The following is a 107333-nucleotide window of genomic DNA, read 5'->3' on the forward strand; positions in this document are numbered from 1 at the left end:
AGAAGGAGAAGAAAAGAGAACGTTTCAGAGTGACAAACCAAAAGACTGAAGTGAATATCGGACCATATTTCAATCGTTGGTGAGAGCTAAAAGAGGCCAAAGGACAGGAGAGATTCTGGTGTTGTTGTTACAGTAAGTCCTAACTTTTGGTTGTTTGCTTTGTCTTGTGCCATTTTGATAGAGGTTTGGCAATTCCATGTGATTTGATACATATGCTCGGACATCAACAGCTACTTGCTTGCTGTGTTAGCTTGTTTGCACTGTTCAAAAGTTAACTGCCGGACTCCAAACACTGTGTGAGCATGAATATGTGACTTAGTTACATGACATGTCATTTGGCAGACACTTTTATCCAAAGTAACAATAGTACAATTAGTGTATTCAACATCTAAGAGGGGCCATTTAGGGGTTCAGTATCTTGCCCAAGGACACTTCGGCATGCAGATGGGGAAGACTGTGGATTGAACCTCTGACCATCTGGTTGGAGGACAACCACTCTACCCCCCCTGCCACAGCCGGGAGCTAGGAAAATGGTTTCAAGACATATAGTTACAAATGGTATGACGACTCTGCTTCTGAAGCTGCCGCTTTCTTCTCCAGCAGCTTGTCAACAAATGCTTGTGTGTACAGTTGTGTGCATGGGGAGGCTAAGACCGCAACTCGTATTTATCACCGTACATTTCGCACCCCACCTCTAGGGGGAGCCCGAGTATAGCCGAGTGAATTGTGTTGCTTTAATGTTGAATATGCACTTGCCATCAAACATCTTTATCAAGCGAGGGGCTGACAAGGACGACACGAGAGGTGCTGGCGTGCCTGAGGGCCGCTGGCCAGCACCTTGAAGGGATGTTCACAGTCTGTGGGACAGATATCAACCACCAGAACAGACACGGTACAAGCCAGAGAAAAATATGACAAGGAGAGCGCCAAGGCTGAGTGCTCTCTGTTCATGTTGTCAGGCCTCAACTGTGAGATATTGAACTCGAGACCAGATCTGGATCTATGTTTAGAGCTGATTTACAGCGTGCCTGGGGGGGGCGACATGACCCTAAATACCACTGTCTCAAAAAACACCCCCAGAATCAGAAACAACTAAAAAGATGAGTAGCAGAGCATAACGATGAGTGTTTAAAACCATTATGACACTAATAATAGGTCTGAAGAACAGAAAGACAGAAGTGCAATGATATTTAAAGCATCCAGTTATTTATCAACTAAGGTTTGCAGAAAGATTAAATTAAGTGATGTTGGTATTGTGACTAAAGGGATACGACAGCATGACAAAGTGATAGAGATCTGGAGTATATAACAACATTAACCCATGGAGGAACATGGCAGAATGTAAAGGAAGAGATCTTTCTTACTGAACTCTCACTGTAGCTTCATTTAAAGAAAAGAAAATGCAAATGGATGTGTTACTGGGCCAGTCTCTGAACAGACAAACTGCTGCTGGAACCATGAGGAGATGGAGCAGCACAGTCTCAATGTCAACTGCTCGGCCTAACCCTTATCAGCTCGCTCCTCCATGTGAGAGCCTGCAGCAGTTTGTTCTATCCCTGCAGGAATCATATTTTACTTGAACAGTAACCTCCCAATGTTTATGCAAGATCTTTCTGTCCAGGGGGTATATGGGTTATTCATAACTCTGACTGGTCTCTGAGAACTGGATATGCCACATTGGGTGTCCCCTCCAGACGACTCCAGGCCCCGATCTCGGCCAGTGGGGACGCTGTCATATTGCTTTTCAGTTCAGAAAGGAAGGTTTCAAGTTTTACCCATTTAATAGTGAGGTTCACAGCAAAGTCCATGGTCTGGTGCTACTGTCGCCAGAGGATTTGTTTTTTGTCATTTCACAACATTTGTCCCCAACATTTGTGGCTTTGGCCTCCACACTCTGTTCTTCTTTGCCTGCATTTCTGCCCAAGTGATCGTCCATTTTCCTCAAAATAAAGGAGTTAACCCCAAACCCCTGTCAGCCTCTCCCTGCCTCCTACCTCAACATCCAACTCACAGCTACGCTTATATATATTTTCTAGCCGAACTCAAAATCAGTGTCGTAACAATCACAACCAAATTTATACCTTTTCTCCCCTCCATGGAGGAGTAAACAGAAGAGGACCAGCTCCTGGTGTAGATAGGACTCATCCGATTCTGACTTTCAGGTGAATATACACTAATGAAAACATCACGGTAAATATCGGTCCTTTAACTTTGAGGTAGTTTGTTTAAACTTGCTCTCCAACTGACCTGGTACAAGAGCGATAAGAGCTTATCACTTTCCATAACTTCTGCCCTGTTCTACTCTCAGCCCCACTGCCCTGATCTCCTGATCTCAGATCCAACTAACCTGCAGGGCAGAGACAGACAGCATCTGAAGAACAACACTACGCTCACTAACTCAGTGCTGTAAACAAGAGCAGTTTTGAGGTATCAGGACTTTACTTTGGTATTTCAAATGTTTTACTTGAATCCTTTCTCATAGAGAAATCGATTATTTTAACGATGGCATTTGTTGTGTTGTGTTTAAACAACCCCTCGGATTTACCTGGGGTAAAATTGACATTAAATAATGCAATAAATATGTATGTGTGTATGTTGTTAAATCTTTTACTCACGTGTGTGCAGTAAACAACAATGAATATCTGCAATCAGAGTTACAGGATCATAGGGCGAGGATGGGAGACAGAGCTGGGGGGTTGTTATGCTGGCTGGTAGTGTTATGAAATAAATAATAAACACCCCCTCCGAGCAGGACAATGCCTCTCTTGTTTACCACATTTGCTTCTTGTTCAGTGTTTCAAGGAGATTTGGCTCACTCATAAGAATAGCCTTTGCACAATACACTACAGTGTGTGTGTGTGTGTGTGTGTGTGTGTGTGTGTGTGTGTGTGTGTGTGTGTGTGTGTGTGTGTGTGTGTGTGTGTGTGTGTGGCTGCTTTTCATTATGAAGAATCTCTTCAGGTCTAAAAGTCTGAGACCACAGAGATGTGAGGTGTGTGATTTTACTGCATACTAAAGAGCAAAACCAAGTAAACCCTGAGCAATATTGCTACAGTGTTAAATTATTATTGTATTATTTAAAAGTTGAAGTGGAGGTTGTTTGATCTTAGGCCATTAAAATAATTTGTCCAATTGGTAATTGGACAAAGTCTGAGTAAACACAAATCACATGAGGAGTTCCTCAAGGGGCCATTCTCGGGCCTCTTCTATTCAACATCCACATGCTCCCTACCCCTCTGCTCAGATTACTGACTTTTATAGCATTGCTTACTATAATTATGCAGATGACACACAAGTCTACATAACAGTGTAGCCAGGTAGCTACAGTCCATTACATGCACTGGATAAGTGATCTGTACAACAACTGAAATAATAGTATTTGGCCCCAAGAATAAAAGTCAGAGCATGACATGAATCCATGACACTAAAATCTCAAAGAAAAAACAGATATTTTGATGAAATGACAAACTTAACCCTTGTGTTGTTCCTGGGTCGAATTGACCCAGAGTGTGTGTGTGTCTGTGCGTGCGTGAGTGCGTGCGTGTGATCATACGCAAGCCCTGGCCGGTCAGGGTTAGGGTTAGGGTGACCCAAGAATTGTCATTATCCAATTCTCCTGGGGTAATTGAGACCAATGGATTGTCATTCTCGATTGTCATGGGAGGGGTCATTTAGACCCCCAGAGAGGGCGCTGTGGTGCTCTGTGGGGTCATTTAGACCCACACCTGATTCCAATTGAAATCTAGGGGGGGTACATTAGACCCACATAGAATTCTCCGTGTGCCACTCTCCGGACCATGGCACAATGTCGCGTCAAGAGCGTTTCACTAGAGAACAGGTTCTCCAACAGCTATTCTCCCAGCAACCATCCTCTGAACCCGAAGAGGGCGCGAAAAAGCCGGACCGAGAAGCGGACGGACAAGGAGATGGAGCGACGGAAGCAGACGCCGAGAAGCAGACAGAGAGGGGGAGACGGAGATGGAGACAACGGCGATAGCAAAGAAGACGAAGACGACGACTATGAAGACGACGATGGTGACGAAGACTACGACCCAGTGGGTGATGCTTCTGCAGATTCTTCATCCTTGGAAGAAGAAGAAGAAGGAGGACAAGACCACGGCGACACCACCACCACCACCACCACCGGACTCGTGGAAAGAGAGACCTTCCCCTCAAGAAACGGGGAAATAACATGGTCCTCGAGGGCGTACGGCAGAGACGAATGGAAAGGGATGGACGAGACTGACCTGCGCGCCTACGTAGGGCTGCTGATCTTAGCGGGCGTGTACAGGTCCCGGGGCGAGGCTGCCGCCAGCCTGTGGGACGCCGAGAGCGGCCGGGCAATATTTCGTGCCACGACGCCCCTAAAACTCTTCCACACGTACTCCAGACTGCTGCGCTTCGACGACCGCGAGACGAGACGCACGAGACGAGCCATGGACAAATTGGCGGCCGTGCGAGAGGTCTGGGACACATGGGTGTCGCGGCTACCGCACCTCTACAACCCGGGGCCCGAAGTGACCGTGGACGAGCAACTGGTTCCATTCAGAGGTTAGTCTTTTTTTTTTTTATATTATTATTATGTTATGTTATGTTATGTTATGTAGATAGCGGCTGCTAGTCCTCGTCCTCATCTCATCTCCTCTCATCTCTTCTCCTCCTGTTTTTCTCCCTAGGCCGGTGTCCGTTCCGTCAGTACATGCCCAGCAAGCCGGCGAAATACGGGATCAAGTCGTGGGTGGCTTGCGATGCGAAATCAAGCTACGCTTGGAAGATGCAAGTGTACACCGGAAAGCCGAGCGGCGGACGCCCAGAACGGAACCAGGGGTTGCGGGTAGTGCTCGATGTAACGGAGGGACTGCACGGTCGCAACGTCACGTGCGACAATTACTTCACCTCCTACGAACTCGCGCGGCAGCTCCTGGAGAGGAAGCTCACCGTGGTCGGCACTGTTCGGAAGAACAAGCCCGAGCTCCCGACCAGGCTGCTCGCGGTCAAGGGAAGAGAGGTGTTCTCATCCAAGTTCGCATCCACGCCCACTGCCACTCTTGTGTCCTACATCCCAAAGAAAAACAGGAATGTGGTGCTCCTGAGCACACGGCACCCTGAGGCCGACATCAGCGACCGCGAGGACGGGAAACCAGTCATCGTCCTGGACTACAACCGCAACAAAGGTGGCGTGGACAACCTAGACAAGGGGATCGGAACGTACAGCTGCAGGAGGATGACCGCGCGCTGGCCCCTGGTCGTCTTTCAACAACGCCTTCGTGATATGGAGAGAGATCAACCCAGACTGGATGCCGGGCAAGCGGAACAAGTGGAGGGTGTTCCTATAGCAGCTGGGAAAGGCTCTCGTGACTCCGTTCATCGCACGAACGGAGCGCATCCCCCGCACGGACGCGTCCGCCGCGGTTGTGAAGGCTGTAAAAGCCGCCGCCGCCGCCACCGCACAGAGAGCTGTTGACTACGACGCTCGACCCGAGTGTCCGGCCTCCTCCATAGCCCTAGCAGCAGCCCCGCTCGGGGCGAGTAAGAGGAAGAGGTGTCAGATATGCCCCAGGAAAAAGGACTGTAAAACTCACACCATGTGCCGCGGGTGTAACAAATACATCTGCAAGGGCTGCTCACTTGTCTATTGTGCTACGTGTGCGTCCTAATATGGGGTGGGCTATGTGAGGGGGCCAACAGCCGGGGGAAGCAGGGACAACACAAGGGTTACATTAAAAAATTTAAGTTGCACACTATATGGTTGTCCTTAAATCACTTTAGTGGCTTCAAATAAACATAGACTAGTAGACTTCAAACTTTGTTACTTTTCTATAAAACATGAAATTCAAGCATTCAGACCTTTCAAAGTGATGATGTTCCCAATATCAAAAACAAGCAAATTTAAGCAGCTTTTTGTTTCAATCATCAATCAATCACATTTTATTTGTATAGCCCATATTCAGAAATTACAATTTGTCTCATAGGGCTTTAACAAGGTGTGACATCCTCTGCCCTAAACCCTCAACAAGAGTAAGGAAAACTACAAAAAAAATAACTTTAACAGGGTAAAAAGAACATAGAAACCTCAGAGAGCCACATGTGAGGGATCCCTCTCCCAGGACGGACAGAAGTGCATGTGTATGGAGAACATCAGAAAGATAAGGGTATTTGCAGCATTGATTAGAATAAACACTTTGGAGCATAATGGAAGGTCAATGAATTGATGGATTATTGTCACTAATGGTCGAGTATCTGAGGAGAAATATTGTATATCAAGCAGTCTTGTTGTAATCATAGTCCATGGTCAGCAGCCACCACGATCATGATCCACCATCAAGATCGGATGCCACCATAGTCCACAGTCACTGTCCACTGCCGCCATCAGGATCCACCATCAGCTGCCACCTCGATCGTGGTCCACCACCATTATCAGATGTCAACATGATACAGGATCCGCCATTATATCACGATCAGCAAGCACGATACAGGATCCACCATTACGACCACAATCTCTGATACGCGATCCACAGATCATAATCCACGATGTGGACGCAGCTGCGGCCCTGGATCTGCGGGCGATAAGGCAAAGGGACTCCAGGGAAGAAGTCAAGTCAGTAACATGTATTGATGAGATTTTAATTGTTTTGATGTGATAAGGATGGAGAAGAGGAAGGAGAAGCTGGAAAGAGAAGCTCTGTGTGTCATGTGTCCCCCGACCTTCTAGACCTATAGCAGCATAACTAAGAGCAGGTCTAAGACTATTTCTATGCTTTCAAACCTACAGTATATGGAACAAGCTTCCTCAATATCTACAGTCTGCCAAAACTGTCAGTTCATTTAAATCAGGACTTAAAACACTATTGTTGCAACCTCTTTAAAACACTACCAAATTAATTTCCTGTCTTTACTTTTGTTTTAGTTGCCTTTACAATGTAAGTTTAATGTCTTCTTATTGTTTCATTTGAAATGTTTTTAATTATTCCATGTCTCTGGAAAGCACTTTGAAATGTCTTGTTGTATTATCTTTCAAATGTAATTCATTGTCTTCTTAATGCCTTATTGTTAATTTATTTGAATGCTTTTGTAAAGCACTTTGAATTGCTTTGTGTCTGAATGGTGCTGCATAAACAACGTTGCCTTGCCTCATAATTAAAAACAAACAGGTTGGAAAAGGGCCCAAAGTAGAACCTTAATGAAACAGAATGACTTGATCCTTGGAAAGGTTTTAAATAACGTATACAGACTTTTGTCCTAAGTTAAGTCTCATGCACCGTGGCTCCACATGGAAAGTAATAAGAGTGAGAACATCTGTAGGCTACTGAACATTAACTGAAACACACCAGCAGCAGTGGTTAGGAGGAATAGGAATAATTCTTATAATAGAAGGGGCAGTAACCGTCTTCAAAGAATGACTCGAAGCATGATTCATAATTTAAAAAACCTTTGATTGAAAAAACTGACTTTCTGACTTGATGCAGGAATTATCTGTTTCAGTCAGTGATTACAGTGAAGGACACAGAATGGAGTCAAACAATAATCCCAAGACAGCAAAACAAACTGAGGGATAGAAAGTGATGAATTCTGGCAGCACATCCTTTGGTCATATGAAACCAAAATACATTTGTTTGGATCAGATGAGGTCCAGCATGTTTGGTCTGGACACTTGGTAGAATGTTTAACACACAGTGATGAGAGAGCTCCAAAACACACTGAAAGTAAAAAACTGAACAAGTGAAAACACACACACACACACGCACACGTACTGTACAATTATGTCTCCATGACTTCAGAGGACATGACTTTGATTTACATTATTTCTGGAGACCTACAACCTTGACATTAGATACTACTTGCCTAACCACAATCCCAATCTTAGCATAACCTAAATCTAAAATTGGAACATTGGAACACAATAGAATGATTTACATTATGGGGACTTGCTTTTTGTCTCCATAAGGAATGAGTCCCCATAATGTGATTGCGTTAACAGAGCAAGATAGGAGGTGATAGGTAACTAAGTCTAGTGAGTAGACACCTGCCACTGAGCCGTCACTCTCTACACTGCATGTGACAGGAACCATGGAGGAAGAGGAAGGAACTCATCTTACATTATCATATCTGTTCACTTCCTGTTGATAGTCTTCCTGTCCTGGATCGAGCAGTGAGGAATCTGATAGGCTGTTCAGATAGCTATCCTGTCTGGTGATATGTGCACGTCTCAGATGCCTCATGGACTCAGTCGGTCTGCAGCTTTATCAGCATTCTGGTGCAGTGAGGTCACTTTTCAGGTGTCCACATTCATTGACAGTGAGAGAGACTGAGACAGTTTATCTGCGCAAGAAATGAAAAAAAACAAAGTCTATTTGTGTTGCTGTAAACAACAACAAAGGGATTTTAAAGGGGACATAGCATGCCCATTTTACCACAAGTTGATATGGTTCCTTGGGGTCTTAATGAAATGTCTGTAACATACTTTGGTCAAAATACCACAAGGATCATATAAAACAGCACCCTTTTTACCCTGTATAAAACAGCCCTCCACAGAGTGACCTGTTTTGAGTGCCTGTTCCTTTAAATGAGCCAGCTCCCCCCTCCCCCCTCTCCCCCCATGATTTTAAACGATATAAATTACATATTTTATATGATATAAATTATCAAATATGCATCCCATACTTTGTATTCCCCTTCTGTTGTCCTGGAGTTTTAATTTTCCCAATCACATAATTAAATGTCCCCTCTGCCCATCCACTACAAGCACACAAGCAGACAGACAGAGAGAGAAAGAGAGGGGTGGGGGGCTATGAAGACCATCATTTACCCCGAACCCCGACATTCAACGGGTACAACAACAAGCGGAGAAAGCAGAATCGCGGGCTGACCTTATATATACAGTCTATGGGGCTGACCAGCGGAGAAATGCCCGTGTGAACAGCCAGGCGGCTGGGCTGAGAACGGCGCTGCGCTGCTCGCAGCGGCGCTTCCGTGTCCGTGTAAACCCGGCGTAACGAGTGGGGGCTCTGTGTGTTTGTGCCGGTGTTACAGTAGTGCTGAACACTCCGGAAGTCTTCCACACTGCTGGCTGTGTGGCGTTGACACAAATTCCAGCTCATGCACGGGAGAGCGAGCGGTCGCTCCCGAGCAGCTGCTGCAGCCTCCCAGTCCCAACGATCCAGACAAATGCCACATGTGAGTGAATCGCGGGCTGACCAGCGGAGAAATGCTCGTCCCGTGTGAACAGCCAGGCGGCCGCGCTTGGGAACGGCGCTGCGCTGCCTCGCTGCGTCCGGTGTAAACCCGGCGTAACAAGTGTGGGGGACGGGGGGATGAGGTGGGGGTGGGCCAAGACCATGTAGGAGACTTCAGTGCCTTGTTACGACACAAAACCCAGGAAGCTCAATCGAGTCACTCAAGCATGACGTTTCTGACTTAGAGGAACCATAACAAAACGCGCGAGTGTTTTTTCCCCAGAGTTTTTGGGTTGGTAGACATGCCAGATACCCACATTAACGTGTAGAAGCACTAACAAAGTGGAATTTGCATGCTATGTCCCCTTTAAGGGTCTGTGTCCACTGGTCATCAGGGTTATGTTGAGTTGGGTTTATAACAGAATGGCTGCTTTATTAAAAAAAAAAAGGTGTCGGGTTTGAAGGATGTAGACATTTACCTGAATGGATGGATTTACTCCATCAAAAGCACGCAGTTGGTTGCAGTATGGGAAATGTAAAATCATTTTAAAGGTGTCTCATGAGAGTGCTAAATAAATGGAAGGTTTAATAGAAGAACAGATGGAGTACACCTGCATGCTGTTTATGTAGTTACATTTGTAATGATGTTTTTTTCAAAATTTTATTAAAAAAGAAAAAGAGAAGCAATAGACTGATAAAAGACTAGTTTTGAACTAACTCTGGAAAAAACAAACGAACAAAACATCACCTTTTAACTCCCATGTATTAACATGTCTCAAATCATAACAATGAGAAGATGTCATAATAACCCTGATTATGACTTAAAAGAAGAAAATTATGATCACAGACCTATTATGAGAAAGATAAACTCACAGAACTGAAGAGGAAAAGAGAAACGCTCCAGAACAGTGACAGCAGCAATGAAACCAGGAACCAGCAAGTATTCTCTCTACTGCCCTCTGCTGTCTGATGGTCTGAGGACAAACCCACATGTACAACCATGAACCATTCATCCATGTGACAAGCATAAAATGGGTTTTCGCTCAGTAACACAGAGATGAGTACATCCTGTGTGTTACAGATGCAGTTGGCCGGCAGTGATCATAATGGATGTGACCCTGGCCTGAGCAGAGCTGGTACAGTGTGAGCAGCTGCTGGTCAGGGTGCGAGGCCTGGGCCCCGCTGTGGGAATTCTGGCCTGAGCAGAGGTTAAACGAGAGCAGCCGCGGACTGAGCATGATTTATTCATATCAGTCCGACTGAGGGCCAAGTCTTCCTAAATGACAAAAGCGTCATTCATGATATTTGCAGTGCCACCGTGTTGGCTGCTGAGTAAACTCCTGGCACCAGCGCTGTCATCTTATTTACAGCAGGGCCTGTATGTACATCCACAAAGATTTCTGGGGCTTTTTGTCTTCTCAGGACCCAGGATCATTTAAGGTCTCACAGAGTTAAAGCTAAGATTAGTCACTTTATGTTTCCTCATGATAAAATTAGCTCAAAATGGTTGAGTTCAGGAACATGTAAGCAGTCCTACTGTATATACAGGAAACCAGTGTAATTAGCGCAGTTGACATGCAACTGGTTATCGATTGGATTTCTGTCTTACTGAGCCATTGTCACTGTGGCACTGTTCTTGATGCCATGGAAACACACTTACTTTACAACTTAGCCTAGCCACGGTTAGTTATTCCACCCCTAATGATGTCATCAGGGTGAAAGCGTCAGTGCACTGTCGATGAGCAGAGTCTGAAACCACCGGACCAGTGCGTCTGATAAACAAAACAATGAAGTCAGGTTTTTCACTCTGCCTCGGAGTGTGTGCCTTTAGTAAAGGGTTGCACTGGTTTGATTCAAACACACCCCTAGATATGAGCTCTACCTTTGAGACACTGCACACTAGTATGAGTCTACATTACAGACTGGAGGAGTGGAGGAGCAGGCAAGACCCTGTCCTCAGGAGAAAAGAAGACCTCACCGTCTGTTTACATTTACCTGATGAAGATTCTAATTGTTTTTGTTAGTGTAAAAGTGTAATAAAACTTTATTTGTCAAAGATGTTGATATTAATAATGACATAATCCAAATATTCTCTAATCAGAATAATCTTCATTGACTTTACATGCTTACAGATTTACCATGAACACACCAGCAACTGAATCAGTCTAGACCTTTCTACAGAACACAAGTTAATCATATGAGCTCTGCTGTTTAGGCTGTATAATATAACTGGAATCAGCTTCCAACACACTTTGAGTGTTGACCTGTGTCGTCTCACTCGCTGAACTGAAACAGCCCAATGGTGAATACTCCTCATGATCCTCCCACTCCTGAACTGGAAGTGCTGTGGCTGTGACAAATACACCAAACTCTACATATTTTAAAGGGGACATAGCATGCCCATTTTACCACAAGTTGATATGGTTCCTTGGGGTCTTAATGAAATGTCTGTAACATACTTTGGTCAAAATACCACAAGGATCATTTAAAACAGCACCCTTTTTACCCTGTATAAAACAGCCCTCCACAGAGTGACCTGTTTTGAGTGCCTGTTCCTTTAAATGCTAATGAGCCAGCTCCCCCCTCCCCCCTCTCCCCCCATGATTTTAAACAATATAAATTACATATTTTATATGATATAAATTATCAAATATGCATCCCATACTTTGTATTCCCCTTCTGTTGTCCTGGAGTTTTAATTTTCCCAATCACATAATTAAATGTCCCCCTCTGCCCATCCACTACAAGCACACAAGCAGACAGACAGAGAGAGAAAGAGAGGGGTGGGGGGGTGGGCCAAGACCATGTAGGGAGACTTCCAGTGCCTTGTTACGACACAAAACCCAGGAAGCTCAATCGAGTCGCTCAAGCATGACGTTTCTGACTTAGAGGAACTATAACAAAACGTGCAAGTGTTTTTTCCCCAGAGTTTTTGGGTTGGTAGACATGCCAGATACCCACATTAACCTGTAGAAGCACTAACAAAGTGGAATTTGCATGCTATGTCCCCTTTAAGAATAACTGAGCTACAGTTCAGTATAAACCCTTAAATCTCCTGGACCTGATTCATGTGCTTTGACATGTTAACCATCACTCAGCACTTCACATGTGACATGTTACATTCTACGAGAACAGGTGTTTGGGTTACAGAGTGGGAATGAAGGAGGGACCATTCTTCCCACGACAAGTCAGTGTACTATTAAAAGCCATTATTTCTGGAGTTTTAGAAGCAAAGACATATAAATCTTAAATGTCATAAGCAAATGATAGTCATATCAGCTCAGTGTAGTCTCCTTTGAACATGGAGTGCTTAGTAAAAAAAACAGCATGATATGTATAAGGCTGGTTTAGAGCTTGAATAAACTCTGTTGGACAGTAGCCAGCAGTGTAGACTTGTGTTGTGTGCAATGAGGTTTTAATTCTTTTTACAAATGTATTTAGACTGTAATGTACAACCTATATTAAACATAATAACAGGTGAGTTTTACACCTTTGTGACACAGTTCTGACTCAACTGAACAACATAATAGATGCTTGGTGCAGGCCTGTTGTACACAGATGTTTTCAGTTGTGTAGTTTTCTGTTTATCTGCAGAAAGTTAAGATCACACATCACATAACTCGTTTTGTAAGAGCTGGGTTATAAATGTGTTGGATTGGCTTCGTTGTTTTCTCCTCTTTCATGTCTGAGTGAATTGCTGAAATTAATAACATCAGTGGATACACGCTGAACACAAGACTTTTCCAGGCATCGGGCAGAAAGCTTGGCCAGGTTTCAGTGCAGGAGGCAGCCTCTTATGTTGCTCATACCAAGCAGGAGCCATGTTATCAGCTTCCTTCTCCCATCTGTCATCATCCCTCCATCAGAGGAGGGTCTCTCTCTCTCTCTCTCTCTCTCTCTCTGTGTGTACAGTGCATGAATGCAGAGGAACAGATCTGTAAAGTTTCCATCTGTCTAAATTCTTCAAACAAAGCACAGATTTATTACAAGAACTTTATTCAGTACTGAATTGTACAGAGATTTGTTACAACTTCTATAGCAATAGACTTTCATTATACATTCTGATAAATAAATAGGGTCTGCCTCACTCGGAGGCTGGTATGGACTATATACACTTCTTGACTGGCCACTGTAGAACTGTGAATGTTCCACCACAAGTCAACAAAACTATTAGGCCGAAAAAATCCCTAAACATATAAATACATAAAAACCATGTGGGGAGTAATGATCTGCTACAGCGGTGTTCACACTGGAACCACACAATTAAACAAATAGTTCAACCAAAGCTCTGTTGTTAGTGGAGCCCTGTGCTCTTAATGCTGCCACCCCTGTAATCTCTCTAGTAAAAAAAAAGAAAAGAAAGGACGTATTATTAATATATCACCCAACAGACCTCATCTGATCAAATTTGCATTAGTCCTGTGTGCTTCATTCTTCCAGGTTAATTTCCCCTCCTCATGTTTTTCTCTTTTTTCTTGTTTTTCTTGCAGACAGGAGCTGCAGCAGTCAATAGCTCGGCAACAATCTTCTGTTACAGCATCTTATGTGTTAGTCATCTTTGGTGATAATCCTGATGTTTTGATCTGTTTAACTGACGTAATCCATGTGAACAGATGTGGTGTTATATTGTACTTTAGCCTGGTGGTGGGTGAACAGATCAGGAAGCAAGAGGAGAGATGCAATACAACATTTTACAGGTCTTTGACTCGTTCAGCTATATAAGTAGTTATCAGCAAGCTTCTATAGACATTAGACATTTGTGACATGGACTCTTTTTCACTAACATCTGTAACACAGTGGTTTTTTTCCACAGCAGTTTTCTTTCATTAATGTTTCTGAAAAGCCCAGATGTTCCATGGTGGTATAATCTGATGGTAAACGTCAAACACCATGTCATGCAGGAATTTTGGGGATTTCAACTTCAAAATGATATTCTACAAACACTGATGGGGGCTGCAGTAAATTGAAGTCATGCCGATTGTTGTGGTTGATTTGTTGACACTTGTGGTCCCTAGTGGAGACACCATGTGTATTTTCTATTCATTTGATTGAATTGTATTGACCGCTGAGGGGGCCGACACCTCTTGGCCAGTTAGTCTGGCAGAAATATAACTGAATCGAACAACCGGTGCATCTGTTCATGGCCAAACAAATCAACCACAACATGTTGTTTTAATAAAGAAGAACAGTCCAACATGGCTACACTGAGCTAGTTTTATTTTCTACATAATGTCAAATGTGCACATGCACCAGCCTCTTTCTTCGTCATCATGTCCAGTGCGTGCCGCATCTTTTCCTGTGAAGGAAAGGCAGACCAGGAATAATGAAAACTAATATTTAATAGAGGGACATTTTCAGGAATGGTTGTCCACTGAATATGATGCCAAGGGAAGAGAGGAACACACAGGGTCTGACGACAACATGCAGCTTTGTTTAAAAGAAAGTGTTGAAACTGATAAAAGCTGAGAACGACCAGTTGGTTGCATCATGTTGCACAGAATCCAGATGTGAGTTTTCTGCTCACAGGCCACTCTGGTGACAGTGGGAGCTGCAGCTGGCATGCAGATTCATATGGCACAGTTTAAAGCTAAAATATACTGGAAAAGAGAGGAAGGCTGTGTTCTGATTATGTGAGTGTCATCCACCCATCTACAAACTGCTGTCTGTTTTTTACTACACAGCTGTTTACCAGCAGCTTAATCCCAGCTCATTATAAAACAGAGAGTACTTGTCCCATAAGAATGTCCCCGACATCCGGTGTCCATGCAAAGGACATAACGACTGGAGCAGTTAAAAGAAGAAAGACTGAAATAGACACAAAGAATAAAGAACAGAGCTGCAGCAGCTGGAATAAGACTCAAACAGTCCAACACATGTTCAACTGAAATCATAGTCATATTGCCAGAGAGCAAATACATCTTGAAACATGACAATGCAACATTCAACCCACTGTGATGAAGTAGAGTCTGCATGTAGGTTTTGTTCTGTGACTCAGCTCTATGGTCTCTCACGTGTGCTCGGAGATGACAGATTTTTCCTAATACATTACTGGTGCTGAGGTATGTAGTGAGGGGATATAACCACTGTGCACAGCTTGAGGCTCAGCCCTTACGGCAGACCTCCTCCACCTCCTCCACCTCCTCCCCCTCCTGCGTTTCACTGATGTCAGCATTCGGCCACCCCCCCTGCTCTGAACACTGGCAGTCTGTCGGCGTGTATTCCCCTCAGCTCGCCCTCCATACAGAGCTGCGATTCTGTGCCTTGCCGTCGCAGCACAACAGCTACCTTCTTTTCCTCATGCTGGTCTCCAAGTGGCCCAGTTCCTCGTAGGACTGGTAGAAGACTTCCAGTTCGTGGCAGCCCCAGCCCCTCCAGACACACAGGCACCACTCCATGTTTTCCTTATGAAAGCCACATACAACTGTGTCCTTTGCCACCACTGCTGCCTCCTCCAGGATCCTGAGAGAAAGGGAGAGAAGTAGGGAGGGAGTGAGGGACGCGTAAAAAGAGATCGATCTGCGAGGAGAAAGAGAGAGTGATGCAGAGCGGAGAGGGAGCTAAAGTTGGTGGGACATCTCGGTGCACTGTAATTAGCTTTTCCTGGAAACTAGAGGGCAGTTCAAGGAAGCGGCTCGTTGGAAAGCCACGAAGGATTCTGAATATACTGTCAGCACTGAAGTTACTGTTTGTTCAAGAGCTGGTTACGAACTAAACTCCTGCGCTTCTCTGTTCAAAGGGTCAAAGAACAAGGTTATACACTGTACATGGGACAAGTCTTCTTTTGAACTGAGTCTAATTTATGAAGGCTGTGACACAAAGCATTCTGGGAGGAAGGAAAGGCTTCTGGTGACCCTTTATCCTGAGCTCAGCCACCCATGTATCATACAGAACAACCCTGAATTATGTTCTTCCATTGTTGTTTCATCTTTCTGAAGTGTGTCATTATCCTCTTCAGTTCTGTGATATACAGCCACGTGATCAGCGCCACAGGCCGGCGAGGCTGCGCTCCGTGACGTCACAGAGAGCTGGAGGAGATGTCGAGGCCACACGTGAACTAACAAACACATTAAACCATAATGTTACACTTGTATTGGAGTAACACGGCTCAGTCAGAGTGGTCAGGCAGTGTGATGTCAGAACAACATCAGCAGCTATGAACTATAAAGAAGGCCCACAGGCCTCATGACCCCTCCCTTGACCTCCACTATGACCTCTCAACATGTTGCCTCTGTTACAGGTGCACCATGTAATAGCTGCTTATTAAGGTCCAAATTTTAGGTGGCCCTTTTATTGCCTGTTGCTAAAAGGCAAGGCCCCTTTGTTGCAGCTCACACAGAAGTCCTTTCTGCACAGGACCAGCTGCTGGCTGCTTTACAGGAATAATTACAGGCCCAGCGAAGCACCATAAGTACATGATGAAGGATCTTTCTACGCTTTATTGAGGCTGCATCAGTAAATGAACATATAGCTCTTTGGCTGTCCTCCCCCAGGGGTGAAGGGCTTCCAGCAGAGCTCAAAGTGGGCTCCATGCAGGTGGAGGAAAGCACTCACTCACCTTTAATGTGAATAGAGGAACATGAAGCCTGACAACTACGCACAGCAAAACAAAGCTCTTAATTGTTATTTGGACATAAAAGGTATTCTTAATGGATCAAATCCATCTCACTAAAGCAATAGAAGAATAACATGATAATACATTAAAAACATAATACACAGAGTAGTTAGTTAGTTAGATATCAATAACCAGATTACCTGTACAAACTGTTTAAAGCAGGAAGAGGGAGACTGCAGCACCACTGGGGGTCTAATTCCTTTACTAATTCAAAGAGTCAAATCAAGACAGAGATATTGGAAGAATTCACTCTTTTATAGATTGGGACAGGATTACTTGGCTCGATAAAAAAAAATTGTCGAAATTGTTAGGACTTTACTGATTCAAGCCTGTGCAACAATAACTTGAATCCCACTTCACGTTTGGACAGTAAATGAACTCACCCTAAAGAGGAACATCCAGGAGGACTGAGGACTGCGATGACACGCCCCATCAGCTGATCACCATGTGACTGCATCTCGATGACAATCACGTCACCTCCACGCCTGGTGGACAACAAAACACACAGCTCATAAACATACATTCAACTTGTTATTGCATTTAAGTAACAGTGAAGAGGCTGCAACAGCAGTTTGATGAATATAAGTTAGTTAATGAGGTAACTGTTTAAGGGTCATGGGACTGTTAAGTATCCTAGTTAAATAAAGCTTCTTTTAGTTTTTATTTTAGTGATGTTGTGTTAATGTTCTGACTTGGTTTATGTTTATTTTAATTAAGCTTTATTTTTACTGGTAATGTAGCCACAGTGACTGTTGGGTATGCTGTGTTTGATAGGGTCTGGTCATTGTTCATGTGAAAGGTCAACTTGGAAGCTAATCAAATCTTACTACGTATAGTTGTGCAGTCTCTGGGGTATGTATGTGTGTATATATATATATATATTTATAAAAGTTACAAGATAAGAATCTAAATCTGTATCTCAGTCTACATTGTTCCACCCGAGCTTGCAACCTGATATTTCTTAAAACAATGCAACATGTTTACAATTACAATACAAATTAAGTCAGTCATGTTATATCATTAGCTCAGTGTATGGATACTGTATATAAGTAAAATATACAAACACATGAGTATCCTCAGCTCAAATTTGTTATATCTGAAATTTTAGTTACAGCTCATTACAGTGCAGTGACGTCCTATAAATAGTGATTATTGCTTTTGATTAAGTGGCTCTACAAATGATTACTATCAAGTGACTGACATGTTGGAAAAGCGTTAAAATGCAGATAAATTCCTCAAGTTTTAATGGTGCAAGAACAGGAATGTTTCTCTCTCTGTTGATCAGCTTATGTCAATTATTTCACAGCACATATTATTATATCCAGTAAACACAGAACCAGTTTGTATGTTTTTCAGTATGTGTTGATGCATTTATTTCACTACTAACACAGTGTACAAGGTCCAGTCTGTAACTTGTTTACCAAGCCTTTAAAACTCTGATGCTGTAGATGTGTGGTATTAATACCTTTATTTGCCCTGTCCTCATTTACACTGCATCATATTTATATTCACTTGCTGCTATAACTCTAAATCGTAGCTGCTGTCTGTATGGTGTTTATTAGGTGTTCACTGTTTGTACCTGGGGATCCACAGAGTCCCATTGACAGGCAGCACACTGAAGGCTTGCAGCTGAGGCACTGTGGGGTTCACAGTCTCTGCTGAGTCTGGATCAGGATTGGTGGATGCCTGCTGGTCCTTGGCACCGCCTGTCCCTTCCTGGTCAGCCGACCATGCCGCGCTGCTGTGGGTGGCTGACGAGCCGAGGTCGACGGCGCTGGCACTGTCTGAACTCGGTGGCTCCAGGGAGCAGTTGGATAATATGGAGCAGTAGTCTGTCAGTGAGTCCTGGTGCTGGATGATCTGAGTGCCCGCCTCCTCACTGTAGATCAATGTCACTTCTCCATTATTCCGTTCCACATTATCTTCTTGGTCCATGGTCTTGAGGTCAGTGGCCGTCACCGTGGTAACCCCTGCAGGATGCTGCACAGTGAAGACATCTCGGAGAGGATTGTTGTCGCTGCAGCTGAAACAAAAAACAGCAAATCAAAACTCCATTATGTTTCAATAACATATAATGTTTCGGATAAAAGAGAATACATATGGAAACTTACTGAACATCTTTCGTCAGAGTGCAACTTATACATGAGCATTAGCCGACGTGAAGTAACAGAGCTATAGTGTTACTTGAAATATTCATAGATTAGGACGGTAGAGACCTCACTGGGAGGTTTACTCAACCGGCCCAGTATCATACAGTGTGTGGACCATCATCAGGAATGTGTCTAAATGTGACATAACTTCCTTAACACAGAGGGAAACCTGGAGAAACTAAATAAAGACACAGAGCTGGACTTCATGTAGTGATGTTGGTGTATTATAAACAGTTTGTTAAACCGTATTATCTCAAACTATAAGAAACTGTTAAATCCAGTGAGGTTTTTTCTCTGCAGCTAAAAGTTTGGATTTTCTGTCTCCACTGAAATCTCAGGTTTCAAACAATCCCCACAGAGAGTTCACATCGCCCACGTCACAAACACCTTTGTGAGTGGCTGAAAGAGCATTATTCTCAAACAAGATGGTTCCCGTGGGGGCTGGGCTGGTGCTGTTGGATTCATTGTTACAGGGACAGAACCAGTGTGTATTCTATAAAGTTCCTCCTCACTGCTGCACTGTGAAGTGAAGATGAGTCAAACTGTTTATATCACATACTGACATTGAATGTACTTATCTTGTAATGAAAAGCTGAGGTCACATTTGTTTATATATTTAATATTTAGTATCTGCACAGTATTCATGTGCTTATTGCAATGAAATAATAATAATTGAATAGACAACTTCTTCTCTTTCCCGAAATTTTATTTTTGTGTAAATACTTTAAACTCTTTAATGATACACCATTCATGTTGGTCACTGTCTTTTATCATCAATGTTGTGCTCTGCTACACATGTTATCTTATCTATATCTATGTTTTTTCCCCAGTTAAGAGGGTTTTTTGAAAGTCATAATAAGAAACTGCTATTCTCTCTTAAAATGTCACTAAATAAAATGTTATGAAATTGCAAAAAGAAATCCATTTATGAAACATGCTTTTCACTACATAAATTAAGTAAAAGAAAAATGCTGATTATCTTATTGTATCACCATGAAATAAAGAACCTAGTTTTGTAAGTAACTTATTGTAAGTTGCTTTGGATAAAAGCGTCAGCTAAATGAAATGTAATGTAATAGTATAAGATGGTTCATGTCACCTGTGCAGTGCTTGAATCCAGAATTTCAAAATAGCAAACTGAGCACAACAACAAATCGAGGTCACAATAATCTCATCCCTACCTCGGAGCTCTCTGCTCACCAACGACATGTTGCCAAGAGTTTTCTTTTGCTTTGTCTATGGCACTGATATTTTGTTTCTTCTGGAATATTTTACTTTTCAAAAAACATGTTGACAGTGTGTCCATTTGTGGTTTCAAAGCAACATTTAACATGTCAGTTTTCATAGCTGTGAATTGATGTGATCAGCGCTTGACGTCTCGGTCTTTCAATTCATAAACTAAACTAGACTTGATGTTTACTCACATTAACTTCAAACCACTTTTATGAAACAGATTCATGGGACGTCAGTTGGTTAGGTTATATCAAGATTTTCACAAAAAAAGCTTGGCCTCTCTTAGAGCCTACTCTTTGAAACACCAGGACCAACTCAGGAGTTGCTTTTTGGAGTCTTAGCTTGTGCCTTCGCAACCCTAATGGTGACGATAACTTTATCACATTTACACTAATAATGTGGATCCATGCTGCGCTCACAAACCAGCAGACTGACTCTCTAGAACAATGGCTGTGCTGATGCCTGATGCATTAGAGTATTGAAAAAATATAAATAAGCAAATGATGGAAAGACGTGACTGAGGCGGCTCATTCTGACCAGCTGTGGATGCAGAGCTGTTTAAAACTGTGGACAACATGGGATTTATGACACTGATGCACATTTTAGTTGTATGGTGATCTGCCAGTGTCTTTAATGTAATATTGTGCTTTGAATGGTGCAAACAGATTACTACTGCAGAGACTTTATAAATTCAAAGTATTCATTTCATTTGATCTTCCATCTCAGAACCTGCACCAGATGATGTGGCAGCCCTGTACGTTAAAGCTCAACTCACCAGTACTTGGCACAGAGCTCATAGGAGGCAGCGTGGTAGAGCAGCAGGGTGTTTATGTGGTCATCCAGGGTCCACACGGCCTCCTCTCCCCAAAGACTAAGGCTGGTTGCCATGCATACGATGGAAGACGGCGGGTCGTAGGGCTCCAACCTATGAACTGCCTGAAGACTCAGACAGTCGATGACCAGCAAACCAGGACCATTGGAAAACCATAACTGATAAACACACGGACAGAGAGGGGAGCAGCAGTTTATTCAGCAACTTTTTAGTGACTTATCAAACTTAATGTCACGCTCAAAAGATTCCTCACTGAAAATGTGCTCACCTGGGAGCCACTGCTGACCAGAGCCATGCTCCTGACTGGGTAGGGTCTCTGCCTGGGATCTGAGTCCTTCAGACCAAACACGGTTTTGTTGATGGTGTGTGAACACAGGTAGGTTTCCCCCTCCAGAGGAAGGTCCTCCACCAGGCTGTACACTGCCACCAGGCCATCAGACATCCCAGCAAACACTCTGTCCAGGCTCTAAAGAGGTGAGGAATAAATCTATTTACATGAACATTTAACATTTTTTTGCCCTCGCTTACTCTTGTCAAGGACAGAAAATGTCACACTTTGTTGAGCCCTATAAGGTAACTTGTGAATATGGGCTATACAATTAAAATGTGATTGATTGATTGAATAGTCCGGTCCGAGGTTCTCCCAATAGACTTTATTTAAAGTTTTGTGCAGAGTCAGAAAAAATCTGGAAAATGTATGATTATCTGCACAAATTCATCATCGTTTTATTGAAAAAGAGGCTTCAGTGGTTCTTATTTTTGGTCATTTTAGAACAAAACGCTCAGTTAATGCTGTTTCTTTGCTGGAATGTGGGGAACAGGTACGTCCTAGTATATATACTTGCAACTAACCAACATGAAACAACCAAGACAAATATTCCTATTAGATCTGTTCAACTCAAGCCTTAATATTGACTTCAACTAAACTTCAGAAGAGATTATGGTACAGAATTATAGATTATATCCTTCATCTAATGTGTCATGTTAAAAAGGGATCTTTTCACAGTCAGTTCACCCACCAATAAGTCACTCAGTGGTATAAAAATATGAGCATATCCTCTAGCATAATTGCAGTTGCACTGCCAGAATCATTATTTCCACACAAACCTGTATAGTGTCTATTTGCACACTGCACAAATGATAAAGTATATTTTACTGAGCTTTTGTTTACATTAATTAGATTTCCTTCTGCTTTAAACTAATTGCTGTATTAATGTGACATGTAAATTCCACCTAATTACATTGTAATGTGAAATATGACGATGCAGTATCATTTAGTCTAATCAGTCTGAAGATGTTATTACATTGTATTACTGTTTGGCTCATTAAAACTAACTCCAAGATATCAAACATACATACAGAAAAAGACAATTACATTTCATTGCACTCATTGATACCAGTCATTACAGTTCGGACAGTTGACCCCCTCTAGCACCACCCGCCCTGATAACACCTGGATTCAATCTGGTACACTTCAAAAGGTAACCAGGGTGCAGCAGTTACGACTGGGAGCAGGACTGCAGGTCAGAGGGGGCGTGGCAGCACAGACCATAAAAACACTTTTCCCACAAAAGGATTCTGTAGTGCCTCGCACTCACAGTCGTGCTACTGGCAGTGAGTTCTTTTAGGGTAATTATGAGTGACAGGTAAGCTTTTACTTCTCAGGGTGAGTGGTGGGGTGGGGGGAGGGTGGTGGTGGTGCTCTGATATGGATGCACAAGTTTACAAGGTGGCCTTTTTTGTAGATTGATTGGAGAGTAAAACAACTTAAAATAACTCACCCAATGGTGTATTGAAATGATTTCATTTCTTTGGTTCATCAGAGATGATAATTTATTGATAAATATGTAAAAAAGTTGCATTTAATGTATTTATTGATTGAACCCTGTGCTGAACAGGTTGTGTGTGTGAACAGGTTGTGTGTGAACAGCTGACCTGTTCTCCTGCTGGAACTGGGAACAGGCAGGTGATGATGGCAGGACAGGAGAACTGTTTCTGGGGTTGACTGAGTGGACACATGTCCTTCAGACTGAAGATGAAAACCTCCTGCTCCTGTGGTACAAACACATGCCAGACAACAATAATAAAACACTTAAAGTAAATATGTTGTTCATCTTATATGTATTTTTGTGAACGTTCCTAAAAACATTCTCTGCCATCAAAATCAATCAGATAATCTGTGAACCCTTATATTGAATTCATGAGTATGTTAGTAAAGTTCTGGGTTACCTGTTGTAGTAGGACAACATGGACATAAATGACACAGTACGTTTGAGTGACATACTTTCAAACTCCCGGAGAAACTTGGAAAGCTTTTGTGCTGAGAACTGAGAGAGAGTCTGCCATTGTGTGTATTGACCGAACCCTGTGCTACTCCTCATAGAAAACAAATGTGCACATCCTGGTTCCTGCTGTGAGGAGTGTTCGTCAGCCAACAATTCTGCAGCTGCTCCACAGTCTGTGCACCACTGACTCCGGGGCTCATTTTTAATCAAAAACTTTGGTTCAAAGTTTTTTATTAAACATTTATGTGACAACAAAGATCTCTTAAAAGAAGAAAGGTTCTCTACATAGACTATTTATCCAAAAGCAAATGTGCTCAAATGAGTTTGAGTTATGAGAATTTTAAGTGTAGGTTGTCAGCACCCAGCTGTGTGTGGATAGAAAAACACTGTGCTGGCTTCCTTACAGTTCATAGAACAACTGGCTGCCATATGTATAGACAGATAAAACCAAATAATTACAAAAATATTACTACGAATTCTGTAAATCTCCTGGGAAGCTGAATAAAAAAAGAATTGGTTCTACGACATGGTGTGTACCTCGGTGGCCATCCACAGAGTGTTGCACATCTTCATCTGACAGCTGATCCTGGCGCCTGGACAAGACATCCTCTTTACCGCCACCTGGCCCTTCTCCACGTTCACCACACTGTAGTTCCTGCTCAGCACACACAGCATCATGGTATGATCAGGCACTGGTTTCAGTTTCTTTGAAACTGTCGATCACTTTGGATTTTCACACACAGCAGTTTCAAGTGTTTATACTCAGAATCAAAGAGACAAAAAACCATGGAACAAGTCAGTTCTGCAGATTAGACATGTCAGGGCATTTGTTTACTGTTTGCATTAATCATCCTCTAGATACTATTGAACTTATGCCTTGTTGGTGAGAGAGGTCAGAGGAGAAAGACCAGACTGGTTGGAGCGCACAGAAAGGCTACAGTCCCTCAAATAACCACAATTGAAGACTGAAAAACAAAGCCTGATCTGATGAATCTGGATTTCTGCTGAGGCTTCAGGATGTTGGTGGTGGTGGAGTAATGAACGTATTTCATGTCACACTCTGAGTCTTTAACATTAATCAATCATGGTTTAAATGTCACAGTTCATCTGAGTATTGTTACTGACCATGTTCATCCCTTTATAGCCACAGTTTATCATCTTCCAATGGTAATGTTCAGCAGGATAATGCTCCATGTTACAAAGTATAAGTCTCATGAACGTGACATGTTCAGTGAACGTCATTGACCTCCTCAGTCACCAGATGTTAATCCAGTAGAACCTTTGCGATGTGGTAGAATAGTAGAATGACAGCATGAATGTGCAGTTGACAAATTATGTTATATCCTATCTTTATTCAAGAGCGTGGTTTTTCAGTTTGAGAGCTTGACTTGTTGAATTTATGTTCAGATTGCATATTACTTTTCATCAAATTCCTGCCCTTGTTTACATTTAAAATTTGCTCTGCTTCTGCTCACACTGTGTGCTTGCACTCAGATATACTGTTCGCATGGATTTCCTGCGCTGAAGCTTCAACCCTTTTTCGCACTCGGGCTGCTTTCTGTGCACTCGTGAATCGTCTGCTCTCAGATTTCTCCTCTGCTCTAGAATGCCAGGTGTAGTGTTGACCACTGGTCGACCAATGAAATGAATGAAATGATCCCTGCATTGTTGTGGGCGTGTTCCCTTTACTTCAGAACGTCCGGTGTGGGCGGTTACTCTTTAACCGGTTTCATCCACTCCCGCCCTCCACGGCTTTATTATATAGACTTCCCCTTGCTTTCTCTATAACTTTTGGAATATAGGAAGGGCGGGAGTGGATGAACCTCTTTTACATACAGTCTATGGGATGAATCCAGTTAAAGAGTAACCGCCCGGACGGGATGCTCTGAAGGATGCGGGATCGATACAGGGATCATTTCATTGGTTGACCAGTGGTCAACACTACACCTGGCATTCTATTGGTTGGGGAATTTTGACAGGGTTGTTGCACAAAAAAAATTTAACAAAAACATCCAAGAGCAGAGTGCACAGAAAGCAGCCCGAGTGCGGAAAAGGGTGGAAGGTGGAGCGCAGGAAATGTGTGCGAACAACAATATATCAGAGTGCAAGCACACAGTTTGAGCAGGAGCAGAGCAAATTTAAGTGCAAACAAGGGCTATTTGAGTGCAAGGGCAGGAATTTGATGAAAAGTAACACACAATCTGAACATAAATTCAACAAGTCATGCTCTCAAACTGAAAGACCACGCTCTTGAATAAAGAAAGGAAAAAAGCTCCGTAACAAATCTGCAGAAATGATATGATGCAGTCATGTCAACATGGAGCAGAGCCTCAAAAGAAAGTAGTGTGGTGTGGTCTTCCTAAGAACCTATATTGTTCTATATTGGAACTGTATTGTTCCAATGTTCTACATTTCTGATGGTGAAAAGAGTTTAAATATTTTTAGAGTTCCTGAATTTCACAATGGAAATCAGACACTTTTTGAGTCCCCGAATCCTGGGGAAGAGTCCTTCTGAGGAGGTCCAAGTAAAGCAGTTATCCTCATCCCAGTTAATGAGCTGGAGCGAGAGGCTGAGCTGAGGGTTAATACTCTGAGGGAACAGATCACTATACAGCCAGCACTGAAGGATTGAATAAGTGTGTGTGTGTGTGTGTGTGTGTGTGTGTGTGTGTGTGTGTGTGTGTGTGTGTGTGTGTGTGTGTGTGTATGTGTGACGTGTTCTAGGAGCTACAATGACTTTTCAACACTGTCATGCTCACATATAGCATCCATTAAATCAATCACAAGGTCACCAGAAAGACCTGCAGCGACACTTGATGTGCTTTTGATCAGATTATTTAATAAATAAGCTTCAATCCATTTGAAGGGCCTATCTGCTGAATCCAGATCTATCAAGGCATTTTTTTATTTGTGTCCATTTCAGTGACATTTCTTAGACGGACCACACATTCAAAGTGCTCAGGTCGGGCACAAACTGCATTTTGACTATTCAGTAAATATTGAAACCAAAGCAGTAAAGAATGGATCTGAAAAGATATGGTACAGATATTATCCACACTGTGACTTGACATGTGTCTTTTCTACTGCAAATATGCAGATAAAATGTTCCATATTAACACTAAGCTTTAGTTGAAATGTGTGAAAAGCAGGACAGGTCTGTGAAGGGAAAAATGTAGTATGTCAGTCTTTTATTCATGGATTAAATCTAATGAAAAAAAGTAGGTATTAGCAGATTTACTACAGGGTTGAGACAAACCTGTCATCCTTGTCTCCGCTCCAGAACACAGCGCTGTATCCCTGCAGTTGGGACAGGAAGAGCTGCGAGTGGCTGTCACAGGACAACACAAACCTGAGGCAGGGGAAGCTGGGCTCCTGCATCTGCCTCACACACTGCATAGCCACCGGCCTCTGCACACACACGCACACACACGCAGACGCACACACACACACACACACACGCACAGTTAGAATCCCAATTTGAACTAGAAACTCCTGATGCCAATGCTATGATCAAGGCACCATTTTTGTTACCTGGGGAAAGCTACCAATAGCTGCAGGGGAAAATTGAAAAGCCCGAGGTAATTTCTGCTAACGTAATTTTTACTTTTTCCACGAAAGTCTTATACCGGAGGCAGCGAAAACTGCATAATAACAGAAAAGCTTACAGGGAACTAATATACGCCAGTGGTGTTATTATTCTATAGTAATTACATTGTGCAACAAACATTTACTTCATAATGATAAGCAGCAATTGTATTACTGTTGACCTGTGAGGGGCTGCAGACAGAATTATTCCCTCTGGTATTGGAAGCAACTTTTCCAGTGAATAGGGAGGATTTACTGCTGGGAGTTTCACAATGTCTTTGCATGACAAGACTCATAATCCTTTGTTTTCACAACAACATACAACCAAGCTGTAGGTGATGACCCTGCTTCCATGTGCTGGTGAATGTTAATTATTCTAGTATGTTTATGCTTTTTGATGGGTTTCTGGCTTCACCGCTATCCTAACCACACAGCGCACAAAGTCTGATCGATTAGTGTCCACAAAAAAATAAAAAAGGCAGGGACACTCACTTTCTCGGGCTTTGTGTCCCAGCATTCAATCAGCATGCTGTGGAGGCAGTGGAACTGAACCTCCTCTGGACTGCCCAGCACTGGTCGTATGCCTTTAGAGAGCTTCTTGGCTATCTGAAGCTGGTGCTGTCCCAATGCCGGCCTTCGTCCTGACAGCAGCTCATACAGCACCATGCCATAGGAGAACATGTCCACCTTCAGACAGCAATGATGAGAGAGAAAAAAAAGGAATATCAAGGTTTGGTTACAGAAGTTCATCATAGGAGGTCGTTCAAACCTCCAGTCAGATATGTATGCAAAGTTTTCACACATGAAACACAGCCTTTGGTTGAAATGAATGTGTGGCTTGGGGTAGGTTATGTAACACATGTCAGGAATGTTGATGTGAAACTGATATAATCCATGTGGGGGCATTGGAGCAAAGCAAAAGTAAACATGAATATGAGGGATACAGTAAAAGAGGGTTTGTAAACAAACGGCAACACTACATAGTCAAATCATAGCAAACCAAGATGAAACAGAAACAGATGTAAAAATACAATATACTGTACTTGTACCAGGAAACTGGGCGACTTTGAGCCTCCACTAATCAGCAGTTGAATACATGGCAGTGGAGACATGACAATGGAAACACTGATTGACAAATAACCAACAGCAACACAACTCTCTCTGGTCTTATCCCACTCAATATTTGGATTTTTCCTTGGACCAAGGATTGAATTCCTATTGTTTGAAATGGCCCTTGACTCAAATAAAAACATTTTGTTTATAAAGCAAAGATTAACTTTCCACATTCATCTCATCCTTAGAACCTATTATCTGATGCCTGAAATACCCCAGTGGATTCCTGCTCTGAGTGGTCACAGATAGTGACTGCGGGAATCAGCTTCTCTGGAAATTCATAGAATAACTGTCGAGGTAAACAGTTGTGCAATGCCAAAAACACACAGCTGCTTTTGAGGTGACATCACTTGGTCGTGGCTCCAGATACACTTGAGGTCTGTGGTGTGGTATGGTATGGCATCACAGGGGCTAATGAAAACAATGACATAGTCATAAAAGGACGTTCTCCTGACCTTAGTTTGATTAGTCTAGAAACTTTTCACTGTTAATTTTGCAGACAGTTTGAAATCTTGCTGCAAAGACACGGGACCTTGAACAATATATCTGAAATTCCTGTCCTACATAAGCTGCATATTTTCTTCAGACTTTGATTTAGATTTAGACTTATTAACCTATGTGGCATGATAACATACTGTATTATACAGAAGACAGAAGCCGAGTAGTGGAGTAGATAAACATCACTAATGCAGAGCTTGAGTATGAGCGTGGCCTTCACAGTTCTGCCTAAAGATAGGGACCATAAAATGGATGCACCACTTAACCCAACAAACTGTACAAATAACAAACTTAACAAATAATTAATATTTGAAAAGGCATCTACATACTTTCCCCACTCTCCTATTTACTTGAACATTATTAAAGCCTGAGCCACTGGAACAGAAGTCAGTCATTTCTTTATTTATTGCCATCACACACGATTTATAAAAAGTTCACTGATGACAACATTCACAGACCACAATAGTCAAAAGGCAACAATGGTTGCCTTATTCAAAAAGGAAAATGTATTGATTAATGTAAATGGACCTTTCTACGAAACTAGGGACAGTCCAGGTCAACCCTTATTCAAGGGTCTCTTTCAGATTGAGCCTCTTTTTGTGAAATTATTTTATGCATTGGAAAGATGTAAAGAGTTTCCCTCTGGTCTGTGTCGAACTCAATCAGCTGTGGCTTAAAACCAGCTTCACAATGCCTTTTCCTTGTGTTGTTACACCATGGAGCCATCTACTCATGGCCAGAACAGACATGAGGAGTTCTTGCATGTGAGGATGGTATAAATATGAACTTGGATCAGAAACACTGTTATGTCTCCTAGCCATAGGGCCAAACGTTGGCCAATCATAAAAGTGCTGGTTCTTTGACTATCATGTGGCTTTTTTTTAACAATAAGAGAAAACTATTGCTCAGATATTGAGATTACTTCGATCAACATTAAAAGTCCCTGATGCATTTTAAGACCCAGGGTATCTGGATGATAAGTATGAGGATTGTTTAAACTGGATGACATATGTCAATCTTAATTTGTTAAACCAGGTCTGATGAATGGAGTCCTGGGTGCATGTAAATGTTTTCACCTTGTTCTCAAAATTGGTGTTAAATGTTGTTAAATATCCTTTTCAATTATTTCTAGACCCACTGTGGTCTCAGCGCAGAGAGGGCTACCTGGTTGATCCTGCCAGTAGCATATGCTTGTCTCAAAGATTAAGCCATGCAAGTCTAAGTACACACGGCCGGTACAGTGAAACTGCGAATGGCTCATTAACTATGATAAACAATTCATGTTGTGGATTTTTAACCTGTACATTGTCCAGATAAAGATCAACGTACAAATACTTTCATTTCTTCACCTGGCAGTCACAGCTGGTTGGCAAGTTATCAGCCATAAAGCTGCTTGTCATTTCCTTTCCTTTTATGCTCTTCAATTCTTTCCTGCTTGCTCCATCATTATTCTTTCTTCAGCCTGGTCAGCATCTCATTAAAATAGTCAAACCTCATCAAAAAGTGAAATTAACGCTCAGGAGAGGAGAGAGGTGTTTGACTGGCTGAGGTCAGCCGACTCAGTGAGAGAGGGGCTGATGAATAGAGGAGGAGGCTTATGGGTAGGTTTGTCTGCTCTTTGAAAGCTTCCTCTCCAGAGGCAGGCAGCAGTGAAACTGTAAACCCCAGTAAAGCTAACTACCCTGGGGAGAGGAGAAGCTCAGGGCAGTCAGGGTCAGCCATGTCACACAGATACTCAACAATACCCATGCTCTGAGTTTGTTACATTTAATTCTGCCAAGATCAGTTAAAGAAATTGACTTTGTCAAATGACAGAAAAGTACTAATCAATTTGGTTAATTTTATTAATTCATTATTAAAGTTATTTAAGAAAACGTTAATAATGTATCATATTATTTTGCTTCTTCTCCAATGTGGCAATTTCTTTTTAATCATTGCAAACTAGATACATTTCGATTTTTACATTTTGAAATCTGGGTCAGACAAAACTAGACATTTGAAGACTTTTGGGGCTCTTGCCATAGTTATTTATAGACTGACTGATTATCGAATATTACTGAATACTGAACCTCAGCACAGTGTGGCAGAATGACAGTACCAATGTGTTTTTAGAATGTGTTCGTAGAAAATTCAAAATAAAACTGAAAGCTAGCATCATATATATATTTTTTTCTTTGCTTAGATATTTCCTGTTCCAGATCAACGGTTAGATTTTTGGAGGGAAACTTTTAGCAGCAGAGAGCTCTGGCTGCTGTGTCATATGAAAAAAAGGTTAAGTATAATAAGACTGTAAAGGTACAGCAGCCATTATAAAACCTGCATGGGTCTATGGTTTTTCTTCTTCCTTTACCATTAAAGCAGACATGTGGTACTAATCAGACAGTAAGGCAACATGCTGCAGAGAGGAAGCAGCCAGTCAAAACAATCAGCCCACTAACTGTAAATCCTCTGGCTGTAAAGTACCATACACACTGAAGCTGTTTCAATCCTAACACCTTCTGCAGAAACATGAGACTGCACATCATCAGATCACAGTCCAGACAGATTCCTGCTGCACTGTAAGACTCCTACATGCTGTACATACACTGCAGTGAGTGGGTCAAACTAATTTTACCATTTCAAAGATCACTCTCTATTATTAATTCTACATTGTGCCCTATGCTAGAATCAAGTGTCTCTATACAGACTTTCACATGTGACGGAGGTAAAGAAAAAGTCACACAGAGCGAGCGGCAGGATGGAGGCTGTGTCGGCCATGACGAGTGATCCCCTTTGGAATAAACCCCAGTCGAGTTTATTTTGAGTTAATCCTCCCGTCTTCAGTTTGGAATGCAGACCATGTGAGGCATGGACATAATATAAATATAATGTCTCATGGAGAACGGGGACATTATCAACACTGTCACTAGCAAAGTGCCCAAGTGCCATGGGTTCAAAAGTAAGTGGACACTTGGCTGATAAAAGTTGCTCTGTGTTGTTTCAACATCAGCCCCTGAGCTCACTCAGGGTTGACTGAGAGTTTACATTTAGATTGTGGTGGCGTCTTCTCTCAGTATGAGGAGTAAGTAGGTGGCAATGAGAGTGAAGATGATAATTATGATTTTAAATTTAAAACATTTTTCAAAGTGAAGATATAAGACATGAACCAAAGATGTCAAAGGTCGATTTGACAAAATCAACAGTTGGGCATACTCTGAAAAGGAGGTGTGCATAGGAAAAGTACAACATGTACAACAAAGCTGGTCCAGGAGCAAAAGTTCTGTGGATGATGAGAAAATAATTTGCATAGCAGAAGAAGAGGAAAAACTCAACAATGGACGTATGTAGACATGTTGCCAAGCCAACTTTCCTTGATTCCTTGTCAGATTCAGTTTAATGCATCAAAACATCAGACTAACATGTGTGCAGAAATGTTCTTAGGCACAAAATAAGTGCGAGTGCAAAATCGAGCGCACGAGCTAATTTTGTTCTCACCACCTTGTGTATGTTTGTGAATTGACAAGTGTGCGTCCGCTCACTGCAATTAGCATACTGTCACGCCTCTATTTCTCCATATAAGGACATCTGTTTTGTGTCTCATGAAGAGAGCGGTGAGCTGAACAGTTGAAGTTATAAGAGACGGCCCCAAAAGGTAAAAAACGGAAGAATTAAGAAGAAATAATTGTGTCAGAGGTGGAAGCCACAAAAGGCACACTTTTCCGTAGCGTGTTTAGCTAGACAATGTCTAAAAAAAAAATAAACCTGGGCTGCAAAAACTGAGGCGGTGAATACTGTTTCCCCTGAGGTTCAGACGAGTCAATTACCTGCGTCCCACTTACAGGAGAACAGACCAAACCAGAGGGGAAGGAGGCTTCAGTTAAACTCTGGGAGAGAATCCCCAAGGAGGATAAAAAGTGTTTTTAAAGGGTTTAACCTGTCCACACACAGCTCTTCCAAAAATGACGTAAATTTATAAAAATTTAGGACGATAGTTTTATGTTGTATCCATTATTATACTTCACATTGATTTTGCTGAAGCTCAAAGTCTAGGGAGAACAAAAATCTGTGACTGTCCAAATGTCTTGATCTAAGCATGTCCTCGTTTTACAGTATACACTTGCAGTACTCAGAGTGAATGTCAGTTTATCAGCCAATTTAAATTGTACAGTGCACAGTCAATAGATATCAGAGTTACAATTAGGTCCCAGAGTTCTTTTGTGTTTAGTCTCTGTGAGAGAGCGTTTTTCACCTTTTTCATTGTTTTCCCAAAAAATGATTCCTAGATTTTGGTGAAACTAGAATAACCAGACTGCGTTTATATGCCTCAACCAACCAGTGCAATTTTCGTGTAATTATTTCTACATCTTTTTTCCCCAGATTCATATAAAGTCACTGTGACCTCTGACCACTGAAATGTGATCACTTTATCTTTGAGTTCACGTGAATGATTTTACCATATTCCCTCAAGCTGATCTTAAGATATCAAGTTTAAGAAAAACAAACATACTTTGTTTTTACAAACATACATGACCTTGACCTTTGGCAACCAAAATGAAATCCAACCTTAAGGACAGAGGATGTCACACCATGTTAAAGCCCTATGAGACAAATTGTGATTTGTGAATATGGGCTATACAAATAAAATTTGATTGATTGATTGATTGATTGAAGTGAATGTTTGTGCCAAATGTGAGAGAATTCCCTCAAAACGCTTCAGAGATATCACCTTCACAAGGCAAAAAATGTGCTTTGTGAGGTCACCAAAAACAGTTAATGTTTGAGTCAAGTGAATATTTGTATCAAATTTGAAGACATTCCCTAAAGGCATTCATGAGATATCGCGTTCAGGAGAATGGGATGGACAGACGGACAACCCGAAAACGTAATGCCTCCAGCCAATGGCCGTCGCGGAGACATAAAAACTCAGGCTTATTTAGGGGGCCGATAAGTGTGTGCCATTTGTTGAAACTTGATTGATTTACAGGCTACACAAAGACATAACATTGATTAAAATGTAGCACCTGTCAAATAACATGAGTTAGGGTCAGTACCTTCTCGTCATACACAATGCCTGGTCGGATCTCAGGAGCCTGGTACCCTGGAGTGCCCTCAACGCCCAGAGCCCCCTCATGGAAGGATTGTCGAGAAATACCATAGTCAGATAGTTTAATGTTGATAGGATCCTGTACCTGGAGGAGGACACAGGAATGAATTAAAACCTAAATTGATAGAAACAAAGTCTATGTGCGACTTTAAATAAATCCTCTTTGTTCATAGGATTCACTTTCACATTTCAAATGTTTCTGTCTCGATAATGTAAAAACTCGGACAGCAAATCAAATAGGTTCTGGACTTTACTGTTCTACTCCTGACAAAGTCTGAAATGTTGACATGTTATTTGATAAATAGCATACTGTATATCTGAACATTGTTAATAAACTAAAATAAAAATGTTTTTCTTATAGTAATTCACACACAGACCTGCAGCGACCACACCAGGATGTTGTCAGATTTAAGGTCACAGAAGATGATGCTCTTCTTGTGAAGGTACGCCAGTCCAGCTGCAATCTGATACGCCACTCTGAAGGTTAGCATGTGACCAAGGGGCATGTACTTGGAGCCTACAAATACAAAAACAAATGTTCCACTGACATAGAAACAGGCAAACTTCAAGAGGGAAACCACATGATGAATATCCCTGAACGCACCATTGCCTTTGTGCTTCTCCTTCAGCACAGTGTTGAGGCTGCCCAGAGGGGCTAACTGCAGGGCAAAGCAGAGCGGATGGATGCTGATGCCCACCAAGGAAACGATGCAGGGATGCTGAAGAGAGTGCAACATACTGGCCTCCTGACGAAATTCAGAGAAGCTCCGGCAGACATCTGCAGACTGCAGGTGTTTCACCATGGTGTCTAACATAATGAAAAGGATTTAACAGTTATAAAAATGGATACAAACAACTGGAAGAGATAGACACAGAATACATCTGAAGCCAGATGGACCTCTCACATGCAAATTCCAACAGCAAGATATTTTTATCATATTTCTGCAAGTATGTCATGGATATATTGAAGCCACTGTGATGAAGAAAATAAAAATCCTGTATCTCATTATTATGACTTAGTATCTCATAATTATGAGATACTGACTGTGGGCGGGGCGCAACAGAGCAGGGAAGCCGTGGTTGAGAGGCTGCGGTCAGGACAGCCGCCTGTCTCGCGGAAGTGGGCGACTATGCATCGAGGCAGAGACATAACAATCGATTCATGTTTTCTGCTACGTTCATTGTCTTAGCGATGCGCTGCAGCTGCATAATTATAACCAGCGCTGCTCCAGGATCCGAACAGACGCTCATTAAAGGTCCGGTCGTCCTGTATGTGTCGGAGTCTTCCTCCTCACTTCCCCTCTGACCTGCGCCCACTTTACACTTTAACAATAAACACCAGCACTGATCCCAAGTTATTAGGACACGTACAGGACTGACGTTTACTTTGTGTTTGTTTGAGTTCATGAGACACATGTTTAAACACCGTGTGCACGCATTCCCCTGCTTCACACAACACGTTACGTGACGCGCACAGTGAGGACATCAGAGTTGTCTGTGCTCTGTTGTGCCCCGTCCACAGTCAGTATCTCATAATTATGAGATAGTAAGTCATAATAATGAGATACTAAGTCATAATAATGAGATACTATCTCATAATAATGAGATACTAAGTCATAGTAATGAGATACTATGTCATAATAATGAGATACTAACTCATAATAATGAGATACTAAGTCATAATAATGAGATAATGATATACTAAGTCATAATAATGATATACTATCTCATAATAATGAGATACTAAGTCATAATAATGAGATACTAACTCATAATAATGAGATACTAAGTCATAATAATGAGATACTAAGTCATAATAATGAGATACTAAGTCATAATAATGAGATACTAAGTCATAATAATGAGATACTAAGTCATAATAATGAGATACTAGCTCATAATAATGAGATACTAAGTCATAATAATGAGATACTATCTCATAGTAATGAGATAGTAAGTCATAATAATGAGATACTAAGTCATAATAATGAGATACTAAGTCATAATAATGAGATACTATCTCATAATAATGAGATACTAAGTCATAATAATGAGATACTAAGTCATAATAATGAGATACTAAGTCATAATAATGAGATACTATCTAATAATGAGATAAGTCATAATAATGAGATACTAAGTCATAATAATGAGATACTAAGTCATAGTAATGAGATGTAAGTCATAATAATGAGATACTAAGTCATAATAATGAGATACTAAGTCATAGTAATGAGATAGTAAGTCATAATAATGAGATACTAAGTCATAGTAATGAGATACTAAGTCATAATAATGAGATACTAAGTCATAATAATGAGATACTAAGTCATAATAATGAGATACTAACTCATAATAATGAGATACTAAGTCATAGTAATGAGATACTAAGTCATAATAATGAGATACTAACTCATAATAATGAGATACTAAGTCATAATAATGAGATACTAAGTCATAATAATGAGATACTAAGTCATAATAATGAGATACTTTCTCATAATAATGAGATACTAAGTCATAATAATGAGATACTAAGTCATAATAATGAGATACTATCTCATAATAATGAGATACTAAGTCATAATAATGAGATACTAAGTCATAATAATGAGATACTAGCTCATAATAATGAGATACTAGCTCATAATAATGAGATACTAAGTCATAATAATGAGATACTAAGTCATAATAATGAGATACTAAGTCATAGTAATGAGATACTAAGTCATAGTAATGAGATACTAAGTCATAATAATGAGATACTAAGTCATAATAATGAGATACTAAGTCATAGTAATGAGATACTAAGTCATAATAATGAGATACTATCTCATAATAACGAGATACTAAGTCATAATTATGAGATACTAAGTCATAATGAGATACTAAGTCATAATAATGAGATACTAAGTCATAATAATGAGATACTAAGTCATAATAATGAGAACTATCTCATAATAATGAGATACTAAGTCATAATTATGAGATACAGGATTTTTATTTTCTTCATCACAGTGGCGGAAATGGGCTTCCATATAGATATTATTGCAGATTGCAGTTTGTACTTTAATATAAAACTAGGTAGAGTACAGACATAAGGTAGAGTTAACCCTACCTGCTCTGTGAGGTTGTACTTGTACTTGTTTACCAAGCTCACCGTGTTAATGTGGTGTTAACATGCTAGAATTTAAAAAAAATATTTTATTTTATTATTCTAATGTTTATTGTTGCATTTAGTAAAAGCTAGGGTTGGTAATCCTGGAAAAACTAGCAAAAGAAGACCAGACTTAAATGTATAATAATTTCATTCAGTTCATGAAATAATTGGTCACATTAACTACAGTCCTGCAAGGGCAACAGATTCAGTTTTATTTATTTTTTCTCCAGATGAACTTATTTATTGATGGCTATCAGGACGTGATGAGTATTTTAACAAATAAGGTAAAAAGTGTTTCAGAAACAACTAAACAACCTCACCTTTTAATGTTGATCAATTATGTTAATGAAACAATGAAAAAAATGCTGCAACCTTAATCTGATTCTTAATCTGAATAGGTCAATGGTCCTGGTCCACAACTATTTAGATTATAAACTTACATTATTAAAATGACTGAAAGACTAACTGGAATTGAGAAACTACTGAAACAGAGGAAATGATCCACTTGAGGCAAAGACAGCAGGACACATGATTTCTGTACCATGGATCTATAGTATCAAGTCCAAAATATGAATTATCTTGGGAACATAAAAGTCTATGCAAAAATACTTAGCAACCCCTCCCAATTCAGGTTCTGACTGTTTGTCTGGTGTCCTATGGGAAACTCTTCACACACAGTTTAAACATGTATATAAAATCCTTACAGGTAGTAGTACGAGGTGTGTAATATGGACTTTTCTTCTGGAGCCTCTTCATCTTTACAAGTCAAATTCTTCTTTGCATCAGCTATTGACAGCATGTACTGTCCAGCAGCAGCTTCTAAAATATTAGAATAGAAGAACATGCCTTTGTACCTGTGTCGCTGCTGATGGTCTGCTGTCGACACGTCTTGAAGTGGAAGCGTTTGATGGCCACTGGCTGGTCACAATATCGGGCTCGGTAGATGATAGTGCCACTGCCACCCTGGCCGAGGATGTTGCTCTCCTCCTCAGAGTACTCCAGCTGGGCCTTCTCCAGAAACAGCCTAACACACACACACACACACACACACACACACACACACACACACACACACACACACACACACACACACACACACACACACACACACACACACACACACACACACACACACACACACACACACACACACACACACACACACACACACACACACACAAAGACACACTCTTCATTTCTAAAGTCCCACACCGAGAGTACTGACATTTTGGGTCACTTGTTTGTTTGCTCTCTCACCCACAGTTGAGGCAATATCAGAGATGGGGTAACAAGAAAAAGAAAGTGGAATTAGACTTGTCTTAAAATATACATGAAGTTACAATTATGAACAAACACAAGAACCACAAGACCTCTGAAGACTTACAGTCAACAATTGTTGATTTACATGAAGCTGGAAAGGATTAGAAAGTCAGTTCAGATTTTCATCTGTCACTGTTACACTTAAAGTCTATAAATGGAGATGATTCTCTACCTAGAAGTGAGTGCCCAACTAAGATGATTAGTGAGGTAAAAACAGCAAAAGGCCTAAAGGAATTATTTGACCTATTTAACAGAAGTCACGGATCTCCTAAAACTATCAATGTGCACCGAATGTTTGACAGTGCACCTTGATATTCCACAAAGCTGTGAATTCACCATAGTCACCATTGCTGACAAACATCATGGTGACTACCAAGAGAAGAACAATGCAGAATGTTGTGCTTTGCAAAAGAAATGAGCAAATAATTTTTTTGTTGAAGTTAAAGTTGATGTGTCTAGTTTGTGAGGACGTGCTCACAGTGATGAAGAAGAACAGTCTCAGTGCATCACAGCTGGAAACATGGAGCTACACTGGATGAGTTACAAGGACAAATGCTCTCTGACAAAGTTAACACTCTTCAATGCCACAGCAGCTTTCACAAGCAAAATCTGACAGAGACAATGTTACAACGGTAAGTTGAGTGAGCATATAATTAACAAGTTGAAAACTAAGAGAATCTGTTTACACTGTGGGGCTGCTGGAACAAGTAAAAGTTAAATTGTTCCAAAGTGTCAGTTTCTGGCAAAGAACTGTGACAGAGCAGATTACTGATACGGCACAAGATAGTGAAAAAACACTTAAGGACGGTTTCAAGTGCAACACATTTGCAATTGCACTTACGCAAATATTTGGAGGAGCTGTTTAACTCTAAAATAGCACAGGCCCATGGAAATGTTTGCTGCAACAGAGAGAGATGTGCTTGCGCAACTGACCGCCCAGCCAACAACCCCCACCCCTAACCACACATACAGTGTTCCAGAGTGCTGCATTGTGTATGTGTGTGTGGGTGTGTTTGTGTGTAGGACACAGAGGCAGATACAATGTTTACTCCAATAGCTGAAGGAGTGCTGGTTACCCTTGAGCCCTGACAATACATCAACAGATCCTGTAACTGGCACCAAATCAGCCAAAACTCATTATACAGCCAAAGCCCTGGAGAGCTTCTGGCTGTCACATTTGGTGTGTGCGTGTCGGTGCGTGTCGGTGTGTGTGAGTGCATGTGTGAGACAGAAAGAGATATTGAAGAGTGGTTACGTATTATATACAGTGTGAATCCTCCAGCTCCTGTGGAATGTGTCTGGTGGAAGGACCAACACGTCTGTCAAAGCTCTGAGATCCAGTGAGACAGTCCTCCCCACACTGACTGTCACATCTGCCATTAAAGGAAAATAATAAACTGTATGCAAGCCTCTCCGGCTCTTTCTATTATAAAAGGACCGTTTCACAAGAGTATGTGGACCCCCAATGGCTTAAACAGTTACTGTATGTAAGATTTATGTCATTTACAGACACACAGTTTACCAATATATAATACAAAAAATATGTGTGTGTATCTAACAACACCATTTAGACTAGATGGACATGGTGGTAAGCCTACGCATTTCCCTTCCATAAGTTGGAGCCTTGAAGCGGGTTACAGTTAAAGTACACACCACAGTATGTGTGTTAAACTGAATGGTACATCTAGGACATTGTGTACAGTATAATTAGATAGACTACACTGAAAATAAGGGGCCCAAAGTATTAGCCTACCACACCACAATGTCATCTGGATCCCCTCAGTTAATTTTGGATTTCCAGGCGATGTTGTCAACAGTAGCTGAACAGACCACCAGCCAATTAGAGCAACTAAATGTGCAACGCAGCACATAGTGGCAGAAAAATGCAAACACACTACAGTGCCCAGCAGTTTTTGTTCTTCTTTTACAAAAGATATAACATTCTAGATCTGTCACAGGAAATTGCTTCGGTAGCCTTCCTCTTCCTCATCATACTAAGCCTGCCCTACTTTAAACGGTAGTGATTGCCCCGACCAGTTTCAGGATGGCTGAAAATGGTCTTAATGGAAGAGGTGCCAGACCCATCCACGAGAGTGTATAAACATGATCTCATAGATTATCTTAGAGACTATATATGCAAACTTGCATAGAAAACCAGTTGGGTTATAAATTCTGAATTGGCTCAAGTCGGGTGTATTGGATGTTGAAGTGTGAAGCAAATAAATAAACAAGAAAAAAAACCTGATGAGTTCTGGCAGCACATTCTTTGGTTGGAACCAAAATACATTTGTTTGGATGAAATTGAATCCAGCATGTTTGCAGACTGTGAAACATAAGAGGTGAAAATGTAGGTGTAGCGGAGCTGACATATATAAATAGTACTATGAATGCAAGTTTTTTTTACCCAAATACTGAATACAAATTTAAGAAATCACACAAGAATATGTAAAGAAGAAAAAAGCAAAACTATGACCTGGAGAAGTGTGTCCTCTGTTTTTGAATCCACTAAAAAATCTTTGGCGTGTTTGAAAGTAGAAGGTAGAGCAACGAAGACTCAGCAAAGAGCAGCAGAAAAGAATCATCTGTGAAGAATGACAGAACATTTCTCCATAGATTTGTGCAAGACTGGTATCATCATGTCCTGAAGGATCAAATCTGTTACCAAAATAATAAGCAGACATACAAAATGAGAAGAAGAATGTTATCTCACTAATGAGGAGTGTACAGACTTTTGTTGCAGTGAGTTTTTAAAGAGAGATCTTTGGATGGGTGGATCCAGCAGATTTCAGGTGTTATCTTAGGGTCAACAGTGTTTTCATAACCGATAGGAATTATGGTCAAAACCACGAGAATGAAGTCGTACTGAACCCCAATTATCTTCAGAGTGTAAAGCCCTGAAAACAAAAACAAAAGGGTCCATTAAAGATTGAGAGGTTACCGTGCAGGGAAGTCGGTCATGAAAAGTTCTGGGACCAGCTCCTGCAGCGGGACTGGCTGATCAGGATGCTGAGGACAGATGATGTGCTCCTTCTCCACTGCAGCCAGCACACAGTCCTCCATGTTGAAGTAATGAACCCCTGATTGGCTTCCTCCTCCTCCTCCATCATCATCATCATCATCTCCTCCACGATCTGGTCTCTCTCTGGCTTTGCCGGGCCGGCCGGGCGGGAGCTTGGGCTGCTTCTGTTGGCCCAGTGAGGCACAGAGAGGGCAGGGGGCGTACTGCTCTATGAGGAGGGTCCCGTCACTCTCACTGGCTGTCAAAGCTACAAGTCACAACAAAGACATGACACATGATCAAATCACTTTAAGATCATATTACTGTATAAACTTTTTTGCTGATTTACATTAAACTTGAGATTCTGAATCTGAAGCACATAATATCTTTGCAGAGTAAATATGGGGAAACTTGAGATATTGCTAATGCGTTGATTAAAAAAATTATATTACAGTGCTTCCTCTCTTTGGACTCGCACCAAATGTTGCGATCAGCAGATATCCAAATATAATTACAGAATAAATCGTTTGCAATATGGAGCTATCTGTGAGACACAGAGTCATTCTTAAGACGAAGGTAGAAATAAATGGATCCTATCAAAAGAGAAAAACAGTGAAAAAAATAATGCTTGAAACAAATATTGAAATGGGGGTTGCAGAGAATAAATTTTGTCACAAAACCACAGGCTGGTATTTGAAACTGTATTTTTCCAGATTATACAAACACGGACATTTCTCCCCAGAGGCCTTTAAAAGCGGTGACATTCTTCATGAGTTTCCTTTGTGCTTGTTGCTCCACCACAGAGCTGGATGTGGTGATGCTGATATGGGCCGTGTTAAAAATATCCCTAGTTCTCTTCCCCTTAATTTGCAGAGGCTCTGGACAGGATACACAGGCTGACAATTCCCACAATATTACTCTAAAACCCTGTGAGAAAAATATCATCTCACTGCTGAGTGGCTGCAACAGATTATACAATTTAAAGCTAGCACAAGAGGAATAATATAAATATGATGACAGAGAAATATCAAAAGCTATTATAGTAATTTTTAAAAAGATCATCGTGGTGTTTAAGCTGACATAAAAATATGTATTTGATGTTGACTGCAGCTCACTGCGAGTCAGTACAGTTTTATTGACTGATTAGAGATTAAGACATTTTGCTCAGTGGAGCCTGATGAAGGGATATTTTCTATGTAGCTATATTGTACATCAGTGTTGGAGCCAGACAATTTTCAAAGGGTTGACCAGGTCGAGGCCAGTACTCTTTTTGGGGTAGATCAGGTTATATCACATATAAAATTTGTGTTGTAGTTGATTAGTGAACCATGTCACAATATCAGGATAAAAAAAACTCTCTGAGAATGGGGGGAGGGTGGGAAAAATGATGGAAGTCAATCACAATAAGGTCGGGATGTGTAAGGAAATGGATTCTAATGGTCGTCAAGGAAGGAAACCAGTGCTGCTGATCAAATAGCGCAACAACTCACATTGACTGCTCAGAGATCAAGTCAATTAAGATCTTGTTACGATGGATTCACATTTAACTTCAAGGTTCGTGCGGATTACATGAACGACTCAGAGCTCAGAGAATCTTCATCACACATCTTTACTGGGACAAACCAAGGAGTAAATATTGCCCTTCACCTCATAGTTGACAGAGCCAAGGTTTTATATGAATGCTAATGTTGCTCTGTGTCAGCTGGACATCTCAACTGTCTACTTGTCTACCTGGCCCTGAGTGAAAATGTATATAGATAGAAACAGGTATTATTAATATTGTGAAAAAAAAGGCTCATACTCTGAATTCATAGTCATAAATGTGCAACCAGACAAGTTAAAAGACACATATTTTATCCAAGTAAAACATGAATCACCAGTGCAACTTAAATCTCAGAATTTTAGAGATTTTCTTGCAATTTCACTCACTGTTTTCTATTTATTCTTTTTTAAACCTAAAATAGCTCTAACACGTCGTTGTACTAACAAGACAATACTGAGGGTGGATCTTGAGCTGCCAGCAGCTGGGTTACTATGTCCACATAAACAGAGATCAGTGCACTGACCCGGGAACCACTGCTCGATCAGAGAGTTGACGTGGTCTGTGATGAAGGCCATGGCAGAGAAATCCCTCATCTCTGACTGGCAGATGATCTTTATGCCCCCACTCTTCTTCCTCTTCCAGTTGACGTCTGAAGACTCCACACTGCAGAGACACAAACACACGTCACCACCTCAATTCCCTGGAAGCTTAATCTGCTTTGACCATGTCTCAGTTCAGCCTGTTCACAGCAGCAGAAAACTCTTTACACTGGCTGAGGCAGCTCAACATTAATGTTCTCTTTTCTCTTAGCAGTTAAATTTGCTTTTCATTTTCTTAACACTAGATGTATCTCCCCATCAGTGTTTACAATAATTGAACTTGCTAAGATTGTAACAGATGTAGGAGATGGGCATTACAGGATAATAATCTCCTCTCTTTGCAATAAAGGTATTTCAACTTTCTGTGAGGCAAACGCTGAATAAGTGAAACCTTTGTCATCAAATAAAAATACTGTAGCTTCAAATGAGGGATTGGCCTTCTTAAACTATTAAAACACATACTATGATGTTTGGTGCAAAGATTACTTTGACTTAACTTTACTTATCCCGACCAAGAGCTGGCTCCTTTAATTACCACACACATCCTTGTAGCCCAAGCTTTTTCCTGACCTGAGATATCCTCCGTCGAAAGTGACCAGCAGCCCCTCCTTCCAGTAGATGGTCTGGCTGCGCCGCACTCTGAATGTGCTGCAGCGGCTCCTTTGCTGGGTTCCAGCAAAGCTGTAGATCACAGAATTCCTACTGCGCTGGGCCCTGGTGTTTCTTTTAGGCTCAAACGACTGTGCAGACAAAATATTTCAGGCCATGAATGAAAACAGCTGATAGTGTATAACAGGTGAATGATGAGAATCTGCTGGTTTCAGTACCTGCAGGTCCAGCTCTGTGAGGCTGATGAGCATCCTGGCAATGAAGCGCTCCCAAAATCCTGCTGGAACAAAGCTCATCTTGAAGAGGCGTTGTAGGGTGTTGTTGACCTGCTGGCGGAACCCGTGGATGTCCATGCCTGGCTTGGGGGGAAGGAGGTGTGGCAGCAGATAGCTACAAGTAAAATGAAAACAAATACATATTTACAGAAACTTGTGTATGCTCTCTGCTTGATTCTAGTGCCAGATTTTTAACAAGATGCTTGAAGTAATTTAGAAATGGTGAAAATAGAATAATACATTAATCTCAAACTAAGAAACATGTTAGCTTGCTAATTTCCATTTGTAGTCCCTGGGCTATATTCCATTATATTGTGTGAAAAGGCAGAAAAGGTCAAAATGATACATAATTTGTATAAACTTGGTATCATTTCGTTAGGGGACAATATTCTACCTGTTGTTGGCTACAGGCAGAGCAATCTCAAACTTGGCTAAAAACTGGAAATACTGTTCCTCTGTCTGCTGGGTGAAGCCGGTTCCTACCATCAGCATCTGCAAAACAGATGTATTATAGTAGAAGAGGAAGAAAGGAATCGTTAACACAATAACAACTGACAGAACTTACCTCATGATATTTTTGTTGCATTTATAAAAGTTTTCTATTTTTAGGTTTCTTTGAGTCTCACCCTCAGGTGTTCAGCTTGGATCACTCCATTCCTGGCTACAGAGCGAGAGGACTTGAGGTGTACAATCCTCTCCAGGCACTCAGACAGCCACACTGGACACAGGAAATAGAGAGTGCACAGGCCGTGGCTGGTGTCGGGGAAGTGGAGCAGGGTCCCCGTCTCTATCAAGAAGCTAATGGCTGTATGTGAACAAGCAAAAAGAGAAGGGTCATGCACATAATGTTCCTTAATGATGGTCAGTGTTGCTGAGCTGGGAAATATTCAGACGCAGCATCAGGTCGGTTTGTAGAACAAATAATATTTCTTCTGTCAGTTTTGAGACAAATCTGATGATGTGAGTAGTCAACAGTGTTAACAGTAATCCATTACCTTGTAATATATGAAAGTGATGCCATTACTTTTTTAGTAATAGGTATTGTAAGGGATAACAATTAGAAATGCATTATTAAACATTACAGTATGTCAGTAACAATTCAATTCAATTTTATTTGTATAGCGCCAAATCATAAAATGCATTATCTCAAGGCACTTGACATTGTCCTAGAGATAGTTTTATATGTGGGTCAAATGATGTGTCCTTGCCAGACATAACTCCAAGGTTCCTCACAGTGGAGCTGGGGGCCAAACTAATACCATCCAAGGAGACTATCTGGCCAGACAGTGTTTCTCTGAGATGTTTAGGGACAATTACAACAACCTCAGTTTTGTCTGAATTTAGAAGTAAGAAGTTTTGGCCTTGATGTTCTTGAGACATTCCTAAAGTTGAACTAAGTGATTAGATTCATCAGGCTTCATAGATATGTACAGCTGGGTGTCATCTGCGTAACAATGGAAGTGTACATGGTGCTTTCTGATGATGTTGAAGTTGAAGAGTATCACTATGTTACTTTGATATTTGGCAGTAATTTTTTGTCTCACTACAAATTAGATAAATACATCAGTTTGTTCTCTGTGTTCAATGAACAGACTGGTCAGGTGGTTTGTGCATTAGTTTGAGGTGGGGGAGGCAGGTACCATCTACCAAAAGAAGAGAAATACAATTCCAAGTTTACTTATTTAGATGTTTTGTGCTGTTGTCTCACTTGCTAATGTTTGTCACTAATGATTTGTTTGATTTTGTAATGATTTAAATATTTGTTTAAAGGCATCTTTGATGGAACTGGCAACTGATTGTTGAAAGTCCTTAGTAACGTAATGCATTACTTTTGTAGTTAATTTCGAATTAATTTAATTATCATTAAGAATATTATTTTGTACTTATCTCGCAATTTGCATATTCATAGAGAATTGGGTTGGAGGGAGTCCGGGATAAAAAATATTTTTAAATATGTAGGGAGAATTCTTTTTCTAAATTTGCTTAATTTGTGCCACAGATTAGGATGTCAAACCAAAGGAGATGGTTCTCAGTACTTTCAGTTGTTTAACAAGTCAAACAAATGATTAGCTGAACAAGTAACATTACCAGTCTGTAGGTCCTCATAGTCTCTGATGTCACTTCCTGGGTTCTGTTCGATGATGCGGTCCAGCTGGGCATCAGTTAGATACTGGACATCTCCCTCAGCATCTCGCCTCTGCTTCTCCGCCATCACGGTTTCCTGAAGTGTCAGGTAACTCCTGGGGATCTACAGGAGAATAGACAATGATAAACATCAGCTTCTGATGATGTTGTTACAGGAACTGACCTAGAGAAATACTGCAAAAGTCTCTTCGGTACATTTGTGTAAACCTAATCCACATCACACAGCTGCATCAGTAAGCCACTGGAGATAAAAAAATTCCAACAGTGCAGTGTTGAAGCTGTCAAAGTTTTCTCACTCACCAGCCTGCCGAGCAGTTTACTGCCACACGCTGAACTGCTGTTGTCTTTCATGGTGAGAGCCACCTGGTAGATCAGCTTCTTCAGATCCTCCAGACCCTCCAGCGTCTTACAGGACACTTCACTGAGTACAAAGACACACAGACACACATTTGAAGACACTGCCAGACTCAAATGAAGAATATGCAAACAGAGCTGCTGCTTTTTAATAGGTACAAACAAGTGTGCTTACTGCAGGTGCTTCCAGGTGATGTCAGGGTAGCCGGGGGCTCGAGCCCCTGAAGGTGATCGGCACAGAGCAAGAATGTAAGCTCTCAGCGTGGCCAGTCTCTCAGTGCGAAACTTGGTGTCGATGAGATCTAAATGTGTTCCCACCACCACCACGGCAGAGCTGGGTGCTCGAGCCTGTAGAGCAGCGTAACTAACCATTACTTTGTGTGTATTAAAGAAAAAAAATACATACAATTTGAAAAATAGGTTAAAATAAATACCTATTATTTTTAAGTCACAGTACAATGTATTTGATCTTATGTATAATCGAAAAAACTAAATCAACTTAACCCTGGTCACAGCAACAACAGTGTTTGTGGTTTGTGTCTAATGCAAAATGGCTCCTCAGGGTAAGGAACTTACTTCATAAGACTTCATATAGATGGAGTGGATACAAGAGCATCAATAGGCTACTGACTACACACTTTAAAACAGTAGCAGCAGTGGTTGGGAGAGAAAGAGACATACCACCAATAACAGAAGGGACATTGCTCATCTAGTAAAATGACACCATGTTATTCTCCATTTATGCAAATATATGCATAAAAAAGAAAGATGAAGAATAACATCAATAAGATTTGGAGTATATCCCTGCATCTGACTTGCTATTCCTCTCCGAGCACATGTGTATAAGCACACATGTGCTGTGTTGTGTTACTCCTTCACTTCACTTTCAGTGAAATGGCTTTTTACATGTAGTGAAGTTTTCTTCTTTGCAACATTTGAGTGTAATTTCTCAGGACCCAGGCACTGATCAGCCCTCTGCAGGTGATGTGGGTCCAAAGTAGGTAGTAAGTAACCACACTAATCAGAAGGAGGCAAAGTGAAGGCATTACTAAATATCAGTTAGTAATTCTGATTCTATGATTCGGTGAAATGATGCAAGCAGTTTCAACGTCATCCACGTTTTTTATACTTCCATTAAATTACAACAGTTTGATGTGGATGTGGTCAGACAAACAAATCATTCTCCTATAAATCAGGTCCCTCCTCTCTTACTGGAAACACACAGAAACCATGTCATTGTTCAGCACTGACGTCTGTCCAATTTACACAGACACACCCTTCATCCTCTGACCCACTCACACTGAAGAGCAGCTGTGTGTGTGTGTGTGTGTGTGTGTGTGTGTGTGTGTGTGTGTGTGTGTGTGTGTGTGTGTGTGTGTGTGTGTGTGTGTGTGTGTGTGTGTGTGTGTGTGTGTGTGTGTGTAGGGTGGGGTGGGGTGGGGTGTATTTCACCTCAATGTTGAGCAGCCATGTCTGCAGGCTGGCCACAGCCTCCTCTCCTAGAGCCAGGTTCCAGATCACCACATACAGGGCCTTATCAGTGAAGAAACACTGGTTCACAGTGGACATGTTGGCCTGACCACCAATGTCCCACACGTTGAACACCACCCAGTCTTTCTGTGTGTAACAAGATGACAGTGTGAATATGTGATGAGTCAGCAAAAAAAAAGGGGAAAAAGGGAAAAAAAGTCAGCCTGAGGTGACTCAGTCTTTTGAAAAGATCATTAAGTTATTATTGAAAACCCACTCCCTGTTTCTGTTGTAGTTTCCAAAAGACAAACCCACAGACTCCGTATAATAGCTTTATTGAAGCGACTTTATGAGAAATCCCTATCAAACTGTTTCCTTGATTATTCAGAGAAACAGAAACACGGTTTCTGGAAGGACGACATTACTAAAAACACACTTTGAGCACCGAAAATGAAACTCCTTTCAACTCGACTGTGTCTCATATCTGAAACCTGGATATTCATCCATCCATTATCTATACAGCTTATCCTCGCATGGGGCTGGAGCCAATCACAGCTGACATTGGGCGAGATGCCCAAACCTGGATAAATAAAACCAAACTATATGAGATACCATTAAAGTTTGTGTGTAGGCTTTAAGGAGAAGGACTGTTTTCTGCTGTTTTGTTTTTTTTGTATTTTCAGGTTCATCTGACGGTATATTTTATTTTCGTAATTTCATATTGATAGAGACAGTTTAGAGAGATAAGAAAGACTCTTTTAACCCCTGCGTATGCACATGTACCGGAGCTGTTTTTCTCACGTTGTTTTTGCCACCGTGTGGTTTTTCCAGCTCCAACATGGAGGTGGAGATGCTGCATTCGTTGGGGGTGAAGGTAGACGCCCTGCCGGACTGTAGAGCCTCAAGAAGGGTCGTTTTGCCCTGCCTCGGAGGGCCAATCAGGAGCATCTTCAGCAGTCTACAAGGCTCTGCCTTTCGAAGGTGCGCGCGGAGGAAAGCCAGAACAGACGCAGGACCTGACAAAACCAGAGAGATCAAGATGTTGTTTTCAGAGTGTTGGGAGTTACATTAACAATTACCAAGAAACTAAAGACACCACTGACACAGACCAAATACATGGTCACCTTTCCTCAAGGATCAAGTTTTAGATACATTTGCATTTTGTACTTGCTTTATATTTCTATTCTCTAAATAACACGCAATTCCAAATTATGTATGTATCTATATGACTGCTGCAATTACTCAATACTTTGAGATTTCATAATGTATACGTGTATGTTTTTTAATATCTTATACCTAAATGTAATATATTATGCATGTTACAGAAACAGCTCAAGAAATGCGACCAGTCAGAATATCAGGCAGGCTAGAGCCAGTACTCCTGGTTGGACACACACACATTGATTTGGAAGAAAGATATGAAGATGAACAATAAAATTATTGCGCAGACTGTACATTGTAAAATGTCCATTACATTTTGCAGAGCAACTTCCTAATTCAAATCTGACCAACTGTAGCTTTTTAGGGTTGTCGCCATGCTCCGAGGCCTCAGAACAGTTCTATCATTACTGATACAAATTTAATTGAGCTACAAAAATAAATCCATGTTGTAGACTGCTTTACAGTCACCAGGGCTCCATGTTAACACTGAGCAGTGGTTTTTGCTGTAAACATTCCCTCTGATAACAGGCTTCCAATGTAAGTTCATCTGAGGGTCCAGCAGTCTGAGTTGCACAAATTAATTGGTTTCATCTCTCAGTTAAGGTCAGAGATTTCCCTCTTTGTGTTACGGATCCTTCAACTTAGCTCATCATGGAAACACTATCCAACTCAATGTATTTCTGCACAGATCAAAGACCCATCACTTACACTGGATGCCCATTGGGAAGGGATCACTTAACAGCCTGTATGAATAGGACGAATGATTACAGCCAGCAGAAACAGTTTCAATGCAAACTCGATCTTTTAAGAGATACTTTAAATATTGGGAACTTATTTCTTAAGGGTTATAATTTTAAGCAAAACATTTCTTTCCAGCCAAGACTCCTTTCGAAAAAAGTCCTGTGTTAGAAAGTACCTTCTTTTCTCACTTCCTGGGAAACATTAGTGATATTGAGGTCTTCTGTGTCCAGCTGCCACAGGTTGGAGAGCCGACCAAGCTCCACTGGAAGCTCCCGGATTCCAGGATTACTGTTCCCAGAGCAGGTGAAATAATTAGGGACAAAGATTCACATTAAGGGAGGTTCTTTCAAAGCTTCCTACCCTCCAAGTGCAAGTGTCAGTTTTGAATTATTTCCTTTAATCAATTACTTTAATCATCATTAGTTTCATGGATCCCATGGACCTTTACTGACAGAGTCAAACAGGGTCCCAAAGCCTCATTCTAAGAAACAGTCGAAGATGGATTGGCTGCCAAAGTCGTTTTCTGGCAGTAACAGGAAATGTAGATCCATGACTTCCCAAACAATTCAATCATTCTGGGGGGAGTGTAGCGCAGAGCAATGTGATGTTTGTATAAAACAGCTGCAGACAGCTGTGGTAGGACCTGACTCATACTGACTTCATACCAAACAGCAGTTCCCAGTGACTAAACCGATATCAGTGGGGAACCCAAGCAGATGTGTAATTTGTTTCTTACTGATCTTTTAAAATGTTTAATAGACTTTCACCATTTAACTTTTTATGGTCACGTAACATCAGAAAGTTTTCTTCAGTGTCAACCCCCCCGGAAATTTTTTAAAATAAATAATATATATATTGAGTATGTATTGAATCAGTATCAGCAGAATGGGGCTGAATATGAACCCTGCTGTCTGCTGCAATGAATCATAGGTGTTTGGAAAAATGTTCAAGCACCCAGATGTTCCAATTTCTTATCTACGGCACTGAGAGAGACAAGAGTGCCCTCTAGAGGAACATCAGACTAAACGCAATGTCTGTGCCCTGCACCTCCCAGGCATCTATTGTCGATGACAGGAAAGACAAAAACACACACAGATCTAGAGACAGTAGCTCGACAACCATGACACCAGCATTATCAGTGTGACAGAGGGAGGACAGTTAGGGAAAGCATGCAGGTGAAGGTTGGCACAGAGACAAAAGGGACTCACTTGGACAGGTAGAGCTCAGAGAGGCTGTGCAGACCACACACTGACTGGGGAACACACTCCAGCTGGTTGTCGTTCAGATAAAGCACTTCCAGTGAATCCCGCAGAATCATGGGAAACTCTATGGAACACACTGCCAAGACAGAGCCGTGCAGGGGGTCACAGCATGCATGCGTAAACACACACCACATGGTTTAAACAGACTGCATCATTTCCGTGATATCACAGAGTCGGATTGCAGGTTTGTTTGCGGTATAGTGTCAGAGATGATTCAGTTCACATGGGAGGGAAGTATTTTTCTAATTTGTTAAAATATTTCCCAGACATATGTTTTCATGAGATTAATATATCAGCAAAAACCTAGTAGACTCTAAAGGAAAGAGACATTCTGCATGTTTGTTTTTTTTCTTTTAAAATCACATGCAAAATAAAAAACAATGGTAATGATAACAAAGTAATTATGTCAAGAGAAAGCATCAAGAACGGACCAAGATTGGGCATAAAACAATGATGGAAATAGGCAACTACTGTCAAAAACCTATAATCAATATAGTTAGTAAAAATATCAAGGGTATGATAAACCTCTGATAGAGGTTAAAGCCTAAATAGTAAACATGTTCAGTTTATGACACAATTGCAAGGACAGAAAGAAATGCTGGGACATTATTGAATTGATGTACATTATTGCATTTAAAAGATCTTATCAACACAGTGACTGAAGAACAATATTTTAGCCAGACCCTTCGATCCTGACATCATCTTCAAAGTCCACATTGTTATTAGCAAAGAGGAACAATGTGATCACAACTTTATGTTGATTTGTATTAAGGTTCAAATGATCAGATCTACCTGGGTCTGGGTCTCTCCTGTTCCATGTAGTCAGGAAGGCCAGCCTTCTGGATTTAGGCCCTTCCTCATTTCTAAAAGATAAAAATTGAATTACTGACTGATGACAAATATGATAGAAATAATAAGGTCTGTAGCCCAAAACCTGCACAGTGTGATAAAAACATACTGTATGAAATGTTACTACACAAGCTTCAGTTCTCGATAAATATCTATAACAGTGACAGTTTTCCTGACATAAAGTAAAACAATAATATTGTGCACAAGAGGAAAATATGCCTCTTTAAGAATAGCATGATTTATTAAATACACACATCAATCATTTTACTAGGAACACCCGTAAACAGGAAAATGTATGAAACTATCCAATCAGCCAATCAGGTGGCAGCAGTGCAGTGTATGCACATAAGGTCAGGAGCTTTGGTGAATGTTCGTGATCTCAGTGAATTTGATGGTGATATGATTGTTGGTTTGGGTTTATCACACAAGGAAGTCATTACACAGGTTGTTCTCAGAATGGAGCCACAACAAAACCACCCAGTGAGCAGCAGCTCTGTTGATGAGGAGAGGACCGAGGAGAATGGATAAGAATGCTTGGAGCTGACTGAGAGGAATCAATCATGGTTTGAAAGCTACAGTCTTAGTATTGTTGGGAACCATGCTAATCACAGTTCACCATCTTCTAATGGATACTTCAAGCAGGATAATGCTCGACTAATGTCACAAAGTAAAAGTCTCCAACTGGTTTCATGACCATGACAATATGGTGTTCCTAATAAAATACTTGGTTAGCATAATGATTAGCGAAAACGTGCATATATTCTATGAAAAACATTATAAGCTGCATTGCAATATCTGGTTCCAAGTTTTAATCATTCAAAATAATGTACAAAAGATTCAGACCGCAGCTTCTCACTGTTGCTGGTTGAAAAGACAGATGTGGTGATGAATTGTTTTTCAAATATGTCATGCATGAAACAGCCACAGCTTTCTATTCGACAATCATTCTGTTGGTTTGTGAACCTATTGTTGATCCACATTATTAGGGTAGACCAAGGGTTAAAGTTATAAAATGTCACAGTCACTAAAAGCCTTCAAGATCTATCATGACGTAAAATCATCAGATTGCCCAACCTTATTGACAAGGTATCGAAATGGATTGCAGTCCAATACTAGTCTATACTGAATCTGTTTTTATCTTAATAGCAACGTTCTGCAAAGCTGATGTGCATTAAAACTGTGCAGGATTTTTTTTTAACTGACATCCATGCAGTTGTTCAGTAACAGCTGACCCCAGCTGACAGTGTGTACATAAAGAAAGTGTGAATGTGTGTATGTGTTTGGACCTACTTGCCAAGCTGGTTCCTAGAAAGATCAAGGGTCCTGAGCTGAGAGCACTTCCACTTACTGGGGGCTGGGAGGGTGACGATATGATTCCCACACAGTCTCAGTGAGACCACAGCCTGATGAGAACAGAGGTGAGATACAGTCAAACATCTGCCTTTTCATTTCCAGGACAGATAGCTGTACCGTGGCTTAAAATTCCTCTGATGCAATGAGAACACAAGACATCCTAATCCTACTCACTGTGTTTTGTTATGTCTGCTGCTCCAAGCTAATTATGATGCTATAGCATTGTCGTATTGTTTCTTGTTCTTGAGACAAATATTCTGAAATATGATGACGCAGCCTTTATAATACTGTTGAAGCAGTAGGAGCTAGCATAAGAAATCAAGATGTCTGTGTGCAACTAAAAGTAACTGAGCTTTCTAAGTCTGTGGAGGAACAGGATACATATTAACCACCAAATACTTTGGATTTCGCTCATCAGAAAAAAACACATTAGGAAAAGGTGTTTAAATTAATCTATTCTTTCACTTCCCTTTATTTCATCTTCTTATGGTTGCTATTGGGTTGTAAGAGGAACTAATTCATAAGAGAAGGAGATTTCAGTCTGAAGGAGCCCTCTTGATTAATACATCAAAATTAAATGCATCTATAAATTATTACTTAATATAGTGGAGGCTCAACTACGAGCATGGGCCACTAAATTCAACTGCTGAGGACATGAAGATGCTTTAAAGTCTCCTCTTGCTTTGCTGAAAGGATTGATTTTGAAAAAAGCCATTTGGCCTCATTCAGAAAGATTTTGAATTCATAAATCTTAAAGCTCACTTACTTTTGTCCATGAGTTTCCATGGCATATTCATCAAACAAGCCTCTGTAAACAGGCAGTCTTGATATACATCACACTAATTCAGTGAACATAACATAAATTATTTATATGTTCAATTTATTATTTTGTATTTCACATTTAAATAATAAATTGGTTGAAATAACGCCACTCAAACATGTTTTAGGCCATGGAGAAAGGCAGACAACACATCTGTACCACTCATCCAATCCATTAATGTCTATAAAAAAATTATAAAGATGAGAAAATACACAAACGTGAGAAGAATGATATGCTTCTTGCTTGACTCCCTTTAGAGTTGATCCCTCTTATAAATGTGATTTTGCATCTCTCAGCTTGTGTTGCTTGTTTAACTAGCCTTTCTATTAAAGTGCCAATTCCAAAATGTACAATTTGAATAATAACGTGAGCAGAATATTTCTGCATGTAATTGTTTCCTACCTCCGGGTGCTTCTGAGCTGCAGAACACGAACATGAAGTCACTGAGTGAAACATGGAGCCATCCACACAGCAGCAGCGCCATCTGGAGGCTTGTTTGTGTGACTACCATGTGTGATCTTTAACATTTTCTCTTATTCGTCACTCTAAACCTTTCTGTTTGGAATGGGCTGTTTTCTTGTCCTGTGTTAATGCTCTTTAGCTACTTCAGAATTATTCCTTGTCATTATTGAGTCCACTTTTGATTGTGTGCTGAACGTTGTGCGCAGAGCTTTTTACAGTCTATGGTGTAGAGTGAAGTTCGAAAACTTTGTGCTTATCCTACCTGGTTTATCTGCAGGGAAGATTTTATGGTCAGTTTTTCATAACATGGAACTGAATTTGCTTTATTGCTCTTCACGTGTGGCTTATATATAAGTTTAAATTATTCACTGAACATCTGTTATTTTTTCATACATAGAATGTGGTCTCTTTTACAACACAATCTTCAGACCCAAGTTCACATCCTTTCAAAATGAAAGTTCTATAAGTCAGCAAGATATGAAGCATTACAGCAATGAACATTATGCTTTTACTTTGAAGACAAATTGCTGAAGAGGATTCTATGATTGTATGAGGGCCGTGATGAAGATGAGCACCAGTGAATATCTGTGTCCAATATAAAAATAAAAAAATCTAATTATCAAAATGATGTGGCAGTAATTTGACAGTTAAGGCATGCCCTTCACCTTCTCTCATAACTTTTAGCATTTTATTATTTCATATTCATTTGCCTTTTGTGTTTCTTCACTTTCAAATTTTTTCATTGCTTTTATTCTGTCAAGTACTCTGTGCGATCGATCGTTCATTTGATTGATCGATTGATATTCAGACATGTGAGAACAGATCCAGATGGTTCTTACCTCCAGTTCGAAGATGTATGAGGGCAGTTCCTTCAGGCAGTTGTCAGAGAAGTCCAACTCCTGCAGCTTAGTCCTCCAGAAGATGGAGATCGTGTTTGGAAGACTCTCAATGTCATTGAATGAAGCTTTGCATTGCTTCTGCAGAGAAGGAGAAAGATAAATACTATTTTGTTATCATGTAAAAAATATACAATAATATATAATTTCCTAAAATAGACATTTTGGTCCGGTAAAATACTATTTCAGCCACAAGTGACAATTGTAGATTTTAGCAGTAATTTTTTATTTCTAATATGTATTTCAGTAAATATATATAAAGATAATGCTAAGCTGCAATATAAATTTAACCCAGTTTAAGATTCTCTGCACAATCCATTAGAAATCAATCAAAGCTTTAAACCACATTCTGTCCATTCTTTTGTCAAACCATCAATATGCCCTGTCTAGGAAGTCCCAAAGGCCCCAAAGTCCAAAACAACAACAAGAGAAAAACCCAAATTGTGTATACTTAATTAATGTTCAAATTCATTTGTATGAAGGAGCAACTAACAGAGTAAGAAGAGTTTGACAAAAGCTAAATATATTGTAAGCACTAAAAAGTGTTTAGAGTTAAAGTAAAGGGATTGTGAAGATGGCTAGTCGAGTTGTATCTGTAAGATTAGGGTAAAGGGCTAGGGAATACATTATGTCAATGTGTCAGTGTGTGTGTGTGTGTGTGTGTGTGTGTGTGTGTGTGTGTGTGTGTGTGTGTGTGTGTGTGTGTGTGTGTGAGTGTGTGTGTGTGTGTGTGTGTGTGTGTGTGTGTGTGTGTGTGTGTGTGTTAAAAAACCCTGAGAGATTGTCATTTTTCTTTTGCAAACAAGTAATACAAGTATATATACCCACTTTTATAGAGATAAAGTATAAAGTATAACATTTCTACTAGTATTTCTCTGTGTAAAATATAGAAAAGAGGAAACAGAATTCATCATGATCCTCAGGCTCAATCAGCAGGATATTTGATATTTAGCCAATACAATTATCCTTTAATCATGTTTGCACTCAGGCTTCTCATGTCACTCTAGTTCATCTTCCTCATATCTCAGACAAGAATTTGCCAGATGAATCAGGTAATGTGTGCTTGAGATTTGTGAATTTGAATGTTGTCAACACTAATAAATCTTGCTGTAAGATCCTATTATCTGTTCATTGCTTTCATACGTCAAAAAATCTGACCTACCCAGGATCACCTTCAAAGTTTATAATTAGTGTATGGGGGGTTTTGGTTTGAAAAGTCAGTTCACAACCGGGCCAACCCATTAAAGGGCCCATATTTTACACCTTTCTGGGATGTAATTTGAGGTATTGGTACCCCTAAGATGATATATCAGTGGTTTAAATCCACAAAACACTTCTGGAGCCTCAGGGGTAAACTTTGTTAGAGCAGAATCGGGTACAATTGAGGTCAATGGTGAGTCCTTCTTCAGATGTAATAAAACAACAGAAAACGTGGGCGAGTAGATAATGAGTCAATTTTCCTTTCTGGGTGAACTATCTTACAAACTTATAAATCATTTCTTTGTTTGAAAACAATTCTGTTATTGAACTAGTTGCTATGACACATTAGTGATGTGACAAGTGTATCAATGTTTAGACAGTAAATCTAGCTACTCTGACTTTGCAATCCTTTCCAGCATTATGCAAATATACAATTCTTGGTCGTCAATCTTCTGAAATCTTTTTCTGTGAATGGCTGGTTCACCTTAGCAGATGCTACAAAATCTTTGAGTGTTTTATATAAATCAAAGTTGCTGTAACCCACACCTCGAGCCTGATTTCATTGATTTGACTCGTTTCTTTCATTATCTTAGGAATTCAGATTTTTTTCCCAGCCTACACTGTGAATGTTAGAATGATGTTTTCAGTGTAGACAAGAACAATACATTGATTTGTGCATTATTAGTTACATAGATGTAACTTAGTTGAAGATCTGCCCATACTGAAACTCAAATTTACACATAAAAACAGGCACTTCCAACTATAATTAAATGATTATAAGTCATTAAATGAACTCAATTAATACAGCAGTAACCATTATATCAGAGATGATCAACAGACTAAAATATTCTATTCTGACTAAAAGAAAAATCTTTTTAATATCTGCTGGTGTAACAAACAGGAAGTGGATCATTATAATTTGTCTGGTTTCTTACCAGTGGACAAGCCCAGGGGTCAGGGAAGCTGCTCAGTTTGTTCCTGCTCACATTGAGGAAGCTCAGGGATTTCAAACAGTGCATGACGGCCACAGGCAGACTGGTCAGACCATTATCGGATACATCCAGCTCCTCTAACTTACGAAGGCCGATCCAGTTTGTAGCTGAAATGAAAGAACACAAGCTGAGTCTAAATCCGACTCGGTGACCGAAAGGCCATTCCTCTGCTTTTACTCTCAATAAGTTTGAGTCAGTACATTTATTGTCTCACACATTTATGGAAACATTAATTGACAGAAAGTATTTAAATGGCTGTACCTACAAGTATTCATGAACATTATGCAGAGACATGCTAAACCAATCAGTTGATTATCAGCAACTTCAATCAAAAGCCACTGTGATGATGTATTCATTTATAAAAGTAATTGTCAGGTCCCTAGATGGAATATTGCCCCCAGCAACTGATGACACAGAGAAAGAATATGGAAGTTGGTGAATACTGCCTGCATGCAGAATAAAGAAAAAGAACCTGACACGCTGTGCATATTTTTATACTGCTAGCTGTATGGATATCTAGAGAAAAGAAGGCTGCTGTTCTCTGCTGCATTTGGGAGAATTGTTTTTTATTTAACAGGACATCATTATTTCTAAAATCTCAATAGATTTTTTACTATAAAAGATCTTTGCAGCCTACCACTTGGTAGTTTCATTGTGGATTACCTCTGTGTTTTCTAGCACTGTGGGGTGATACAATTCAGCTGAAAACCACTACACACAGTGCATTTTTAAAGGAAAATTAATATATGAAAATAAGAAAACAACAACCCAGCATCTGCCAGGCAGGTTTAGGTGACTGTGAGCTGAAAGTATTAACTTTCTCCAGTTCCACTGCATCTCAAACAGATAAACAATCATATTTGCTTTGGTCTTCACTAACTAAATTATAACAGAGTTGAAACATACTGTCATGGATGTCGAACAGCACTGTGAGCTGGTTCCTGCCAGCAGAAATTCTCTGGATGTGGATCAGATGGAGAAGTCCGGGGGGCAAACTGGTGAGCTGGTTCTGAGAGAGATTCACCTGCTGTAAACTGAAGAACAGAAAAACATACATTATGTCGAGGCACCTGGTTAGGTTGAGACCTTACAATATTAAAGAGAAACCAAACAGTTCAAACAAACAAAAACTCCCCATACACTCAAGATTCCCGAAAGAAGGCTGAGACTGATTTGAGGGAGGCTGGAGAGTAGGCCTCCTCACTCCCATACTTTTGTTAATTGAAAGGTACCTTTGTGTTAGTAAAATCATATTGCTTTCATCATTACTCAGGTTTGGTGTCGTCCTCCCTATGAGTTGTGGTCACTCGGTTGAGTCAAGTGTAATTCCAAGTTTGTGGCTGTAACAAACCACCAAGTTCTTCCTTTACGATTGCCTTGAGTCAATGATGCTCCACATCCAAATTATGCCAGGGTCTTACTGTCTTACTTTCCTGCAAGTTAATCTATTAGGACCCGAGCACTGACAATTCCTCAGATTATAATTATTCAAGCAAAAGGATCCCATTTTTAAGGGGCCTAGACTCATGGAACTAACTTAGAAAATTCAAAAGTGGTGTCAATTTTCAGATTCTGGAGTCATTTGAAATAAGAGTGGCAAAATTGCTCCACAGTACCCCCAAAAACGCAGCCACTCGGTCTCATTTCATCGATCTTTACAGGATTCGGTACACACATGTATCAGACAGGAAAAAAAGTCTCAAGGACCAATATGCTAAACCCAACAGGGAGTCAGCCACTTTGAATATAGTAGCTATTTTGGCTGATTTACACATTTTAACAAACTCCTCCCAGAGCTTTCATTAGATCAACTTCAAATTTGTTGAGGTTCATCCAAACACCTTGAACCCACATAAAAACACCCACATTAAAAGTTGTTAAAAGACTTACAATCACAGTGCAACCTAGTGGCAAAAGGAAATTACTTCTTCATTACATGTCTTACACTTTGATATACTACTACGCCCAAAAGTGGTGCTTGCAGCCCTACTATTTATTTTACATTTGTATTTATTTATTTTGATGGAAGCTACCACTTCCCTCCTAATTCTGATCTTTGTGCTTACCTTGGCCCGGTACACATTAGTCAGATCTATCTCGGTTTTTGTTTTCCTTTAAATTGTCATTTAAACCAATGATAATAGCAGTAACAATATACTGATGCATACATGTCTGAAATCCAATCACCATGTTACTCTATACAACAAATGTAATTAACTGGAGGAAATCAATCATATCCAAGATGGAGGACACTGACTCGCTGCTACCCTGGGGCTCAGTGGAAAAATATACATCACAGCTGCAGCCAGGCCACAGTACCTCCTGCCATGTGTACCTGGAGCAGATGACCTCCTGAGAGCTGTGAGCAGGAGGCAGCTCCTTCAGCAAGTTGTCAGAAAGATCTAGAGTTTGCAGGTAGATGAGGCCCCAGGGCACCACAGAGGGCAGAGCAGTCAGACTGTTGGAAGACAGATCCAGGTGGGTGATTCGTGAGGAGATATCCATGAACCAATCCAGCTCCAACCAGGGCAGCTGCAGACCGCTCCAACGCACACTGACAGCCTGCATGCACAAAGAGTAACTCTATCACAAGTGGACAGCTCTTTCACATATACCGATTTATATATGGCCACCACCACAATATCAACACCGAGCAACACATATCGATTTTTCTATACGTTTTCTATGAGATTTTATAAGAGTATTAAAAAGAAACATGTAAAAACACGTCATAAAAGATCTTTGCTGTTGCACAAAACAATTTAATTTAATTAACAACATGTCATAACATATATCATCTCTTGTAATTTAGTGTAGCACTTACATGTAGCACATGTGGTTTGGCTTTTAATGTTAATGTACTTACATGATTCTTGCTGTTCTGGGTTTGTACCTTCTTAGTTGAATGCACTTATTCTAAGTCGCTTTGGATAAAAGTGCCAGCTAAATGATATGTAATGTAATCTAATGTTATCTCAAGGTACTTTACATTGTAAGTTTGAGACCTTAAAAACATTAAGTTACAGTAATATTCCCACCAAGTTTGGTGAAAATCCGTTCATGTGTTTCGAGCTATATTGTGTACACCCTCACAGTGGTTTAGAAACAACACTGGACTCCTGCGTTACAAACCTCCTTCAATTCTCCGTGGGATGTTTCCTGGAGCTGGAGTCTGAGGAGGTGTTTGCTGAAGACTGGATGGTCCATCAGGGTGTATGATGAGAATCCTGCTCCATTCTGCAGCAGGAAGCGAGCTATCTCCTCATTACCTTCAACACAAAACACACTACTCACTCTCTCTTTCCACATTAGCAGAGGTTCTCTCAGTGTCTTTCACCATGTGCTTGCGCATCGCTATTATATTACAACATAAGATGTTGCTAAATGTACGTTTTCATCACTACATCAATACAATTAATATCAAAATCAAAACCAAGCCATTACACCACTAAGCATTACATGAATAAGAATAATTTATTATAGATTTAGTGTTAATTAATCTAATGGGTAAGTCAGACTAATAGTTTGTCTTTATGTCTTACAATTAGTCTAATTAACCTGCAGTATTTGAATGATCTCTAGGTGTAGAGCTCAGACATTAAACAGCATTAGGGTATTATTTAAGTTTTTAAGTAGTAATGTTTATAGGCACCAAGAGACAATTTCAACTTGGAGGTAAGTGACAGTATAAATTCCTGTACACAAATTCAGTGTTTTGAAGTGTGAAGTCTACTTTCTTTATTCACACGTTATTTCTTTGTATGCCCACTAGAGGCTCAGAGCATATTGCAGTTTGTGCACCATCTATGGAGGCCTGTGCCACGGTGTCTCGTGTGAGAGTATAAACAAGGCTTTAAGAGGAAAGATATGGGGTGCCTTCCATTCAGTTATTTATGCGTCCTCTTGTCCTCACTTGTCCCAAAACAGATTGAACTCTGCAATCATCAAGGATGTTTCAGTCCCTTAAATATTCCATGGAGGAGAAGGAGCAGGGGTATAGGGGGAGGACTCACAGATGTATGTGAGTGAGGGAAGGGAGTTGCCAAATTAGTCTAATGGAAGGCATCTATGGTAAAAGCAAGTAAACATTAAATACAGACGTTGAATGTATTTTGAAGGAACAGTGGATTATCAATCAGTAAAGAAGCCTTCTGTTATATTCAATGTATAATGTGGAGTGTATACATGTCCGTCTCCCTACCTGCCCGTGCAGCAGCATACAGTGGCAGTCCAGTAACAACAGCAAACTCATCGCTGTGGATGGCACAGTCCTTGGCATCAGCGTCATAGCTGTGGACCAGCAACCGGACCACATCCAGGTGACCCTGCTGGCAAGATGTGGCCAGCATCCAGTTCAGTAAGTCTCTCCTTAGACATGGACCTGAGAGGGAGCCAGAGACTTCCCATAATTCAACCCCTTTTATTAGACCATCTCAGCCTGGTAAATAACCATCTCTTCCGCCACACCTGCAGTTTATAATGCAATTGTGATACATTTGTCATCTCCAATTTCAGGTCAAGCTTGGTAACATCAGAGTTGACTTCTCAGACTTGACACAGCTCATCTAGAGTTACAGGTTTCACAGGCTGAGAAGTACCAACTGACCTTTGATTAAAACTTTTTTACAAATTAAAGGCCAGCCCTGTCTCATATTTTGTGAATGTTGAGCCGTCGCTCTTTCTCCTACCTGGTATAGCATCCAGCAGCTCTTTGACCAGGCTGGTGTGGCCGTAGTAAGCTGCCAGGATGGCTGGGTTGCTGTTGGATGGCTCCTGGGGCATAGAGATATGAGCTTCTTTTAGCAGGTAACGCACACTCTCCAGATCACCATGGTGAGTGGCCGCACACAGGAGATGTACCTAGAGATATATAAATATATATATAAAAACACACACAATGATAAAATTGGTGACTATTAAGAATATATTCACAAAGTAATCCTAAATCTAGCTATTATTTGCCACTGGTGTTAATCCAGGTCAACAGTGATTGTAAATAACCCAATTTATGTTTCTGTTAATATTGTTAGTGTCTTAAGTTGCAGTGTGTAGAATTTAGTGACATTAAGTGGTGAAGTTGCATGTTGCAGCTGAATACCCCTCACCTCATCCTCCCCTTCCAAACATGAAAGAGAACCTGTGGTAACCTTCAGTTTTCATAAAAAACTGAAAGGGTGTTTGTCCAGTCTGGGCTACTACAAGAAACATGGCAGCCTCCATAGAGAGGACCCCCTCCTGCTGTAAATATAAAGTATTTCAATATAAAGGGACCATTCTAGAGTAAATAAAACAACAATTTGTATAATTTAGATTAAACACACTCGTGAAAAAAATCACTAGAATTATTTTATATTCAATTTCACCTTTCACCTAAATCTTACACCCTGGACCTTTAAGGCGAGACAATCTTAGATTATTATAATTTTATATATTTTTTTGATGGTGAAGATCCGGTAGAGACGCGAACTTCCTGTTAAGAACAATCTGTAACTTCCTGAAGAAAAGAAACTGTTAAAAGCAGCTGGAACTGAGTAAGAAAAGGGAAAGATGAATGTTTAAGCAACCCTCCAAAGAGGAACAAGGTTAGTATTTGTTGGAAAAGAGCAATGCTAAGATGCAGTTTTTTTGTATTAAGTTGATGTCGAATCTAACGGTAGTAATTTGTTTTCATTACTTGTTTAATTGAATTAATATTAGCCTAAGTTCACCGAGCTCTGGGCTATGGAAACACAATGTAATTGTGAAGAGAGACAGCTAACATGTCGAATATTCCTTTTTTTGTGTCTTTATATCCAGCTCTTATTGTTTGTGGGAGCTTCAATAAACCTGAAAAACATCAGTTAAAGTCTTGACCATCTTTCAGGGGATCTGATACCGTCATTCTATCATGGTGTAGTTCAGATGTGTTTGTATTCCTATCATTAATTTCTCTTACAATTGTTCGCATGGTGAGTTTGTACGAACATGCCACGTCAGCCTTAACAAACCCTTCTATTATCAGAAAAGTGTGTAAGCCTCACATATTCTACCATTACTGGCAATGACTCTTCCATTTCAATCGTCATTGCTGCTCCCTTCATTTCTATCAGACATTTTCTTATGTATAAATACTTTAAACATTGACACACTTTTCCATTATGTTAAAAACAGTTTCTTCTAATCAATGTCGTAAATATTGTAAATTTGTTGATGTGTTCAGCTAACGGTTTGAGTCAGCCTGTTATCGTTTTCTCTTGTACTCCAATGAGTTTGGACATAAAAAATGTGGGCTGAGCCTCATTCTAGTCTAGACTCGTATGAGTATGAGAAAATGGTAAATGCGCGAAAATGTCCCAAAAGATCTTGTGTGCAACATTTAAGAACAAATCTGTTTGTACAAACGGTTCTTGCATGAGGTCCAATGTTTTTTCCCCAACATATTAGAACTGTACAGCAATCCTTGCACACACATTACTAAGACTGTGGAGGAAAAAATAATAGACTACTAGAAAAGGGAACTGAAGTCCATTGACAATACTCTGCAAAACACACACTGCAACACACAAAGTACATTAAGCTCACTCTGGCCAGCACTCTCTCAGACAGTGGCTGCATCTAAAGACAATTTTACAGTTGAAAGAAAGGAAAACACTAATTTTATATTTTCTGTTTCTGAGCCTTAATGAAATGTTTTAGACTTGAATGGAAAAAGAATGAAAAAACTTCCACAGTAACCATTGAAAAAGAAAAAGAATGTGGCTGGATGAAAAACCGAAAACACTAAAAGAATGTTTTTATTTTCATTAAAAAATATCCCTTTGTAGTAAAAAAAATGATAATAATCTTGTTCAATCATTAGCATCATCTGTGTTAGATGATGGTGTACAGCAGATTCATCAAATACAAGTTTTATAGTTTTAACTTTAGTTTTATCCTTTATTTAAAGTCAATTTTGTAATTTGTATCTATATTGTTTGTAAAGCTGCATTTCTTGTATGAAAGGTTCTATACAAATATATAATTAAAATTATTTATTTTATTATTATGTTGAGTGATTGTTGTAAATTAATGGTTTGTCTTCTTATGTAACTATGCAACACTTTTACCCAAAAAAATTCTCTCTCTCTTTATCTCACTCTCTTTCGATGAGAGCTAATTTTTTTGGTGGATTTACTTGTACCAGATCAGCTGGGTGCGAGTATTAAAAAGCCCTGACCTGCTTCTTACCAGCATATTACAGTAACCATAGTTTTCAGCATGCATAACACATGTTGTGACACTGATAACTACAGCCCAGCCACCACATGTCATGTGTATTTTGGGTGTACTCACCCCATTGATCTGGGGCTCCCCTGCACTGCACTCCATGCAGCAGGCTCTCTGGATCAGCTCTCTGGCAGCCATCTCCTCTCCTTCTTTGTACGCCGCCTGGATGTTCTCCAGCGTGAGAGACGGAGCGAGGGCAGAGCGGGCCCCCATAGCATCCACCAACGATGCCTTGGCTCCCATTTCCTCCCCAGGGCCTGAGAGCAGAGAGACACACCCAAGAGAATAGAAAGAGTACTTATGAGGAGGAATGGGATCATATGGTGGCGTAGTGCAGGTTGAACACATCGTATTACTGTAGGCTTGTTAGCAGCAGACACCCAGAACTAGGTCATCTTATTAAAGAACTCTGTCACAGCTGAGTGGATTAGTGCACAATGTGAAAGAGTACTAAAAGGTAGAGCAGCACTTGACACTCAACTCACAAAGATATTAGGATTTACAGGCAAATACTAATACCAGTGCTCCTGGACTAAGAATGTCAATATCAAGTTAATACTCCCAATTCTATGTGACTAATGACAGAAAAGAGTGCTGAGGGTTTCCATTCAAATACGTGGGGAAGGTTTTTAATATCTTTCGGATTCAAATGTGAACTATAATTAAGCAACTGGATGTAAATTAAACCATAAATAAATAAAACATTCTGTGGAACTAATACACACACATAGCTGACCAAAAACATGTGGCTGTGACACAGATATTTAAATGAAACCGAGCTAGATCTTTTGCCTGGCATTAAATTGTCATAAAAATCATATCAGGCTACCATCTTCATAAACGGCATTCGCCACAATAAGACATGGGCAGTGCAAAGAGGTTGATATCTTTGATCAAAGCACGAGAATTTATTTAGTGAAACCATGAACATTGATTTTCATGCAGAACTAATGAGTCATTCAAATGATTGCTACATTACACAGTTAAGGATATGTTACCCCCACACTGCATGCACTCCTAAATATTCAATATGTTCTACATTGTTAGAATGTTCAAGTTTCAAATGTTTTGACTTTTAAGCGCAGGTAAATGTTACCGATTGATAAATTGTGCGATGATTATAATTTGACAATTCTAAGAGGAATGCAGGCCAGCAGGATAATAATACATTGATAATGTCTCTGCCTGATGATGATAATAGATTTTTTTTGTGGGCATGTGTGACAGCTTCAACACAAAAATGTATATCGAGGCTGTAGAGGAACATTTGTATATAACTATTAATGTCGCTGAATTAAAGACCATTTCACCTGTGTATGAATATGTGCTTTCAGTGTATGCACATAAGCATTTGGCTAACACATAATTGCTAATGGGGAAGAAATGAATAGCACCAGTCCTGACCATAACTGCAAGATCCAAATTGGATTAAGACTGCCCAAATGATTGCTGTGACAGACAGTCAGATAGACTCCTTCGATAACACAGATGTTCCCTCCACAGTGAAACAGGAAAAGAGAACAGAAGTCCACCATCAAAGTAGACTGTTATCTTAGTCTGACATGTAAGCATAATAAAGCTACTGTAGTCCATTTATTTTTATGGTTTACAGCTCGTTTTGCCATTTGACTATTTCTATAAATCTTAAGTTGATTAGCAGACTTAAATGTTGATCAGGACGGAGACCAACACTGTGTAATATTTCTGTAGTGTTGTGATGGACATACTGCTTTTGTCAGCCATTAAACCCAACAAAGAGAACGGCTTGTTCTAGCTCAGCTTTGACCAGCATTGAACTAATAATTGCTATGTGTAACATCCAGGGAGCTAAGCTACTCAATTAAGTTATCACACTTCTAGATGTTCGTCATCTCCTGTTATTCCCGAATGCTTTCATGATGGAGTCTTATTTGGAACAGCTAGAAGAGGCAGTGGTGTAGCATTATCTATTAGCATCTATCAACAACAGGATATTGCTACATTGCTGTAAGATGTCATACAGTAAGTGTATGGATCATTCACTCATTTACAACTCTGACACTTGATGTGACACAAGCAGAGCATGGCCTCAGTTCATCAGTGCACTTCTTCAGGTTATATTAGTCCTGTGCAAACAGGAGCCACAACATGTGTTTTCTAGTTTTCAACTGTAAGAGAGGTGTGTTATGCTGCTGCACAGAATAAGACTGTTAGTTTAGAACTGGCTTTTGGAAATTGCTGGTTAACAGTATGGTTTTCTTTTTCAGGGCTATTTTTTTTACAACATACACTACATAGATTAGTAAATAAAATCTCTGCTTCTACATAATTTGATGGTTATTAACCTCACCAGCAAACACTTGTGTTTCCTATTTTAGCTTTGTCTGAGCTGCATGTGCCTGTTTCCTGCAGACCAGTGAGAATATTTTATGAATAATTAATACAAAGAGAGTCTGACTGGCCTGCTGAGGTTACATGAGAAAGGCTGAGACATGGAAACCATTAGACCCCCATGTGCCTCCCATCCACCATCAATACTCCTTTTCACAGCTTCCCCCGACCTGTCTGGGAAAGCTGAAAGAAGAACTTGGGAGGGATGAGGCTGCCAACATCTCCTCCAATAATGAATTGTCCTTTTCACTTGTCTATCTGATTTAGAGATCAAAAGAAACACACACTTATGACTTCTGCTACTTGAACAAACAAAAGTGTCGACTAAAAATCTGTGTTTTAAGCAGTGGATGTGATTAAAGAGGAGCAGAGGAAGGAAAAGGAGGAGACTATTTTTTGAGACAAATGAGAGGGACTTGAGCCACAAATTAAACAAAAGATCCTGTTACAGAAAACACACGGACAGAAAACCCTCAAGTAAGGAAAACTGATAAACCAGCTAAGCATGTAACAATCATAGCACCCACTCCTTTTTATAACACCCACTCCTCGGGCCACATCCTTCGTATGTGGCCCGTCCTGGGCCACATACGAAGGACCTCCTACTCAGCTGACGTCCTCTGACACGCAGCAGTTTCACTACGAATCAAACATATATTTTCTCTTATCGTTGATTTGTTTGTAACCACCGCCACAATATCAACACTGTTTACCATGATCAATACTTTCCTTAAATTGATTAAATCTTTCTTCAGAGATTGATTCAACTCCTCTCTTGCTTACTCTCTGTCACAGACACAGACAAACAAAGGGACATCTGACACACTTGTGTACTCAGACCGGGTAAAAACAACATTACGGCTCTATCTTCGTATTTGCATATAGGGCGGGGAAGTGAGATCCGCCTGTGTGATCTCACTTCCCCTTGAGATCGGATCTAGATACCAGTCTAACATAAGGAGCTGAAAATAAAAAATTTTAAAAAGGCTTGACACGTCTGCTTAAATAATTCAGCAATAACTTGATTACCAAAAGTACATTTTCTGTCAATAGAGAAATTAATTAATTTACTAATCATTGAATCTATTCATGCTGTCAGATTTGCCACATCACATCTGGAGCTGGTCTGGCTCCCATGTAATCGGATAGGCCTACCAGCCAAACCTTTGCATACAACTGTACAGTACATGCCAGGACCCTTTTTGTCTATAGTGCTGCTTCACTCTCATCTGATGTTTCCAGCAGTTTATCTATTCAATGGAAGCAAAAGTGCTACAAAAATGTTTTGAGAAAAGCAGCTATGAGAAAAAATGCCGTGAGTATTAGGGAGCCTAAGCAGCTTAAGGAGCTGCTTAAGCAGCTAACAGAATTTCATTCAGGATTTTCAATTAATACTTGTAGTTCTCCACAATTATCTATATGTTGATTCAGATGCATTTCTATTTGAAAAAACATTCTTGTAAATTAAATAACCAATAAATATGAGCAGGGATTCATTAGTCTCGGTGTGAAGCTTTGTGTAGAAATTAAAACTTGATCCTCAAGACACCAAACACTTTTACTTTCATTCCCTCTGTGCTGGACCACAAGAAGAAACCGGTTTCACCATCCACCGCGGACAGTATTCAGCACTCACAGCCAAAACACACACTGTTGGGCAATCTGTTGGGCAGGAGACTCAGCTACATGTAAATTACTGTTTGCACTCGATGGGATGACCCTGTATTGGATACTTCAAAAGCACAATACATCTGTATATTTGTATAGTCTTGTTTTGTGAAGTCTGAAGGTTCTGACAGACAGTAACCACTCTCTTTCAACAGTTTTATGTTTGTGAATGGTGACTGGGAATGGTCCCAACAACCACACACAGGCTTCTTCTTTCTATGAAGCACTGCAGTTAAGAAGGGGCCGCTTACACTGTGTGGCTCTGTAAACAGATGGTGTGTGTTTTACATACATTTTGTGTGTTAAATTTGTATAAGTTACGTTTGTTTGTGTTTTTCTTCAACATACAACCACTGCTTTCATTTAAAAATATAAAGCTTCTCTGTCCTTCCTGCTCCAACCAAATCACATACTGTTGAGAGTTTAGTAGGTGGATAGTAGCTGCTGAAACATATAATACAGGTTGAAATATTGCCTGAAGCCACCACTCCCAAAACAGCTCCTTATTATTTTGAACGGTAATGCCAGCGAGACTGTCTCATTTACGCAGAAAACATATACTTGCATCAGTGTCACAAAATAAAATATCCCCTCTGAAATGTAATATTTCTTTTTAAGGTCGCTGAAAAGCCTCTAAAGCAACATTTGCTCAGCAAGGACATATCCCACTAAAATCCTCCACAGTGTATCTCACCCACATGTATGTGAGTGAGATGCATACAGAGGATGGCATCAGAACCAGGTTAATGGTTTCTCATAAACAGCCAATGCAGCATTAATGAGCTCTGCAGAAGTCATCAGATATATAACATCTTCAGAGCACACTGGCTGATCCAGATATTATAACCATAATCTGGTACCACAGAGCAGATTACAGGCTCAGTACATCCTACATGTGCAGCATATAAACAAGGCTCCATCACCATTTAGCTCTGCCCCTCTGCTTCTCTCTCCTACTAACCTGCTCATAGCGAAACAGCGAATCCTGCTCTTCCTCGTGCCACCATTGCATAGACAGCCGACAGTTTTCTTTTCATGGTTTCCCTTCAACTGCTGCGTGACTGCTCCTTAGCATCCTAACCCATCGTAGTTTGTGTTCTCTGGATAATCTCCCCTCTCTCCCTCTCCCACTGACTAGCTAAAGAGAGCGGGAGGATGGGGAGACAGAGGTACTGAAACAGGAGGAGAAGGGGGGGCAGTAGGGAGTGGGGAATGATGCTCCTTTGTTTAAGAGCGACACCAGCCTCTGAGCTTCCTGTCTCTCTCCCCCTGGCAATGTTCAGGTCTACTGCATACTCACACTATATCGGATGGATCCTATCACAACTTGCAAGTCCAAAGTGTCCAAAAAGTCATTACCAAAATGTGAAAACCCCAAAAACAATCAGTTTCCATCAATTTAAACAGGGAAAGGAAGCAATACTTCAAACAATCGACCAAGCTGCTAGACATTTTTCTGCAATTCTGTTTGATATATGATACACTTCTATTTTAACTGATGCAGCTTGTCTAGGGAGAGTAGACATTGAGAAGTGAGTCCGAAAAAAGTCACTTCACATGATTTGCTCTAAAAACACCTTCGACACTGCATCTACAGCAGCTTTGTGGCTATCAGCAATCAGGGTTTCAGTTCTGTTTTTGCTATATTTAAGCAGCGCTGCAGACTCTCTACACATCCATTTATTTCAGTTTACAGTCATAATCTTAATGAACCCTCCTGATGCCTTTAACACCACACCAGACTGTGTGCAGTGACAGAATTTAGAGTGGGATGGATGAGAAACAGGCAGATTACTCACTGCTTTGTGGCTCCATGCTGCTGGGAGTGTCTCCAGAGTCCTGGGGAAGGCCAACAGACCAGTAGGACATTCCTCCTGGAGTCACTGTTGAACTACCACCAGAGCAGAGGCATGGATTCAGCTATCACCCTGCAGTGACAAAGACAGAAATCACAAACCCCTCAAGTAAAAACTGAACATGACACGTTTCATACAGGAAGGATTTACGGCTGAGCTGCCATATTGGATTCCAAAAGGTTGTGTATGCAATAGTACTGTGCTAGGTTTTAGGTAAGACACACACACACACACACACACACACACACACACACACACACACACACACACACACACACACACACACACACACACACACACACACACACACACACACACTTATAATTATGTCAAAAAATATATATATTGTAATTAAGTTAAACTAGTTTGCTGTGATAATGCTTGTTGCAGTTTACTTCGTGAAACTGTAAAAATGACCTGCAGTTGAGCCACAGTAGGTAAAGACCGACTGCTGGACCCAGTCCTCTGAAGCCTGGAGCTGCACCACAGCTGCTGCACAAAGAGCTGTGCATCTGTTTATTCAAAGTTCAGTGAAGCTCGACTCAGTACACAGAACTTTAGAATAAATTGCTACTGTTGTCGTGATCGACAACATCACTTTTGTTGATAGAGTCCTGGGTCAACACTGCCACAGAGCATTGGTAATTGAATTTGACTAATTAAATCATAATTTAGATTAATTTCAAAATACTTTAATTAACAAATTAATGAGAAATTTAATTTAATTAAGTTAATGATGTAGTTAAAAAAGATATTTCATTATATTTTCAAATTTGAGTAAAATCTAATAATAAGCTCTAGTAGAAATAAATAGAAAGAAAAAGAGAATTAGATTTTTTGTTTCTGTTTCCAAAAATCCAGCAGATCCAAATCCAACCCCTTTCCAAGTAGTACAGGATTCCTGAAAAAAAGAAATGGGTGTCCTTCTTTCAACTGGAATTATTTTCCATTTTGCTAGTATAAACCACCAATATGTCGCTCAGTGAACCAGCTTCCTTCACTGTGCATTAAAGTGCATAACATGACCGTGTGGGTGCACTCCAGAATGCAGCTGTGAAATCTAATCTGAACCTGCTGGTGCTGAAAAAGATTACCTTGGCATTGAAACAAGTATTGGCACTGAAAAAAAAGGTATCACTGAATAATAAAACACAAGCATAAAAAAATATTTTTTAGTTTAACCAGTACTTGAATGTATATATTAAACTAGTATTTCCAGTATACACTGTCAGTGTTCTAGCCACATATCTTTCCAGAAAACAAAATACAAAATAGTAGACCTTCATCCCAAGCTCTGGATCTCTCTATTCAGTTTTCTCTTGTAAACATACATCATCTCCCCCGCTCTTCCATCCTCCCACACACACACACGTGTATGTGTGGGTGGGTGTCATGAGGTGGGCTTTACGAACCACTGAGATTAATGTATATGCACCCCCACTGTCACTTTGATTGCTAGCACATACTGTAAAAACCACACATTTGGAGCGTGTTGTAAAAGAGGAGATGTTTTAAAAACCACATTTCAAACCAGTGTCATGGATCAAAGAGAGAAAGTTTGAACACTGAATTACAGCATGAATCACAGTGACCATGAACCAATAGGCAGTAGAATACAGCCCACTGGTGTTTTTCTTCAACCACAACGTCACGTACCGACTCGTGAAAACAGGAGCTGTCACAGTGGCACCAGACAAGATGTGACAGTAAACTCACCGCATGCTCGGAGCTCCAGACGGTTTGAGCGCAGTAAACTTCTTACAGGCGGAGAGGACCCAGATTAGTGTTTGACATCAACATTTGACTGAACTTCCTGATTCCGCGATGCAAACTTTCCAATCCGCACACACACACACGCTGTCAGGGCAGACGAGGCGAGTCCGAGCGGGACGAGCGAATGTTTTCTGCTCGTGTTGTTGGAGAGTTTGATACAAACCCAGTTGGCTCAGTTGGCTCGGGAAGACCCTCCTGTCTACGCGTCTCTAAACAGCGGACATTATTCATCGCATATAAATCACAGCTCATTGGTAGAAATCACTCGACTCGACTGCAGTTGACTCTTCTCCCCTTCTCTATGTGCGAGAGGACCCGCCCCCACCATACCGCTGATTGGCTTAGTTTTAGGAACGACGCGTGATGATTGGTTAGTCTTAGGGAATAATATCAGGTTAGGCCAATAAGAGGCAGAATAGGGACGGTTCTTCTCCTGGCTAGAGATGTATAAAAGTGAAGTCCTCTTGTTTGAAACAAAACGTCTGAACCCTGCTCTGCACACTTGTCGCACATGCCCCGAAAAATGCAGAAGACATGTTTTCCACATGATCTGAGCTGTCACCACACAAAGGAAATAGTTGTTTTAATTACACAGCGTCTCATTTTTCCATCCTGAAGCTGATTTTCATCGTTGCAGAGATGAGGTGGGAAAAGTAGGCTAGTCTTATAATAGTTATATAATGATAATAATTAGTTGTTGATTAGAATTGTCTCCAGTCAGTCCCACTCAACAGTTTATCCAGATTTACTAATCTAACAACAGTAGCTCCAGTGTTCCCTGTATTTAACCAGTTGTATAGGGGGCAAATAAAAAAGACTCCCAGCTCTGAGGTTTTAAGTTAGATATTTGCATAAAGCACACTTTCAGCTTTTTATTTATAGTTGACCCAGACTAATAAAACCATAAAGCCTATGTGAGCTCAATATTAACACCTAAATGATTCTTAAAAAAAAAAACTCAAAATAACTTAAATGTACCGTTCATTTGCAAACTTCATCTGTAATAAATGTGTTTTGACAGGCCATGCTATATACGTTGTGTCTATAGAATAAATAGAATGTCCCCTCATATCATGGCAACCAGGTAAATGTAAATCACCCTTCCCCAGGTCCAATTTTATTCATGTGTGAATGTGAATGTATAGAGACATCTTTTTAATATATATATATATATATCTGTGTGTGTGTGTGCGCGCGCGTGTGTGTGTAAGATACATTCCTCTAAACCAGCTGCAAAAAATGGCACAATGTGTGTTTTTTAAATTTTTTTATTCAAAGATTCTATTTAAATACAAAACTAATGTGAGAAAAGACAGAAACAGACTTGGTCTCCATGTGAGATAATAAACAACCGCTCAAACATACAGTATATGTTGGTTACACACAGACACACACACACACACACACAAATATATATATTAAAAAAAGTTGACACTATCCATGGAATGATAACGTTGTTGTTGTTGCATGACTAAGGTATTTACTGGAAAGGTAAATATTACCTTAGAAACACAGTTCCTTCCAATATTTAAAAGGGAACTCACATTCCCCTCAGCAGAGAACATATCATTGTATTATTACACCTGGTTAGAATCAGCGCTCGGAATTAGAAACACAAAAGTAGACTTTTCATCCCGCAGACATTAACTACTTAACAATTTACAATATATGTATATATATATTCATTCTTTAAACTTCCCACATTATATCATGTAGGCAGATTTGATTAACAAATAGAACTGATCAGTGGAATTCTTATGCAAAATCCTCTTTGATTAATCAGTATGTTTTGTGCATTTATTTATGTCAATAGGGCAAGACAGGCAAATTAGAATCACCATGTTTTAACTACTTGAGTATTTATGAACACTTTGGGGTTTAGGCAAATCAAGACAGTGGACTTGACACTGAAAAACCTCAGAGACACCGTCCAATCTCCTAGTCTCCACAGGGCAGAGGACATGTCCTGGAAATCCAGATGCTTGAAACCTTCCAGGAAGAAGCACTTAGCCATGGGTCAGCTTCTCAATAAAGGGCCATACCAGCTGACCTTGAAAGTTCGTTACTCTCCTTTGAAAGAGTAGTTAAAGATAAAAACCCTTTAAACAAAATCCATTGGTTTAATCAGCAAACAAAAGGTCCTTCACTTGTTGTCATCTTATAGTATTTCAATAACAATTGGTTGTCACTTCTGACAAAAAGTGTGGGGGGTTCCACTCCATGACAATGGGTAGAGGGAGTGGATCTTACAACTTACAACAATACCAACAATAGTAAGGGCCGTGCATGGGCAAGACACTGAATTATCAGCAGAAACAGACATCACCTGGCTTCTCTGGGACCAACAGATAAAGACTTCTCAGCATCCACGGGGAGTGGTCAAACCTGGAGTCAGTGGACGGCTTGAGAAAGATCGCGGAGGCCTTATCAAGTTATTAGCTAAACTCCATCTGCTGTTTTTTTACTTTTTTTACTTGTGCTTTTTGTTAAATTAAGTTCTTTTGTATTTGTTATACTGCTTGACTTTGTAATCTGGTACTGACTAAGGGTAAAACCAAATCATATTCAAAAACCTGTCCCATTTAAAGCCAAGTAAATGTTCAATTTATAATTGAAAATATGTCCTTTATGAATGTTGCATTGTTGTGTTGAACATGAATTATTATCTGCAAATGTACCAGCTGAGCTCATGTCTCTATTGTCCTGATAATCAATGTGGGACCAAATCACACTTGGGGAACACCTAAATAAACTATTGTGAAATCTAAAGAAAAATATGAACCTGTGAAATAGAGCATGACCAGTTGTATGTAGTGACATTACTGAAGCTGCTGAGTAAAACCCAGTATACCATTGGGCTCTGATATACTGTACAGAGTAAGTGATATACTGGCTTAAACCTTATGTCTCCATTTTGAGCATGACTGAGAAGAAGAAGGGAATGTAGGGCTTGTGGTGAATCGTGTTGTGGCCTGACGGAAGGGGAAGTGAACAGCACTGGATTTTCCCCGTTCATCTCACATGGTTTCACTCAGTTTGATGGTCACTGCTTTCACCTCTGTGTACTCAGCCAACGCGTACTCTCCACTGAGAGGACAGAGAAAACACATGAGGCAGGTTAGTCAAGGAATAAGCATTATACAACAGGTATAATCTGAGAAAAACATAAAACACAAAGATATGGTGATGGTTCTTACAGCTCTCGTCCAATGCCTGACATCTTATACCCTCCAAAGGGTGTCTGGACGTGAAGGGCGTTATAGCAGTTTATCCTCAAAACAGAAAGAGAGAGAGAGAGTGATCATTATCCCCGTCTTTATCTCAGCATAAAGTTGGCCCCATGTATACTTTCTGGTTCTATACCAATATAACCTGACTTCATCCTTTGTTCGTGTTATAATTACTCCGCCCACAGGAGGCCTTTGTCTCTTGAACATGTTGGGGCATTTGGTGGATCGACTGATGCTGTCTTAGGCTACATCCACACCAATTACTGTATATAAAGATGGAAAATATCTGAGCTTCCTTCCACTGTAGCAAAATGTAGCCAAAATATCCTGGATGTGGGTACTGTCATCTTGCACTGCAGACACCATATGGAGGTTACGCCGATACACACATTCAACCAATCATGCTGTGAATCATGAGGGTTCCCCCCGTTTTTTATGGCAACAAATAACTAATTAAATCAAGTTGTACTGTGGTCTGAACTTCCTATAATGACAGGAATAATAATTATAATAATTTTTATTTGTTGTGTATTTTTCAGTTTAGTGCATGGATTTAAGAGCTATATTACAGCCGGCCACCAGGGGGTGAGCAAGGTGTATTGGCTTCATTCTGGACGCTGTCTTGTTGTCAGTGTGGTTTATATACAGGCCAGACATGGCCCACACTAATACGTTTCTGTTTTTAAACGATCTCATCTGGAGGACGATTTTGGCTCCATGTCAGAAATAATCTCTGTCCAGACTAACACCTGTACATCACATGACAATTCACATACAAAAGAGATGCTTTTAAAACTAAAATGTATCAGTATGGATATAGCCTATAGGGAAAATCTTGTTTTTTAACCTGTGCATAAACAGAAATTAAAACCAAAAATAAAATTTGTGCCATTGGGGACAACATTTTGACATGTATCCGTGAATCCAGTTCTACTGTACAGCATGGGCTGCTGAATACAGTCAGATAGAATAGTGCACCCCTACAAATTTGTATCTAATTTTTCACTTAGTTTACCACATTTTTCATTTTTTCTCAGTGAGGCGCTTACAACTCCACCTTAGGTATAAATTATGTTTGATACATAATTTAGTCATGGCTTTGAATGCAACTTTAGATTTCATTCGAATTGTTTTCATTTGCTGTTGTTGTTGTTGTTGAGTTTGTTGTTTCCTCGTAGCTGATTAAAGGAATGATTACATAGATAGTTAGGCCTTGACACAAGACAACTACGGGCTCTTAAATCCTTTGAGTGAAGATGTTATGTGAATAAGCATAAGAGAAATTGTTTGATCAAGAAAAGATCGTTGAAAAATCTTGTATAATGGCCATTCAGCAGGTGCGACAGCCCCTCACAACAGCGGTAGTACTGGATCAGAGTTTTATTCAGCAGTGTTATTGAAATCAAATGGAAATGTGGAGTTTAATGAATAATGAAGAGGGAAATAAAAGCCTGTTCCTTGGTGTCAGGACAGTGAGCAGGGACTTACCACACAGTGCCAGTCTCCAGGGCTGCAGACACAGACAGAGCTCTGTCGATGCTTGTTGTAAAGACTGCTGACACCAGGCCATATTGTGAGCTGTTTGCTCTCTCTATGGCCTCCTGCTGGCTCTTAAAGCTGAATATACACTGCACTGGACCAAAGATCTGAGAGGGCAAAGAAATCAGTAGAGACCAGTCACACATACAGAGAGGTGAGTCACACTGTGCAATTAAATTCATCTGTTGCTATGTTTAACCCTCAGACACTGACACCTTCCCCTCCCTGTCTATGTCAGCTTTATTTGTAATGTACTGAAATAAGTTGTAACCTCTTCCTTGGCGATGCGCATGTGGTCTTTGACCCCTGTGAAGATGGTGGGTTGAATGAAGAGGCTCTTGTCACCCACAGCGACTCCTCCATACTCCAGCTTGGCTCCCTCCTTCTTCCCACTCTCAATCAGATCCAGTATCTTGTCAAACTGCTGTCGGTCAATCTGCAGCCAGCATCAGGCACACAGGTAGACAAGGGAAGGATAAACTTTAGAGACTGTCTCACTTGTGTCACTTGTTATAATAAATCAGAAATAATCCCTAAAAATGATCACTTGCCAGTTTAGACAGTTACACCATATGCTGAGCCCATTATAAAATGTGGCTATAGGGAATGCTGTGGAATAGATGTTACTTTGCTGCTCATAACAGTGACCACTGACTTTATTTGGAGTTAATCTAGTCTTAAAAGAAGGTGAGAGAAATGCATGAGAATGACTGGATGTAGCTTTTTTTTTTTAAAGAAGCTACCATCTAGGTAAACAGTAGAACAGCAGAATTTGGCTCACGGTTACTGCTCTCATAGCATTGCTTTCTCCACTGATGTCCACTGAATATTACCTGCCCTGCCCCAAACACAAACACACGGTGTAAATGATGTCGTTTTGAGTCGAATATGAATATCGGGGCTTGTGGATACTTGGATGACAGCACATGAGCAGTATGGAGGCATGTTGTGTTTTTATGCTGTTTTATTACGTCTTTAAGTGTGTGTCGCTATTGACTTCAATTGTATCGGATTCGGCTGCAACAAAGTTTACCCCTTAAACTCCAGAAGTGTTTTGTGGGCTCAAACCAACCCACCCCTCCATCGGCATAGTGGTGAGTAGATGATGAGTGAATTTAAATTTCTTGGTGAACTATCCCTTTAAGCAGGTTTAGATGTCCCAAACCAACCAGTTACTCCTCATCCTCAAAGTCATCTCTCTTGTAAAACCTTTAAAACAATGTTTAAAGACACTTCTGATAAAGCATAAATCTTTTATTATTTTTGGTGCATGTTTAACTGGAAGTTTTTTCAAATAGTAGTTTTTATGAGACAAAAGATTTCAGCATTGTCCTAGTAAATGTATGTCAGATTAACCGGCCCACCTCCATTTAAGTTCAAAGCTGCTTCAGCAGGGTATGTAACAAAGTGCATTTACTTTGTCAAGTAAAATTTTAATTTATTTGTACTTTACTTAAGTAGATTTATTTTCAGGTACTTTTAACTTTTACTCCTCAACATAAATCAGCAAATATCTCTACTTTCTACTCCTTTTTTACAATGCAACGTGTAACATGTGCATTGTTTTTCATATTTTTAAAAGGGGAATTTTTCCACTGATCCTATAACAGTGAACAGGTAACATTAGACCTCGACTCCTGCAGCAGCAGCATCACTGGTGAAGAAACATCTAAAATGGATTTGGAAGAGGCCACCGCTGACATTCTAATGATGTAGTAGATTGTTACATTATGGCATAGGCTACACTCCACAAGTACTTTTACTGCTGTGATGAAAAGCAAGTACTTACTTATTTTCAGAAAAGTCAGAAAAGTCTTTTACTTATACATGATGACATTTTTGTCTTTGTTTGAGTACTGGTTCTTGTGGAACTGCCTCCCACACAGCGAATGAAACAGGTCTGAGCAGACCTATTAAACATGAGAGCGTTTAGCAGCTAAATAGCCACATATTTACCTCAGTAGATGGTAGAGAACTAAATCTGAGCTAAAATACAGTGAATATTGGACATTTGGCCAGACACTCAAAACCACCATAGTTTGTTGCTTCGTTCCCCCATGTCATCTTCAAAGGTGTAATATTCACAACTTGTTTCACCGCCCCAAATATTGTAAAACAATCCCTCATTGCAGGCAGTACTTGTTGATTTGTATTCTGTGATGCTCTGTGTGTTCCTACCTGTGGCCCATGTGATGTCTGGGGGTCTAGTGGGTCTCCTATGACAATCTTCTTGGCTTTTTCTATGCTGCAACGTAGAAACTCTTCATAAATACTTTCCTCCACAAAGACTCGTGATGCAGCCGTGCAGCACTGACCCTGGTTATAAAAAGCTCCCTTCTGGGTTTCCTCCACAGCCAGCTGCACTGCAGACACACATGCACATACACAAAGGATTAGATCCACCTTAACATTTCAGGAAACCTTTTGCCTTTTCAGGAGAAAGTTACACCTTTCATGCTCAGCACCAACCACCAGCCCTGAACCTGTCCTGTGTTCGGGGTATGTGATGAGTTGGTTGTAGGGTTGCAATTTAAATGTTTTGTATCCTCTATGTATTATTTCCTTCTGCTTGTTTGATCTTCTATTTCATCCTCTCAGTCACAATGTGTAGTTTAACATAGATGTAGTGCTACGGGAGCTCAAAGGAATGACACTGCCATGTTTTTTTAGAAAGTGAGTAAATAGAATGTTTGCAGGTCACATAATCCAATTAAAATCCATGTACATTTTAATAAGATCTTGAATATGCAATCACTAAAGTATATGTCATGAAGACAGCAAAAAAAAAAAAAAAGATCCTATTTGTCATATTCACAATTAAGATGTATTGATTGATTTAATTCAACTGATGCACGCAAGAAAACAATAGGGTTAGTGTTAGTGAACTGCACTGTGAATTGAATGATTATTTTCTGCCGAGCTAACATTAACTAGTAGAGACGAAAAGGCAGAATAACACAAACTGACAGTTTCTTTATTACCTGCACCAAGGAGGTCATGTTTTCACCCTTGTTTGTTTGTCTGTCTCATTGTTAGCAGGATTACGCAAAAGCTCCTGGACAGATTGTGACAAAACCTAGTGGAAGCATCCGGTATGGGACCGTATTTTGATGCAGATCTGAATCTGGGAATTTATTTAATTCAAGGGCCGTTCAGGGGACTGGCATCTGTAAGTGTGCACAAATGGGTTGCATTGAAAGGGATGACTGGGCCTTGGTGGAAGTATGGGATTTGCCATTCTAGTTTAAAATTAATTTACATAGAAAGATCGCAAAGCCTGTTAAACTTGGACAGTTTGAGCTATTTCGCAATGCAGCTGGAAATGAAAGCTAGCTTAGCTATATGTTCTTAGCCAGGCAAGGTTGAACTGCACTGCAACTGTTGCTCAGAGTGGTTGTTTCAAATGTGGCTTCATTTGTTTGATACATTAAATCAATCAAAACACAAACTACTTATGTTCATTCACTTTTGTTGCTTAATGCCACACTCGCTATAACCTTCTGCATCCATGGAGTGGTGTTGGCTGATAGGCTACTAGTTAGCTGGATGTTTGGTTGACTATAGCTTACCATTCTCAACATGTGTTCAATTGTAGTGGATTTAAGTATGTAAACTGGTCACTGTAAGAGGTTAAATAACCTTTGAAACAAGGACTGAACTTTGTGTGAACAAGCATGCGCTATGTCATACGTGTGCTATGGTATTTGAACAACAGGCCTACTACATCTCTAATTTCAATTAAAAATTTTGTGGCCAATATTTATTTTGCTACTTTTCTCACCAGGGCACAGGATGACATCACCATTCTTAATCCCACCTTCAAAGCTCTGAGTGACTCATTTTTGTTTATTTGTTCTTTTCTCTCTTTTTTTTACTGGGGAAACAGCTTTCAATAGAACAACAACAGACCAAGTGGAATCTCTACAAGATGTGGACAGTCAATCAGAGATTGTGAACCAGACCACTAAGCCCTCTCATATTCCCAGAACAAAATTAGTGAGTGAATTCTCAGTAACACTTGGGGCTGAAGGATATCAACATGACAGGTCATATTGTGACTCTAATCCAATTCAAAACACAATGTTTGCATTGATTGTTCCATTTCATATTGAAGCTAACATAATCCTTTATTTGTCCCACAACGGGGAAATATGCCGTGTTACAACATCAAAGAGGATAGTCAAAAAAGACAGATCATTAAAAGTAATAATGAGTAAACATTCAATATGAGTGGAAGGAAATATAAAAAATATAAATGGAATAAAGGTGAGCAGAATATACACAGTGATAAAAAGAGAGAAATAAAGAGCCAGTTTACTTACAGTTACAGTCAGCAAACACAATGCAGGGGTTCTTCCCTCCCAGCTCCAGAGTCACTCTCTTCAGATTACTTCTGGCTGCTGCTTCTTTGATCAGCTGGCCAACCTGTACACATAATGGTATACAGCAATTAGGGGTCAAACCTTAATGCATTATGGGTAATACTGATACAAAAATCTAAATAATTAGTAACATAACCAGAGCGTCTTCAGGAGTGTAATGCAGGTGTCTAAATTTAAAAATCAGGTTGTGATCAAGAGTTACAGTGAAATAAAGCTATGAATAAAACTGTTATCATAATGTAACATGGAGTATAAAGTTGTCGGAGCCAATATGTGTGTGTTTTAGTTCACTTTTTTAAGGGGTATTTTGTGGATATTGCTATGCCCCACCACAAGGGAGCAGTAACATGTTGATGATTGGTCACGATGGGTTACTGCACAAATACCACACAATCACTAACAGCATCCTGGCAATGGCAACTGCAACACAGCAGCAAGACGAGTGACAAGGACAAAACTAAAGGTATTTGTGTCAAGAACTCATTGTAGAGAATCCATTCACTCCTGTTGCTTTCAGTATTGGGCCAGTTAGTCGCCACAAAAGTGTAACAGCATGTAAGCAGGACTGAAATCAGTTCCCCACAATAGTTCCAGACTTCTTGATGGTTATGGAACTATGGCGGTGGATTCTCAGGACTGTCTGGCAGAGACACTGCAGCTGCTTCAACTTGTATTAATATTGGGGGGGGGGGGGGGAGGGTAATTCCTGTAATGTTTGAATTAAAAACAAGTTAATGTGGTTGACTCACCAACTTACCAACACAACCAACTTTGGATAAATAGATTCATCACATAGCACACAGTTAAATATTCACTTAGTTGTCATATGCTGAAACTTCCATCACACAAGTTATAGAATTCACCAGAATCTCTCCTACGCAAAACACAACATAGTCTCACTTGTTGAGATCAGCTGTTGGATTATCCATCAAAACCTAAGTATTTGAGAGTATCTATCGTTCACTTATACATGCACATACCTCAGTAGAACCAGTGAAGGCCACTTTGTCAATGTTCATGTGGCGGGCTATTGCTGCTCCTGCTGTGGGACCAAACCCTGGAACAATGTTTACAACTCCAGGAGGGAAGCCCGCCTGAAATGACAACACAGAGAGTAATGTTAATGTCAGGAATCAGCAATGATTTAATGTGTTATGGAGCAGCAAAAGATGGGGTTTAAACATTTAACCCCATATGACTCCATATAAGCTTGTGGTCATGTTTCAAATCACATGGTACGACTGGGTGAGGGTTCAGTAATTCTATTTTATTAAGAACATTACATGAAATGTTACTATATTTGACAATTATTTGTGTGTTGGCACTGACAGCGCAGTTATGGCTAGAAAAAGAAAATGGGCACTGGGAGTCTCCAACTGTTCAGGTTCAGATTTTCTCCCCTTCCGGGTACAGTCACTACCCAGACACAAGAGAGGCAGAGCAGTCTAATCACCAAGAAACATGATTTTCTCTAAGAATACAGGCCCAGAATCTCTTCAGGAAGAGGACTATGAGATGTTCTCTCAGGCCACAGCTTGGATCAATCCCATTGCACATGTTGAGCCTAACATCAGACCTCTTTGATGAGTGATCCAACGTGGAGGGCCGTGAGGGGGGTCTGCTCTGCTGGCTTGATGACCACAGTGTTTCCACAGCTCAGGGCCGGTGCGATCTTCCACGTGAACATCAGTAGAGGAAAATTCCACTGACATAGACAAAAAGAACAAAGGTAAGTCAACTGCCAAAACATTTTCAAACGTGTGTTCACTTTTGGATGACACAGTGAGTCAGATAGTCATTATCATTCTATCCCTCACACAACAATGACTGCTGAAAGAGCTTTGAGGTCTTATACACCACCAAGATATATAGCTTTTTTTAAATGACATGACATGATAGCAGTTGTGTGTTTTAAAAAATCTGTTAGTGGATATTTACAGGTAAAACTTAGAACTAAAACAAATACTGTGATAGTAGTATCCCCAATATACCCTAAATAGTATCAGAACAATTGTGACAAATATCTCATGATGAAAAAAATCCTTCATTTATTCAGGAAAGTTTTTGCTGAGAGCTAAGCTCTCTAGAAGGAACCACTCACATAGTTACACACATCCACATCTTAAAACTACCAAGTACTATCACAGTCTGACTTGCTGAACACTGAGAAGCTTCACCAGAGCAGGTGCAGAGCAGTTACAGCCTTGCTACACGGCACGTCGGTGATGCTAAAGACGAGAAAGCGCTGCTTTTTCCCTTTCCCTGCAGGACCAAGATAAGAATATGGAACCTCATAGTCACAAACCTGCTTTTCTTACCTCTAGGCCAACACGGAAACTAATTTGAATGTAAAGAATGTGAAGCAGAAAACTAAAATACACTATACCAACATTGTACATGTGCAAAACTTGTCTCCACAAAATCTCCAACAATGTGAGATATGGGATTTGTAACCTTACAAAAATAACAACCTGACATTAAGTAGTGGGAGGGCTACATTTAAAATGTACTGAGTAAGAATAAAGCTGTACTGTGATAACAGTCTATTCAAATTGTAACTGCAAATAAAAACAGTTACTTCTATTTTTTTATTCTGAATATGTAACTCTGTTACATGTATACTGGTATTCCCCAAAACGTAACACCCACTTTATGAGTGGAATCTGGCCAAATGTGTGGCGATTTACTTTCCTCACATTTTATGTATACAATTACACCATGAATGTGTTCTAGCAGAGACTGAAAGTATGTGACATAATTCCCATTGGCATCCTGCTTCTCTCAATGATCATGTGGTTTTGTCCTGTCTTGCCCAAAGGACCTATGTGGTGTCCGTTAATGCAGCGAGGACTGAGTGTTGAGTCTTTCTTGGTGTATCAAGTTTTGGGTGTTGTGCACATTTCAGGCCACAAGAGTGCAGGGCACACTAAATTGATAAGGAAGTAATAGGCTACACTATCTTCCCAAAATATAAAGCTTTAGGCTACATAAAGCTGATGGCTTATGAAATAAGAATAGTTTGGACTCAATTTACTGTATGTGTTGCTGTTTTGTGTGTATCACTTTAACAAGATTGGATCAAAACCAGTTATTTGACAAAATCACCTAAAGTTAAAGACCCTCTCCAATACAAATCCAATTTCTAACTCCATTAACAAGGTGGTTTGACTAAACATGAGCAATATGCTGTTTGATAACATGGTCGAGCTGAATACTCAATACACAATTGCTGTTTCTAACACAGAGACTGTACAGCTACAGCTGCTGTTTGGAGAGCATACAGCTACTGACAGCAGCAAAACAGAAAGAAGACGATATTGTGTTTGATGAGCAAATGGGGTGCAGGTAAGAGATGAGGTGTGGGTGGAGATAGAGGCCGAGCGAATTTTCATATTCATAGATCACTGATTACTAAATTAGACAAAGGTGTAAAGTTACATTCTGCTCTGCTACTCCGAGATAGACCAGTTGCTTTCTTACAAGACATCACTCTTGACTTCCTTCTCTGGAAAGATGGCAATATTCGTCCAAAATATAGCTAAATGGGTGTGACAGGTCACCTAAATTGCTCATAGGATCTCATTGAACAAAATATTCATGTTGAAAATCTTTACTGATGTACATTGTGTAATTCATTGAGAACAAAGTGACTTAACATTGGTCAATGGAAACCAAAATCATCAACCCCTTGGGGGCTGGATTCAATATCACAGCAAAATCAAAGTGCAAATTTGAAATCACAGGCTGATCCAATTCATAATGTGACTCAGTAGTGTGTATGGCCTCCGCGTGCCTGTGCGCTCCCGACAACGTCTGGGCATTATGCTCCTGATGAGACAACGGATGGTGTGTTGGGGATCTCCTCCCAGACCTGGATCAGGGCATCAGTGAGCTCCTGGACAGCCTGTGGTGGTACTTGGCAGCGACGGATACACCAATACATAATGTCCCAGACGTTCTCAATCGGATTCAGGCTGGGCAAACGTGATTGCCAGTCAATGGCATCAATGCATTCGTCATCCAGGAACTGCCTACACACTCTGGCCACGCACATGAGGCCGGGCATTGTCCTGCACCTGAACCCAGGGCCCACTGCACCAGCGTTAGATCTGACAATTGCTCTGAGGATGTCATCACAGTACCTAACAGCAGTCATGGTACCGTTGGCTATGACAAGGAGGTCTGTGTGACCCTCCAAGGATATGCCTCCCCAGACCATCACTGACTCCAAACCAATGATACTGGATGATGTTACAGGCAGCATAACGTTCACCACAGCGTCTCCAGACTCTTTCATGCCTGTCACATGTTCTCAGTGTGAACCTGCTCTCACCTGTGAAGTGAACAGGGGGCCAGGGGCGAACCTGCTAATTCCAGTGCTCTCTGGCAAATGCCAATCAAGCCGCATGGTACTGGGCTATGAGCACAGGTGGATGTCAAACTAGAGGACATTGGGCCCTAACCCTGAAAGTTTGGTCAGAAACATGCACAGCAGTAGCCCTCTGGAGGTCATTTTGTATGGCTTTGGCAGTGCCCCTCCTGTTCCTCCTTGCACAAAGGAGCATATACCGGTCCTGCTGAGAGGTTGATGCCCTTCTATGGCCCTGCCCTGTGTAACGCCCGTTCTCCTGGTATCTCGTCCATGCTCTTGAGACTGTGCTGGGAGACACTGTAAACTTTCTTGCGACTGCACATATGGATGTGCCATCCTGGAGGAGCTGGACTACCTGAGCAACCTGGTTGGGCTGCAGGTACCACCTCATGCTACCAGTAGTGACAAGGACACCAGCAGAACACAAAATTAACTGACTTGGCGTTATAATGTGTTGATTAAGTGTTCCCTTATTTTTTTTGAGCAGTGTGTATGTAGCAACTACTTTGCTGCCTGTAAATGGCCCCTGATAACGTAATATAAACTGATTGAACCAGTTCATTTTGAAAGAGTAACAGCTATTGGGGAAACTTCAAAAACTCTCCTAACCAATGGTGTAACTTCATCACAAACTCAACTCACTCGCTCACTCTCTTACTCACACATGGACGTTAGGGATGGAGGACCATCATCGGTCCAGCCAAAAAAGCAAAAGTCTACCAACTTGTGTACCTTGTATCATGACAGCAATAGAAATAACAAATTACCTGGAGACAAATTGATTTATTCAAATCAACAAACAAAACACCAACAGACACAAAGGTGTTAACCAAAGTTAAGACAAAGTCATGCAGGCAGCATGAATAATTTCCAAGGTTAACAGGCTAACTAGCAGGGATTCCACTGTCTGACTCTGCAACATGAACAAATCTGGCAAACCATGAAGGCAACAGGGGGTCTCTTTGGGCCATTTGCTTCAGTTCGACATGTATGAAAAGAATCAATGACAGAAAAAATGCAAGAGCTGGTACGAGGAGCTGCCAAGTCCAGCTGAATATACGATTTTGTAGTACTGAAGTGTGTATAGCTATAGTAAGCCCCGAGGGGAAAACATGATCAGACAGTTACCACCCAGACTGATTAAAGCTCAGCTTTGTCGCTCAGTATCCAGATGAGTTTTTAGCTCTTTTTAAGGTTTTACACTGAATGTCTCCATTTATATGGCTGGCAGTAAGTCTGACAGCGTATATAAGCTATTTAGGCAGAAAAAGGCATAAACCTTTTGTCATGTCAGACTTAAGACTGCAAACATATGGCAATGCACTGCATTCAGTGTGTGCCAGTGCAGACCCCCGTACACACTTAATGCAAAAGTATCAGTTGATTCATTGTTGGCCAGCACTTATGTATGCAGTAATGTAGGCATTGTACCGGAAAGTGGTGGTAATGACAGACCTGGCAAAGCCGGTTTACAAGGGTCTTATCCTCACACCGGCCTCACATCAGGGTGGCCTTTTTTCATGTTCTCCCTAAGGAAAGGGTGGGGAATTTGAACGTCCAGAAGTAGCTAGGACTAGAAACTTCTGAGGTGATTCAGGCATCTGATAAGGACACCTCCTAGAGGCATTTCTTCTGAGTTTTCTTAGAATGAGTCCATGGAGCAGACACAGAACACAATGAAGAGATCTTATATCTAATCTGGCCTGAGACAGATATTTGGCAGGGGTGTAGCAATTCTGAAACCACAACACAAACTAGAATTGTGATACTGGAAGACAAAACCAGGATACCATTAGGTATGAATCACCACATGACTAAAGACCGAGGTCCAAACCAATGATTTTGGAGGATCATTACACGTTAACTTGTTTCTTTGCCTAATTTGATGCTGAAATTGGATGGTTGATGTTACAAGTGATCACATTACCACAATTGAATTGCTATACAGGGAACCTGGCTTTGGATAGCCCTTTGAAGTGCTGGGCTAGAGTAGTTGCCTGTTTGTCCAGTTGGAAATCTGGCCTTGACTATGTGGCTATTGAAACAAAGCAATAGGCAGGTGTAAATTCTAGATAATACTAATTGTAAAACACACAAATGTGTATATGGAAGAATGTGAGACTCTAGGATTCACTTGACGTGACACATGTATTAAAGTTTATATGTAACTGTGACTGTTCTAATCTGTATGGAAATAATAATAAGCAGCAAACACTGGGGCTAATAATGCAAATAACACACGCATCATTAGTGCTTTGGTTTTTCCAGTTAAATCACTTGGATGTTGGTCTGGAGAAAATATCAAATCATTAGGACTGGAGATGATTCAAAGTAAACAAATCTGGAAAAAGAGGTAATTCATTTTCCAGTTGCTCATTTCCTTGTTGGAACCCAGTGGACAAGTAATATATGTGAGTGCTGCATGTTTATTATTTAGGCATTGTTAACTTTTACAACACTTTGGAAGCACCATTAAGGGATCTTTGGATCACCAGTCGGGAGAAATGTTTCCTGTTTTCATCTGACAATGACTCATGTGGTGTGTGTGTGCCAGCAGTAATTACACAACGTTCTTCAGTATAAATTTCACTTTTATGATATAATCTCCCATGTCAAACAACAGCCGTTTTGTTCCTTTGTTGCCAAAGCAACATTAGAGGTTACAGACCTATGTTCAAAGATATAAACTGAATGGCTGTATTCTGTCACGATGTCGAAATTACACTCATGTGTCTACGACAAAGTGAAACACGATACGGTGAAACACCAAACACTACCCCACCCTAAATCTGACGAAGTTATTATCAAAAGAAGAAAAAACATATATTCCAGTATGTGAAAGTAAATCCACGCAGCACAGGATTGAGACTGTGTGTTCCTGTAAGAACAGCCCTAAAGGGTTTAGCCGAGGCAAGGCCTTGTTTAGGGAGAGCAAAGATTAAGATAAGGTTTCTGGTACGCACGGTTTCATTTCATTCATGAGTGCAGCACTACACATTCATGATCAGTGCTTTTATGGAAAGTTAAGCTGCAGTGGTTCCAATTAAGCCTTGATGTAGTTCCGAGAAAGCCAGAGATGTTAGCAGTGTTTAAAATAGAGCCATTCACTCAAAACTGTAATCTGGTGTTTTACAGCATAAAATAAATATGTGAAAGGAACATATGTTGCTGTCAGATGAAAATATTTCATATCCAGAACATGAATTGATTAATGGAGCTGGGTATGGCGCAGCATTACTGATAATTTGCCCCAGTGGACAATTGTGGTACAGCTACAATAACTCAATCCAAAAAGAACCGTCCAGATAGATAACAGGCAAACTCCTGACAGGACACCGCAAACTGCACACAAGATCAATTATGATTCAATACAGCATCTGGAAGAGTGTCTCCAAGGCACAGCAACTTCTTATTTTAACATATCTGTAGCAGGGCAAGCAAGACAAGACTGGCTTAAACTGCTATGGCTAAAAATAGACGTCAATTAGATGACACTGAAGTGGCATTGATCTCGGATCTCAGACCAGCTTTTGTCCAATAAAGGACATGATTGCCAGTTTGCATTCATTTAGCAATTTACTACCCCATCTGAGATTTTATTGTGTGTCAATGCCTACGACACAACCTCTCACCCTCAATTCATCTTTATTCCAGAACTGAAAAATGCAGCTGACTGACAACAAAAAGGTTACGTTAATTTACTGATTAAGCGAGTGATTTTCACAATATATCATATAATGCGATCCCATCATGCATACAGTCTGGATAAGTTGAAAAGTGAGTTACTCTGTAGCCCATGTGTTCCATTAACATCATGGGTACGGCTCAGGACCTAGGACTGGTACTACCTGGTTGGGTCCAGATCTGTATATTAATTTAGTGATAATTGTGGGTAATGGTTCAGTTCTGGTACTGAGCTTTGCAGGTACAGATTTATAAAACTGGACTCTAAAAAGACTGTACTGGTACAAGGTACAGTAGTAGCAGTACAGTAACTGTATTGCTGTACCTAGCTCTAACAAATCAATGGTCAAGTATACAGACAGGTCTGGATAGTTTGTCAGGCTTAATTAAAACAATGGTAACAAGGAACTTGTATAATAAAAAAGAAAATGGTTTGCCATTGACTCACTTAATTAATTGGGTCTATAAATTACACTTTGACATAATCTGCATCAGCCAAACCTATAATTACAAGGCCACTGAACAAAAGTCAAATTTTACTTTAGTTTTTCAGTTTTTTGATTAGTTCAATTTTATATTTAAAAATGATAAGTAAGGCACAGGAGATCTACTCACGCAAACTGATACAATGCACATTTTTGTTTTCAGATATTGTCTGTTTTTTAATGATTTATATTTAATTCATATTCATTTACGTTCAGTTCCGTTTTTTTTCCCAGACGGTATTATAACAATTCAAAGTATTTTATCAGATTTAAAACAACTTAAGTTCAGCATTATCAGTCATCTGCTGTCCTGCTTTTTAAACATCTCCATATGCATGGGTGGGATGAAAAAAAGTACACAAACTTCATTACTGTACATACGTACACTCTTCATGTATCTCTATTTTACTCCAGTGTATTTATTTTTTTATACTTTTCACTTTTTACCTACTACAAGTATCATAAATATCTGTACTTTCTACCTATGCATTCTGACAAGGTATTGTGTGAATTTGTTTTTTATTTTTTAATAGTAATCAATAACGAGAGGGGAATTGATCCACTGATCCAATCAGAGTGGAGAGCAACATTAGACCCCTCCTCTTGCAGCAGCAGCATTAGGTGAAGTAACATCTGAAATAGATTTGGAAGAGTCCACTGCTGACACTCAGCCATTACGGAAAATCTGTATACAAAGTGTTTTCAGTAGCATCCTATGCAGCATTCCTTAATAATGCTATGAGGCTGTACTTTTCTTGTATTAAACCAAATATACAGCAGACACAGTTAATGATGTAATAGGTCATTACATTAGGGAACCGGCTACTCTAGGCAAGTACTTTCAATTCTAATATTTCTAATAAGTATATATAAAAGCAAGAACTTACTTACTTTTACTCAAGTAGAAAAGTGAATGTGTTATGTTTATTTATACTTAAGTGTTTTGTTGTCTTTTTATTTGTAGTTTTACTTAAGTGAAATGTTTGGGTACATTCTAGCATCCGCTATTGAAAACTTCACATCAGCCATGTTTTTTTGATTTGCTTCTTCAATGGTTAAGGTTTGGTTAAGATGAATAAAAGTTCTTGTTTATGGTTACAAATGGATCATAACCATGGTTGAGATAAAAACAACTGTTAATACGAAACGGTTTTTGCTCGATTCGGTTGGCAGTGCACAGCGCAAATGATAGAGACACAGAGAAGAGCGTAAATTACTGACAGAGCCGGCTAAAATTGTATAACGTACATTTTTTTGGTCCAAACATGTATGAAAAGACCCCAAGTGATCACTGTAAGCGGACATAGTGGAGCTGTGCACGGCTCCCTGGGTGTCGGCCCGGGCTTGGTGGCATTGAGGTCGGGCTATGTGCCCTTTTCCCTGCATCCGCAGCCAGGTTGAATTTTTTAAATAAAACTATGTTTTTGGAATGGAAATAATGAATTTAATTTGTTTCAGTGTCTGCATAGACTACTCCGTGTATTGGGTCTATGTTAGCAGCGAACCCAAAGCAGAAGGAATTTAACACCATATAATTCTAACCTTAACCCTAACCCCTATAAAACCAAGTCTTAACCCTCAAACAGCCCATTGAAAAAGTGAGGACCAGTCAGATGACCTCACTTTCCAAAAATGTCCTCATTCTGTAAGGTCTATGCTTACAATGGTGATCACAAAGATTCAAGTACAGGAACACACACACTCACTATAACAGTATATAGCCCCAAATATTATGTATTTCATTCCATTTACCATATGCACCCAGTGTATATGTGTCTCATTCAATTCTCAGATAAATCCTTTTCACACTAAGTCAAAGAATCTAAACAGTAATCTGATTTTATATTAAACATTATTGTTCAGAAATTGAAACCAGATCTCCCCTGGACTTACAGGAATGATGGCTCCACAGACGCCAACAGGCTCGTGCTTAGTTAAACACATGAAGCTTTCATCTGTAACAAAAAACAAAAAAAACACAGAAACAGAACAATCAGTCTGATGTATTATATTGCAAGTTCCACTCTTAGAGATCACAACCAGCATCGCTGAAGGGTGTGAGTGGCTTTGATTCTAAGTGTGCTCTGCTTCACCTGTAGCTAGACCTAACAGTCTGCACAGGGGGAGGTTTGCTAAACCATCACTGAGAACCTTAACCATGTGTTTACTGTAACCATGATGACTAAGGTCTTCTAACTTGAACTGAGGAGTCATTTTCACCCTAACCAAGATGTTTCCAAACCTGAACTATAATACTGCCTCATCATAACATTTGCTTTTTTACTGCAGACTGAGGTGTCAGATCAGAAAATGCTTCACTGTGGCACTGCATGGAAAGATGTATGCTGTCATATAATTTGGAGGACCTATTTGTCCTATATGACCTTTTTCTTAAACTGAAATACTTCAAAAAGAATTCACATGATGGTTAGAGTAAAAAATGTTCTGTAAAGAAAACAGAAAGTTTATTTATTTAAGGTTATGTAAGACTTGAAACATTAAGACAGCATCCAACAGCTATGTCTATATAAAGATACAGTGAAGTAACAGCGTCACAAGCAGTGAGTCTAGTAAGTCCTCCTCCATCTGTGCGTGTTGTGATCTCTGTTCTTTCAGTCAGCCCAGGCAAACGTTCATGATAGTGCATGTGAATCCCTCCCTGTTAAACTGTTTGAAACGCTTTCATTTAAATAGCAAGATGCTTCCTGCTCCCATCAGCAGTGACATATACATGACACCCAGGTGGACCCACTTTTCACCCCTTTTTCACGCTGCGACGTATTTCAGAACACACTGTAAACACACCTGTCACCCGCTAGCCCCTAACCCTAAACTAAGGACGAGACGCGACAGATCCATTTCACCATGTTTGTATGGCATCCAGCTGAATTGTTCTTATTTCAGTAGCTTTCCTTTACACAGGAGAACCATATTCAGTTGTGCTTCTGTTTGTACGCTTAGCAGTCTCATTTATTGGGCTTCCCAATACCCATAGTTTGTACGGGCAACAATATGCTGAGAACTGTAAGAGAGAGAGGAGGTGTGGCTCATGAAGCATTTGTTTGGTGGTAATTAATATTATATATATATATATAAAACCTTTAAACACATCAGTTGAGTTAAAGAGAAAACAACGTTCAGAGGGTTTTTCTAGTCTTGTAGCATTCAGGCACATTTTAGGCTTATTAATCAGTGTCATGTATACATTTCCTTTACATTATCGCTTGACTACACTGTGCTCTTTAACTATATTTTTAAACTTCAACTGCAATAACTGTCTTGTATTATTAAGCTGGTTTTACTTTAATATCCTCTCCCACCTGTACTAATAGGGAGATCAATACCCTGTGTATTCGGTACAAGGACGTGTCAGAGGCTCAGCAAACTGACCTTCTCTAGTTTCCTGTGTGACTGATCACAGACTGGGTGTCTCCCCACAACAGGACTCATCTCCTCATTGAAAGTATGTTGCTATCAGCCAGTAACACAATATTCACAAGAAGCTTGTCAGCAGTTGGTTTGTGTTCATCTGCACTGAAAAGTTCACCCCATATTTGGTGTCATTTTAGAGGTGGAATATCAGACCTATCATCTGCATTTAAAGTTAGACTTTAGTAAAAGTTACACAAAAAGCTAAATATTTTTGCTCATCAGCACCACATTATCAGAAGAATCAAAATTTGGAAAGATTGTTAAAGAAATTGTGTCTTTTCCAAAAAAAGAGCCACATGTACTTGAAGGAAATTGCCTCTTTAGTATAGGAGGAGCAGAGTCTGGTATATTATATTTATAACAATGTTTTATCACTTTTTGCTGTTTGGCTTTGAGTGATTTTACTGATGACAATACTAGTGTTTGTTGTTAGGGCTTGAGGACTCCTGGATCTTAACTCTGTTTGTGTCTTAGACTTGTAACATCCACTAATATCTTCAAGTTTTGTGAAATTAAAGGTTCTGATTTCAGTCAAACTAAACTACAAATTGCTGTTTTCTGTGTTCTGTGAAAAACAAAATAAAAGCAGATTCTTATTGTGTCTGTATACGCAATAATTCAGCCACTGTCAGCACAATGAATATAAGAGACCAAATCTTCTGGTGAGAAGAAGAAATGGAATATTAGGGGGAAAATATTTTTCTGTCTCAATCTGTCGACTGGCTTAGTCACTACTGATAACAATGCTGACTGGAAATGCAATTGTAACGTTAAACTGCTATCTTTATTTCTAATATTTTTACTGTTGGAGTTAAGGTGATGCACACATGTCAGGCATTATTTATTTATTTATTTATTTTTGTTTATTATTTATGCAAATCCAATGCACTAAAAATAGTGAGTAAATTCAGAACCAAGGTTTGAGCCTTTATTAATGTTTCCACCACATAACAGTAATTAGACTGTTCTCCCTTGTCCAATAATAAAAATGTCTACTTTGGCTTCAGCTACATTAAATAAAACTGAAACTAGTTGTTTAGCAGCAGTAGCTCTGTCACTAAGGCAGTATAAAACTGGGGATTACTGGCTGAGTGGCTGCCGGTTGGGCGATAACTGAGCCAACGCTGATTGTTAATCCTCACAGAGTGTTGCACCTCACTGATCACTATCTCACTCTCTTCCTCTTCCTTTTGTCCCGCCATGCCGTGCGTCTCTCACCACCCCATTGGGATCTAATCAGGAGGAAAAGGCAAGCGTGTTTTGTCTATCTGCTGTCCTGCAGAGGCGGACGAGAAGCAAAGTAGGCTGTGACAAGAGGGGGGAAGTATTAAGAGGCTGAATGCGATACCACCCAGGGCTGAGGACAATCCTGAGCCAGGACAAGTCACTTGCTCTAGAGTAATTAACTTGTTTCCCAATGGTGCACTTGTTACGGATTCCATGGCATGTGCAAGAACAAATGTGTCCGGGCCATCATGTGCACTAGTAATTATCTTGTGCCGCTCTTAATTATCTAGATTTATTTATTCATGTGGCAAAATGTTGCATGTCTTTGTGTGGAGCTTGTTTGAAAAAAAAGGATCTTTTATCATTATTAATTCTAGATCCCACAATACCAAACCACTACTGCTTGACAGCTCCTTCCAAACTTTAGCCTCAGCTCCTGCAGCTTAAGAACAGAGCAGTATTTTTAAAAGAAAAAATGTATTTACCTGTAATGTCAGGATTTAAGTAGATTAGGAGAATAAATTACTAATTTAATTTGAGAGCTCAATTTACTAATGTATTCTGTCAAATTAGTGTATAGTGTTTTCACTACAAATAATCCTGTGATGTGGGACACACTAAACTACCTTGAATCCAGTCAAAAATATTAAGAGGCATGTCAGCTGTGTTTTTCAGTCGTCTGTGTCACATGCATCGGTCGGAACAGATCTGCTTATAATTTACACAGTGATATGTGTATGTGCGTATATATATATATAGTATATGCAGGTCTTTGTGGCTAAAAAAACAGAGAAAACACACTGGTCCAACCCTTTCTGATACTACACAGGATCTCTCACTGTGTTGTTGGCCATTAATACATTGTAGGTGTTGTTTGTTAAAATTCCTGCAGGTTAGAAGCAGATGACACACACTCACCCACAGGCAGACTCTTGCCATGAATCTTGTCAGCCCAGCCTGCGTAGTAACGAAGGGTTTTGATGCTGCCGTCCAGATCAATGAAGAAGGACTGCAGGAAAGGCTTCCCTGTGTCCAGAGTCTCCAGGGTCTGAGGAAAACAGAAGAAACAAAGAAATGTGTCCCTGTTACTGCACAGTTGATGATCTCATTGTGGAGGCACATTACTACATGGCATAAATATAATCAGGTTAACATCATATCTAGATACAAAACACAGAGTCTGATCCAGATAATCTGGTTAAACTGTTGCCTTGTTTCCAGTGTCTCTGATGATGCTTTCCAGATCTCAACAGTTTCTTTGGGTGACATTAATATTGGACAAATGTTGTAATAAATCATATTGATCCTTAAATAATTATTCATAATCTTTGGGAGCTTCCAGGCCCATTCTTGCACAGCTGCCCATAAAGTTACTGGTTGCCATCTACAAACAGTTTTATTAGCGTGACTTGATACCGTTCCAGATATAATAACAATTACTGCGATGGTGGTGAATTAATTTAGGGCCTGTACAAAGGGAGTGAGCTGTATGAGGGGGAAGCCGCTGGCAAGGTAGTTTCTATGAGGAGCCAAGGGTGGTGCAGTAAGATTTCAGCCACAGTTGTCCACTGCCATGTACAGTGGCAATAGGCCAATTTGAGCATGTCAAACTGAGTTTACAATTATATTACTATTACTATTAATTAATAATGAATATGTCTGAATGTGTCAGACGTGATTTACGATGTATTGTTTAGCCTCCTCATTTCCACCATGATTGCTGGAGTTACTTTTATTTCATTGTGAGAGAAGAAGAGAGAAGAAGTGAGGCTCTGAAACCAGTGCACAATTTCCCTGTACCTTCAAAAGGCCTGAATCTGGACCTTATTTCCTCAAACATATCTGGGACTTTAGTGTAATTAGCCTTAGACTGCACACTAGCTCTCCAGAGCATGTTTGCAATCAGCAGGTCACATGCAATCTGGTATTATTACTTCACTCACATCTGTAAGAGCTCATTTACAGATCTAAGTCTTAAATGCAAGCTGGCAGCGAAACAGAGTGAGAAGGCACAGCAACAGGGATTTCACTCCAAACAATATCTGGAGGAGAGGGAGCGCAACATCACGAGGAGAGGGTGGGGTCACAGTGTCATGATGTCATGCTATATTATAGGCCAGTCCCATGCGAATACGTCAATGTCATTACAGCATATGGACAGCTGCAGGAAAATCCCATAGTTTTGTTGCTCATGAAACAGTAATTGCCTTACTTACTGAGATATATTGTGAAATGAATGAATGAATCTGAAGCACATCTAACACTGGAAAAAGAAACTGCTATCACAGCCTGTTACTGTAACTCCTTAATGATGAACTATTCAGTAAAGATAATGAAGTGTGTTCAAAACGATAAAGAAATCGCTACATACATTTACTAAAGCACTGTAAGCTTTGATGTTCTCCACATTTATATCACATAAGCTTAATTAAATATTTAAAAATATATATATATATATAATGGTCATCAAATATGATGGGGAAAAGTATAATACCCCAAATTATACAAAATACTGCGTTTTAAGTTTTGGAATTAATTCATAATTAAATTTAAGTAACTCCATGATTTTAATTAAAGTTCCAGTGAACAGGATTAAAGGGGACCTGATGGCAGAAATAAATGCAATATTCATAATGATGTTTTTGTTTGTGTAAAATCACCTGAAAATAATAATCACTGTCCTCCTCGATGGTGTCCATCATGAGGGCCTCTCACATTATTACATTATTTGAAAGCTGCTATAGATTATTTTACACACTTGGAATGGGAGGGTGAGACGAGTGTGCAACTTAATTGCTAGATTTCAAAATGATCCTTTAAGTTATTAACTTCCAGATTATTTCACTAAAGTAGAGCCAACAAGGGCTTCATCAGATTTCATCTTTTCAAAATGAATGCGCAATTCATCAACCCATTTTATTTTCAAGAAACCAACCAAACACTATTTTATTTCGGCCTGGCCTAAGTCAGACTGATAACGGTTACTGTTTGTGTGGAGTTTAAAAGCTCAGACACATCGGTCACGTTAATCTATGCTGTTTATGCTACAGCCGTCTACAGAAAACACTACATTGCTTTTGCCTAGAAGTTACAGGGAAAGAGCCCACCGCCAGCAGGAGTCGGTCCCTCTCTATCAAGTCGGCCAGTTTGAGCAGCAGCCTCCCACGGCTGGACGCATCCATTCTCCGCCATGGAGAGCCTCTCTTCATGGCCGCCTTGGCTGCCTCCACCGCCTTGTCCACATCTTCCTGCATAGGACGACACATGTGTTAAATATGTATCATAAAGACAGCAACACGCTACAATAAACAAACAATCTGAAAAATGAACATGCAGATATACCCACAGAATGACTTTTACTAAAAGATTCATGGCCAGTTTTCAGTTCTTAACTAGGCCTGTATTAGAGGAAGTGGAAACAGTATAAGAGTGGGCGAGTGGTTGTAGTGATAGCAGGCTGACAACTATTTTTGAAATAGCTTGTTTTTGTAGCCATATGTTACCTTTCTTTATGAAAGCTGTCCTGAAGCGTGCAGCAAAAAGCAAAACCTCATTGTAAAATATATTTTGTGGATATAAAACTACTTGTCTATAATATACTATAATATAATATATCAATATAATGTATATACTACTGTCGATAATATGGTTGCCCAATTTGGCAAAAACATTCTTATTTATTTAGTTTAGTCCTTATCTTGTGCTATGTTTCATAAGATATTCAAATTAAGTTTGGCATGAGAAAAAATATATTGCAAAAATCAACAAATTTAGAGCCAAAGCAGCCAATAATCTCAGTTCAAGTATTATTCACTTGTAAAGTGTGCAGGTATGCTCCATTATTATTATTATTATTATTATTATTATTATTATTATTATTATTATTATTATTATTATTATTATTATTATTAAAGAAGCCTGGAGAAGAGCAGTTGCAGTGGATGCTGTCTTACTTTGTCGGCCTCTTCCACGTCGCAGAGCTTGGCACCTGTCGCCGGGTTGAAGGTGGGGAACGTCCTTCCCGCGCAGGATGTGTGCCACTCATTGTCGATAAAAATCTGTGGAGCGTGTTTGATGGCACGTGATTTTTAACACCAGCACATTCAGAAGAAGCTTGTAGGGGTTAAATACCTGGACTGTCCACTGAGCCCACCACCATCACTTACCTTGGTGTGAGTGATGTCCTGGACAGGGACAGGCTGAGGCAGGGCAGGGATTCCTTCAGTCACTCCATTCTCTGTTATTCCGTTCTGTGCCATCCTGAGGTCACCTCTCAGTCTGCTCCGCGAGTCCGACACTGTCAACTCGTCCTCTGCATTTATTTAGAAGAACGTGGAACTCCTCCCTCCTCACTCAGAGCTCCGCCCCTGTCAAATATCAGGAGCCCTTATCTGAGAGGGAGACTGGAGCTTTCACTGGAAACATCCTGCTACATCCACCATGTTCAGCAGTTCTTGTTCATCATGTCCATCATGTTCATCATATTCATCATGTTCATCATGTTCATCATATTCATCATGTTCATCTTGTTCATCATGTTTATCATGTTGATCATGTTCATCATGTTCATCGTATCATATGTATCTTGTTCATCATATTCATCAAATTCTCATGTTCATCATGTTTATCATGTTCATCATGTTTATCATGTTTATCATATATATCATATTCATCATATTCCTGTTATGAATTGGTATTAACGTCCACCCTGAGTTAAGCATCGCCTCAGCTGTCGTCCTCTGACCCGCTACAGTTTCATAATGAACCAAAAGAGTTTCACATTGTGTTGATTTATTTGTGTTCACCACAATAATATCAACACTGACTATCACACGTTGATTTTTTTTTCTTACACTTTCACATGAGTAAAATCCTAATTTGTAGAGCTATGCACAACACATTGATTTGCTCGGCCCTTCCTCTCTCTCTCTCTCTCTCTCTCTCTCTCTCTCTCTCTCTCTCATCTGTAAAGTTGGACTTTTTCCACTTCTGATGGAATGACTTGAGAAATGTAAATACCAGGTCTGAACAGGGCCAGAGAGAAATCTTGAAGAGCAAAGGGAGAGTGAAGAGTAAGATTTCACAGCTGAATTATTTGGCTGCATCCACAGGTCCAGGCAATGAAAGTAATTAGACTGAATATATTCTGCTGCACAGTATTTACATTGCAACACAGCAGCTTTGATCTGCTTCTGCTGCTTTGACTCACACTGACTGCAGGCTGCTCATCAACCTTGCAAAGGTGTTATCAGTTGTGATGTTCCTTGCAAAGTTGGTTTTTGCACCTGGGTCTGGTGAAGTTGAATGGAGCTGAACACATGCAAACAAACGCTTTGTTCTTGGGGACAAAGCTGCTTGCTTGCTCCAGACTTGCACTCATGCACAGGCTGCTATTGTTTCCCCTTCATCGGTTCTTGTCACCCTTTATGTCAAAGTTTAATTAGGACAACGGGCTTTCACAGGCTCATTTCTCACTTCAGCAAGTTTCTAACACTTTCTAATGAGAGAGAGAGTCAAAGGGATTGACTGAGGGGAGAGGAGAGAGACCCAGAGAGGGAAAGAGAGAGAGCGAGAGAGAGGATAAGGCGGGCGTGTGTGTGTGTGTGTGTGTGTGTGTGTGTGTGTGTGTGTGTGTGTGTGTGTGTGTGTGTGTGTGTGTGTGTGTGTGTGTGTGTGTGTGTGTGTGTGTGTGGCAACATGAAATGCAAAACATGGGCTCATGCAAATTATCAGGAACCTGCTCTGGATTGGAAGAGTTGTTTTCTCTAACAGTTGAGGGATTAACTGCAAGTGAAATGATTCTTCATAAATTACAGGGATTTTTCAAAATCATTAGAAGACCAATTAAGAAATTCAAAATTTTTCTTAGTTTCAACAAATACCATGGAATGCCCCAAACTCAAGCCCGCACTGAATATGTAAATATTAAATGCCTTACCTACGGTAAATACCTTGTAGTGGCCATCATTTAGTCAAAAAACCTTTTCGTCAAAATGACACTTGCGAGCTAGTTCAGGCAGCCAACTCGAGCTGCACTGCTCCAATCATGTGACATACACCATGTGATATACCTCACTCTCCACAACTATCTATGATACACACCCACCCTATAAGGTGGTCTATTTAAGCAGAGAAAATGTCCCATCACTCCCTTTGCTTGCCCTGCTGCTGCCTCACTATAGCTGCCAGTTGCTTCAGCCTCTCCACCACCCCAGCATCCACCTGTAGACTCCGACGGGGGTCATAAGTATTTGCTCATCACTGCTTAGTTGCAGAAAATGAATGAATGAATAGGGAACAGCAATAGTAAACGTAAGAGCAGAAATTTATTTTCTTGGATGACGTGGATAGTAGGATTTAATGTTGGGTTGGCTCTTAAAGCTAAGGTTGGTGATTCAGGAAAATCTAGCAAGAGAAGTCTACAATTTAAAAATGTGCAACCTATAACTTTCATCTCTACTTCAGGAATGAATGTCTCCCCGGCAGATAACTCTGGTCATGGACAGTTAGAGCATGGGCAGCGTACACAGGCAGGCATGTCGGTTAGTGCCAGCCGATCATCTCATACAGTTCGAAGGAAATGATTGGTTGTGCTTACTACAGTCCTGCGAGGGGCCCAGACACTTTTTTCCTTTTTTTAAATGATTAATTATTGATGGCTAACAGGAAGTGAAGAGGATTTCAACAGAAAACTACCTTTAATTACTAGAAAATATAATATACCAGCATTTTGATCCTTTAAATCTCAGGGCCTAATTTGAAGCAACTAAAAGACCCAGAAAGTTTACACACAATAGTCAGCAAACATATGAAAAACCGACAGCTAAGCTGGTACACTCTGCTCCAGCAGGTGCAGAAATACAAAAATACAACAATAGCGACAGTCTCCAACTCCCGCTGGATATCCTCTTAAAAAAAAATTGTGTTGAAGCACATTGAAAACTGCATATGCAGCTTCATATGTGTAAAAATGGTGGCTGAAATAAAATGCTGAAGTTCTTGACCAATCAGAAATGTTCAGCACTGCAAGCCCCACCCCAAACGTTCATGTACTACAAGAAAGTAAATCCACCCAAGCAGGGACTTCTAAGGGGGTAATGACACGTCCCTGGAGCTAATGTGGATCCTGGTGTCTGCTCAATTTCAGACTCTTGTGTCATCAATATGTGTAAAACATGTTAGGTAGTGACCATTGAATACTTTGTTTGCAAAACAATAAGAAGAAAGTTATTATTTGTAACACAGTGATCATTTCATGAAAAGATGCACCAACAGTTTGAATTAAATGATGAACATACACATTGCTCTGGTGCATAAATATGATGCTAGTAACCTATTCAGGTGCAGTTTTGATTTGTGTGTTGTTTGAGACTTTGAGCCCAAAAATACAAGTAAATCAGTTTAATAAAGTAATTTATTACGATGAGTTTTTTAAACTAAGCCTAAAGTATGCAGGGAAAATGACTGTACTTTACCTTTTTCTGTCAGTTTTAGGCAAAGGCTCTAACCCCAGATTGAATTAAAAGCTTTTCTGAACTGTCAGATTTAAATGTTGTACATTTTTGGTGGCCATGTTATGAAGAATGACATTTTTGTAGATTAAATCTTATCTAACCTTTGCTGAAGCAGAGAATCCCACGATGTGTCCCCTCCTGAACACAGTAACTGGGAAATACAGCAGTCGTGGATATAATGTATACGATGAACATTCAGTCCTCTGTGCTGAATGAGAGTTCGGAGATCATCCTGTCGTGGGAAAGTGGAGTCAGGTGACCTCTCTTCTTCCAGGCTTGGCTGCTCCGGCTAATTGGCACTGCACACCTTTCAATGATAGTCAAGTGCTCTCCTATCCGCAGACTTCAATGCTAATTACAATCACTACACGAATAGTTAATTGCATCATTATGTCTTGTAGATAATTTTTTATTGGACACACCATCGTTTATCTTTCATTTCAGCCATAGGTCTCAGTTCAGGAGAATGTGATGAAACTAGAGATAAAATGTGGGGAAATCATGTGTGTGTGCAAACTGATGTGTTGAGGTAGCACGTCAAAGCAAATCAGGGGAATTATAGATACGTGGTAGAATCACTGTGTCAGAAATATCTTGATTCGAAGTGTGTGAGTGTTTTTTACATGCCACTGCATGCATTATGATCGTATGGCTCCAGTCTCAAAGAATGTACAGTCTAATGCACATTCAAACGGTCACTGGGAAAAAACTATCAGTGAGATCTGATTAAAAAAAAACACAGTTGGTGACTTCCCCAACATAATGTTTAAAACACTGTTCTCTCCATAGCTTATATTTCTACATGGTGTTGCTTGTGTCAGTTGTTTTGTGTTGGTTTAATAGGTTTCACCTTTGACTGTCCATAAAGCAGATGATTGGCTTATTGGGAGGAGAGGCGGGATATTTAATAAAACCACCATCTTTGGTGTTACAGACTCTTACACTCTCAAAGTGGTTTGTCTCTGACTGAGCTTTTTGTTGTAAAAAACAACAATTAGCAAGAATAAAGAGACTCAATCAAAGCAAGAAGTTTATATACCGGAAAACACGTGTATGTTGTCCATGTAGGAGGTGAATGCAGGTATGACATAGGAGACAAGTCAGGTGAAGTTAAAAAAAGTTGTCACATTTGTATATGTATAACATCTGCAAGCCATGTAATGCAGTACTTCTGCAAAGCGCTTACCTCTGTGTATTATTATTATTCTCTGTTTGTGGTGTTGTTCTGTCAAATGTTTTTGCACATTTATAAATAGTAAAAATAATCATAACGAACTACAGTAATAATACAAAACACTTTGGTACAACACCAAAGTACAGCCTCAAAACAAAAGAATCTGTGAATTTATAAGAATTTTAACAAAGAACTAAAGCGATTACTACATGACCCCAAACATTTACTTTAAACTACCAATCATTTTAAGTTGTGGAAGTAGGACTCCTGACAGCCCGGGTCTAAGTCTTGATTTCATGGTCTGGAATCAGACTCAGGAGGACCTGACCGTCGATACAAGCTCCAAATGATCTGACAGTGACCGATAAATATCCCTCTTACCTTGTGCTGCTCTCCCTTTAAACCTTTACACACTTTCCCATGCCTGTCTATTAGCCGTCTGCACTTTGAGTCACATTGCTGCAGTTGGACGCACACAGACAGAGAGCAAAACGGAAAGAGGGGAGGGGAGAAGGCCAGAACAATTCAGATTGAAAAAGAATGACAGCTAGAGAGAGAAAGAGAGAGGAGGAAAGAGGGAGGGAGGGAGCGTCTGAACCACTGAGATAACTCTGTCCAGGTGTTCAGAGCCAAACAAAGGCTCTTTTCAGAGCACGATGAGAACGCACTGCTCCTCCACTTGTTGCAAAATATACAAGATAGGGAAAAAAAGAGCACAACCGAGGCAGGAGCTTATATTGTGTTTCGGTACCAAAATATGCAGCAGGGAGCCTCACTGCTGCCAGTAAACAAGAGTATGAGCTGGGAAAGAAAAGTGCTGAGGTCACAACCGTGAACACTGACAATACATGAATTGTGTTAGATTACAGTAAGTATCATTGGTTTGAAATTACTCCAGGATTAAAGTTCATAAGATAATAAGCAGAATCATCCAGCAAGGAGTGGGTAATTGTGAATATGGCGAAAGAACAGTCAACCATGTCTCCTAGATATTACAACTACAGCAAACACATAATTGTTCTTTTACGGACATATTATTTTCTATTATAATGAAGAAATGCTGATGATTAACAAATTTGACTAGTTGAAAAATGCTGGTACCAAACCATTATTGAAATGTTCCTTGCCCACATATAGGATTTATTTTCCAACAAAATATCCCAAATCTGCGTCGTGACTGCAGCATCATACATTTTTTATAGTATGTGTTTAGTCACCCACAGCTTGGTCTTGGTTTCATACAGAAAATGTCTGCAGGAACCTGAGTCCTGAGACACGATGTGCTTGTCAACGTTAACATTTTCCTTCCTTAACCAAACTGCTCCAGCACATGGTGTTGAAAGTTATGAGTTGCCTGCCTTTGACCTGGACAGGCTCCCATCGCCTCTACAATGTAATTGGGAAAACAACTTAGTGGTACAGTATACAAGCAGAAGTTCAAGGAGATCATCTTGCAACAGGACAGGGCAGAAAATATAATATGGATATAAAAGGGCCGATTTGAATGGAGTAGCAATAGAAGGGGAAAAAAACTGTGGGCTACTCCCTCGATTTTTGTTTTAAAAACAAAAACCATTGGTCGGGTGGTTTTCTCTCCACCTTGACGAAGTTTGCTACACAGTGTAGAATAATATATTATTCTACACTGTGACTAATATGTCTTTATGTCATGGTTTTGAAGCAGCAGGCCATGTTTGCATTTTTACTGCATAGCTCAACTAGTTAGACGTAAGGTTTTCAAAAGGTGTGGCATTGTAATAAAGTATTAAAATTGTAATGGTGCAGTATTGACCGGTCATGCCAGCTCAATTAAACAACACAGTAATGGAAGAAATCTGAAAATAGTGTAAATATCACTTGTTGATATTAGGGAGTCACAGCATGTCAGTCATTCCTTCTTGTTTAAGTTATATCTCAAAAAAGTGTACATTCATCCTAACTGTATCCTCACACTCTGCCTAATGTACATACAACTCATTGTCACTCTACCAGGCACAGTTTACAATAGAGGAGACTTGTCCTTTAATTACATTTTTCTGACGTGATTAATACATGTGAATATGAATAACTATTTAAACCTCTACACCTTAAAAACTGTCCCCTTTATATGATGAATCTGTTGTTGATGAAATGAAATGAAATTTGCCAGGATTATCTTGTATTAATATTTACTTTTTTATCAAGGCCCTGAGAGGCCAGTGGAGAACAGATAAATACAGGAGCCTCGAGATGCAAATTATTTTTATTGTGAAAACTATGAAAATTATTAAAAAGACCATTTAGAAGTTTCATTTCAAAGTTCATCACTACTCCCTTGTAAAAAGGACTAAAATTATGTATACTTTGTTCCATGTTATTTCTTTTAAATATCAGCCAGCTAGAAAAAAATATAAAATTAAAGGTTAATGCAGAATTCAAACCCCAGTCTCCTTGGTTTAAATCGTGTGTTTGACCAATTCATCCACCACCACCTGCTGCGTTGTTCTTTATTACCCCAGTTGTTTTCCAAAAGCCTCTCGGACAGAAAGAGATCACCTGAAAGAAAACATGAAAAAGAGAAAAACTAAATGAAAGAAAAATGATCCATAACATCTGTGGATCTGTGGATTGGTTTATTCAATAACTAAAGCTTCATGTGTTGACAGTACATAACATAGAATGTAGATATTTGCTTGTACAAAGCACATCACATTCTACATACAGAATAATAAATGTGTCCTTGCACTGACGGAAGGCCAGAGGGATGTTTCCAGAAATGTCTTTAAATGTGAGCCATGTCATATATTTCTTCGAAGGTGCTGGACAGTGATGTACAGAAATTCAACCACATACAAATACAATGTAATGTAATTATGATAATATGTCCAGAAGGTTTTTAGGTTATATTCAACAAATTGTCGCAGGTAACTTTTGGTTTTTAGAAGCAGAACTCACTCGCTGGGATGGAAAGTTTTTACCCAGCGTTTCATCACTAGCGCGGGCCTCTGCATCAACATCCATTCAGTGCAGGGACTCTGTGGGCTCAGCTTGCACAGGGATATGTGCCTGCCTGGCGGCCCTCTGTCATCCCTCCCTGCCTCAGCTGACAGAAGTGAGATGGCAGTCTTTTGATGTCACAGAGAAATTCTTACCCCTGGCTGTTTCTCACCAATTCACTTCAGTCCAGCTACCTACCCAGTCTGTTATTAGGAGTGAGAGAATGCTTTGTGTTTCCAGATCAGACCAATTTGCAAGTCCATTCATGAACCGCTCAGATATAGAATCTCTCATCACTGTTTATAATGGGAAGTAGATTAACTTTCCTACCTGATGGCATCTCAGTTATTTGACTGTACGCTTGGGGAAGAATTTTTTTCCCCCCGGAAATTATACAGTTAAAGGTCTATTTGACTGTAATGCTGAAAAGCAGCTGTGGAGAAAATTCTTCTCACATTACACTGACAGGATTTCTTTGGCCAAAAGATAGATAGATAGATAGATAGATAGATAGATAGATAGATAGATAGATAGATAGATAGATAGATAGATATAAATTATATTATATTATAAAAATAAAACATAACAGAGCAACAGCGAGGAACCACACACACACACACACACACACACACA

At 40.1% G+C, this 107333-nt stretch overlaps 2 protein-coding genes across 2 annotated transcripts; both read right to left on the minus strand.

Annotated features, from left to right (window-relative positions):
- Positions 1 to 13152: 13152 nt before the first annotated feature.
- lrrk1 (leucine-rich repeat kinase 1) lies at positions 13153 to 72973 on the minus strand. Its single transcript, XM_035155617.2, is given in 40 exon segments — positions 13153 to 15632; positions 17169 to 17270; positions 18365 to 18808; positions 20944 to 21158; positions 21269 to 21466; positions 22936 to 23052; positions 23823 to 23940; positions 26542 to 26693; positions 27363 to 27557; positions 33512 to 33649; positions 33942 to 34081; positions 34169 to 34372; positions 37579 to 37748; positions 40983 to 41121; positions 41202 to 41239; positions 41241 to 41310; positions 43109 to 43248; positions 43755 to 43924; positions 44012 to 44183; positions 44463 to 44560; positions 44695 to 44873; positions 46157 to 46316; positions 46514 to 46634; positions 46743 to 46915; positions 48020 to 48184; positions 48839 to 49053; positions 50115 to 50227; positions 51148 to 51277; positions 51994 to 52064; positions 53341 to 53453; positions 55525 to 55662; positions 57717 to 57880; positions 58680 to 58807; positions 60109 to 60335; positions 60906 to 61042; positions 61975 to 62154; positions 62462 to 62633; positions 65085 to 65275; positions 70856 to 70984; positions 72629 to 72973. Coding segments are annotated over 39 exon segments (6045 nt in total). The 5' UTR covers positions 70926 to 70984; positions 72629 to 72973; the 3' UTR covers positions 13153 to 15454.
- Positions 72974 to 73937: 964 nt separating this feature from the next.
- On the minus strand, positions 73938 to 99364 carry aldh1a3 (aldehyde dehydrogenase 1 family, member A3). Its single transcript, XM_035164181.2, has 13 exons — positions 99203 to 99364; positions 98990 to 99094; positions 98144 to 98284; positions 95955 to 96084; positions 92271 to 92332; positions 83413 to 83541; positions 82817 to 82930; positions 81777 to 81879; positions 79633 to 79817; positions 77726 to 77890; positions 77404 to 77561; positions 75883 to 75957; positions 73938 to 75772 (listed from the first exon to the last, which is right to left on the minus strand). The coding sequence occupies exons 1-13, from the start codon at positions 99293 to 99295 to the stop codon at positions 75703 to 75705; spliced, it is 1530 nt and encodes a 509-aa protein (XP_035020072.1). The 5' UTR covers positions 99296 to 99364; the 3' UTR covers positions 73938 to 75702.
- Positions 99365 to 107333: the final 7969 nt, after the last annotated feature.

The sequence above is a fragment of the Hippoglossus stenolepis genome, chromosome 1, assembly GCF_022539355.2.
Source record: "Hippoglossus stenolepis isolate QCI-W04-F060 chromosome 1, HSTE1.2, whole genome shotgun sequence".
Lineage (NCBI taxonomy): Eukaryota > Metazoa > Chordata > Actinopteri > Pleuronectiformes > Pleuronectidae > Hippoglossus > Hippoglossus stenolepis.

Coding starts and splice junctions, on each gene's coding strand:
- aldh1a3 (XM_035164181.2), bottom strand. CDS start 99,295: ATGGCACAGAACGGAATAACAGAGAATGGAGTGACTGAAGGAATCCCT. Junction 92,333..95,954: donor TGGCAAGAGTCTGCCTGTGG/GTGAGTGTGTGT, acceptor TTTTTGTTACAG/ATGAAAGCTTCATGTGTTTA. Junction 75,958..77,403: donor CTGGAGACTGGCACTGTGTG/GTAAGTCCCTGC, acceptor TTCTGTTTTGAG/GATAAACTGCTATAACGCCC.